This window comes from Phycodurus eques, chromosome 22, assembly GCF_024500275.1.
Source record: "Phycodurus eques isolate BA_2022a chromosome 22, UOR_Pequ_1.1, whole genome shotgun sequence".
NCBI classification, from domain to species: Eukaryota; Metazoa; Chordata; class Actinopteri; order Syngnathiformes; family Syngnathidae; genus Phycodurus; species Phycodurus eques.
The window spans coordinates 1415319-1553491 of record NC_084546.1 but is presented as its reverse complement, the minus strand read 5'-3'; the positions used below and the strand labels follow the sequence as shown (position 1 = coordinate 1553491).

At 46.0% G+C, this 138173-nt stretch overlaps 10 protein-coding genes and 3 long non-coding RNA genes across 34 annotated transcripts in view; 11 read left to right on the top strand and 2 right to left on the bottom strand.

Annotated features, from left to right (window-relative positions):
* Positions 1 to 4672, top strand: part of syt1a (synaptotagmin Ia) — a 75749-nt gene extending 71077 nt beyond the window's left edge. The window contains 5 exon segments of the mRNA XM_061667769.1: positions 885 to 1052; positions 1845 to 1916; positions 1918 to 1963; positions 3545 to 3678; positions 4382 to 4672. Of these exon segments, the coding sequence (XP_061523753.1) occupies positions 885 to 1052; positions 1845 to 1916; positions 1918 to 1963; positions 3545 to 3678; positions 4382 to 4588 (627 nt within the window). The 3' untranslated portion in view covers positions 4589 to 4672.
* A 4167-nt stretch (positions 4673 to 8839) lies between these two features.
* Positions 8840 to 11103, top strand: LOC133397167 (NADH-cytochrome b5 reductase 3-like). Its single transcript, XM_061667745.1, has 9 exons — positions 8840 to 8973; positions 9189 to 9314; positions 9430 to 9502; positions 9576 to 9682; positions 9754 to 9883; positions 9984 to 10067; positions 10159 to 10244; positions 10307 to 10406; positions 10567 to 11103. Exons 1-9 carry the CDS (start codon positions 8953 to 8955, stop codon positions 10737 to 10739), a joined length of 900 nt encoding a protein of 299 aa, XP_061523729.1. The 5' UTR covers positions 8840 to 8952; the 3' UTR covers positions 10740 to 11103.
* A 3333-nt stretch (positions 11104 to 14436) lies between these two features.
* Positions 14437 to 16847, top strand: LOC133397209 (uncharacterized). Of its 3 annotated transcripts, XR_009767573.1 has the most exons (10): positions 14440 to 14595; positions 14723 to 14851; positions 14979 to 15009; positions 15185 to 15336; positions 15447 to 15479; positions 15537 to 15580; positions 15658 to 15683; positions 15799 to 15935; positions 16005 to 16054; positions 16134 to 16847. It is a non-coding gene; the product is annotated as an uncharacterized LOC133397209 (long non-coding RNA). The 3 variants fall into 3 exon arrangements; XR_009767574.1 differs by having other exon boundaries at positions 14437 to 14595; positions 15283 to 15479; XR_009767572.1 differs by having other exon boundaries at positions 14441 to 14595; positions 15185 to 15479.
* Positions 16848 to 16869: 22 nt separating this feature from the next.
* LOC133397207 (uncharacterized) lies at positions 16870 to 29332 on the bottom strand. Of its 13 annotated transcripts, none has more exons than XR_009767565.1 (14): positions 29261 to 29332; positions 28398 to 28448; positions 26099 to 26176; positions 22311 to 23201; positions 22186 to 22236; positions 21694 to 22122; positions 21523 to 21604; positions 21218 to 21384; positions 21048 to 21131; positions 20794 to 20905; positions 20617 to 20679; positions 20449 to 20529; positions 20194 to 20311; positions 16870 to 20065 (listed from the first exon to the last, which is right to left on the bottom strand). It is a non-coding gene; the product is annotated as an uncharacterized LOC133397207 (long non-coding RNA). The 13 variants fall into 13 exon arrangements; XR_009767567.1 differs by having other exon boundaries at positions 21694 to 22236; positions 22311 to 22389; positions 23045 to 23201; XR_009767569.1 differs by having other exon boundaries at positions 21694 to 22236; positions 22311 to 22392; positions 23056 to 23201.
* Positions 18779 to 20980, top strand: LOC133397210 (uncharacterized). 2 transcript variants are annotated; one of them, XR_009767576.1, is made up of 3 exons: positions 18779 to 19219; positions 19575 to 19642; positions 19754 to 20980. It is a non-coding gene; the product is annotated as an uncharacterized LOC133397210 (long non-coding RNA). The 2 variants fall into 2 exon arrangements; XR_009767575.1 differs by having other exon boundaries at positions 19575 to 20401; positions 20479 to 20980.
* A 7105-nt stretch (positions 29333 to 36437) lies between the features above and the next one.
* On the top strand, positions 36438 to 46573 carry LOC133396933 (transmembrane and coiled-coil domain protein 3-like). Of its 3 annotated transcripts, XM_061667227.1 has the most exons (7): positions 37399 to 37526; positions 42227 to 42391; positions 43375 to 43464; positions 43558 to 44243; positions 44365 to 44500; positions 44645 to 44966; positions 45065 to 46573. In XM_061667227.1, exons 1-6 carry the CDS (start codon positions 37455 to 37457, stop codon positions 44948 to 44950), a joined length of 1455 nt encoding a protein of 484 aa, XP_061523211.1. In that variant the 5' UTR covers positions 37399 to 37454; the 3' UTR covers positions 44951 to 44966; positions 45065 to 46573. The 3 variants fall into 3 exon arrangements, with proteins under 3 accessions (XP_061523212.1, XP_061523211.1, XP_061523214.1); XM_061667228.1 differs by lacking the exon at positions 37399 to 37526 and adding an exon at positions 36438 to 36694 and having other exon boundaries at positions 44645 to 46573; XM_061667230.1 differs by lacking the exon at positions 37399 to 37526 and adding an exon at positions 38573 to 40720 and having other exon boundaries at positions 44645 to 46573.
* Positions 46574 to 47531: 958 nt separating this feature from the next.
* On the top strand, positions 47532 to 51616 carry eri1 (exoribonuclease 1). Its single transcript, XM_061667231.1, has 7 exons — positions 47532 to 48005; positions 48633 to 48805; positions 48871 to 49087; positions 49163 to 49246; positions 49808 to 49917; positions 50003 to 50117; positions 51154 to 51616. Exons 1-7 carry the CDS (start codon positions 47931 to 47933, stop codon positions 51394 to 51396), a joined length of 1017 nt encoding a protein of 338 aa, XP_061523215.1. The 5' UTR covers positions 47532 to 47930; the 3' UTR covers positions 51397 to 51616.
* A 25-nt stretch (positions 51617 to 51641) lies between these two features.
* LOC133396932 (laminin subunit beta-1-like) lies at positions 51642 to 65299 on the bottom strand. The gene is made up of 33 exons (XM_061667226.1): positions 65130 to 65299; positions 64680 to 64855; positions 63230 to 63365; positions 61739 to 61812; positions 61288 to 61476; positions 61144 to 61207; positions 60062 to 60264; positions 59875 to 59995; positions 59614 to 59802; positions 59362 to 59538; positions 58946 to 59058; positions 58792 to 58871; positions 58588 to 58723; positions 58356 to 58514; positions 58145 to 58278; positions 57958 to 58078; positions 57694 to 57880; positions 57396 to 57539; positions 57091 to 57322; positions 56856 to 57019; positions 56500 to 56724; positions 56169 to 56386; positions 55677 to 55773; positions 54514 to 54883; positions 54270 to 54454; positions 53951 to 54192; positions 53671 to 53877; positions 53452 to 53596; positions 53179 to 53386; positions 52948 to 53089; positions 52704 to 52880; positions 52479 to 52638; positions 51642 to 52416 (listed from the first exon to the last, which is right to left on the bottom strand). The coding sequence occupies exons 1-33, from the start codon at positions 65161 to 65163 to the stop codon at positions 52280 to 52282; spliced, it is 5346 nt and encodes a 1781-aa protein (XP_061523210.1). The 5' UTR covers positions 65164 to 65299; the 3' UTR covers positions 51642 to 52279.
* Positions 65300 to 65987: 688 nt separating this feature from the next.
* Positions 65988 to 68541, top strand: ssbp1 (single-stranded DNA binding protein 1). Its single transcript, XM_061667824.1, has 7 exons — positions 65988 to 66026; positions 66307 to 66367; positions 66663 to 66720; positions 66813 to 66953; positions 67571 to 67658; positions 67735 to 67823; positions 67894 to 68541. The coding sequence occupies exons 2-7, from the start codon at positions 66344 to 66346 to the stop codon at positions 67935 to 67937; spliced, it is 444 nt and encodes a 147-aa protein (XP_061523808.1). The 5' UTR covers positions 65988 to 66026; positions 66307 to 66343; the 3' UTR covers positions 67938 to 68541.
* A 288-nt stretch (positions 68542 to 68829) lies between these two features.
* On the top strand, positions 68830 to 81647 carry creb3l2 (cAMP responsive element binding protein 3-like 2). The gene is made up of 12 exons (XM_061668209.1): positions 68830 to 68942; positions 69169 to 69514; positions 77261 to 77528; positions 77652 to 77933; positions 78492 to 78709; positions 78792 to 78938; positions 79028 to 79086; positions 79239 to 79307; positions 79611 to 79710; positions 79853 to 79982; positions 80173 to 80410; positions 80554 to 81647. Exons 2-12 carry the CDS (start codon positions 69416 to 69418, stop codon positions 80612 to 80614), a joined length of 1671 nt encoding a protein of 556 aa, XP_061524193.1. The 5' UTR covers positions 68830 to 68942; positions 69169 to 69415; the 3' UTR covers positions 80615 to 81647.
* A 1273-nt stretch (positions 81648 to 82920) lies between these two features.
* On the top strand, positions 82921 to 114119 carry dgki (diacylglycerol kinase, iota). Of its 5 annotated transcripts, none has more exons than XM_061667625.1 (34): positions 82921 to 83336; positions 97018 to 97126; positions 99412 to 99507; positions 100025 to 100099; positions 100173 to 100229; positions 100297 to 100362; positions 100442 to 100510; positions 100768 to 100884; positions 100975 to 101049; positions 101135 to 101230; positions 101817 to 101899; positions 102039 to 102099; positions 102452 to 102565; positions 103282 to 103413; positions 103994 to 104072; positions 104243 to 104298; positions 104703 to 104765; positions 105462 to 105535; positions 105608 to 105719; positions 105929 to 106015; positions 106211 to 106323; positions 107118 to 107180; positions 108468 to 108568; positions 108637 to 108716; positions 108799 to 108843; positions 109165 to 109234; positions 109317 to 109357; positions 109481 to 109605; positions 109686 to 109711; positions 109923 to 109960; positions 110045 to 110165; positions 110747 to 110783; positions 110890 to 110989; positions 111123 to 114119. In XM_061667625.1, exons 1-34 carry the CDS (start codon positions 83122 to 83124, stop codon positions 111228 to 111230), a joined length of 2904 nt encoding a protein of 967 aa, XP_061523609.1. In that variant the 5' UTR covers positions 82921 to 83121; the 3' UTR covers positions 111231 to 114119. The 5 variants fall into 5 exon arrangements, with proteins under 5 accessions (XP_061523609.1, XP_061523608.1, XP_061523613.1 ...); XM_061667624.1 differs by having other exon boundaries at positions 100294 to 100362; XM_061667626.1 differs by lacking the exon at positions 82921 to 83336 and adding an exon at positions 94556 to 94768 and having other exon boundaries at positions 100294 to 100362; positions 111123 to 114118.
* Positions 114120 to 114339: 220 nt separating this feature from the next.
* Positions 114340 to 117517, top strand: LOC133397032 (apoptosis facilitator Bcl-2-like protein 14). Its single transcript, XM_061667436.1, has 7 exons — positions 114340 to 114624; positions 115232 to 115592; positions 115676 to 115795; positions 116396 to 116472; positions 116549 to 116710; positions 116825 to 116938; positions 117013 to 117517. The coding sequence occupies exons 2-7, from the start codon at positions 115241 to 115243 to the stop codon at positions 117055 to 117057; spliced, it is 870 nt and encodes a 289-aa protein (XP_061523420.1). The 5' UTR covers positions 114340 to 114624; positions 115232 to 115240; the 3' UTR covers positions 117058 to 117517.
* A 140-nt stretch (positions 117518 to 117657) lies between these two features.
* rassf3 (Ras association domain family member 3) lies at positions 117658 to 137902 on the top strand. Its single transcript, XM_061667435.1, is given in 8 exon segments — positions 117658 to 118404; positions 118406 to 118448; positions 122309 to 122445; positions 134466 to 134573; positions 135657 to 135824; positions 135922 to 136009; positions 136251 to 136366; positions 136750 to 137902. Coding segments are annotated over 8 exon segments (1260 nt in total). The 5' UTR covers positions 117658 to 117957; the 3' UTR covers positions 136903 to 137902.
* The last annotated feature ends 271 nt before the right edge of the window (positions 137903 to 138173 follow it).

Below are 138173 nucleotides of genomic sequence, written 5' to 3'. Positions count from 1 at the left end.
TTCCCGCAGATTCGCTCGTCACAAGTTCACCTATTTGCGTTTTTGTCCGCGGGACCCGTCCTGTTTCGCTAAAATAACCCTAAGATGCTGAGAGGTATTGCCAAAGCCGCGTCGTAAAAAAGAAGTTGGCGTCAAGAAAATCTGTGGAAGTGGCACATCTCCAAGGAGAGAGGAGCTTTGTAAGTGGGGGAGGAGCTAAGTTGAGCCCGAGTTGTTAGTGCAAAGTTGCACATTCCTACTTCAGGTGCATTCTTCCAAAATCAAATAATCAAAGTCTTTTTTTAAGGGTCTAAGATGAGTTTGAAATGATATGAACTTGTTTTGGGATCCTAGTTTGTGGAATATTTCCAGTTTATTCACACTAATAATACAGGCAATTTTGAGAAACTGTTAACGCAGGTGTCAATTACTCAGGGTTTTTCCGCGATTTGCAAAATTAGCTAGGTGCTACTGTACGTACAAAAAGGGAAGACGGCGCAGACCCCCTCCCCAAAAAGCCAGTATTTCGCCAGACATCCTGTTTTATCACGCTAACTACAGAGGCTTGAACCAGACCGCCATTAGCGTTAGCATACAGTCTTTAATTGTCAATTATTTTACGATGCCGCTGTTGCACGTTTGATGGCCCGCACCCCTGCGACGCAGTTTGCGACCGCCGGTGTCACTGTACTGCAGTCGCTACGAGGTGGCTAATTAAAAAGGAGATCGCCGTTCCACTTTTAATTGGGAGGAGAGTGGCCGCATCACACAAATTCCAGCCTCCGAGCCCGACTCCTCATCACTATTTTGGGATTTGTATAGAGCGATGCCGCCGTGTGCGGCCGCACACGGCGCACATGCCAGAAACCGTCGGCGCACACTTCCCATTGTGGTGTCGCGTTCAGGTTCCCTACGTGGAGCTGGGCGGGAAGACGCTGGTGATGACGGTGTACGACTTCGACCGCTTCTCCAAGCACGACGCCATCGGCGACATCAAGGTGCCCATGAACAAGGTGGACTTCAGCCACATCACGGAGGAGTGGCGAGACCTGCAGAGCGCCGAGAAGGAGGAGGTGAGCGCCAAACGCCGCTTAATCAGACGTCCACGCTCTTCCCCTTCAATTAATACCGGCCGTGACTTTGCCGGCAACAGTTCAGGGGATTCAATTTTCACGCTAAATGTCATGGCGCACCCTCGCGTGTTGCCACGGCAACCCGCTTAGCACCACCAGCCGCTGCATTTAAAGGTTAATTGCGGCAGCGCGCGGCGACCGGGTCACCGCATTTGAAGTTGAAAGCCGACGCCTCGCCCGGCGCCCGCGCAACCCCGCCTGGGGGCGGTTCCGCAAATTCCGCTTCCCCGACTTTCCGCCGTTGTCTGCGAATGATGCGTTACGGCAACACGGTTTCCTCTTGCGATGTTTAGTGACTGAATTAATTCATTTCAATTTGGATGTCGCTAATGATCGCATTTAATGGACCCGAGCTTTAGCTTGTTAGTCAGACTTGTTTATTTTATTTTTTTTTTACCCGGGAAATAAAATGTCAAACGAACGCCGCCTTTTTTTTTGTTTTTTGGGCTTCACTTTATCTCTAACCGGTTCTGCTGTGTGGCGCCGCTATTAGCTGCTAAACACCGATGCATTCTTGATTTATGATGTCAACGCTTTTATTACAAATGGCCAAAGTTGCCAGCTAGAGCTCATTAAAAGCCAAAAAACATCTTCAGACGCGCTTGACTGAATTCAGCATAATGACTCTTTAAAGCGGCGTTTCCCAACCTTTATTGAGTCGAGGCACAAACTGGAAACTCACGCCAAACAAAAATGTCACAAAAAAGTGGAATGGACTTTTTTCTGCCACAGCAAGAGAAGCTGGGCGACATCTGCTTCTCCCTGCGCTACGTGCCCACTGCCGGCAAGCTCACCGTGGTGGTCCTTGGAGGCCAAGAACCTGAAGAAGATGGACGTGGGCGGCCTGTCAGGTCAGTTGGCGCTGAGGATTTTTTACATAGTGGGCACAAAGAAAGGTCACTATATTTTCATCCCTGTACACAAAGTCTGACGAAAACCCAATCGTATGAAATCCAAAGCAATATGGCCCATAGGAAATATTATAAATCCAATTAATCTGTTACAGACACTCAGAAATAGGAACAAAAAATACATTTTAGAGAGAATAACTACGACTTTACGTACAAAAACAGTGTGACATGAATATAAATGACCGGCGACGTGGATAAATGAACATTTAACATCACTTTTACCTTTGTTGAAGACTCTTGACGGCATACGCAGCGAGAAGAGTTTTTTCTTGCGTTTTATAGTGTTTCTGTGTCAAAAGGGCTCAACAGACGGCAAGGCGCATTCCACAATGCAAGCTTAACAACTCGATGCAATAACGAGCCTCCCGGTCCGCTCGGCAACACTCGGACGGGTTGGCGCGAGATCGGCGTAACATCCTGTCAAAAGTCCGACCTGGAAGGGGAATGATGAATGATTCCGAATGCAGTCGCCGCGTTCGGAATCATTCATCGTTCCCGACTCCCTAATCGCTATTTTGGGATTTTGATGTCGTTCTAAAAAGTCCGGTGAAATTTGCAAAATCGTTGCTCACTACTTTTCAAAATGCACTGAACACAACACCAAATTGCATCCTTGACTTCGGTGGGAATAATGGGCGGGTGCGTAATCGCAATCATTAAGCCGGCACGGCGGCGGCGGAGTCGGACAAGTGGCGGATGGCGCGGCGGTCGCGTCTTCCATTGTTGTCCTGTTTAGCGCCCGTGATTAGGGCCCGCGCAAGGACACGTACGCATTAGCGTTTAACGCGCGTGTAATCACTAATCATTCTTTTTGGGGACACTTCCTCCCAAGTGCGACGCAAGCCTGCTCTCCTGTGGTTGTCTGCCGCAAATAAACGCCTCGCGCAAATTACGCGCACTGTAGAGCGCGGTGGGGGGGGAGTAAAGTACGAAAGTAAAAAAAGATGAGGGACTTCAAAGGGCCTTTGTAGGGCTTTTAAGCCACTTTCACACAGAGATGCTGCAAAATTGCCGCCTCAAAAGTGTCTATTTGGCCTACAAAGTTCACACGGAGAAGTGCAGCATGCGACTTTTTACTTCAGACATTTAAGACACACGACGTCCGTGTGTGTGTGGGGGGGGGTACAAGTCGCCCGCGGGCGCACCGCGACCGATCCAAAGTGACGTGAGGGCGGCAAAGATGACAGGCGTTCTATTTTTAACCTGCTTTGATGTTCATTGGGCAAAGCAACAAACTCCCAGCATGCAACACAGTCGGTCGCCACCTTCCTCCCGCTCTCCTCCTCCTCCCGTAATAATCCCGCGCTCGCCACCCGTGCGTAGAATGGCAGCGATAACGCGCGGCTGTAAAGCGGCGAGGAGGTGCGCTCCGTCGAGCTATGACGACGCTTTGCGGCGGCCGCACGGGACGTCTGCGCGACGGCGGCTTTCGTTTCCCGATTGGCGATGGCGCGGGGACGCGGGTGCCGTGTACGAAAGGCGCGCGGGACGTTGCCTAAAAGTGTCGCTGTCGCGCCGCAGATCCGTACGTGAAGATCCACCTGATGCAGAACGGCAAGCGTCTGAAGAAGAAGAAGACCACCATCAAGAAGAACACGCTCAACCCGTACTACAACGAGTCCTTCAGCTTCGAGGTCCCCTTCGAACAAATCCAGGTGCTCACTTGGGGTTTGCTTTTTTTCCTTCGGCCGAGCAGTTCGAGCCGCCATTGTTTCGCCGTCATCGGCTTCGAGGCTTTTTTTTCATCGTACGAAACACTGGCGCCATTTGTTGAAACACTGAGGAGCAACACGTACGTGGATAACGAAGAGGAAATGACGCAAAGTATCCCTTTTGTATTTCACGGAGACACGAAGCACCATGACAGCTAATGATACGTACGGTTCGTACCGATATCTACATGTCGATATTGTCAATTCAACACACCGAGACGATATAATAATGAAGCGATACTTGGTAATATCGATATTTTGGTGTATCAATAGTGTCCTCGATCGTGATGCGATTTCATGCCATTTTGTGATAGCGCATCAGTGATGCACCACGAGCGATCACAATGCAGAATTGTTGCGATATTCAGCCTGTACACGAAAGGTCAACAATGCATTACAGATCCAATCGATTGCCATACTGTACCTCAAGATGGAACGATACATGACGATTTGGATATTTGACAACGTCGCGTCAATACTGTACCGTGAGCAATACATTGCGATATCGTTATTTTGGGAGGCTGCGTCGACGCGGGATAATACGACGTATGGATATTTGACTCTTAAGCCTATCGATACCGTACCTCGAGCGATAACGATGTCAAACACGTCAGTATCGATATTGACTCTCGTCTTGTGTGCGCAGAAGGTGCAGGTGGTGATCACGGTGCTGGACTACGACAAGATCGGCAAGAACGACGCCATCGGCAAAGTGTTTGTGGGCCTGAACAGCTCGGGCACGGAGCTGCGCCATTGGTCCGACATGCTGGCCAATCCCAGGAGACCCGTCGCCCAGTGGCACGTGCTCAAGCCCGAGGAGGAGGTGGACGCGCAGCTCTCCACCAAGAAATAGGCAGGACCCCCCGGGACCCCCCGCCCGTCGCCGCCTCCGCGCGCCTGCCTTCTTGTATAGCCGGGGTGGGCAAAGTATGGCCTGGGGGCCACATAAGCATTAGCAAGGCTACTGGAATATTACGTTCCATTCCACTTTATTGTCATCACGTGAGAATTAAAAAGTATGTCAAGCATCGGCCTTTTTATACAGCAATTCTTTTTATATTCATTTAGCCACTTTTTTCCTAAAGTTGGTCAATTTAAATGTATTCATTTGTATTTTCATTTATCTCGTTGTTTTTAGTAGTCCAATAACAACAAAAGTACTCGTTTTTTTATTTGACATTTGAAAAATATATATTTGTATTCAATAATTTATCTTTATTGTTATTATTAGTCAAATTAAAGAAAATATGCAGATTTTTTTTTTATTAAATAAACGGATAATTGATTTGTTGTCAATGATACATTTGTCAAATAAACAATTTTACATCTTAAAATACTGAAATATATCAGTCAAATATATTTTACGTCTGCATTTTAAAAAATATTTATTTTCTCAATATTAAATAGCTTAATGAATTACAGGAATTAAATGAACTATAAAAGATTGATTTGAAATTTGAATGAATTACGATTTTATTCTTAAAATCAACCGACATCTTTTCCCTTTTTTCCATCTCGTCTACCCGAGCTGACTTCGAGTCGAGAGACACGGCGGCCTGGTTGCGTTTCGAGTTTGGAACGCAGAACCTCTCGGCTGCGAGGCAGCGATGTTTGCCACAAATCCAATTCGCTGCCTATTTTTCTTTTATTTATTTATTTTTTTATTTATTTTTTTTGCAAGATCCAAATGTGGCCCCTGGAGCGGCCAAGTTTGCCCGCCCCTCCTCCTTCTTCTATAGCCAGTCTGTGTAAATACCTCAGTGATCTCCTCGCTTTTCGCGCCGCGTCCCCGCCCCCGGCCTGGCCCCGCCCCTTCTTCTTTTAAGCAATATGATGTTTATAGACGACATAGCACATGACTGACACACTTGTACATATGTGACATCCACCCGTCCATACATACGATCATTGTACTGTGTACTATACGTTATGCGGGCCACGCATTTCTAGTTGACGTGCTTCTATGTTGTTCTATCTGGATGTTTTTAATAAGATGTTCGATTTTAAACGCGTGTACATAGCGCACATACAGTACGTGCGCGTGAGTGTAGCAGACGTATGCTAACAGACTAAAGTAGACGTTAGCAGACATATGCGAGCAGACGTCCGAAAAAGGCCATCGACCGCTTTGGTCATTTGAGAGGGGGGCGTCTACAAGCACATGATTTCTTACGACTTTTTTCTACTTATTTGTCAGTCCGAGGGTCCTCGCCTTTACTCAATCGAACGACGAATCTCGTATCTTTTCGCTCACGCCCCCGCTGAAGTCGAGCCGTCGTGATAAAAGCACCAAGCCGTTGCCGTCGTGTCCTTAAGCTCTTTATCCTCATTTTGTTTTGGGTCTCCGCCTTTTTTTTTTTTTTTTTGCTTTAATTGCAGGAGACAGAAACCGCCGTCGGGTGACGCCGGTTCATAAACACTGCCATGCGCCGGGAGGCTAAGCTAGCTAGCTGGCTAACTAGCTCGCTGTCTGACCTCTCGCGTTGCACACTGTTCGGGAACAAAACGAGTCTTGGCTTTCAGTTGCCTCGGCCCAGCGACGCCATTTTTTCACTGCCAATTGTTCCGCCCATTTGCACTCTTTTGCATTTTCCTGGTTTGCGAAAAGTCGTCCCGGCGTAAAATCTCGGCGACCAAAACGAGCTCGCGGCTAGCTTCTTTCCGCCATCCTCAGAAAGCAAAGTTAATGGACTCCCATCGCATTCTTTACGACAGTTTCCCAACCTTTATTGAGCCAAGGGACATTTTTCACTTTAGAAAAATCTCACGGCACACTACCAAACAAAACATAACAAAGAAAAGATATATATCACTAATCCAATATATACTATACTCTTAATTAGTGTGAAATGTGAGTCTGTTGAGTTGAACACAAAGTTATTATTTTGTTGTATGAATGGCAATAGGTTAATTGCACCTTATGCCATCTAGTGGAAGAGCATTGAATTATTCTGCCTGTCACTATACGTCGGCGGCATACATAGCGGGGGGGGGAAAAGCAATTATTTGTAGTAATTCAATCATATGTGAAATTGGATGATTGGAATGGTTGGGAATGAGCTCTACGACGTTTAAATCTGTGAAATCTCGCGTGCGTGTGGTCGGGGGGACTTTTTAAGCGTTTTTCGCCAAGTGTTCATGTGTATTTAGCGTAGCGCTATTGCGGAGAAGCTACCCATCGCCATCATTCCGCGGGCGTCGCCCGCTTTGTGTATCACTGTGATGCCGTGCGTGTAGACGTGTAGACTTAGCTCGAGTTTGTTCCGTAGTGATGTCGCCGATTCCCCGCCGAGAGAGTTTGTTGAGCACTGTGCAATCCTCCCGTGTGCGCGTGCGTGTGTTCATCACATCGTCGAAAAAAGCGACATTTTTTCCTCTGGTGCGCGCGTGTGTGTGTGTGTGCACAGTTCAGGGAGTTAAATACCAAACGAGCTCTCCAAATCTGTGTGTGTGTGTGTGTGTGTGTGTGTACATATTAACAAAAATGTATATCTATAAGAAATATGATAATCTAATCTTATTTTACGTGTCGCCATCCTTTTCTATTGGAGGTTACTTTGTTGAATGTACAGTACGGACCGTGTTGGTGTTGATTAGATGTATTTTGCACTTTTATTTTGTATAAAAAAAAAAACGACCTTTTGTCCCTGCCTTTTTGTGTCATTTTCAAGCCCCGCCCCCCTAATGAGAAGAGCAGCAAATTTGAAAAGAACTCATGTTGGGAAAAAGAAAAATGTGTGACGCAAAGTAGAAAAACGCGCAGGAATGCGGCGGTGCAGGAAAACACAAAACAAGCCGACAAAATAAAAGCCATTCAACTGCACCGCCGCCGCGCCAAGCTCCGCCTCTGATGATTCCCTGCACCAATCAGAGCAAAGCGCTGTAAAAAGTACGTGAAGATCCTCGTTGCCTTTGCTGTGTTTCAACAACTGTCTGCTTGACTATTTTGTGCGTTTTCTCCTCTATGATCTCGTAAAATTTTTAATTTTTTTTTTTAAATTGAATTTATTTTCAGTTTTTTTTCTCTGTGAGTGTGCGTGTGTGTGCGTGCGTCTGTTGTGATATACGCTGTGGAGTTTTCTGACTGTTGTTCTATAACTTCATAATACACACAAAGGATCAATCAATAAAAAATGTTTTATTTCCCTGTTGCTATACAGAAGCTCCACGTGTCCTCTTGTCGTAAATCCCCATCTGATGAAGTCACTGACATAAAGCAAACGCACCACTTCTATGATGTGATTTGCTGCCGTCTAGCGGTCAAACAGCATAAAATAAAAACTTGACAGTTCATGGAACACTACTGCCATCAGGTGGCCGTTAAGCACACCACCACGGATAAACATTCAGTAGATTATATACACCCGCGATAATAAACTGGATACCGAGTGATCATAAAAAAGTAACTCCTTTTAAAATACGTTTTCCATACTATGGCAGCACTGTTACGGGAGTGACGTTTTACAAAAGTAATTTGGTAGCACTCGTCCTACAACATAGGTCCGTTGTTACATGATTAAAAAAGGCATGTTTTTGTGTATTCGATATATTATGGCTGATAGTTGATGAAAACAATTTCCACGACGAAACCTGGGCTTTGACATACGGAAGTGACGTTTAACATAAGGAAGTGACGCAATTGCAGCCGCATTCTTAAATTTTCGATTTTTAAACTAATTTAAATTAGTATAATTAAATATGTTTAATGTGTGCGATATGCTGTAGCGGTGAATTTATGAAGTAATTGTGTGTCCAATCACGCAGAGAGCCAGTATTTTGGAAAATCCGCGCTCTGACAGACGGAAGTGATGTAACATAAGACGGAAGTGACGACATTATACGGAAGTGACCTGTAACATCATCAAGCTGATAGATTACAGCAGACAATACGGACATTGTTACTGAAAATGTTTTATAAAAACAACTATACTATACTATGAGAGCTTAATGTCTCATTATAATATGTACTATAATATACAGGTTAACACAAGTACTATTACTACTATCATAAGAGTGTGATGTGAGTTTTTCATTGACAATATAAGCGCTGTTTTTTTTAAGCTTTTATTTTGACAGACGGAGCGGATACGGGCTTTTAGCCCCGTGCTAACCTGACCTCCTCGCCTGTTGCAAGCTATTGACAGCAAACGCAACAGAACAGCAGCTGCTCAAGACGCTTTCATCAGTCGTTTGTTCCCTGCGACGACATAGAACAAGATGCTGTCCTACATCATTGGGGTGAGTAAACTTTGCGCACACACCAGCGACGTTGGCGCGTGTGGTGGCATTCGCTAACGTTCGAGCGTTGCAGGTGTACAAAGTGTTTGGGCAAGATGCCCGCCGGAGAGCGTGACTCACTTGTCCCGCTCGGCGAGCCCGTCTAAGCCGGGACAACGCCCCGCTGAGCTTCCATTCCCAGACGGTGGGCCAATGCTAACGCTAACTTGTGGCAGGTTATCCGGAGCGGCTTTGATGGGCTGCTCAAGCTCCTCTTCCGGCTCCTCTTCCCCCGGAGGAGGCCCGCCATCACCTTGGAGGACCCCAGCGTCAAGTATGCACTGCGGCTCATTGATAAGCAGGTGAGGCGTTCACGGACACACCCTCCTGTAAACCCGGTGCATTTTTGAGTTTATTTCATTTTTTATTTCCACACAATGCACGTCCTCCTGTTATCTTTGCATTTTTTTCTTCCAGATCGTGAGTCACGACACGCGGAAGTTCCGTTTCGCTCTGCCGTCCGCCGAACACGTGCTGGGTCTCCCCGTGGGTCAGTATGACGTCACCGCCTCCCTCATCACATCTTGAGTTAATCATCCCAAATGCGGCGATATCGTTTCCAGGACAGCACATTTATTTGTCGGCCAAAATCGACGGCGTGCTGGTGGTCCGCCCGTACACGCCCACGTCCAGCGATGACGACAAGGGCTACGTGGACCTGGTCATCAAGGTGACAACATGAATTCAGGTTGTTTTTTTTCTCGGTTATAATCGTTTGTTTCGTTGTCCGTCCGCACGTAGGTTTACTTCAAAAACGTCCATCCCAAATTCCCAGAAGGCGGCAAGATGAGTCAGTACCTGGAGAGTCTGCGCATCGACGACACCATCGACTTCAGGGGGCCCAGCGGGCTTCTCGTCTACCGGGGCAAAGGTGACACGACGACATCTTACCGCCAGCGCCACATGACACGAAGACATTTTTAATGACTATATGACGTGACGATGGCGATTGTGTACATGTTCCTGTGCAGGTGTTTTTGCCATTCAGGCTGACAAAAAGGCTCCAGCTGTGACCAAGATGGCCAAACACGTGGGCATGATCGCGGGCGGGACAGGCAAATGTCCAACTTTGATCACTTTTACAAGTTCAGCCTTAATTATCTTGCGTCTTATGGATTTAATTGTGTATTGTGGACATTACGTCAGGGATCACGCCCATGCTGCAGGTCGTCACGGCCATCATGAAGGACCCGCAGGACCGGACGGTGTGCCACCTGCTCTTTGCCAACCAGGTCAGTGGGAATGCCGATCCTCGTCGTCTCGGTCGCGGTGGTCACGCGTCGTGTCCCGCCAGACGGAGAAGGACATCCTGCTGAGGCCCGAGTTGGAGGAGATTCAAGTCAACGACCCCGAGCGCTTCAAGCTGTGGTTCACCGTGGACAGAGCGCCCGCCAGTACGTTCACACACACGTTAGGAAAAACATTTATTTCACATCTGAAAATGCCAAGTAAGAATTTTCCGTTACGCCACAATATACAGCGAGACAGGTTTCACTTTTCATGACATGTCGTCATAAAGTCGTTTTCAACGAAGTGTGTGCGTGTGTGTGTCAGACTGGGAGTACAGCGAGGGCTTCATCAGTGAGGCGATGGTGCGGGAGCATCTCCCGCCGCCGTCCGCCGACACCCTGCTGCTGATGTGCGGCCCGCCGCCCATGATCCAGTTCGCCTGCAACCCCAACCTGGACAAGGCGGGCCACGCCGCCGAGCGCAGGTTCGCCTTCTAGGGGCCGAGCCTTACGTACTACGCGTTGTACGTTCTATACGGTGTCACGCAGCTTGAGCGCTCGCAACAATTTTGGTGCCTTACTTTATTTTATTTTTTTTGCATTATGCAGACTGATGTGATGCGCTTATGCTCCTCGTGCGGATGCAATGTCATTTTCCCCTTTCTGGCACTTTTCCAGTTTCTATTCCCAATCAATTATTCAACCAACGTGTTGATTGTCATGCAGCACTTTTATGGAGGCTCCAGAAAGATATGATGAAACAAGTTTTGTCCACTTGTTTATTGCTAAACAAAGAGAGAAGCATTTTTGAATTGTATGCAGCACATGTTTGATATAATATAATATAATTCTCTCAAAGCAACTTTTGCCTCCAGTGTCTTCTTTCTTGTTCTAGCAAACACCCGAGCGGTCACACGAGCGACGTAGCCGTACGGGAATTTTGACACGTGTACTCGTCACCGTGACGACAAGGCAACTCGGCTGCGAGATTCGGGGGTTTAAAAATGCCTTTGCCAACAACCTTAAATTGCATTTAACACCTTTTACAAATGTCTTTAAAACACGTTTAAAGGGGAGCGAACACATTTTAAGCATCTTTAAAAAAAAACATCTGAAATTCTCACGTCAAATGTCTTCTAAAATACCTTTTTAAACTTTCGCACATCTTCAAAACATCAGAACACTTATATTGTCCTCAATTTAACGTAACAATGTCTCAAGAAATGCCTGTCAAAGATCATTGAAAAGACTTTATAATGTCTTTAGAAGCACATCTACAGTCGATTCAAGCAAATGGCTTTGAGATGTCTTTAACAATGCGAAATGTTTTGTCAAACATCTTGAAAACGCGTTGGCCTTGAAAACAAAATGTCCTGGATGGTTAAATATGACCTTCACGACCTCGCCAACGAACCACACAAGAGCTCGAGCTCGTCCCGGCGTTCGTCGCCGGGCGGGTCCTCGAAGGTCTCGCCGAGGCGGCCGCCGACAACCCGCTCGCCCTTCAGCCGGCGAGGTCGGAGCCAATGGTTGCCACTCGCAGACGGCGAGAAAAGTCATCTTTTGATGTACAATTATCTGTTGTATAAATAAATAAATCCATCTTCGGCTCCCACTTACATCAATGGGCCAAATTTGAACAATTTGACACGATGGACAATTGATTGAAAATAACGCTAATAATCATTGTTCCATGTGATGCCGTTCATGTCTCCTTCAGGTACTGAGAGCAAAGTGAGTACGACACACTGCAAACCCTCCATGAACATTTATTGATCCTCTTGAGTTCAGCCTCTGAGCGGACCACCTGAAGAACGGGGATGCGTTCAATACTTTCCCTGTGTCATTTCACATCATTACACACAACTTAATTTCTGAGCTGATTGCTTCTACTTTCTTTGTATGGATGGATGACTTGGGTTGCTCCCAACATTTCAACCTTTTGGAGGTACATGTACGTGTTCAATACTTATTTCAGCCGCAGTATCTTTTCATCAACTGCGGCACGTCGGTGAGCTCCCGCGTGACGCCCATCTTCAAACTGGGCCTCGCCGGAGGCCGACCAAACGATGGCTGGGGGGAATCAAATATCTTGTTTCCATCATTAAAGAACAAGCAACAACCTACACTGCCTCTTTCCTTCAATCACAAAGTGACTCAGAACAGCAAATCAAGTCATGATGAAATGTGCTTGAGTGATCAAAGTTGAGTGCTCAGCGCACGTTCAATGCAAAAACCGGAATGATGGCTATGGATCATCGTTGCTGACAACTGCTGCTCCCGTACTTGTAAGCGTTACCAATAAATCTATCGTTCATGTCGTGCGAACACAATTTCATAAGGAAGACCAAGACGGATGGGGCAAGGTAGGTTCCGTTTTCAGTCGGGCGGGTGCCCTGGGGTCTCCCGGATCGTCTCGGGTGCAGCGCTCGTGCGGTGCTGGGGGCTCTTGGGTGGGCAGGTCGGGGTCGGGGTCGTGGTTGAACACTTCACGAGGGACACCGACCACCTCCGGCAATGCTACAGTTGCGACTTCACGGGAGACAATCGAATAAATACGACAGAAAATTCTGCTTTTTGTCTTGATGTTGCAGTCGAACGTTCTAACGCTTTGCCAGCGACTCGGGTTCGATCCCCACTCCTTACTTTGCGTACATTGTGCCATTCGTCCGATAGACACAGCAATTAATTCCCACAAAACGCCAGACGAGATGCTCCAAAGGTCAAAAACTTTGCCTCCAGTTCAGGCGTCTTGGGTTCGATCCCCAGTCAGATGTCTTATTATTAACAAATATCGTGGAGCGATATACATTTTAGACAAAGGAAGGATCAAACATGATTGACCTCAACAGTAGTTAGTGACACGAACCATTGGACTGCTTCGTACTTGACAGGCTCTCGTGATTCGTACTTCGTACCATTCGTCCGATAGACACAGCAATTAATTCCGCGAAACATCCAGATGTGGTGGTCCAATGGTCTAAAACTTTGCCTCCGGTTCAGGCGTCTCGGGTTCGAGCCCCACTCTGAACTCCACTTATTAACAAATATTGTGGAGAGATATTAACGGTGAACAAAGGCAGGATCGAACACGAGTCACCAGTATTATAGTCAGTGACCCAAACCACTCGACTATGTTGCAGTTGTCAAACTCAGGTGGTTCGTACATATTAATGTCTGAGCAACAGCAACGGTGCTCAAAAGTCATAAATACGACCAAAAAATTCAAACATTTTCAGTCGAATTGGCCGAATGGTCTAAAACTTTACCTCCGGTTCGGGCATCCCGGGTTCGATCCCGATTCTGATCTCCACTTATTAACAAACATTGTGGAGAAATATAAATGTTGGACAAAGGAAGGATCGAACACGAGTCAGCAATATTATAGTCAGTGACCCAAACCGCTGGACTCTGTTGCAGTTGACAAGCTCAGGTGATTCGTACGTATTAATGTCTGAGCGGCGACATCAATGCTCAAAAGTCATAAATACAACCCAAAAATTCCAAAGTTTGCAGTCGAATTGGCCGAATGGTCTAAAACTTTACCTCCGCTTCGGGCGTCCCCGTGTTCGACCCCAACTCTGAAATCCACTTATTAACAAATATTGTTGAGAGATATAAACGGTGAACTAAGGAAGGATCGAACACTAGTCACCAGAATTAGTCAGTGACACAAACCATTGAGCTATTTTCCATCCGACAACCTTTGCCGATTCGTACGTATTTATATGTGAGCGACAACACCGGTGTTCAAACACCATAAATACAACCAAAAAATTATCTAAATTTTCAGCCGAATGGTCTAAAACTTTACCTCCGGTTTTGGTGACCAAGGTTCAATCCCCACCTTCCCCCTTACCCACCTTCTCCTCCACTTATACAGATATAAGATACATGGAGCAGAAAGGAGGCTCGAACCCACGTCTCCTGGGCAGCAGGTAAAGCATTAAACCTTTAGACCAGTTTTGATCAGCCGTTTGTGTGACGTTTGTTTGTATTCATCGATAAGTAAATCCGTGAACACGCTTCGTGCCAAAATATATGACTAATACCACTGCACATAGGAGACAGCGTCAGTCGGATCTAGTCCAGTGCGTTCCGACCAGAACTGCGAAGCAGGCGGTCCGGCTTCGAACCCTCCTGCTGCCAGTTAGCTGTGTTTAAGTCAATACATTTAACTGTTTGCTTTTTCAATGGAACACACATTTTCTATACTTTCCTGTGATAGTTTTTTTTTCCAATTATTGCGTCATCACCGTCAGCCTATTTAAGTCGGGCCAAACGAGACACTCGTTCTCTTTTGCCAGCGTCCCGTCACCGGCGTTTCCACAAGATCGTCCAAAACTTTGACAAGGTAACTAAGTGCTCACACTCTCTTCTTAAGCTTCGCAAAATTCGCTGCATTTTGCTCACTTTGAACATTTCGAAGTGACCAAAACATGTCAAAGCAAGTCAAATGAACACCAAGTCTCTCTTTTCAGGGTGCTAACATCTTGCTAGCATGCTAGCTAAAACCTTTGAGCGCTCGGAGGCATTTAACGTCTCCTGCGAGCTTAAACCACACCAAAACGCATTTATCTGGCGTATATGCTGATAAATGAATGCACAACGTAAGTAAACGAAGTAATAACGGGGAGTTTACAGGAGTTTAATTTATAATTTAGTACATACACTAATGACGTGCATGTGCTTTGAATTATTGGCACTTTTATAAAGTTTTGCCTCAACCTTTTCCAGCATTTGGACAAAAGATGCCGTTTTGCAGGAGGTAAGTACACAACTTGTACAGATTCACAATTCAACTGAATGAAGTGTAATTATCTTGGTGTTAATTTTTTATTTTTTTGTGCACATCTTGGAATTGAGTCTAAAATGTCTGCTTTTTTAATTGTTTATATTAAATGAAAGAGAATTATTCATCCGTTTCTCCTTTCTGTTCATAGGTTTGAATCTTCAACCGTATTCCTGTTTCTCTACACAGCATATCCTTTATTAAACAGAATAAATCAAGTAATTGTCTTTGGGTGAATTCTGATTACAGGTTCAAATCTTCAACAAAATGGCTGAATTTTGGGGCAGGCCTCTTGAGACTTTTGTGGGTCTACTGATAAACTCCTCGCTCAATTGTCACGTTGCGAAGTCAAACTGGCTCGTGGGGCTGAATTGGGAGACGTCGAACGCCAACAGTGTTGTCGTGTCTTTCAGGCCGTCGCTGACGAGGCGTCCGGCTGCGCCCTGGTGAGACAAACTTTCATACATGTAAAAAAACAAACAAAAGTGACTCATTTCTTTCAGCACGAGCTGACCAGGCAGCCTCCAGCGATGTCATCACCGTTCAGGTGGGAACACGCACTCGATGGCAACACCAAATGTTGGGGTTAACGTTTAATGTTGTGGTGCTTTTGTATCAACCCAGGATGAAGCGGATGAGACTGAAGGAGGGTAAGGACACCTGAGATGACTTTCCAGCAGTAACCTTTGGTTTTTGTTATACAAGATATTGGTATAAAAACAAACAAAATGGCTGACAGAAGTTTTTAAATTTGTTCCCCCAAAGTTGCACTCTGAGATGCGCTGGAGCCACAACCCTCAAGTTCTTTACCTTTTTGCTCCTGGACACAAGCATGTTCTTGCTGCTCACGTCCACCATGTGGCGCCCGAGCATTCCTGGAGAGCCTGGTCCTGGATCAACTGGTGAAGTAGATCTCCAAGCTCGGGCCAGTTGGAAAGACGCTTGAATGAATTTACCATTTGTTGTTCCAGGTGGTGGAAACATGGCGTCATGATCAACTTCCTGTCCAACATGTTGAGAGGTGACTTAATACAAAACAAGCTCAGCATATTTAAGTTTGAAGCACCCCTCACCTGCTTTTTCTTTGACTCCACATGCAGGTCAGCTTCCAGTCCAAGTGCTATCGGGGACTCGGCCAGCAAGATCCTGCACGTGCTGGGCAAAGAGATGAGTTCTACATAAATGTGCAGAAGATCCTCAATGCTGCCGCCTTGAATGTTGACACATGCTAATAAAATTACTAAATGGCAGCTTGACTGGTCCCTCACTCATCTTGTTTTCAGGTGTCCTGGAGAAGTCTGTCGCAGAAGGTTCCAGTCTGTTTACTTTAATTTATTTGTGCGTGTCTGGCTTCTCGGACAGCGGGGGAACAAGATGGTGGTATAAAAACAAAATGGCTGAAATGAGCAATTTAATGTCTGTCTCTTCTGCAGTTCCCCCAAAGTTGCATTCTGAGATGCGCTGCAGCCAGAAACCAAGGTCTTTATTCTCTCTCTCTCTCTCCCTCTCCTGGACAGTAGCATGGTCTTGCTGCTCACGGCCACCAGGTGGCAACGAAAAATTCCTGGAGAACCTGATCATGATCCACTGCTGTAGCTCTCAAAGCTTAGGACCTGTTGAAAAGACGTGTGTCAAGACCCTGTCTCTGTCAGACCAGGATTTTGACCAGCTGGAGAGACCCCACAACTCAAAGCATCTTGAAATACTGTTTGTCATTGTATGAATTTGATTGTTGCAGACAAGACACTTCTGATTTATTTTTGTTGTGACTTTGAAATTACTTTATTCATGATCAAAAATAAAGCAAAGTCGAACACGACACACTCACATGTTCATTCATAGTGATTTTGAAGCCGTGCTTGCTTGTGTGGGGGAGGTTGTCCATAAAGTTGAGGTTGGATGTTAAGGGATGCATCTTCTGTCACTTGGATGACAAACTATAAATACAACCCAAATTTCTGAAAGCTCTCCAACATGTCAAGGGTGGATGTTGACCTCTTCAAGAGTGAGGCCGAGCACCTCTGTCAGTTTCTTCCTGTAACTGCAGGCAAATAGCGGCTTGCCCTGCATGACCTGAGCCCATAGACAAACCTAAAAATCACAAAACTCTCCAGAGATATAGTCGAACGGTCTAAAACTTGGCCTCAGGTTCCGGTGAATCGGGTTTGAGTCCCCCTGTGCATCCCATTTATGAATCAAATTTATGAAGGGCCATAAATGAAGGACAAAGTGAGGGTCGAATTCGTGCCACCAGAATCAGAGTCGAGAACACAATCCACTGGACTAACTTTGTGAACATTTTGGGTATAAATTGAGATTACGAACCAATAAATAAAACACAAAATTCCAAAACCTGCCCGATAAAATGGTCGAGTGGTCTAAAACTTTATCTCCGGTTCGGGTGTCCAGGGTTCGAGTTCCACTCTGGACTCCACTTATTAACAAATATCGCGGAGAAATATAAGTGCTGGACAAAGGAAGGATCGAACCAGATTTATAGTCAGTGGCTATTTTCCATCTGACAGGCTTTGGTGATTCGTACGTGTTCATACAAAACCAACGGCGCTCCAACTTCATAAATAGAACCAATAAATTCCAAAATTTTCAGTCCAATTGGCCTTGATGCTGGCTTGTATATCACTAATCCTGTAAATATGACCTCCAACACGTTCGCCCTTCAGGCGAGCTGGTCTGGTGTTTAAAACAGTACCTCATCTTCTGACAATGCGGGTTCGATGCCCGCTTTATCCTCTTTATTTAAAACGTCCAAATATACAATATAAACTGAAGACCAGGCGAGGATCGAACCCGAGTCTCGCTAGCAGGAGTCAGCAACCCGTATCACTGGACTACTCTCCGGTGCAAATGTATTCTCTGTAAAAGGTATGTGTAACTTCATCTAATGGCGATGAATACGAAAATGCGAATATTTTTTACATCTCATTTTCATTGGAAATGAAAATCGGAATCGTCCGAGATAGTCCAGTGGTCTAAAACTTTACCCGCGGTTCCGGTGACACGGGTTCGATCCCCACCCTCGCTGTCACATTTATAATATATTCCACATACATAACCATAAATGGAGCAGAAGGCAGGATCGAACCCGAGCAGCCTGCGTCCTAGGTAGCATCGCTACGCACTATACCAACTCCAGCTTAACAATTCTTGGCATTGGAAACGTATTGATCCTCCTCCTCCACCCAAACACAATGATAAATGAGGACCAGAAGTCGAAGACTTCAAAAACTCGATAGTCGAGTGGTCTAATACACTGCGCCTACGCTTCTGGCATCTTCGGTTCGATCCCCACCGTTTCTGTTCCATTTATAATGTTTATCATATATATAAATGGAGCAGAAGGAAGGATCGAACCCGAGCCGCCAGCGGCGTTGGCAGTGTCTCTACACACTGGACTACTTCCATTCTGAAAATACAAATGATCTGGTACCTTTTGAACGTTATCGTCCGGTTCCGACCCGATAAATATGACCGAAAAAATCAAAAAATTTCCAAAAAAATAGGCTAATAATTTAAAACGCTGCCTCCGGATCCGGCGACCCGGGTTCGAGCCCCGCCTGAGCCCATCGATAATAAGTGAATTCTCATTCACGAGGGTCACTTGCTTGTCAGGACTTTGACTCGATCGCAACTGGACTGTTCTGTCGGACTTAGAAGTTTCTCGACATTTCTCCAAGTATGTTGAAACACACTCCGGCAGGTGGCGCCTCCATTGGTGAATATAAATGGAGCACCAGTGAGGATCGAACACGGCTCGCTTGGTCACAAGTCAACGTATGAAACCATTCGGCCATCTTTGCTCAACTATTTTCACGCCGTTTTACTTGTACTTATGGAGTCTTTTGCTCGTCTTTGTCAAAGGATTGACAAATACGGACACGCGCAGGCGAATCTCCCGTCTGATTTCTGGCTTAGTGAATTGCGTCGAGGACTCCGACTCAGGTGGCTGGGGTTCAAACCCCATTGGTGACAATATTTCAACTCGATTTGGCAATGGGTCGCCCCACTTTCTATGCTCTTGTTTACATTTTTTAAATGTATTTTTCCTTTTTTTATGTTATTACGTCATCACCCAACCCCTATTTAAGTGGGGACTTCGAAGGCGAACGTTCTTTGTGGCAGCATTCCGTCACCGTCGTTTCCACAAGATCGACAAAACTTTGACAGAGTAAGTGCTCACGCTCACTTCTTTAGCCTCGTTTAAGTCACTGTCTTTTGGGCACGTTGAAGTGACCGAAAAACATCAAAAGTAAGTTAAATTAACACTTTGTCGTGCTAACACCTTGCTAGCGTGCTAGCTAAACCGTTTGAGGCACCGTGGGCAATTAACGTCGCTTACGAGTTGAAATGAGACCAAAACACATTTATTTGGGGTATAGGAGGAGAACTGAATGCACGCTTTATCATTCAAGTATTGGCTCAAAGCTTTTTCGGGATCTGGACGAAACTTGTACATATTCACAATCCAACAGAATGAAAGACGTTCAAATGCTTGTGTTAATTGTCTCCTTTCTGTCCACAAGTTCAAATCTGCAACAGAATGGCCAACTTGACCTTAAAATGGCTGACCACCTGTGACGTTTGGGACAAGGTTTAAGACTTTTATTTGTTTTGTATTTTTTCAGTCTACTCCTGAAACGCACGTCAAGAAACTGTCACGTTGAATTGGGAGAACTCGACCGCTAATTTTGTTGTCTTTCAGGCCGTCACTGACGAGTTGTCCAGCTCTGCCCTGCTCTCACTGGTGGCAAAGTTTCATATGAGGGGAAAAAAACATTTGACTAATTTGCTTCAGCATGTGCAGACCAGTGACATCACGGTCTAGGTGGGAACACGCACTCGATGTCAGTGTTGACCTTTAATGTGCACCTCTTGTATCACCACAGGAAGAAAAAGCTGCAGATGAGACTGAAGGAGGGTAAGGACACCTGAGATGACTTTCCAGCAGTAAGCTTTCTTGTCTTTTTCTTTTGCCGTCTGCAGTCACGACAGCCTCTTGATGGACGTCAGAGAGCTGAGATGCACATTGGTGGTATAAAAAACAAAATGGCTGACAAGTGCAATTTAACATCTTTCTCTTCTGCAGTTCCTCCAAAGTTGCACTCTGAGATACACTGCAGCCAGAACCCTCAAGTTCTTTACCTTCTCGCTCCTGGACACTTGCATGTTCTTGCTGCTCACGTCCACCAGGTGGCGCGTAAGGATCCCAGGAGAACCTGGTCATGGATCAACTGGTGAAGTAGATCTCCAAGCTTGGCACCTGTTGGAAAGACGAGACCTCAATGAACTTACTGTTTGTTCTAAACAAAGAGTCATGCTAAACTTCCTGTCCAACATGCTGAGATGTAACGTAAGCTACAAACAAAAACTGCCAATTTTCCTTTGAAGAGCCCTCACCAGCTTTTTCTTTTTGACTCCACATGCAAGTCTGCTTCCAGTCAAAGTGCAATCAGAGACTCTGCCACCAAGATCCTGCACCTGCTGGGCAAGAGAAGTTCTTTATAAACCTGCAGAAGCTCTTCAATGTTGACACATGCTAATAAACTTATTAAAAAGCGACTCAACTGGTCCCTCGTTCGTTTTTCTTTTGTCCACAGTCACGACACCCTTGTTTGACATCATGGAGAACTGAGGAGCAAGATGGTGGTATTAAAAAACAAAATGGCTGACAAGAAATTTCTCTCTTCTGCAGTTCCTCCACTCTGAGATGCTCTGCAGCCAGAACCTTATAAAGTTCTTTACCTTCTCGGGCCAGGACACTTGCATGTTCTTGCTGCTCACGTCCACCAGGTGGTGCTGAAGGATCCCTAGAGATCATGGATCAAATGGTGAAGTAGATCTCGAAGCTTGGGACCTGTTGAAAAGACAAACTTAATGAATTGTTTGTTGTTCCAGCTGGTGGAAACATGGCTTCACGATCAACTTCCTGTCCAACATGTTGAGGTGACATTGCGCTACAAATAAATACAGCAAATGTAAGTATGACGTGCCCTCACCTGCTTTTTCTTTTTGACTCCACATGCAGGTCGGCTTCCAGTCCAAGTGCCATGGGGGACTCTGCCACCAAGATCCTGCACTTGCTGGGTAAAGAGAAGAGTTTCACATGAATGTGCAGGTCAAAAACGCTGCCTTAATCTTGAATGTTGACACATTCAAATAAACTTACTAAATAGGAGCTTGGCTGGTCCCTCGTTCATCTCTTGTTGTGTTCAGGTCTCCCGGAGAAGTCTCTGCGCCACCAGTCCACTGTGAAGGCTTCAGTTGTTCGATGCGGAGATGGTTCTTGTGCAGTTGTGTTCAAGCTGAAGGGGAAGTAGATCGCTAAGCTTGGACCTGTTGGAAAGACAGACTTAATGAATTGTGTTTGTTGTTCCAGGTGGTGGAAACATGGCATCATGATCAACTTCCTGCCCAACACGTTGAGGTGACTCCAAAACAAGCTCAACAAATTTAAGTTTGAAGCGCCCTCACCTGTTTTTTCTTTGACTCCACTTGCAGGTCAGCTTCCAGTCAAAGTGCCATTGGGGACTCTGCCACCAAGATCCTGGACCTGCTGGGAAAAGAGACTAGTTCTACATGAATGTGCAGAAGGTCAACAGTGCTGCCTTCAGCTTGACTGTTGACGCATGCAAATAAACTTACTAAATAGGAGCTTGGCTGGTCCCTCGTTCATCTCTTGTTGTGTTCAGGTCTCCCGGAGAAGTCTCTGCGCCACCAGTCCATTCTGAAGGCTTCAGTCATTTGATACAAAAACGGTTCTTGTCCCAGTACTTGTTCAAGCAGAAGGTTCCAGTCGACCTGAGATGATTTTGCAGCAGTGTCTGTTGTTGTCTTTTGTCTGCAGTTACAACAGCCTCTTGTTTGAAGTCATTGGGAGCTGAGGAACAAGATGGTGGGATTTAAAAAAAAAAAAAAAAAAAAAACACACACAGCTGACATGAGAAATTGAGCAGTTAAGTTTTTAACAACTCTCTTCTGCAGTTGCACTCTGAGATGTGCTGCAGCCAGGCAATGTTCTTCATGCGCACGTCCACCAGGTGGCGCTGAAGGATCCCTGGAGAACCTGATCTCCTGAAGTAAATTTCAATCAAGGTTGGAACCTTTTGCAAAGACAGACTTGATGAATCCAAATACTTGGTTTCTTGTTGTTGTAGGTGGTGGAAACATGGCGTCATGGTCAAATTTCTGTCCAACATGTTGAGAGGTGACGTAAGCTACAAAACAAGCTCAGCAAATTTAAGTTTGAAGCACCCCCTCACCTGCTTTTTCTTTGACTCCACATACAGGTCAGCTTCCAGTCCAAGTGCCATCGGGAACTCGGCCAGAAAGCTCCTCCACCTGCTGGGCAAAGAGAAAAGTTCTACATGAACGTGCAGAATGTCCTCACCTCTGTTAATCTTTGTTGATGCCTTGCTAATACATTTATTAAACAGCAGCTGTACTGGTTCCCCGTTAATCTCTTGTTGTGTTCAGGTCTCCTGGAGAAGTCTGTACCACCGTGGAGTCTTCAGAAGACGTTTGATACAAAGACGGTTCCTCGTCACGCTCAAACAGCTTCTGCCGAAGGTTGCGGTCGACACTTAACCACAAAAAAAATGCAAATGGAGTCTGTGTCCACTTCCATGTTCCTTGTCATTCTGGAGCCATCTTTCCTACAAAGTGAAATGCTGCATTCACTGTACGGAGCAGAGCTGCACACCAAAATGTTTTTCTTGTTGCTTTCTTTCATCCACAAGATGCTGAAGCCAAATTTTGGAACAGCGGGAGACCTTGACCCCTGGACGGTACGCGCTTTGAAATGTCTTCATTCCACAATTCTTCTTTGATCCAGTTTTTTATTTTTCACCTTCTTCCAGAGTTGCAGCGGAACACTGTCAGCTTCCCGGTCACGCAGCCGTGCGAGTGCGCTCAGGCCCAGAAAACAAGTCGCCTGTCTTCCTCGCTGGTAGGTTTCGTGTCAAAGATCATTTGCTGCACAACAGGTTGACTTAACTTTTAACTCACGGATGTCTTGTTGTCTTAGGTCCGCACACCGGTCCTCGCTCTCGTCACACTGGCCGACTACTTCACCAGGCAGCGATGAAACGATTGCTGATGTCATCAGACTTCGATTTGGTTTCCTTTGTGATTTCGTGTCTGTTGCTTAACATCTACTCTGCAAAAAAATAAAAGGTTATTACAACACTTAAACTCTTCTCATTCTTCAAACACACATCACAAAAAAAACTTAGTTTCTTTACTTAAAAAACCTAAAAATATTTTCAAAAAATTTTTTCACATTTTTTTGGGGTTTTTTTCAAATTTTTTGCGGATTTTTTTTTTTTTTTCAAATTTTTTTTCCTGGGATTTCCTCCCCAGGATTTCTTTTTTCAGGGAAAATGAGCAGGGCAAGGGCTGGAATAATGCTTTGTGATTGGCTGACGCAATGAGAATCCAAGACTGTGATTGGTCCAAAAGTGGGCGTGGCTACGCACATTTGAAGCATTCTGATTGGTCTAGATGCGAGAAAGGCGCAAAAGTGGGCGTGGCTATGCAAATGAGGTCGCTCTGATTGGCTGGCCTCGGCGCATTGAAGCGCTGTGATTGGTGGATTTGAAGACGCCTTTTCAAAAGCTGTTTTGGAGTCCTGAGGTCTAAGTTGCACATCAGTCACTACAGTGAACGCCAGTTTATTACAGTTGCCCTCTATCTCCACATGAGCAAAGCTACAAGACTTCTCAAAGTCCTGTCGTTTTGCGTCATGTGGAGACAGAGAGGAACAATGATACACTCGCGTTCACTGTAATGACTGCTGCGCAACTCTCACCTCAAGACTCAAAGCAGCTGTTGAAGAGCCGTCCATGCGGCGACCACGATGCACGAAAGGCTCCAAATGAGGTAAGGGCAGACTTGGCAAGAAAACACCATAACTCAAGTTGAACAATTTATTGGGCAGCAAAGCCGTGATGACATTTTAGCAATGAACGTTCGTGCGGGACGAATTCAAGTTGCACACGTTAACATTGACGACAGGCCGCGCACGGAAGCGGCCGAAGTGTCGAGCGCTCGCTGAGCTCGAGTGTGACGGCACCGAGGCGGATGTGAACGCACAAACCCGTCTGACATCTCTCTCTCTGACAAAAGTAAGTTCTTTTGACAAAACATTTTTTGGATCGCTTCGTGTACGGCAATGTCATTGGAAAAACAAGTCAAAAAATGTGACATACGTTTTGAAATGACATTGATGTGGACCAAGTAATTTCAGAAATCTATCAATCTAAATCTAAGTTATTTTCAAACTATTCAAATTTATGTTTTTTTTTTTTCTCATTCCACATCAGTGTCCTTTAAAAACACGCCCAGAAACCTGATACATGTTTTTAAACATTGATGTGAACCAAGTAATTAAAATTATTATTTTTTTTAAATATTCAATGTTCGATTTTTTTCTTTTTAAATAACTCTGTCCACATCAATGTCATTTAAAAACATGGCACAGTTCTGCACATGTGTTTTTGAATGACATTGATGTGGACCAAGTTATTTGAAAAATATTAAAACATTACTTTTTAAAAATAACTTGGTCCACAACCATGTCGTTTAAAAACACGTCAAGAAATGTGATAGGTGTTTTTAAACAACATTGATAGTGGACCAAGTAGTCATTTAAAAAATACAATTTTCCTATCATAAATTACTTTAAAAATAAAAGTTAGATTTTTTTTTTTTTTATTTTTTTATTTAAATAACTCGATCCACATCAATGTCATAAAAAAAAAAAAAAAACATGGCACAGTTCTGGCCATGTTTTTAAATGACACTGATGTCGACCAAGTTATTTAAAAATATATATATTTAACATAAATTCCTTTCAAAATATTAAAGTTATTTTAAAAAAAGCATAATGTTTCAATTTAGAGGCTGGCTACCACTTCAGGGTGTTCGCCGCCTCTCGCCCGAAGTCAGCTGGGACAGGCTCCAGCGCGCCCGTGACCCTAGTGAGGATAAGCGGGATGGAAAATGGATGGATGATAACTTCATACACATTGTCATTAAAAAAAAAAACGAGAAATGTGACGTTAGGTGTTAAGTGGTTTTTAAAAAAAAAAAGAAACCTTTTTTCAAATCAACTTTTAAATAATATATTTAAAATATTTTCTTTTTTTCCCTCCCAACTAACTTGCTCCACATCACTGTTATTTAAAAACATGTCCAGAAGTGTGTGATAATGTTCTTGCTGTCTGTGTGGTTTGGTTCAAGTTAAAGTCTCAGCGCCCTTTGCACAATGGTCATTGCACCGGACTATTGCAATATTAGTCATTCGAACTGCTCTCAGTGCTCGAGGACTCTGCATCTTTTTGCACAATTGTTTTTTGTCAATGTCTTTATGTCGCCAAAGTGTTCTGTAAATTGACTGTCTGTTGTACGAGAGCGGCTCCAACTACCGGAGACAAATTCCTTGTGTGTTTTGGACATACTTGGCAAATAAAGATGATTCTGATTCTGAAAGTTCAGAGAGAGAGATGGGTGGGCGCACTCACGCCCCCTTGTGGTGTCATGTGACATCACACATCGCCTCGACCACACGATGTATGGAAAGCCTCCTCAACTTTGAAACACTTATGACTATGTGGAATGAACATTGTAGATATCAACATCGTCCTTTGGACTAGTCACAAACGACAGAGAGAGATTTCTTTCATGCAGTTTTCCCTCGTCAAAACTGATTTCCAGATATCTGCAGCGTCATTTCGCCTCAGACAAATGACGTCACTTTTGCCATTGATGTGATTGGGTTCGTCATTTCAGATATTTATAATTCAGCAGCCAATATCCGCTCGTGAATTACAAATATCGGCAACGGAAGTGTATATATCTGTAATGACGGAACCCCATACGCACGAATGGCAAAAGTGACGTCATGTGTCCTCGGCGAAATGACGTCGCAGATATCTGGAATTCAGTTTTGATGAGGCAAAACTGAATGAGCGAGGTCTTCAACACATATCCAGTCCAGCTCTTCAATGTTAAGAAGGCTTGCCATAAGCACACAACATCGCGTACTCACACGTGTCCAAACGCAGGTCGGCGTCCCGTCCGCCTTTCCCAGATGTCTGTCGGCCGTCGGCCCGAAACCTGCCCGATCCTGTCGTGCGCACAAAAGCAAAAGTAGTGAGTAACATTCTTTTGCGCACACAAAAGTTGTACTTTTTTTTTTATCTTAAATATTAAAGTTGTAATATTGCATAAATAGAGTTGAAACATTTTTGTGATCAGTGGCAATATTACAAGAACAAATTGGTATATTTTCGCTTTCAAAAATATAAGATTTAATTTGAATATACATTTCTATTTAAAAAAATTTCAACTTTGACCAGAACTATTCGCTTTTTTTAATCCGCACAATTTACAATTTATCTTGAAAACATATGACTTTTTTTCTCCTAAAATAAGGACTTTAAATCTCGTCGTGCAATTTATTTCCCCTCTTCACTGTGGCTCTTTGCATGACAATGTGAATTTATTTAAGTGTAAAATATCGAATTAAATCCCCTTTAATTCATAAAATTACAGATTATACCACTCAATAATGTTGAATAATCATGTTTCAGGATCGATGCATGTATTTCATAACCTTAGTGAAACATGGTTTCAATTATTTTCATAATTTTTGTTTTGTATTTCTGAAATGGCCGATGTCTCCGCCACATCGGGCACGCGAATGTTTGGCCAAGTCAGGGGTCTGCAACCCGCGGCTCCAGAGCCACACGTGGCTCTTTCATCTTTCTGCTGTGGCTCTCTCTGACTTTTGAACTAAAATAATGAGTATTTCCTTTGTTTTTATTTTAGTTCGTTCCTTTTTCAAACGCCATTCTAAATTTGCAGATTATGGTGCTCTTAACATTAAAATATATATTCGACTCCCGGTAGGTAGTTTAGAATTATATTAAAAACAAACATCGCTCACATGGCCTCACAGATGAAAGCTTCAAAGCGCACGTGAAGATGAAGGTGACGTCCCCAGACCTGATGTTCCGATACCGTACGCCGAGGTTCAGGAGCCAAACTGGTCAGATTCATATTTTAATTGGCTCTTATTTTGCAGATATATATTTGACATTGCTTGGTGAAATAGTCCTTTTTAAATCAAGTTGACGGCTGACTGCGGGCTCGACGTGCACTAAAATGATGACGGAACACAGAAGCAGACGGCAACTTTTGGTTGCCTGAAGGTGGATCATTGAAGTTTGGCTTTAATTTCATGACGACTCAAATAGACATTGACTATTAATTTTTTTTACAGCTCAACATGTTCTCTGTAGCAGTTCATTGATTTCATAAATGCAACACATTATAGTTCTTTTATGTAGGTGTACCTCATGTTTTGGGCCACTCTCGTCACCAGAGGCCCATGCTACAAGTTGGGAAGAACGTCCCGAGGAATAGTTCATTTCCATTTTGGAGATAATGCCACAAGTGTGTTCGGCTGTTCTACCTGCCCAAAGGTTTTTGGGATACATTTTGGTTTGTAGATTGATTCCATGGTTTCTTTTGTAACGTCAATAGGTGATTTGTTCTGTCAGAGTAAAATGAGAAATAGAACTACGTACATTTCAATTTTTAAAAAAAAGATGGAAAAGTTGGGGTGTTCTAAAACATTTGACTGGTATGTATAGCAAATATTTTTTCAAAATAAAAAAAAGAAGAAAAACATCAATGTTATTGAAAAACACACCACAGTTTTGGGTGCATTTTTAAATTACATGATGTGGACTAAGTTGTTTCTTTTTAAATATCTAGATTTTGTACAAAAACAATTTTTTTTTCCAAAGCTAACATTTCTTAAACAATTTGAAATGATTTAAAATACTTTATTTTTTCAAACTAATGTGGTTCACATCAATGTCATTTAAAAACAGGCCACAATTTTGGACGTGTTTTTAAATGACATTGATGCGGACCAAGTTGTTTCCTTTATAAATATGCATATTTTTGTCCATGAAATATTTTATTTAAAAAAAATAATAAACAATTTTTAATAAGTTTAAATATTTTTTTTTTCAAATTAATGTGGTTCACATCAATGTCATTAAAAAAATAAAATAAAATCAACCCTAAACCTCATTTAAAACAAAACATGTCCCGAAGTGTTTGCAGTTCATTGCGCGAGATATATCAGATGTGCGAGAGATGTCAGATGTGCGTGTGCCCGCTGACGTCCACCGTGGCGACGTCACACATCAGCTCCGCAAGCTGCTTCTATCGATGTTTGTGTGAGAAACTTGAATTGGTCACACACAAACATTGATGACTAAAATGCTGTCAAATTCTAAGTCCACACGAGAACCTTAAAACTGCACTCACACCTGTCCAAACGTAGGCTGCCGTCATTGTAGGGCGCATGGATGGCCAAGAACCTGTCAGGAAAACAAAAAAACAAAAACAGTGACTTTTAAAGTCTTTAAAAAGTACTGACTTTTAAATTATTCCAGTAGGAGTGCTGGTTGTGATGAAATTAATTCATGTTTAGTTCCACTTTTTGAATTGAACTACCAGACTAAAACATTTTTTATGACATATTTGCATTAATTGCTATCAATGCATCTTTATATATTTAACAAGATCTTAGATTCATGACATTTTCTTTATTTAATTAAATTCTTATTTCTTTATTTAATTAATGGCATTTTGTATTTATTAAATGACCTTTTATTCATTAAATACTTCCAAGCAAAAAGCCTACATACGCAAGTATATTTTTCAAAATAATAAAATAAAATAAAATCAACACTATATGATTTGAGCACAGAAATATTTGTATTGTGAAGACATTGTTTCAAATAAGAGCTCGATTGCTAGCATGTCAACTGTGAAGTGAAACAACAACACGGGTTTGAATGGCGTGTGTGTTGTTGTTATTGTTCGTATTTCTCACACACACACACATAATACTACTACAACTACTACAACAACTACTACTACTACTACTACAACAACAACAACAACAACAACATGTCGAAATTGTGATTGCAATTTTTACACCGTCGCCATTCAAACCTGTTGTTGTTGTTTCACTTCCCAGCTGAGTTGATTGACGACACGGCCGCTCATCCAAACAATATGCCTCCCAGTGGCTTAGCTAAAAACAACAAACAAAACAAAATGTCACTCGGGTCTTCAGCATGCTTTAGCGTGTGTAATTTCAGTTTAAAACCTTTAAAATACTCACAAAATAACTCGAATATTCACTACAAGGGGTTCCATCTGTAATTCAACGTCCATAGTGATGCAGAGATGGGCGTAATATGATGTCGTACTCTTCTCTACTCTACATTTCGTCGAATTTTCGTACAGTTTTGCCCTTAAAAATCACAATGGCATCATTTTCATTCACTAAAATAGATAGATAGATAAAATAGATTTTATTCAGATTTTCTTTCTGTTCAACTATCCCCAATGCACATGCAATGTTGTCTTAGTTGAATTTACGATCTGCAATCGCAATGGCACACGAAGAAGAGGTTTTGAAAAATGTTTTACCGTCATCTAGAGGCTCCAGTCTGCAAATGAGTAAGCATATTAAATGTATGTGTTTTAAATTAATCAAAATATGCCTCAGGTTTATTTGTTTTGTTATTTTTGTTTTAACCGTTTAACGCACGATTAATTGTGGAGGCGTTCATTTTCCAGCACACAGGACACCGACAACGCCTCCAGCTGTTCGGAAGAGCGCACTGCGAGGTCAAGGGAGGCGAGGTCACGCAGACTCTGGAAACGTGTAATATACAATATATTGTGCATATCTTGTACAATATGTGTACCGTGTTTTGTTGATAGTCACGAGAGAGGTTTAGTTTCAATGTGTCACTTCTAGACACTTCTTGACACACAGCAAAGGAAAATCTTAGCTCTAAACAAATCCATAAATTGTTTTATACTTTTATTTAAATGTTGATATATAATAAATAACACATTTATTTTACATATTGCATTACATCTGCTATTTTGGTATATTTCTAATCTTATATATATACATTTTAGCACTGAACAAAAATTGGACTTTCAAATGTATTTTTGACATCATTTAATTAAATTTAACTGAGTGCAATTTAATTTAAATTAAATTAAACATCAACATGTTCATTAAACTCACTACAACTACTCATAAAAAGTAATAAAAATATATATATTTGAAATGTTAACATTGAACAATCAACATCATTTCATATAGTAAAAATATTAATACATATTTCAAACTCATTCATTCATAATGTTGCATTATTTTTCATCAACGTTATTATTGGATAACCCAGTTAATTTGATATCATAAAAATGCTAAAAAAAAAAAAAACGTTCACATGAATGCATATATTTAAGTAGACCTCATAGTAGTACTTGAAGCACACTACATCCCAAATTCAAGCATTTCAAGCACCCATAGGAGCCCTTAAGAATGCCAAACACGCACATTACAAGCGTAGTCTCCCCTCCTGGAGGCTGCTGGGAGATTCCCGCACTCACGCCACATGATGTGCTGCAGCCCAGTCTTCTCCATCCTTGGTCTGAGGCCACGGTCACCACGGTCGCCGTGGACCAAGGCCGTTCGAGGGTGTCCGATAGGGATCACAAAGATTCCGCTCGGGGGCCGCCTGGCGCCTTTTAAGGTCCGGCCGGCCGTTCCGCACGTCAGGGCGAAGTCGAGCCAGCGTGCGCGCTGGGGCCCCGGCAGGTGCTGACACAGGAAGCGGCAGATTTCACAATACGAGTGTCAGAAGAGCTCAGGGGGGAACTCGCGTGAAGCTGCTTGTCGTTGTGCACTTTGTCCCCATGAGAAAGAACCACAGCGCCTTGCCGCTCATCTACGTGACCGAGGTAGTGCTGTTTTGTTGACTCTTTAACGTGTCGTCACCGGAGTCTGTTTGGTAAAGAAAATGTCAGGATGGATGGATGCAAGTTGCGGGGTGCGTCGCGGCTCGTAGTTGCGTTCGACAAGTGACGCCACGTTTGGTGCATCGCTCGCAACCGCTGCTGACCTTTGGTTGCTTGTGTCGTGCTTCAAGAATGTGTAAGGAGCAAAAACAAGCAGCCAGGCAGACACACCTTTTCAATGACTGCTGGGTTTCAAAAAAACACAAAAGAAGTCACGCGTGTTGACATTGTGTGTTTTCTGTATGTTAAGAATTGTGTTTGTATGCATTGGGAACACATCAGACTCTTTTCCAAGTCATATTTAGTCATTTTAGCACTGTTTCTGCAAAGTGCTTCACTTTTTCTGTGATGTGCTTCATACCTAAGTTGCATGAAGGCACCTGGCATTCCAGCCCAGGACCACCAGACGACATTCCAAAAGTCCTCTGAATCGCTGAGCTGATATTTAGACATGTGAGCACTGTTTGTGACAAGTGCTTCACACCTGTGTTGCATGAAGGTACCTTCTTTTACGGCTCAGGACCCGTCGGACTATGAGTTGATATTTTGTCATTTTGGCTCTGTTTCTGACAAGTGCTTCAAATCTGTGTTGCATGGATTGGCCTTTAAGCTACGACACTAACCCCAGAACCATTGGACTTAAATTCCTGTGACCGCCGAACTGATATTTAGTCATGCGAGTACTGTTTGTGACGATTGCTTCGCACCTGTGTTGAATGGAGACTGCTTTGAACGACTATTTCCCAGGCCTATTGCACTACAGGCCACAATTCCTCCGAATAACTGAACTAATATTTAGTCATATTAGCACTGTTTCTGAGAAGTGCCTCACATCTGTGTTACATGAAAGAGCAGCAGCCAACTGTCCACCACTCGTATAGAAATAAAAGCGATTATAATTGATGTGGTCCCATGCAAGGAAACAGTGTAAAAAAATAAAATTGTTGTGTAAGTGCTCTGGTTTAATGGGACACTTCCTGTTTTCCTGCCTCGCCCGCCCCAACAAGGACACGCTCGACAAACGAAGACGACCTCAAATATTTTCTCCTCTTTGTGCTGCAGTGGCAATCATGCAGCAATGCTAACAATGTTACGAACCGCACTGATTAGACACGCCCACGCGTGTGTGATTAATGACCTGGATGATGATGATGATGATGATGATGATGATAAGGACCCCCCGCTGTTCATAAACTAAATGTGATTCTGTAGACCCCTCATCTTCATTACGCATGCCATACTCAATTAGTCACCGTGGAAACCAGACAGAAGCTCCCCCCCCTACACACACACACACACACACACACACTTCCTCATTAATGAGCGTTCGACACATACACACACACACACACACACTGATTCAAATTGTATGTAATTGTAAATAAGAATGAATGTATTTGCAATCTACGTCAATCAGAATAGCCAAACTGAACTCACATAAGATGCACAATAATTTGACTTGATGTAGTTTTGCATCAGTAATGCTCATGAATGAACACTTTTACCTGACTTAGACAAAGCTAACAGGCTAAAATCTGTATCAGAGCTTTACCTCATTAGCATATTTCCCAGACAACATTAATTGGCCCTAGAGTATCTTTTCTTTTTATGATATTTAATCCATTGTCGACCTTTTAGTGGCCGAGTGTGCCCACACGCCACCGTGGCGGCTTGTGAAAACTTCAAAACACTCATACCAACACAAAAGGCCCTAAAGGTCGCCAGCTTCATGGGCGTGTGTGTGTTTATGATGTGCGTGTGTGCGTGGGGCAAGGTCACACTTTAAAGATGCCCACGCATGCTCTTCAAACATGAACACACAACTGAATATGACGTTTCGTTGTTTTACACATGGCTCATTCCATGGAAATTCCACCCAAGAATCACCTCTTGGAGGTTCCTTCCTTCCTTCCTTCCTTCCTTCCTTCTCCTTCCTTCCTTCCTTCCTTCCTTCCTTCCTTTCTTTCTTATCCTTCAAATTTGGAGGCTCCTGTTACAATTTTTTCTTCAACGGGTAGACTAAGGAACATCAAACTACGCGGTGAAGGAAGGTTGGGGAAAAAGTAGCGCATGCAGTGACGGCCGGTCAATGGAGGCCGCGAGGGTGCAATGAAATGAAAATACCCTATGATCTGTTTTTAGATGAGCAAGATAAATAGTATATAGGTCACGATGAGTAAAGTCGTTTCATTCATCTCTGTTTTCGTGATGTGCATCCGTGCAAAAGTCTGGGCAGCACAAAGTACATTGAATTGAAGCAAAAACTTGAATTCTTTACATTCTATTTAAGTATGTCATTATATCTCAAGTACCGGTACGATAATGTAGAGTGTTTTTTTTTTTTTTTTTTTTTTACTCCAAAGGCATATGTAGGAAGTGGATGACTGGCCTTGGGAGAAGTAGTTGCATGCCATCCCGCAGGTGTTCACCACCACTGTGCTTGGTGGCTCCATCTGCTGCACATCTGCCACAGTTGAGTCCAAAAAGTGCTTCAATGGCAATATAAAAGCGCAAATTGTCAGCGTGTGATATGTGGTGACAGCGTCGCATCTGCTCGGCGTGCAGCGTCGCCTTAAATTTACCGCCAGACACACCGCGAGGCGTTCGGTGAGACCATTCAGGCCGCCTGCTGATTGAATTCCCCTGCCGGGAACGCACAAAAGAGGCGAACCTCCGTGAAGAGAAGCCATTATTGGGAAAACGGGGGAGGGGCGGGGGGACTCAAAGGCGGCGGGAGGGCCAGGGAGTTAGACCAGTTTTTCCCAACCTTTATTGAAACAAGCCACATTACATTCGAAAGCTGTCACTGCACACCACCGAACTAAAAGTATATTTCTTGAAGTATTATCGCGTCTCAGTGCGAAATGTGTGTCACAATAGCACGTTTGGCATCTATCGACCTGTATGGTGATCGTTTGGTGGTGCCACTCTTCCCGATGAGTCGCCAACCATTCCTGTTGTTCCAGCAGTTGTCCCCTCCTCTTCCTCCTCCTTTTTGCGCTGCGGCAGCATGTTTGCGTTTACGTGCACGTGAGCGTCGTCATTGGTCATCTGCTAGTGAGCCTAATGAGGCTGAGCAGCGTCAGCGGAACCACGAGACGGATGCAGGCGCCAGCCAGCCGAGCGACACGTAGCCACCTAGCTCGCGCACATTTGTGCAGGCGGAGGAGGCTTCGCCGAACAAAGCTCATGAATATATAACAGGAGTCATTTCTCTCCCTCAGGATCGAAGCGGAGTGTCACTGAGCAACATGAGCAATGGTTTTATGAAAAAAGTGGCAAAGGTTCATTTCCTCCTGAATGGGGATGTTGTGCGACTTCGCTCTCGGTTTCGCTTTCTCCGTCTGTCTCCTGTCCGTCACTTCCTCCGCTCGCGCGGCGGATGGCGAGTTATCTTGAAACTGGAATCGGCCTCCGCCCAAGGCAAGCAATTTGGAAAATCCACTTTGTAAACACAATCCTCCCTCTGCGTGGGAATTTAGTCATTGACGTTCATGGAGAAATGAAGGCCGCGTTTTGCCCTGCGTGCCCTCCACCTCCACACTAACTGGCCAACCCATTAACTAACTAACTAACTCACTAACTCACTAAGTGATTGACGAGCAGACTGGTCAACTAACCATGTGACTGAGTGACTACCGACTGACCACCCAATTCACCAACGAACCCACTAAACACCCGACTAACTGACTGACTAACCGAGCAACTGGCTAACAGACAGATCACCTGACTGACCAATTGACTAAACCACTGACCAGGGGTCTAACCAGAAAACCAACCAACATCCATGAACTGTAGTCCCCCCCATGTTGTCCCACTTGAACATTCCGGTTCCGCTGGGAACATTCTGAACCTCCTCCGAAACTTTCTAGGACGCTTCCAAAACGTCGCGTCCTCCCTCCGACATTCGACGGCAGAACGTCCCGCTTCTCGCCGAAACGTTTGAGCTCCTGGGCCCGGTACCAGCGCCAAAGCCTCTCTGCCCGGCGACGGGAAGTGAGGCAGGAAGTCCGCAAAGAACACAAACGGCAGCACTTGCGGAGGAGAACAATGGTGTCATGTGGGGATCTTACGTTTCTGCTCGCTCCTGACGCACATCATCATCATCGTCATCATCGTCTCTTCGGATAATTAGGTTCAGAAGGAATAACAATTAAACGTCCCTCTTGTCTCTGTTTTACACACGTGTATCGATTAGCGTGATCGATACAGGGCTGAAATGGACTGGAAGTGTGTGAGGTTATTAGTATTGATCACAGCTGGGGGACCATCAATCATCACACACACACGCACACGCACACACAGAGGAAACAACACGCTTTAATCAGCCTGACTTCAATAACAGCGCTCGAGGCCTCAGGCTAAGCCCCCTCGGGGGTCCGTGCTGTAAGCGCTCGCACTTGTCACGGTGATGAATGTCGCGCCCGCGGTGTCCTCGTAACTTGGACTCAGCGCGCTCAAAGTTTGTATGTGAGGACGACGAACTCTTCAGGTGACAAAATGGCCAGATGAGATGAATTATTGACAAAGAGGCGGGGCCCTATGAGATCACAATACACTAAGCACACTAATTACTTTCACTATTGTTGGGCTGTCCTGTATGAATGATTCACGACGTAATACCTACTGAAAGTAAACCATCCCTCCATTCTGGAGACAAAAAAAATTCAAGAAGGAAATGACACAATGATGGGTCAAGATCATTTTGTTCCCCCTTGTACCCAGGCGTGGGTAAACTTTTGTGATGACTTTCAAAATGGACAGATGGGCCAGGTCATTTGTAGATGAGGTTAAAAAAAAGTGTAAACAATGTAAACATGTTTATTTTAGTTTTAAAATGAATGTTTACTTAACTGTGTAACTCATGCAAGTATAATTAATTAAACGATTGTTTGATTAAAACATAAAAAATGTTAAATGTAATGTATATATATAGATATATCTATATATATACAGTATAAGTATTATTATTGTTTACCAGCCATTCCGTAGGCACAATTTTAAACAGAAAAGGACACTGTAATAAGTCAAAATGTTATTTTTGTGTTGTTGTTTTTTTATATACTTATACCAGTACTTATACCAGGGGTGTGCAAACTTCAACAAAAATTCCAAATTCAGAAAATAGTTAATCTCGAAAATATAAATGGTCGATGGGCCATAAATGCCCAGCACTGATTTATATTTGTATTTCAATGCTTTTATTGTGAAATTCGTGGCTCAGGAACAGTATGGAAGTTGTGTTTGACTGTTGGATGTGAGATTAATACATTTAAATCAGTCAGATTTAATAAAATTGTATTTATTACAAACTGTCCACCCTCACATTTCCTCTTGTGTTTGTAAAGAAACGTGTGTTTTTTTTGTGGTGGTTTTAAGGCAGATTATGATCATGTTATGTAGTGTGCATTTGATATGCTCAGCCACGCCTCGCCGCCTATGACGCGGCGGGCGGGGCTTGGTCCTCCGAGGCTTGAGGAGTTTGCGGCGGGCGGCTGCCGGCTGGCAACCTTTGAGCGGCACCGGGCTGGCGCGGTAAACGAATCGCAGCATCTCGGCTGGAGGAGCAGTTGTTGTGTCGTCCGATATCTCGGAACCAGCGGGGATGTATTCGTTGCGTAGCCGCTAACGGACCACCTTGAAGCCGAGACTATGTCCCGAGCCGGTGGAGCTGCTGCGGGGAAAAGTTTACCACAAGTCGGGCTGCGGTCACCCCATCGACGCTAATAATATGGTAAACGTGTTGCTGTTCTCCTCAAGTTGGCTTATAGCGACTTATATTCATTGCACATTCTAGCCAAAGGGAATATTTTGTTGAAGTCGCAATATGTTACATGTTCCTGATTTGTGCCACGTCGGTGAACACAAACCAGGTAACTCGTCACCTACTTGGCACCAAGAAGCGGCGATTGTGCTGTTCAATGTTGGCGTGTTGTCATAAAATAGAAACAAACGGTCCTGTACACAATTGCTCAGCGACACTTTTGTGCAAGCACACACATCTGTCACCGTCATTTGAATATGCCACCACTTGTTCTCAGTTCCTCAATGACAAAATGTTTTTTCTATCGAGGATAAATATTGCACGTCAGATGCACACGAGCCAGAATGGACATTTTGTCTTGGTGCACACCGCCGAAGTACTACACGGCAAGCTTTTTTCTTACGTGGTGTACATGTTGTTTTTCTTTGGGGGGGGGGGGCTTTGGTGACGATGATTTGCGTTCCAGCTTGCAAATGTTACCGTTTGAACTTGCAAGTGTTTGTGGCATGCAAGGCACAGCAGAACAGGTTGGGCCACTGTTTAGGCGATGACTCAAAAGGTTTGTTTTGTGTAAAGTGGGGCTGGATGTTGTTTTTCCTTCAGGTGGATGTTGTGCATTGTTGACACACACGGCGTCGCTCATGCTGACCTGTGGTATCAAGCTCGAGTGCTCCTCTATTTAAAGGTCACGACGACTCGATCGTCCCAAAAATGAGAGATCCCAGCAGCTATGGCGGTGTTTGGCGTGAATGGCTTTCAACTGCTGACACCTTCCTGGATTAGTTCCTCCGGGGGCGTTCAGGTGATACTTGGCTCCGTCGTGCTCGTACACGTTCACCCCAGGGCGCCCCCCCCCCACCCCCCCCATTGCAACGCTCCGTCGCACCCTGACCTCTTGATTACATTTCGGAGGCCAGAGGTTCCCTTTGACATTTGGACACAACGTCCAATTATGGAGGCTGTGTTGGGCACGATCCACTCATCCCCTCCTCCCTAATCACAATCACTATACAGTCGAAAACACTTCACTCGCTGATGTTTGCTATTCGTGTCAGGGGTCGCCCCGATGTCTGCAAATGTTGCCAACAAAATGGCAAACTCACGATATTGGGCACTGCATAGCGGATCGGGAGTGATCCCCAACTCAGCTGGAGACTTTTAGCGCGGTCGTCCGTGTCCCAGCACGCATAACTCACTGCGTGCGTACGTACGCGCGATACCGAGCTTCCCTTCGAGGAAACGGGTTCGCTCCAATCTGTATGTCTTGTTATCAGCACATCAATATGGTTGGCCTTTTAATGGCTGTTTGTGTGTTGACATAATAGTCACAATCACTGCGTTTGTGTAGTGAAAGTCTCAGGCTGCGTTTGTTCTTCGCGACTGATTTGCTTCCCGGCGCCGTGCTGCGAATTTCCATCACGTTTTCCTCACAAGCGTCCCATTGATTTGACCCGCGGAACATAACGCAGCGGCACTTTTTCTCAGGAAAAAAAAAAGGCACAAATTAATTTTAAATGGGAACATTGTGACGTCAAACCTCATTAGCTTGTTTCGTGCAGTCATTTTAAACCACCTGACTCTACTATGCTGCCCTCTACTGGTCTGGAGGAGGGATGCACACAAGTCAATCAATACTAATTCATTAATTAACTGTGTGTGTTGCAGTAGTTTGTTTCTTGTTGAAGCAATGTAAATTTGATCTAAGTAACTTTAAAATGTGTGCTCACATTAACAATACGGCCGTGCCAATGTGTTTAGCCAAGACTGTATATCCTATTTATCCTACTAATGGAAAAACAGATATGTATCTATTTCATTTTTTTTTTTTTAATCTTGTCAATATTTGACATAGAATCCATTTTTGTGTAGGAAGTCTGCTAACTGTGTGCAAGCTGGTGAACTACTGTAGATGGTCTTAAATGCAAGCGTGTGTGTGTGTGTGTGTGTGTGTGTGTGTGTGTGTCTGTCTCAGATGTGGGCTTCAAGCTACTTAAGAAGCGTGTAATGTTTTTGACTGACATCGCACTTTGGAGTTTTATCCATTAACAAAATGGGAGGAGAGAGATTGCGACTGAAGGCCTCACTGCTGGCTCTTTTCATTCATCTCTGTTGTCACGGCAACCGGCCCAATGTTTTCCAGCTTCGCAGCGGACGGCAGACACTCTCACTTCAGACGCGTCGGTTGTCGTGCGGTGACGTCGCAGGTGCGCGGGTTTGACACCGACAGATTAGCGAGCTAATGTGGGCTAATCCCGCCGACGATAGACACACGCACACACACACACACAGCCATGTCGAATGTGTGAGTAACACGTTGTGGATTAAACCAGGCGCAAATACTCTGCCCGTTAAAGTGAGACACGCAGACGCGCACATTAGTCATACACACGCAGCTGATCCAGTGCCCGTGTAAGAAGCACGTCTTTAGTTTGATCTCAAAATGGCCTCCGTGGGATGATGAAAAGGTCACAAATGGATCAGAGAGACGAATAATAAACGCCTCCCTCGGGATAAACTCCACCGTTTTTCCCGATCTGGAGAAAAAAAATTGTGTCATTATGTCGCTACATCAACGCACGTAAACCACTTCCTTTACATTGATATTCCTTTTACTTTCATTTTAAAGTCCGCTAGCTTGATGCTAACACATAATAGGAAATGCCTTAGACGGGCTAACCAACAGCATCCATGTGGCAATGCTTTAAGCAACGGATATTTGAACATGAATGATGTAGCAACACATCGACAATATAACAAAACAAACGGGTATATATTCTTTATCCTCTGCGAAAAATGTCTGATATCAGTGCCGCCTATTGAGTCACTCGCGGTAGTTGTGAAAGTCGTTTGTGACTGCTTGACTGTATTATGCACTTTGGCGTCATATTGTGGCATCCTGGAGCCAAGGAACTGAGTTGAAGTGAGTTGAAGAGCTTCAAAAGTAGTGCTTCGCTACCATCTTATGGCAGCTGTAGACAAATCTTTGACTGTTGGGTACACAAAATAATTGTGAGGCAATGTTCCTATGGTGGCGGGCGGTTAGAGCGTCTGCCTCACAGTTCTGAGGGCCGGGGTTCAAATCCCGTTTGGTGGGCTTGTTCTTCAACACCACACTCATCCGAGCGAGACTGCATAGCCTTGACTTTGTGCACCGGGAAGAGGAAAAGCGTGTCAAACTTCCTGCTTCCATTTTTTACGACATCTTGGTTTTCTTCCAAGAATCTTTGCATTCCTTTGAGGTGAGACGCGTTGTCCTTCATAAAACATCTCCAACGCTTTGATGTCAGTTGCCTTCTTTCCACGGTCAAAAGTCCTCGCCAACGCGGCGTTTTAGACCCCATTTTTCGAAAAAAGGAAGGGAGGGTTGCTGGGTAATCTTTTTGAGATTAAACTGTCGGGATTACAAGAGTAGAGAGGAGGATTACAACATTTTTTTTTAATTTTTTTGCATTATTTTGTTTTTAAATCCCGAGCTGCACGTCGGAGCGTGTCGAATGGGAACATAAAGTGAGGCGATTAAGCCGTTTGATTCTACGCATCTTGTACGTTGTCACTGTTGTTATATTTGCCGGCTGTGTGTTGCCAACATTTGAATGATTTTTAACTCGATAACCAGCCGCAATTGTTGCCGGATTCAAATGTATTGATTCTCCGCAGCAAAGCAGCACGACAGAACACGCGCACAGTACAAGCTGTTGTACTTCCTGTTTTGATTTCTTCTGCAGCCCTTTATAGGCAGCAAATAATTGAAATCTTAATTTTATATATATATATATATATATATATATGAATGCTTGACATGCATACTGGATTAACCTGATTGAATTTCACACTTTTGAATCTTGTTAATGATCCGAAAATTGACAAAACACACATATTTGACATGCCTGTTAAGGTTTGCAGGCCTGCCACTATTTGACCAAAGCGCGAGCTGCCCCTCGTATTTGGACCAAAACGTTTGGCCGACGCTTCTGAGAAGGTCTTCTTTAATTGGATGTGAGTACAAGGGGCCAGCGGCTGTGGACTTGGGCTCCCTTGGCTCAGGGCCATTGCGACGTACTTCAGGTTCCTGCACTAAATGTGATTTTGTGTGCGTGTGTGTGTGTTTGACCCACACCCCGCAGGATGTTCCCCTCTGAAGCTCCTGGGGCCTCCGACTCAGCATTTCACCTTAATCTGTCCTTTTCCTTTTCCCAAATGAACTTTACCAGTTTCCAACTTTGCGTGTGTGAGCGTGCTCCGAATTTCAATGTTGCCTTAATTTAGACGTCGACACTTTAATGTGCACACTCATTGAGCAAAACCGCTTCTTCAATCTGTCCCCTTCTTTTGGGCACAAGTGTCGATGTCTTCGGCCGCTTAATGAAGCGAGCCAGCTGCGTTGCTTATTCCGTCGCCGTGTTCGCAACTGAACTCGTTTGGGTAAAAGTGTCATGAGCGCCAGTGGAGGGACATCAACACTCGCACACATGCGCGTATTGGTTATGTACATGGCATTAAGTAGAGATTATGGGCAAATGAAGCTGTTGTAGCAGAGCGCTGGAGGTTATCTCTGTTTTTAGTCGCATAAGGGCACAGGTTTGTGTGCGTACGTGCATCACCAGCACTCACACAAATGCAGTCATTGGCAAAAAACGCGGTGTGATGGATTAAAGCCTGCAGAAGTCCCGTGTTAAAATGCCATATTTATCCCGAGAGCAGCGAGATAAGAGGGCGAAGAGGGGTCAACTGATGCAGTGAACTGACTGGTAAATGCACTTTTGCTGATTTGAAGTGTTTTACATTGTATTTAAAGCAGCACTTTGACATTGTGAGGGAGTCCGTAGTGCAATAAAGGTGTTACATTCTAGATCCATACACGATAGGTGAAAAGCCACGATAGAGGCCATGTCGGGGAAAAAAAAACAAAACAAAACAAAACAAAAAAAAATATATATATTATCCTTCCCACCTGATTTAAACTCATTAAAACACTCTCAAACTTATTAAAACACACTTTTTAAAGTATTCCTTATTCTCAGTCTCTCGTTTGACATCACTTTGAGGAAAGGAAAAGGAGATTCTCGCTTGCACCGTTTTCCAAATAAGAAGCAAAGCATGCTTGCTTCGAGCTGTTGATTTGTCACTCCCCGTTGAAGTTTACCGTAAAACTGACACAAAACAAGAGAATTAAACATTGGATGTTTGAACACCAAAGAGCTCAACCAAACCATATAATTTCATCTACCAAAAGTCTGCTCGTTTAATGCTCGCATATAACGCAAAACACCAAGGACAGGATAGCGGAGATTAGCACGGATGTTACGGAAATTTTAAAACTTCAAAATAGTGTTCGTAGTATTTCTAATAGATCTCTGAAGGCGTGCAACTCTAAATTCCGGCTTGCCTGTATAAAAGCCCCTAAAAAAAAATCTGCGCTACAGCGAGAGTGTGAACGACGAACCGCGATACAGCGGGCGAACACCGCAGCGCTTATATGTCCCCGCTGACGTCTCTGTCCAGGCGGAGCGTAGCGGCTGCGATGTCCTCAGCATTCCGGTGCCCATGCGGCGCGGCGGCTCCGAGTCCAACCTGGACGCGGTGGACGGCGTGGGACGCAACGGCGTGGGCCTGGACTTCCACAGGGGGGCGCTGGGCATCGACAGCCTGCAGCAGAAGATCCTCAAGGTCAGCGACCCAGCTGCATAACGCACATTGACAAGGATACGTGCATACGGTATTTCATCAGACACAAGGTGGACACAATAACAAAATAGGAGCTTGACTTACAGACATAAATCCTAGCACTTGCTAAGCTAATGTAGCACAGAAATTAGCATAACATGCTAACTTAGTGTGAAACAGGTAGGTACAGCACCGACTTAACAATTGTACACATGCAAAATTGCGGCGTAAACGTACTTCACGGACACACAAGATGAATTTCTTCGATGATACGCAAACGACTGCTAGCGCTTCTGGTATGTGCCATATGTGCAGCTGCACAAGGCGGCATTCCTGAAAAAAGCTTTGTGAAATAGTTTTCTCCTGGTGTCATAAGGGACAGTAAGTCATCAGCATTCGGACGGGGAATTTGCGCCCCCTACTGGAGTGGCCCTCTGGAGACGAGCTTAGCGGCGTTCGCGGGGAATGACGGGAAATGTAGTTATTTATCGTAAACGTGGAGAGGAAAAGGTCAAAGCCATCAGTCTGGTAACCTGGAAAGGAAATTCAAGCTAGGCCCACCACTGGCCTGAGCACAAAACAGAATATTCTGCAATTTTCTGGAAATAACCAAAGCTAGGTGACGCATACAATCTATGAATAGGGAATAGAAGTTGTGAATATGCGGGGGAACATTGTGTCTCACAGTATTTGTGATTGTTTCTTTTCTCTCTGTAGAGTATTTCTCAGTGTGCCTACAGTTACTACCGAAATGACCAGAAAACCTGCACAGGTTCAAATAAGAAATGATAACTTTCAAGCCCTCAAAAGGTAGACTGGCTAAATGACAAGCATCGAATAATAGTTGAAGCTTTGTTTGCAAAGGCATCTGGGTCCTGATTCCGCCTAACGAGGACCTCTGATATTGGGTATCGGGTTTCAGAACGTTGACAGACACATCTTGTTCCTCGGTCATGGTCGTCATGGAAACTGTCCTGCTGCTCTAGGTGACGGAGCAGATCAAGGTGGAGCAGACGGCGCGGGACCAGAATGTGGCGGAGTACCTGAAGCTGGTCAATAACGCCGACAAGCAGCAGGTGAACCAAAATTCTGGAAATCTTTGAAGTTTGCAATTTTGAATATCTTCCCTTGGAAGTGTACCGGAATGTTCCGCCCCTTTGTATCCGTAGGTGGTGCGCATCCGTCAGGTGTTTGAGAAGAAGAACCAGAAGTCGGCGCACTCCATCGCCAGGCTGCAGAGGAAGCTGGAGCAGTACCACCGGCGCGCCAGGGACAGCGAGGCCAACGGCAAGCACGGCCACAAGGACGGCGCCCGGGACTCGGGCGGCCACAGCAAGGAGGGCAACCTGCGCGACGTCAGCTCCTCGGGGCGGCACCCCGCGCTGGACAAAGTCAAGACCATCGGGCCGGGCGTGTCGCTCTCGCCTCCGTTCTTCTTCAACAAGTCGCGCGGCTTCGCCAATCTCATCCGCAACAAGTACGGCAGCGCCGACAACATCGCACACCTCAAGAGCATGGACGCTGGGTCGGGGCTCCACGCCGAGGGCGGCGGCCGGGGCCTGGGCGGCAGCGCCACCACCGTGGCCAAGGCCGGGAAGTACCACAGCGACGACGAGTGCTCCACCGGAACCTCGGCCTCCGTCGACTCCAACGGCAACCCGGCCGGGGGCTCGGCGGCCGGCTCGGGCGGCGGCGCCAGGTCCGACGGCACCGGGCGGCTGGCGGAGGTCCTGGACGTGGTCCGCGGCATCCGGGAGGCTCAGACCCAGCTGGGGGACGACATCGAGGCGCTCAACACGCAGTTTAAACGCGACTACGGATACTTCACGCAGGTGCTGCACGAGGAGCGGTACAGGTGAGTGGAACTTTGAACGGGGCTGTTTCGAGAGGGTTCAAAGTGTAATTCTCGATTCTTCACCTCTTTTAATTCGTAGGAAAATGTTCCAGTAAGCTGTTTCTGTGCGTTTTGATGTCAGGTACGAGCGCCTGGAGGACCAGCTGAACGACCTGACGGAGCTCCACCAGCACGAGACCAGCAACCTGAAGCAGGAGCTGGCCAGCATCGAGGAGAAGGTGGCCTACCAGGCCTACGAGAGGGCGCGGGACATCCAGGTAGCCGCAAAGCGCTTCATCGCTTCGGTTTCTGTTCGTTTCGAATGATCTGGATGCTTGCTGCGGTGTATTGAAATCTATACGACGCTTACCATGTTGAAATGTCGAATTAGAGCAGTCAAATTGGCGCGTTTGCGTGTTCAGGAGGTGCTGGAGTCGTGCCAGACGCGCGTGTCCAAGCTGGAGCTTCAGCAGCAGCAGCAGCAGCTGACGGTGCAGCTGGAGAACTCGGACGCCAAGGTGCTGCTGGGCAAGTGCATCAACATCATGCTGGCCTTCGCCACCGTCATCCTGGTGTGCGTGTCCACGGCGGCCAAGTTCGCCGCACCGCTCCTGCGCAGCCGCCTGCGCCTGGCGCTCACCTGCGTGGGCGTGGCCCTGCTGGCGGTGCTGTGGAAGAACTGGGAGCATTTGCAGCGCTCCGTGGAACGGCTGCTGCTGCCGCACTGAGACCTCGCGCCCGCCGGTGAAGATCCCAAACATTTTGCGAGTACTGCGGTGCATCTGCGTGTCGCCGTAGAGACACCAGACGACGAGGAGTTTACACATCGCCTTTTACACCAGCGAAACTCCACAAAAGCTGCTGACGGACGTCCGCAAAGAAGCCGAAGACGGAGCTGGTCACAACGCTGCCTGCAGGGTACGTGGGGAAAAGAGAAACTTCGCACACCACCTGCCATCTTTTCTTTGCGAGGAAATGGAAAGATGAATTTGTGCATCTCGGTCAGTGTTTCACAAACTCTATTGAGCCAAAGCACATATTTTGTTCTTTTTAGCATTAAGCTAATCAGACTTTAATAAGCTTTAACGCTATTTGGTTGTTGGAAATGCACAGTGTGTCGTTCTCTTCGTTTTATCTTTAGTTTGTACTCGTACCTCAATTTTCCGCGCGCAAGTCAAAGCAAACGATTGGCCGAACGACGCCTCATATCTTGAAAAACTCCTAAATCGGGTGACTCGTATCTCAGGGCACCGCTGTACCCGGAAATGACAACAAAGTCCCAATTTGGTCTCAATTTGAAGTTCATTATGCACCTTCTTCCATCAAGTGGAAGCGCATTGAATTGAGCTGCCTGTCATTGTACGTCGCTGGCATCGATAGATGAACACAAGCTCCAGAAAGGTTCACTAATTTCATCCGTTTATTGTATTTGTGTGTGCTTTTCTCGTCTGTTTTGTGTAGAATTACTGGGCTTTCTGTGTGTAGCATTATTTGCATGGCATCGGGCAACTGCTACGACATGATGCGATGCATTGACATGTTTTATAAACCTTGAAAATGATGGTGCAGCATCCATAATTCACAAGTCATCATTTTCTCATATGCTTGTATGCACAGGAACGGCATTTAATATTTCCCAAATGGTCAAACCGTTCCTTTACACTGTCAAGAATTTTATGAAATGTTTCATGTTTTTTGGTGATCAAACAAAACAAAAAACATGCCGGTGAACGGCCTTGAATGACATTTTGTGCTGCATTCAAGCGCAGCAGGAACAGCAGCGCCAACGGTTCAAAGCGTTCCCAACTGCCGCATATTTTTAAAAAGAATTGCTACCAGGTTGTTTTTTTGTGTCTTTTTTTGCACTCTTGACTTGAAGACCCTCCAATCCCTAAAGGAGAGGCCGAGAGGATGAGGTTTGTTGTAAAATGGTGACGCCTCACCGATCCCAAGTGGCCTTCACCACTTCAGATTTGAGTGCAAACGTCCTGTCGTGTTCCGCGTGACCCGAATGCAGCGTCGTGCGTGTGTATGGATGACGGATGGAGGCGGACTGTAGCGCTCGAACCAGATAGCACTGTGAAGATGATGGGGCTGTGACCCTTTGTTTTTGTCCCTTGTAAAGGCCAAATATGAACAAATATGTGGGATTGTAACAAGGCATTTATTACTTTAAGATTAGTTTTTTTTCTCCTAAATCTGTCTCTGTTGATATTCCACAGCATGTGTTTGTTTTTTAATGAGAAAAATGTGTTTCCAAAAATGTCCTTGATGTATTTTTGGTAAAGAGCACTACAAAGCATCATTAGGAAATAGAAATAAAATGACATCGCGCGCCCTGTAAACGCAAACATGGTCGTCTCAGACTGGTGACGAGAGCGAATACTTTTGGTGCGTCATCCATCATTGATGTGACTGGCCTCACATGCATTATTCACACCATGTTCTGCTTTTTTCTTTTCTCCCTTCTGACTGCTGCTTTTGTGCCATCTTTTCATCTTTACAAGCCCTCCACATGTGCACGACTGGCTCCTTGAGGACAGACGAAGAAACCCGCGAGTATTTAAATACGGTGTCGTCATGCACCTTAAATGAAGAATCCATGAAATAATATAATTCAGCTGAACATTTTATGAAACTGGAAGGACGAATGATACCCGAAAAATAAAAATAAACAGTAAAGTATCAACATTCAGTTGTGATCTTGACATCTCATAAATATAATAATAATTATAGTAGTTGAAAAAATATTTGCAACGGATGGGCAAGAGCACATTTGATTTTTAAATCAGACAGATACAATCCAGGTCATTCATAGATAAGGTAGAAAACAAGTTAAAATGTGTATGTAAAATTTGTAATAGTTTTTTGGAATATAAAAACTAATTTTTTAATTGTATGAGTCATAGTTCATATTATAATTGTTTAATAGATATATAAATAAATTCAGCTTTGTAAGAAATTAAGGGACAACAGCAAAAATATCAGTGTGTGTGATTTTGTTATTTATAGGTTTGGTATGTCTGTCTATGTTGCGCCAGTACTGACAGCATAATTCCCAAATTACAAATACATATATTGTCATTTAGAGCATTTATTTGCAGAAAATGAAAAATGAACAGAATTACCCAAAAAAGCTGTTTTTTTCAGAGCTGTACATAATATATAAAATGTTATTAACCCATTACTTAATAAACATAAATAGATTATAAAATAAAAAAATTACATATTACATTTTTCATTTTACTCCCATTTTATTCGATTGCTTGCATTAATATTTTTTTTAAATAATTAAATAAACGAATTTAAAAGATGACTAAATATTTTCAATATAAATTTTAGTGGAAAAAATAAATGCAACAAATATTACACTCATGTTAACGTAAATGAAGGTCAGTATGTCATCCAAACCACAGTGTGGCGCTGTTTGTTTTCTGTTGAAACAGCAAACCGGAAGCCGACCCAAATGAAAAAATTTGAAGGAAAATTTATTCCTGCGATGTAGCCTGCCAGCAGCTAGCCTCTCATCCAAACACGATCGATATATATTTACGTATTATTAATACTTTTAACATTATTTTAGTTACGACGAGGTCAAGTGACGAAAGTGCGTTTCCACTTCAGTTAGCTATGTTTTAAGCGGTCAATGTTAGCAAAGCGAGGCTAATTTCGCTAGTTTTTATAAATAATATTGTTGAATGAATTTAAATGGAAGAGCACAAGGAAAATATTCATGGAAAGGACGTCAACGTGAAGATGTCAAACGGAGACGAGGATGATAAGGTTTGTAATAACCGCTACTTTTGATATGTTTAGAGCAATGTTTACACAACGAAGTGTGTGCGAGTGTGTCAACGAATGTTCAAATGCAACTCAGAAGTTGCTTTTGAATATTCAAGTGACCATGTAAAAAGAATATGAAAATATGATATACAGCTCAGGAAAAACAGTAAGAGACCACTGTAAGATGAAACAATTAAACAAAATAAGGATTGACTTTGCAGAAACGGAATATTATTAAACAAGGGAAGGCTACAAAAGGAAGTTGAAGTCACAATAGCAGAAAAAAAGACATTATAACAATATATACATTTCGGACACACTTGTATGAAGTACAGTGAGCGATTAGGCAATATAAAGTGTACAATAGTGCAGTAATACTGCTCAACAACAGAATTGTTGCAACGAGGAATGCAGTAACAATGACACTACAGTGATGTTCAAAATAGCAAAGCAGGGGTTTTTCAGGCTCAAATGGAGGCGGAGGTGGTACCATTCTACGCCCTGTAAAATGTCATCATTGAATTCCAAGTCAAATGTTTAAGACTTTAATGAAAAAAATCAGAGCACTGACATCACCATGGTGGTATTTGTATTATCGCGGTACCTGGCATTATGATTCTTCTTCAGTTGAAGCCCGGCAGCACCATATGTGCCAAAGAAGTAGAAGATGCCCCTCAGGCATCCAACAGCAACTTCAGCCACCCCGTGTACAAGGAGATCGCCTTGGCCAACGGTCACATCAACCGCATGTCCAAGGAGGAGCTGCGCAACAAGTTGTCTCAGCTCAAGCTCGACACCAGGTAGGAGCGACTGACAACATGTCCACCGGAGAAGCGGGGCTCACGTCGGTGTTTTGTTGGCGCAGAGGTGTGAAGGACGTTATGAAGAAGCGACTAAAGAGCCACTACAAGAAGCAGAAGCTGACGCAGTCGGCGGCCAACGAGGGGCAGGGAGACGCTTACTACGACTACATCTGCGTGGTGGACTTTGAGGCCACGTGCGAGGAGGACAACCCTCCTGACTACCCGCACGAAATCATCGAGTTCCCCATGGTGCTCATCAACACGCACACCCTGGAGATTGTGAGAAGACTTTAGATGAAAAAAAAAAAAGTTCTCCATCACTCAGTTCCTAATTACGTATGTTTATCTCCTCAGGTGGGAACCTTTCAGGAATATGTCAAACCCGAGTTGTGCCCGACGCTGTCAGACTTCTGTGTGAAGCTCACGGGAATAACGCAGGTCTGTTTTTTTTCCTTTTGTGGTCACCTCACAGTGTCATCTGAAGTCTTAGATTGGATTTTCCCAAATGAATTATACCTAATTATTGCACATAAATCCTTAATCTGCTGTTCCAAGGTCCTAAAAATAGCCACATTGTCGTTCACTCGGGAAAAAAAAGCTAAATTCCATGTCAGTTTTTAATTCTCTGAATGCAGAAAAGGTAATTGTGATAGTTTGCATTTATAAAATCACATAAAATATTTCATACTTACCAGCCAATATTTTGTCACACCTAATGGACGCCTTTAGTAACACGGACGAAGTGGCCTTAAAAAGGCTTTTAAAAGTTTTGAATTTTTGACTTCCTTAAATCTGCAATAATAATACTGTCCGCAGAGTTCTTAAAAATTCTAAATACTGTGATATAATATTGAGTCTATATCTGCCACACATACTAAAGGTCTTAAATTGAATGGACGTAGCCTTAAGAAGTCTTTATTCTGATTTCGTTCCGTTCACTAATTCAGTTGATGTGTTTAAGCCTTAATCTGTGTATTTGATCGTGTTTTTGTGCACCAGGAAATGGTGGATGCAGCCAAGCCGTTCCCGGTGGTCCTGAAACGAGTGGTGAAGTGGCTTGAGGAGAGGGAGTTGGGCACCAAATACAAATACACGTTCCTCACTGATGGGTGAGTGTCGCGTTTTCGTTCTCGCTTCACTGAAGCTTGTTGAAATCTTCTCGTGTGATGTTTGGCTTTTTCCCGTCTCGTGCAGCGCGTGGGACATGAGCAAGTTCCTCAACATCCAATGCCGCGTCAGCCAGATCCGATACCCGCAGTTTGCCAGGAAGTGGATCAACATCCGCAAGTCCTACGGCAACTTCTACAAGGTTTGACTTTTGCATATACAGTAAGCCCAGACCTCCGTAAGGGCCAAACTGTTACCAATATCGTAAAAATGGGTTTATTTTTATTTTAGTCAGCTTTATCGAAATGTACAAACAAATAAAAACATGGTAAAAATGACATATAAATTACTATTTTAAAAAGTTATAAAATAATTTTTAAAATGAATATATACACATTCTTTAAAGTATATTGTATGTTTTTAAAATAAAAATTATTTTTATTGGAATCTTTTTCTGGAAGACAAAAAATATTTTTAATCGGGGCTCAATTAAGGTAAATCTGTTAATAAGTCATTGAAGTTATTGACGATGCTGTATATATCCACAACATACAGAACAATCCAAATCCCATTTATCTTTGTCTAATAAAGCTATATAAAAAATATATATAGATAAAGTAGAATAAAATTTGGAGAAAATAGCTGTGTATAAAGTGCATTAGTTCAGTATTGTACAACCTATTTAAATAAGTAATACACCTTCCAGGTTTTCACCTTTTTCTGACAATTGTAATAACAAGTTTATATAAATAAATATTTCAATATATAATGATAATCATAATACTACAATGATGTACAAAGAATTGCATGTTTGTTAGCAAACAGGGTACTTCCTGGTTCCTCACAGAGGAGTACCTAACGACGGTGCTATTTTGGTTTTTGGTTGGTACAGCAAAATAAAACAAAAAAAATAAATAATCTGCAACCGAAAATTGGTTTTGTAGTTTTTGTGTCATCCTGCTAGCATCCGAAAAATGGTTTTGTAGTTTATGTGTCATCCTGCTAATTAACAAACTAACCACGTAAAAACATTTGAAGTTTGTCTAACGGCCAGCAGAGGGAGACGTGCATGAGCAACCTCTTGCACTTGACTTGTGTCCTCAGACAACATTTTCCTAAGAGTAAATCAAAAAGCACTTTCCCCTCCTTCCCACTCTTACAATCTGGAAGCCATCGGCGTGGCTCCTCTGGGTGCTTTCGACAGGAAGCCAGTAACTTGCTGTGTCCCTCGCCAAAAGGTGCCGCGCACGCAGACCAAGCTGAGCACCATGCTGGACAAGCTGGGCCTGGAGTACGAGGGCCGCCCCCACTCAGGTCTGGACGACTCGCGTAACATCGCCCGCGTGGCGCTGCGCATGCTGCAGGACGGCTGCCAGCTGCGCGCAAACGAGCACATGCACGCCGGCCAGTTGCTCACCATCCCCAGCTCGGCGCCCCTGGAGGGATCCCCGGCACCTCGCTGGCCCGGCAACCGCAAGTAGGAGGACGCCGGGATGTCCGCGGTGCCGAGTTTTTTGACAATTCCTTCTCGACGCTTCCGGGGTCACAATTAGCCCCAACACCAGCACGGGAATGAAGAGTCGGCACCTGATGCTGCTACATGCTCATAAACTGCAGTTAATTTGTTCGGAATGTGAGCTGTAGACATGTTCTTTTTTTGTATGATCTTTTTTAACAGGAATAAACACTTGTCACAATGCACACTGCTGCTCATGTGTTTGTGGGTCAAACTTTATTCTTTTTTTTTTCTTCTTTTTTTTTAATGGACAAAAACATCCTAATCATTGATTGGAAAACTGGGACAACAAATGCTTCGCTAGATTTATTTGGGAATAGAAAATATATTTTATTTTAGTTGCATAGAAAATTAGTTTTTGGTTGTTTTTCCACAAACTCATTCTTAAAGACAAGGTACTTTATTCATATTTTGTCAGTAATATTCTTGTTAATGCTGCACCTCTTGGTCCATTCAGTCATATGAAACGTATGAATACACCAATCACAAAAAGTTAAGAATATCGGGCTTTTGGTTGAAATTTCAGGAATAATCTAAAATACACAAAAACCTCCCCTTCTTTACACCTTGAAATGCGTGTCCAACTGTTCACTGTTTCAGTCATTTTTGTTCTCAAACGAAACTGAACTGCAAAATTAACAATGAACTTGAAATTTCACCCGAAAGCCCTAACTTTTTGTGTTCAGGTGTAGACACTTTGGTTTTATGGCACAGAGGTCCGTTTGGTATGTAGTGGTTTCCTTCGTGACTTCCACGATTCACTGTGGAAGTGCCAAAATGGCGACTAAAGCTGCCTCACTGGTCAGGTCATATGTCTGCCTTCAAAGGAGCCCCCCCTCACCCTCCGCTCACAGGCAGGTGCTGTACAGCATCACCTTGTGGCTGATGTCGTCCAGGATGAGGCGGGCGGCCTCCTCCAGCTCAGCCAGCTCTGCAGCTTTAGCCTCAAGCGTTCTCTGGTTGTCCTCGTAGGAGCTCTCCAGCTCTGTGAGCACAAAATGGTCTTTTACCACTTTATAAACAAAGTAAGCGTGACAACAAACTTACCTTTTAGTCTCTGTAGCTTGACGCTACTCTGAGCCAGCAGCTCCTTGGCCTCCTGCTGCAGCTCGTCGGCTCGTCTCCTCGCCTGCAGCACCGACTCCCCCTTGTCTTCTACTAGGTCCTCCACCTCTTCCAGTTTGTCCTTCACCTCCGTGTCAAACTCCTTCACAGGCACAGAATAAGCATCACAGAAACCGATTCATGTTAAGCGGTGTGCTCGTTGGCCACCTGCTGAGCCTCGTTGGCATCCTTCTTTGCCCGTTCGCTGATCCCGTCGGCCGTCTCCGCCAGGCTGTTGATCACCAGCTCGTTCTGCCGTATTAGGCCCACCTCGCGCTCCAGCAGCAGCAACCGGCCCGTGGTGTTGCCAAGACGCTGCTCCGATGCCGCTGTCTCCGAGTCCACCTGAAATACACACGTGTATGTCACACAAACGCATGTGACCGCCGCACACAGCAGAGATCATACTCACAGAACGAAGCAGGTCCAGAGTTCCCTTTGTGTTGTTCTGGGAGAGTCGGATGGCGTCAATGGCGAGGCTCTGAGCACGCTCAGTCTCGTCCAGAGCCGTCTTCACCAAATGTGACCTCTCCATCATGTCTGACGCCTCTTTACTGGGGGACAGACAAGAGCAATTCATGCTTCATATCGGACTCAGACAACCCAGGACCTGACTCCCGTTCCTGGTTGCTGTTCTTCTTACTTGGCGGCCTCGGCCTGCCTCAACAGCTCCTCCGCAGCTTTCATTTCATCGGCGCTCTGGCTGAGGATGCTCTCCACGTTGGTCAGAGCGCTGACCTTCTCCTTGATTTCCCGGGTCAGCTCCTGCAGCTTCTCAGTCGATGTGGGCATCTCCAGGGCTAAGACCTCATTGGCCACCGCCTCGATGACGGAGGCGTTGGCCTTGTCGTCTGCCCAGTCGACGACAGACGTTAGATGTTTTGCTTTGGTTGATGTTTGAAGCAGTGTTACTCACTTGTGAGCAGGTCTCTTATATCCTTGATGAGGCTACGCAGTTGGTCGTTGCTCTGCTCCACTCGCTCCTTGCTCTGGTTGGATTTGATCAGCACCTGCTGAGCGTTTACTTTGGCCTCCCTTGCTCGATTGCTGGCCTCCCACACCTGAAACCAAACACTTTATCTTTCCTGAATTGTTCTCAACAAAAATGCTAAGGACTGCCGACATGTCTGCTCACCATCCTGGAGAGCTTGTCCACCTCCTGTATGGCTGCCAGGATTTCCTCGTCCAGCTCCTTGGCTGACTTAAGAGAAGTTTGGGAGGTAACAACGAGGCCTTTGCATCCTTCGCCGCCACACCGGGGGGCGCCGTCCTCGTCCACACAGCCCAACCCGCCGCAAGGAGAGCCGAGGCACTCGTCAGCTTCAGCCGCACCGCCACACATCTACAGAAGATGATTGAATGACTCGTCTCTGAGAATTTGTCTACAAAAATTTCCCGTCGTGAGTTCTTATCACCTTCTCACTGAGAGGGGACAGATCCAGTTTTTCCAGTTCATTCTTGAGCTTGTCCATCTTCTGTGTGTTCCGCTGGTGCCTGCGATCAAACTCCTTCTGGCTGACACTCAGCTTCTCCTTGGTTACCTTGCGAAGCGCCGCTGACTGCTCCACGGTGTTCCCAGGATCACTGCTGGAGGCATGGACTCGGATTTCTGCAATCATCGACTCTTCGTTTGCTTCTATGATGGTGTCCGTGGCACCTAAGAAAAATATCAGAGGAACACATCAAGGTGTTGCGATGACAATGTTCTAGTGTTCAATGAAATTGAATGGTCACCCTGGAAGTTGGCATTCTTGGTGTCATACACCTCCTGCCTGAGCTCCTGAACACGGCGCTCCCACTGGTTTGCCTGGTCCGTCAGCTCGTCTAAGTTCGCGTCGGTAGCGTTGACGTCACTCTGGAGTACGTTCAAGGTCTCCCCTGTTGTGTTAACCTTCCCGTCCAGGTAGGACATGACGCCACTGAGGAGGAGACTCCAATGAAAGGAGTTTGTGGATAGGATGTGTGTTTGTGGACGTACGTGATTTGGTGCATCAGGTCCTGGATCTCCTCCAGCTTGACCGCTGCAGGGTTCTTCTCCACGATCTCCTTGACCGCCTTCACGTTGATCTCCAGGCTAGTCACTAAGTCTTTGTACGGTGCTGTCACACCGCTGGTCTGCAGCTCTGTCACCTTCGCCTCCAGCCGACGCGTTTGATTGGTTAGTTCCTCAACCACCCCATCCCACGTAGTGAAGCACTGGTGGCAAGGCTGGCAGTCTGGAAACTCCCCCTGGTAGCCCCTGGCGCATTTGTCACAACGGGGGCCGGAAACGCTCTCCACGCAGGTGCAGTGTCCGGTCGCCCGATCACACTGCTCGCTGGAAATCCCGCGAGGGTCGCAGTCACAGGCTGCAAGAAAGGAGGATACACGAATAAAGAGCACAGTCACGTAGACGTCTCCTTAGGGAAGAGCATCGACTTCCAGCTTCTCCTGTAAATAAATGACCTCATCCTGACCTTGGGGGTCAAGCCGATCCCCCCATAGCTACTCCGCACGCCTGCAAAAGAAGTCCGAGTGAAGCAATGCGGGCTCCTTTTGTGCTTATTTGCCCAATGTAAGGCACTTTAAGGTGAAATAGGTTTGGAACGTGCACAGGGCCAAGGGCTCCTCATAAATCACAACGTACAGACTGTTAGACTTTCAAACTGGCTGTTAGCAGCACCTCTCAGCTGTGGAAGCTTCAACTGTCTCTCACACATAAGTGCTGACTTCTCCCAGTCAACAATCTGGATGCTCAGTACCAGCCAGTGGTCCCGCCTCAGAGTTTTAACAGCTTTGACGAGCCTTTTAGTGGGAATCGTTGAGGATTCCTGAGTCATGTGGGTGTTGCTGGGATGACGAAGAAAAAAACCTGAGATGCCTGGGAGTTCTTGAGAACATCTGGTTCTCATGAGCAGAGAAAACAAGGTCATTCGGAGCCAGCAGCCAATTGGGCCTCTGTTGTTTCACGATACCACTTTCCTCCTCAAGGGGCAATAGTGAAACTTTGCAAGACTTCAAACTCCGTGTTGAAAATACGCAGAATGGATCACATAAGCTTTAAGAACACCACAAGGGGACGCAAAAGTTGGAAAATTAACTAACCAATTTGGACATGAAATGATATGAAAGCACTGGCCTTGAAGGTTATATTTACCATACCATAACACTTGACTTCTGGATCCCCCCAGAAGAGCTCCCTGCATTCCCGACATGTCCTGCCACCAAATCCTGGTTTACACGAGCACCATCCCGTCACCTAGAGGCCAAGGAACACTTTTACAATGTAGAACAAAAGTGTTGTGTGTTTTTGCGCCAACATGCAGACCACAATGGACCTTTGTACTGTTATTGTGTGTCCAGTGATTCTGCTGTGTATTCGCTGGACTTCCTTCCTCTGATGGCGTGAGGCCATTACAAAGAAAGATACTTGATGTCTGTTTCTGCTTGCTTGTGTTTCCATGTGGTGTGTGTTTGAGCAAAACATCAGAGTGCAAAGCAGGAGCAGCAATTCCCAACGAGCTGGACTCCGAACATGAGGACATTTCACAAGCACACGCCCCCTAGTTCTGAGTACACGGCTCACCATGCTGCTCCAGTATACTTACTGTCAGTGAGAATTCTCAGGACACTTGTGATTTTCACACGACTGACCTCATCACAGGAGGAGCCAAAGGAGTGGACCGGGTCGCAGTCGCAGTGTTGGCAGCCTGTCCCGCTCGCCATGTTCCATGTGTCCTCTGCGCAGCGCTCGCAGTTCTGGCCTACCACGTTGGGCAGGCAGGGGCATTGGCCACTGTGCTGGTCGCACTGGCACTCATCTGGTGATGAACACGCATGTGGTGCCGTGCCCGCAGGCTGGCACATGCACTCTGCAAGACAACCGGTTGAGCTAAACGATGACTTGAGGGCTGGCTCCTCCACCGTCCATCAACAATCACCAGATGCTTAACATTTTGTAGTAAACATACACGACTCCACTCACTTCTGCAGCTTTGAGTGGCAGCGTTGCCATAGTAACCAGTTTTGCACTGCTGGCAGGCATAGCCGTCCGTGTGGTACAGGCACCTGAGACACGAGCCTGTACGAGCATCACAGGACCCGGGGTCTTGCATGTCAATGTTCCCGTTGCACTGGCACACCAAGCAGCGCCCACCAGGCACCAGCGGGTTGCCGAAGTGACCTGGGCCGCACTCGTCACACCTGGCACCTGAAAGAGGGGGTGGGTGGGGGGGTATGGGGTAGGTGGAAAAGCTTTCAGGCAGAAGGTTAATTGCAGAGGAGCTTGCATGTTTACACAAAAACAAATGTAATTGCCATGACATAATGTGTATGTTGTACCTTTGTAGCCAGGACTGCACACACACACCAGCTGGTTTGTCTTGTCCTCCATGTAGCAGCTGTCAGCAAACTGACGTGCACTGCGCGGGCCGTCAGGGCACAAACAGGGTCGACAGTGGCTGCCGGACCCTAACTCTGGGTCACCATGGTAACCATTCAGACATCTGTAAGGTTAAAGTCACAATAACGTTAGATTTGCTTGAAGGAATACGCAGCGTTTCATCTCTTCTCGTACCTCTCACAGTAGTGTCCGGTGGTTAGGTCTCGGCAACGTTGACACTCTCCCGTCTCGGGGTGGCAGACTTCACTGTGGCCGTTACATTGGCATGGTTGGCAGTGAGGGAACCCCCAAAATCCTGGCAGACAGTGGGCACACTGGCGCCCCGTGGCCCCGGGGACACATGCACACTGTCCCGTCGATTCATGACAAAGTGCGCCAATTGATCCTCGAGGGTCGCAGTCGCAGACTGGGGCAAGAAATTGTTCCGAACTGTTACCAAACAAGCATGAGAATCTCGCATACTTATGCCGAACACTTACGTATGCATCCCGCGGGGCTGAAGAGAAACGTGGCGGGGGCGCAGTGGTCACAGTTCCTGCCCACCACTTTGGGTCGACAGTGACACTGGCCTCCGTTGGGCTCGCACACGGCACTGACTGAACCCTGTGGGTCACACTGGCATGCTGGGAAGCAAATCAGACATGTTTGTGTCAGTGGAAAAATTCCAGAATGAAGATGATCCTTTTGTTCCAGATGACAGGGTTCACTATTTTATTTTATTTTTTTATTTTTTTTAAAAAAAAATTTTTTAAGGATTATATTGGGGGCTAAACGTACGCATGGCTCCTTGGTGCAGCAGTGCAGAGACGCTGAAGATGTAGTCATTGCAGATGTCTGTCATCGGACTCTTGACCACGCTCTGGCTGCTCTCCAGGCAGCGGTAGCGCTGGAACGTATCCCAGGCTGCTTCGCCCTCTGTGCCGTGGAACATTTCCAGCTCCCGGATCCGGGGAATCAACACCAGCTATAAAGGAGAGGAAGAACCGGAGGCATCCTAAACCTGTCTCAAGGCTGAATGGCTGATGTTTTAGCGAAACTTACAGAGTCAATGAGCGTGTACGGGCTCTGTATGTCACTGTAGGACGAGTAGAGCGGCAGCCCGAGGCGGACTGTGTAGTTCTGTCCCTTCTCAAAACATACGGGTCTGGGCAGCAACATGTGTCTGCAGGAAGTGTGTGGTGAGGTGGAGGGTCAAATATGGAAATTTGAGATGGACAACTTTTGTTACCTTGATCCGGGTGGCAGAGAGACATTCTGCTCGTCTCCATCACCAAAGGAACCTCCGCAGTGGGCGGAGTAGTTGGGAGGGTTGAAGACGGGACGCTGGACTTTGACGTTGACCTGCTCCCACTGCTCCGGAAGCTACCATCAAGCAGCAGTTCTTGGTTACTCTCAAAGCTTAAAAGCACACGCATCAGTCAAACCAAAGTGAAGCTAACCTGCGGCTCATAGCGGATGAGAACATCATAGTCCATCGAATCTGGGATGTTGTCTATGTTGAACTCTAAATAGGCTCCCTCTGGTACATTAACAAAACCCATCCCAGTCCACGTGGGGCTGCGATCCAGAGGGTAGGGTCTGTGGACCACCGACACGCCCTGACAGACAGGCACTCTTTTTTAACATTAACATCTTTAGAAGGGGAAGACGGTGAAGTGTTTGTGTGCCTACAGGTCCGTGGTCAGCATCCTCAGCCTCATAGGTGTAGTGGTCAAGAGCGATGAAGTAGAAGCCGGACTCGAGTTGGTCACAGCGCCGGCCAAACATATGCTCCCTGCACTCGCACTGCCCAGACACGGGATCGCAGCTGTGGAACGTCACATTTAGGGAGTCTTGATTTTATTTAAGACTGTAATTTTGAGTTAGCGGACATACTTATTGTTGATGGCCCCTCCTTGGTCACAGTCACAAGGTCTACATCCGTCCATGTCATTGGAGAGACCCCAGTGTTGCGGCTATGGTTGAATGCTTGTTAGTTAGGAAACCACAGAGTGACAGACATGCGCACACCGAGGCTGAGGCTGCCTACCAGACACTGGTCGCAGTCATGTCCGCTGACCAACCGCTTGCAGAAGCACCTTCCTGACTCGGAGTCGCACGAATTGCCTCCTGGCAGTGTTCCCAGTGGGCTGCAGGCACAAGCTGCCAAAGCAAACAACACAAAGTCAGCAAGTGTGTCACATTTTGTCGTGGTGTTGTGTAAACGTGTGATTATCACATCGGAATGGGAAAATAATGTTCAAACTTTGTCATGGAAAGTATACTCTATGGACTGGGACACACCTCTTCTTCAGTTGTCTTTATCGAAGCAAGACATTTTGGACAATTGTATGCATCCAATTTTGTGTTTGGCCCTTTTTCTACATCCTATCTCTTCACTTATCACTTCCTGTTTGGCCAGGAAGTTCCAATACCTTTGCACATACAGTGATTTGGTGTTCCTACCCAGGCATCCGTGCGGACCCTGACCCAATCCATAGTGTCCGCGTCTGCAGTGATCGCAGCGGACCCCCTCCACGTGGGCTTTGCAGCGACACTGGCCCGAGATGAGTCCGGCGCCCACGTCGGTCCTGGCATCACACAGCCCCCCCTGCAGGGAGCCGACCGGGTCACAGTTACAAGCTGTGGAGAAAGTTTTGATTAGAGATGAGGTCAAGAAGCAAATGACAAGGTTACATGTGGGGCATCTCAACGTACGCTCGCAGACATTGGGGTCCCGCAGATCTCGGTTGGGATTCTGATAGAAGAAGGGTGCGCACTGCTCGCACTGGCGGCCCACCGTGTTGTGACGACAGTCGTCGCACACGCCGCCGCTGAGGTTACCTGTGGTCATGTAGACGGCCATGTCGAAGTGGCATGAACCCGAGTGCTGGTTACACTCGCACCCTGGAGAGGAGAAAGAGGGTGCGTCCAGATTAGGTACGTACAAAAGTTGTTCGAGGTCGTTCAAAGTCTTACTCTTGCAAGCATTAGTGTTGCGGCCCTCGGCTGGCCTCCAGGGGTGGTCATGATGGAAGTCCTTGCATCGCTCGCAGTTCAGGCCCTCAGTATTGTGGTTGCACACACAGCGCCCGTGGACCTACACAACAAACTTAATAGAACACATTCTTGTTGATGACACTGGGTGAGCGCGTGTGCCACCCACCATTCCCTCAGCCCCTGTCGGCGCTCCATCGATGGGGGCGCATTCGGAGGCGTGGCCATAGCAGAAGCAGTTGCCACGAACAACCATGTCGTAGAGGGCGTAGTAGTACTTCTCTGTCACCTCCTTGCGCAAGTCCAGCAAGTTGTCGCCCAGCGTGTGCAGCTTCAGGAAGTTGACGCGCAGGTTGGTGATCTTCAGCATGTCTGCAGACCGAATGACACACTGGTTGGACGCCATCTTGTTCCCACTGAGCTGCTTTACTTCCAAATAGCTGGCAGAAATGTGTTGTGTCTTCATTCTTGGTATACTATGGCTTTTTGGAGGGGGAGGACATGGCAAGAGTGGTGAGGATCGCTGCCTGCCACCCTGGGGATCCGAGATCAAGTTATCAGAAAAATGTGGGTAACGTCAACTTTGTCATTGCTGGAGAAGATGTAGCAACGGACCATCCACCCCAAACATCCCCCTCAGGCCTACGGCTTTGATGTCCTTGAACCAGGCACCATACCCTTGTGTGCGAAGTTGCCCTCTGGTCCAGTGTGTGCCACTAACAGTGTAACGCTTCATTCGTCTGACTTCCGTGCAGGCGGCGTGGATTCAATTCTCGCTCATTGGCGGTGTGAAAGGTTTGCTGTCTCTAGATGTGCCCTCTGATTGACTCGCGACCGGTCCAGGGTGTAGTGTGCCTTTCGACCAAAGTCAGCTTGGATCGACTCCAGTTTCCCGCAACCCTGAAAAGCATAATCGCTATAGAAAATGGATGGATGGGCTTTCATCAGGCTTTTGATTGACTCAAATTTAGTTCTGATTAGGAGCTACGTGTTTTCAAGTGGACAGAGATTTTTTTTAAACACCATTGGTGAAGACAAATGTTGTTTTGAGTGGGGGGAAAAGTCTTGTGTACTTGGACATATCCGCCTCCACGTGAGAAATTCCTTGCGAGCATTTTCTTCCCGTCTGACCTCATTTCCCAGAATGCATTTGCTGGAATTTTCCTATCCTGGAGGGGTTGAGAGGAAGTGCCCCGCTCTTCAGTGGGGTCAGCGAGCAAGCGAGATAAAAGAATCTCAAAAACATCTTACTCTGGATCCTCAAGCTGTACGGGTCCTTGATCTCAAAGGCAGGGTCCAGCACCCGGAATATCACCTGGGAAGGTGAGGAAATGTCTCTTTGATTCCTTCGCATGACATTTACGTGTTGATTTTCTTTTCTTTTATTGAACAGACCTCTCCCTCGGTGGAGGGTTCGATGTCAGAGTAGTGCGAGTCGCAGATGATGTCGTCCACCTTGACCATGGGCCCCGGGGACACGCTGGGAAATGCCGCCCGGCAATCGTAGGCAAAGTAGCGGTACACCTCCCAAGTCTTGCCGAAGTCCATCGAACGCTCGATCACCATGGCGGCCGGACGGAACGTCTGCAGGTATACGACAAAAACGCAACGGTTCGAGCGCGTAAACGTCAAATAGGAATTTCGGGTGATGTCACACAAGGCTGCACAATTCCAGCGGGCCGCCATCACCCTGACGGAATGATACGGTTTTACTACTTCCTCTCTTCCCACCGCTCGTCCACATTCCTTCGCCACAGCTGGCCCTCGCCGCCTGTATCTCAAGGGACCCTTTCCAGCATTGACTTATGCATGTCTGAAGTGTCTTAACGTGTGTGAGAAGAGGCACCTTGAAGGTCATGATGAGGTGTGTGAAGTGGAACTCGGCCTCCAGGTCCAGCTCGATGGTCACATTCTCCACACCTGCACACGGGAAATGAACAATGACACTTCTTGTGTTGAGCGTCGACACACAGCTGGCGCACTTCCTCGCACACGCATTAACATGTTTGAAATATTTAGAACACATCTGTGCGTTCAGATCTAAACAAATGAGAGTGATTAATTACCTCCGCCAAGGGGGCTATATGATGATGTCATTGCCATTTCTTCTCCAGGGGTTTTATGACAACGCAGCTATTCATTTTGATGTGATTTTTTTTAAAAACATTGCAACTGTATCAATTTTCATAATTACAAGAACATAATGAAATATTCTGAGAAATGTATTCAAATTAGTGTGATTTTAAAAAAGATACATTTTCAGATGCCTATTGTAAATATCATAAATAAAATAGCTATATATTTTAATTCATATTATATATAATTTATATTCATAAATGAATAATATAGCTAATATTTTGTTATTTATGTTACTGTTATTAATAAAATAATAATTACGGGAAAATAATCAATATTAAAAGAAATGTATTACAATTATTTTAATTAAGTTATTATAGTATTTTCATGTGTAATATGAAAATAACACCCCAAAAAGTTGTACTCTTGTGCAGAAAAAGTTCCATTTTTATGTGGATCAAATTTTGAAAACAAGAAAATAATGTCATACTTACATGAGAAACAGTGCTGTTGTTACCAGAATAATGTGAAAAAAAGTCACAACATTCCGGGAATACATTTGTCCAGAAAAAGAAAAAAACATAATAGTGATAACTTTGTTGTGGTTTTCGAGGGACTCAAAACATATAATCATACAATCTAATGAAAAATATATTAACACATTATTAATGGACTAGAATAAAAAAATATTAGGAAGACAAATGCAAAAAGAAGGTTGTGCGCTACAGTAGACACACACACACACTGCAGGAGTGCGAGTAATCTTGGACAGGTTTCTGCGAGGGAATTAGGAAATCCCAAACTCGACTGCGATGCATCTGCGGCTTCCCAAACATCTGCTGCGCTGGCTGCCGATCTTGCCTTAGACTCATTCCCACTACCCCCCCCCCCCCCCCCGCCCCCACCCAACCCTAAAAAAAGCTGATGTTTTCAACACACTTAAACATGCAGTAGTCATCCTGCATCTGTTCCCATACTTTAGCAGACCATTAATATGCCCATTCATGCAGGGACATGGTGAATAAACGAAAAGATTATATAGATTTATCAGCCGTCTGGTTTCCACACCATTCAGTGTGATTGCTGCTGCACTAGCTGATGGAAATCTTCCATATTGTCGTGTCTCATTACCACAACTCCTGATGTGCACTTTGAAGGACACACACCTGTTTCTCGCCTGTGCGCCCCACCCTGAAGTCATCACCCTCGTCTTCTCATTAGCCAGGTTCTCACGGGAACTTGGTGCCCGCCTCCGACTCACCGTTTTCTGACTGCCACCACGTCTTGAGGCGGTTGGGGGCGAAGGTGGTCACCACGTTTTCGATGGTGTGGCTAAGCGGGTTGACGTCCTCGTCGTACGGGTCCCTGGAGTCGCACAGGAAGCAGTTGCTCTCTTCCTGATGGTGAAGAAAATTCAGTTAGGAAACATTTCTTGTAAAAACAAACGTGCTAGATGGCGCTATGCGGTGTTTTCTGACCTTTATTAGGGCAACATAACATAGTTTATCCTAGAAAGATTTCAATGTGCACTGCCAGACAAAAATGCACTGCCAGACAAAAATAGTGAAAATTCGTGACTAATTAACACCTCGCGAAATTGCATTTGGATGGTGACAAAGCACTACCTTTGCCTGAATGACACTCCTCAATTCACTTGAACATACTGCAGTTCATTGGCACCGGGATGCTACAAGATAGCGCCGAAGCAGTGCTTTTCTTGCTTTGGCTTCAGCACCAAAACATTGACGAGATAATAACAAAAGATAGGTTCTAAAAAGAATCCACTTTACTTTGCATCGAAACAAAGATACATTGTTTGTAGTGAATGAATAATTAAGTGACATTGGACTCTTGTCAGGGTACCCTAATGTCGTGTCTGGGGGAAACTAGACGATCACGGCCCGTGTGGCGGCCATATTGGGGAGGACCAAGTGTCTGACACCACGTCTGCATCTGGTACGTGTTCTAGAATGATTTCCAAACACAGCCGTAACATATCGCGGACACTGAACATAAACCGAGTAAACTAGCGATGTTTACTCCATCCCGTCAGTCTGTTCTGTGTCGGTGCTCGAATATCTACGCATGAAGCCTCACCTATGTGTTTAGAGTTGTGTTGAAAAGTGAGACGAGTTACAGAATAACCCCTTCTTCCTCTCATGTGTTACACATACTCGAAGACTGTGCTCATCCCGGTGCACAAAGTGTGTGTCTGTGTGTGAGACTCAATAAGGACGCCATTCTCTCCACGCAAAAAGCCGCCACGGGGCACTTTGACGCACACAGGCCGGCGTTTGTAGCCCCGCACAGGACTTTTTATTGTAGAGAGGGGAATGTCTGCGCTCCCACTCGTCGTGTCAGCCAGCAGACACCGAGCGTGTGCACCCACGCAGGCATTGTGCGCCATCCCAAACCTACTCATAAACATCATGAATTGTCCTAACAGGGATAGAGAACGTAGAAGACATGAATTGACCACGATGATCATGAGCTAAAAAGGCCTGAATGATGAATACAATGGTTTTAAATATTGACCCCAAACATTGCAACATATCACCGCAGCATCTCCAGGAAGTGTTAAAAAGATCAATCAAACTCCTCCAAGAATTCTCTTCATAGTTTCATGCGGCTGCAATGTCCTGACACAGTAACAAACAGTCAAGATGATGCATTTCGGGAGCGTATCTCCATTTACGTCCTTGTGTGCTCACCTCCAGGTGTCCCACGATGCAGAAGGTGTCGCTTCCGCGCAGGCCGCAGGTGGACGAGGCGTTCAGCTTGTGGGCGCGTCCGATCAGCAGGTCGCCCGTGGCCGGGTAGCAGCTGCCCTCCGTGCAAACGTCCGCCAGCTCGGGCGCATGCGTCCAGCCGGCATGCCAGAGCACCGCTAAGAGCAGGAAGAAGGACCACATCATCATCATCCCTCTACCGTGAAGGTTCTGTCCAAAAAGTCGCTGTAAGGGTGCGTTTACAGCTCACTAAGAATTAAACTTAAACTGCCCAACATCCCGGCTACTGTCAAGATGAGAACAGTGAGTAATTGCTCCCATCTGGCTTCCATTAAGAGCCATGTTGTTGTTTCCTTTTTTGGCAGCGATGAACAAAACATGACATTCCCCTCACAGAGCTGACACTACTCGGGTTTTCCCCATAAAACTCACCAAAAGTCGTCCAAATGTGGATGAGGAGCGGCATGTCGGAGCTCTGACAACCTGTTCACAGTGTTGATGCCTCTGTGTGTGTTTTTCTCTCCGGTAGTTTGTGTGTGTATGTGTGTGAAGAAAGTCTGAGGCGTGGGAGTTTTTCTTGGAGGAGTCCGCATCCCACCATCGACAGCTCCTCCCAGCTGTCAGTGGCGCGCCCCCTGCTGGTCAAAATGTACTGATATTGAAAAAAACACTAGTATTGCTCAATTGCAACAAACTTTTACATGGACAGTGAAAAACAACGTACAAATTCAGTTCAGAATATTTTAATTCATAGTAGAAGAGAATGGGTAGCTTGATGTCCCATAGTTTGTCTATATAAGTGCCCACAATTGGCTGGCAACCAGTATGTGCCCAGCCTCGCCAAAATTAAATTCCGTTACAGCCACGACCCAACAAGGACAAGCGCTGTAAAAGAGTATGCATGTTTTATTTTAATTCATAAATTATCTATTTTAAAAAAATATATATTCCCTCGCTGTTGCTACAAGCATTGTTTGGAAGCATATATCTGCAATTTAATTTTTTTTTTCCATTTTGTTATTTTTTTCCTTTCGTTTCATTTAGAATAATACATAATACATATTAAAATACCTTGATTAACATTGTATTACGTATTATGTTTTTCGCAAGCATCTTTTGTGTGTATAAATAACGAATACAAACATTTTCTTTGTTTTTAACATAAATCTACCATTAACTATAAGCGCTAAATACATTTTTAAATAATATTTTTTAATTATTATTACGTTGTTGACTTAATTTGCCAAAGCGGAACATTCGTTCAAGGTTTCCAGCCCAGGGGGACTTTTATCGCCGACGGACCCGGAAGAGTCGTGAGGTTACCGCTCGGTAAGTTTAGAACTTGCATTCCTCTGTTTTTACCCAACTTTGTATCCGATAGAGAGAAATCATCTGCTTTTCTGTTAAAATTGAACGACGCGGTCAAAAACTTACATTTGTGTCTGGTATTTATCAGTTTATTCAATGGCGCGAGACTTCGGGTTTTACTTACAGTTGTCCATGTGATGGGACTGAAAGCCCAATGGGTAATGCATCACCTAAATGTGACCCTTTTTGTTGAAGAAAAAAAAAAAACCTCCAAAGCCATGTTCCACATTTTTCTTTGCAGAGTGACACCGTATACGTTAAAAAAGTGAAACATCGACATGTTGAGAAGAGCTTCAGCACAGGTGGGATAGCACTCTGAAGATGTAGCCAAAATATTCATTTGACGTGTGCAATATGAAGAATTGCACTGTATAGCAATGAACATGGCCATACTTTGGATATACAGTGTCCATATTGTATTTATATTGTAAGTAATTACAAAAGCAAATTAATCGACACATCTGTGGAAGTTATTACAAAATTAGGAGTACATATATATAAATCTGTTCAACAAATTTCATCAAGTGCGTTTGTAATGCAAGTTACAAATTGAAAAGACAATTGTATTGATGGACTGAATCTCCTGTACTCTTGCAGGTGTTCCGGCAGCTGGTTAGAAACAGCACCACCGACTCCAGCCTCATCCTAGAGAGATGTAAGTGGACGTTAGCCATTCATTTCTTTCTTTGGACATTCAATCCACACTACCAGATAAGCCGATGCCGCAGTTTCTTGTCTCACTTGCAGCAATTAACCGCGTCCAGCTTCTGGGCCGAGTGGGCCAGGAGCCCGTGATGAGACAAGTGGAGGGCCGCAACCCCGTCACCATCTTCTCCTTGGCCACCAACGAAATGTGGAGGTCCGGGGAGGGCGAGGCGAGCCCGTCGGGTAACCAGTGCCAACGGCAGGAAAATACTAAATAATCACAAATCTGTATAATTGTAATATGTCCTCCAAGCTGTGCCCTGTGCTTGCTGCGAGTCGAATTTCTTACCTCTAGAGGGCGCCGTTACTCAAATTGTACTTTTCGCAGGACTTGACTGCAGAAAAACATAGTAAAGCAACTTCTGTAGTCAAACATCCTGACTTGGCTCCTTGTGTTTAATATTTACATGACATGTAAGACGTATTGCATTCAAGAATGTATGCCTTCATTCTCCTTAAAATTACACTAAATAGTTAAGTGTTTTGAGTTTAAAATGGCAAATATATTTTCAGGCTATAAATGTGTGTGTGTGTGTTAGTTTTAACTAATATTGACTGCTACACTCAAGCTACACACCCTATAAAAATGTTCCCTACTGAGATGCCGCATGAAAAATAGGATGTCAAAAAGTTAGCAAATATTGTGAGTATGTTATGTACACGAAGGGAGGTGGCTTTAAAAAAAAAATAGTTAAATGTAGATCTCCTGGTAGAGTAAGCCTATATTATTCAAATCTGGATTATTTACTGTAAAATATGAATTATTTATGTTTTCATACTGTTTTCCTTTGGCGCTCCAGGTGACATCAGCCAAAAGACAACATGGCACCGCGTGTCCGTCTTCAAACCCGGTTTGAGGGACGTAGCCTACCAGTATATCAAGAAAGGGTATGAACTATTGGTTGCTAGAGACAACCAAGCAAACGTTCCTCCATTCTATTTACCCCCAAGTTGCATCTCACAGGGCTCGGATTCTTGTTGAGGGCAAACTGGATTACGGCGAATATGTGGACAAGAACCAAGTGAGACGCCAGGCCACGACCATCATCGCAGGTTTGGAAAACAACAGAAGCCAAACACTTTTCCACACACTTAGCTAAAAAGTTGCCCTCTGTTTTCTCAGACAACATCATCTTCCTGAGCGACAATGTTCGTGACAGAACCTGAAGGCCTGGCCTTTCAACACACTTTTTCCTTTTTCTACTTTCTTGAGTTTATACCGAAAAGGATGCGGACGCCACGGTGACAGACTGTTTTCATGTGACATAATATGAAGCCACGCAAAAGGCTTGTTGGACTATGGCGCATCATACTGGTGAGGAAGGTCATCTCGTCAGTTCTCCAAGAGACTCATACAGCTCTCGTATTGGTTTTGGAGTGTAGTTTTGTGCAAAACATCACAAGGATGCCCCCCGCCAAGTTAATGGTTAATCGTGAGAAATCGTTTCCTCGTTAAATGCAATGTAAAACAACAATTAATCCATCCTGCTTTGTTAAAAGTGGTGTGCTTTAGGCTTAAAGCTAAGCCTCAGTGACGCATTTGAAGCACACATTTGCATTGTTTCATCTCTTAGTCATTTCCAAGTTTTCACTCTCTGGTGTGCAGTTGTTGTGTGCTTTGCTTTTCCTGTCTGCTGGTTTCACTGTTTGCTATGAAAGACATTTGGACAAAGTCAACATCATTTGAGTTTGCCTTTCTCCCACAGTGTCTCCCATATTCACTACCACAGAACTAAAGTAGACAAGTGTAAAAAAAAGAATTAAAACGTGAATCCACTACTTGTTTCGTTTTTGAGTGCTTTACATTAAAAATCGTCAATTTCAAAGATTGTTTTGAAACTTTGGCTAGCAGAGGCGGGCTGCCGTGTCTGGGCTTCTTGGCCTAAAGTGATTGGCTGCGGAGGAAGTCGCTTCTCATTGGCTAGTGATGTTTTACAGGTTGAACGAACGGTGACCCGATTGGACGACAGCTGCGCATGCGGAGTGTGAGCATCGCTAACGGAAATCTGCAAAGTTAAACGCCAAGGTTTAACTTTATCAAATCGTTACGGGTTATTTTTTTGTTGTTGTTGGTAGTATTTAATTTTAATCCAGGTTTAGTTTTATCGTAAAGCACCGCGTTCAACCGACCGCGAATGATTCGTGGTTCTGAACTCGAGAGCACGACGAAAAGTGAGCACTTTACTTTGAAATTGGCCACCGGGAATGCCTCAATATTCGGCCTTGACGACTGCTGGAACTCACGAAACACCGTTAAACTGTGATTTTCATCCAAACGTTGTTTGAATTCGGTGCAGTGATGTTGAAAGCGTAAAATTCACCCCAAATGCGTAGTTTGCCCGCTGTACACTCGATATGGTTCTACTTTGTGGTGTGTGACTCCACCCCCGCATTCCAGGTCGTCTGGTCGGTGAGGAAGAGGAGGAGAGAGTAGAGCGAAGGAAGGAAGACGAAGGAAAAGCAGCTGTGGATGTGAAGGTGAAGAGGAGATGATAAACAAACACTTGGACGTTCTTGCTTGATTAAGTCACAGACACAGTGCTGCACGTCGCGTCGACTTGCTTCCAAACAACAACAACAACAACAACACAAGTTGCTGCGAACTTTGAGAAGTGTTCAGCGGAGGAGGCCACCGGGACGCCGTCATGGAGATCCTGGACTCGAGTGAAGGCTTCCTGCACTGGGACCGCAACCTCAGCGAGCTGTCCGATGCCGGAGACATGGACTGCGCCCTCTACACCAACGTGAGTTCAACGCCACTTCTGCCATTGTTGTTGCAAGAAAGTTGTCAATGTGTGTGCCCTGCTCTCCCTTCACAAGTTGAGCCTTGAGGTCCAGGATGCACCCCCACCCCGCCTCCCTTTGAGGAAAATGTTTAAACATATCAAGAAGAAGCCCAAACATCATTTTAAATATGTTATCGATAGAAGATCCACTGATGCGCTGCATTAGGTGGGTAATACAAAGGAATGTTCCTTTGCGGTGATAATATTGCTCAGTTTGAGTGGCATTCATTAACAATGTTTTATGCATCGTACTGACAACTGTTTCAAATATTTTTGATAACTTACAGTGCATACTACAACAATAAATGTTAAAAGATGACCGCTACAATTGAGCATACTTACATTGTGAAAACAGAAATGAGAATTGACATTGTGGATTGGATGTCTTTCTAACTAAAATGCTTTTAAAATATAGACGCTTTCAGCATAGTGGTGATTAAAAGTAGGTATAAAGTGGCATACGTCTGAATTTCCATTAAAGGCGGAGTGTCGTGCATGTGCAAAAAGTATCTTGAGGATTTTCCAAAATGGCCTTTTGCCTTTCTGCTATTACGTAACTCCGAGGAGACATTTTGGATCGTCTGCGGCAAAGACGAGAATGCAGCCTGCAGAACCCACATACGCGCAACACTCTTCACTTGGGGCACTTTGACAGGTCCTGACTCGTGCGGTAAAGTATAACTGGAGGTCCTTTTAAAGCGATCCCCAGGCTACGGGGCTGCAAACCCCGGTTCCAGCTCAACTTTCCTTCGACAAATTAGACATTTCTACTGAATACGTGTAGACACATTGGTGGCTTTGTGTACATTTTGGGGTGCCTTTTTTTCTTACCGGGCACATTTAAATTCATGTATGGAGGGCCCATACACTGGAATTGATGGAGAGAGAAAAAATAACACAACCATCCACAAGCCACAGGTTGAGCACCCGTGCAGGACAACATAGCTTGTGTGTGTGAATGTAAAATAGACTGTACTGTTCAGAAACAGACTGGCTCGCTTGTTCCCCTCGGCTGACCTCCGACACCTCCTCCGCCTCTCTCAAGCAATATAGCCCCCGCCTTCCTGTTCATCTCTGTCGCTCTCTCGGCATGCCTTTGTGTGTGTTGACACCCGATTCCCCGCAAAACAATGCGGAGCCGGTGGCGTGTGCGTCATCCATCTGACGTCTGACAGTGACACCCGTCATAATTCTCAATCGGGTTCCTCTGGTTGTTAGTAATGACCAGTAACTACTTGGCCCTCGTCGTTAACCTGCGGTGTCCTCTCGCCGCAAATAGAATGTCACAATGGAGCCTGAAGCAAAAACTAGCATGGAAAATATTCACAATGGATTTACAGGGTTGGCCAAAAGTAGGTGTGTACTTATTAAATTCATATTTTTTTAGAAGGAACATGAATCATGGAAAATAATTTGGGATAAGGAAGGTATAGTCTCAAGCAGAATTGGTGCTGAATTAAGGCAGAAAAGTGGTTTTGAGCAAAAAAAAGGAAGAAATAATCCCTGGATAAAAGAGAGTCTGAGGAAGGAGTCGGAAAGAGGCCGAAAAGGAAGGCAGAGATGTCGTTTTCTGCAAAGATATAGGATTCAAGAATAAAAAGAAATTAAAAGGAAAAGCTGCCAGCAAAGAAAACTGCTAATGGAATCGAAGGAATTGAGTCTACGCCCACTTTCGTCCCTTCCTGTAGTGTCACTTTGTGAACACATTACAACCACTTGTTGACTTTCCAAAATATGCAGTTTTCCCCATCGTTGGACTTAATTTTCACGTAGTTAACGTTTTTGTAAGAGCGTAGCGCAGGTGACGAGACCAGGCTTAGCTTAGCTGCCCTATCTATGTTTTGCACTCATGATGTTTCTTTTGCGGGTGGAGGAACTGCACCGGCAGCATACACAAATATTCCAAACGCACTCCATCAAAACAGAGCATTGTCATCATTTTCTGACCTTTAATGGGGGTCAGTGCTAAGCTAAGATGCTAATTCCTGCATGTACAGTATGTAGTAATGTGCACTCCGTGCACTACAAGACCGAGGATGAGGAAGGCTTGCCGTGCACATGCTGCGGGCCTTTCCAAGAATGTGTCCTCTTGCGTAACCTTCGGCCTACCTCAGATGGACTGCAATGCATTGCTCTGCTTTTAGCAATACTAGCACACACGCGGGCACGCAGCGCTACTGGCGTGCGTGTGTGAGCAAACACGGAGTGGCAGAGTAAGCAAATGTTGGAGTGAGGTGCCTGTTCTCCGGCAGGGCAGGGCATCCTGCTCGCCTTTGGCCTCCAGCCCTCAGGCGAGCAATGCAAGTCAAGTGGTGACCGGTCAGTACAAACACACATCATCATCAAGAAATAATGCAAACAAGCGCTCCGTTTCATGTGAAACAATGACTCCACAAAGAAGCCATTCAGCAAGTAAGCAGTAATATTAGTCATTCTTTGCAGAGGTAAAGAATATATGTCCGTGTTATATTCAGTCTTGGGGAGTAACAAATGAGATTACGTAATTGCTAAATGTATGTAATTGAATCCATTACATTACTGGGAGAAAATGCGGAATTAAATGCGTCGCTTTCGGAAACGTCCACATTTATAATTTTAGTTCGATTTGAAAAATAGCTGCAAAGGCTCCGATTTTTTTATTTATTTGTATTTTCCTGGGGCACATCGCTTCCTCCTAAATCTGACGCTTCGATTGGGTCTCTCTGGTCATGTGCCATTCTGCCGTAGTCTCAAGTGTGACAAATTTTTCCAAGTATGACCTCGAAGTGCCACTTTGTGCCACTGTTGTGTTGCAACAAAGATTTGGTTAATTCCCCAAAAAATTATCTATTGTTTTAATCCACTCTTTTAGATGAGACATCCAAGGCTCAAAATGTAACCAAATATAATTTGTTATATTTCTCCAAGAAAGTAATTAAAACCCTTGTAAGCAGCTACATTTGCAAAGTCATCTTCCCAACGGGTTATATTAAACGTCTGCACGTGTTACACTACTGTTTGTGTTCAAATATGTGTTGCTTTATAACTGCTGCCGGTTGCCAATTGAGTCGAGTTGAGTTCACTGACGACAGACAAAAAAAAATCGTCCGAGCAGCTGCTCAAGCCGCCGTGAAACTTTATGGAAATTTTGGGGTTGTCTACTTGTGCCGTTTTGGTACCCTCACACTGTGGTTGCTACCCCCAAAAGTGGTCCAGATTTGGTTTTTCGAGCAGAACTTTTGCGCCGGATGGAAACGGGCCCCGAGCCACTTGGCCGCTCGGCCTCCATATGGCGTCCATGTGGAAGTTTGCTGGATTCTCAGTCTGATGCAACCGCCTCCTCCATCCCCCCCTCGCTCTCCCGACTGTGACAGTGGACGGTGGCTTTCAGCGAGGGGAACACCAAGGTGGTAATCATCCCGTTTTTAGGGCATTATTACGGGTGCGGGATGTCCGCAGGAACCTTGGTTCTTCTGAGTGAACGCTAAATTTAAATGTGGGTTTTGGTTTTGTGGTTACACCCCCCCCCAAAAAAAAAAAAAAAGAGTTTGCACAAAATTTAAAGCAACAGACTGCAATTGAACCCCTTCGTGTTATGGTTGGGGGCTAGGGCCTTTAAATACAATCTCGAAAATCAGATTTCTGCGTTGATTGATGGAGTTGTTGTGTAATCCTGTGGCATCAAGTTGCATTATTACGAGTGTCATTCCGCATTTAGCTGAGACTTCAAAACCTGCTCATTAAAATCCCCCAGGTGCCCACATGGTGCCCACATGGTGGTCGTGTCCTTTTATAGGCGTCACGCCCCCCGCTTCCGGTTTGCGTGTATGTACCCTTAAGGCTAGTTGGACCCCCACTTTTGCTTTTAGGGTGCCCCCACCATCAGGGTCCAACGCAGCAGGGAACGCCAGTAAACCAAACGTCTTGTGCTGCGTTAGCGTCTTTTTAGTCCGTCCTCCGTTTGCTAGGCAGACTTGGCCGCCGAGGATTAAGATCGGCGACGAGTCCGGACGAGTTTGCCGATGTTTCGTCTTCGACGCAGGTGTTGGCTGACCAACATTTTACCCAGCATGCCACACGAGGTGATGAGGTTAAAGACAAGTGGAAAGCATTTGAAGTAACCCGATTTAAAAAAAAAAAAAAAAAAAAAAACAGTAGTGGCAAACATGAAAAAGGTATACAACGTAAATAAAATGTTATAAAACCTGAACATCAAATACCTACACTTGTGAAATGAAGAAAAATGTCTTTCAAAAAACTGCGTTTATCCCGAACTGCACCCCAAAAAATACTTTCTCAAAGGTGAGACGTGTGTGTGTGTGTGTGTGTGTGTGATCCCCACTGCTAACACACACACACAGGTGACTCACTGAGTGGAAGAAGTATGTCATGACTGACGGGTTGCCGTGACAATGCCAAAAAAAGATGTGTGTGTTCTGCTTGACCCACTAACACACACACGTTAGCTCAACCTCATCATCCGTTTTCTATTCCACTTATCCTATTCATTCGGAGTCGCAAGCACAACAAATACCAACATTATTTAATCAACAACAATAATGACAATCACTTATCATGATTAAGTGTCCCCACTATAGTTGTATTTTTTTTAATACTTAGCATGCCAATTCTGAAGGTTTTTTTCCTCTGTGATGAAGTCATCCACTAACGTCTGGAGGTTGTTAGGATGTGAGTGGGGGGTTGCCTTCACCAGTGTGTGTGTGTGTGTGTGTGTGTGTGTGTGTGTAAGAGACAGAGCGAGGCCTCGGGATGAAGAGGATGGTTGGAAGATTTAAAAATCCAGACGTATTTTCCATTTGTCATCTGCTGCATTCCGACCTTTTTTCCTCTCCGTGTGAGACCTTACCCCATCTCAGACAGACGCACACAAGCCTCTATTCACGCTGGGAGATGTGACAGTGGCCCAGATAAGGAGTGATTCACACTTGTGACCTCGCGAACGCGTCCAGTGATGCCACAGCGGGCTCTGAGGTGCGGATGGGCGAATACGTTCATTAGTGAACGGACAGGAAGACGAGTCAGCTATAAGTGGACACGCACGTCCTCCCTCGCGTCAAGATTATATTTCGTGAGCTTCCTGGCTGTATTATCACCACGCTAACCATGACGCTATCTTTAGCAGTGTGACTTTATCAAGTTTAGTTATGACTGAGTGATGATTATCACCACCTTCTCTCACACAAGCACGTGCGAGTAAAAGCAGCAAAAAGTAGTCAAAAGTGTGCTAGCAGGTGACCGAGCAAGCTAATAATAATTCTGGGTTGTCATCTACAGTTTCTTTCTAGGTAGCCATCTTGATGTAACTATTCAATGAGCTAATAATGACAGTATATGTTTTGCTGCCTAACTTGATTGAGCTGATGATAATGCTAGGTAGCTGTTTTTATTTCCAAGTAGCCCTCTTGATTGCTAACTATCTCACAAACTCATCATTTTGCTTGGTCATTATCTTTTTTTCCCAAATAGTCATCTTGCTGGTATCTAAATAGTATTAATCTCATGTTGCGATTTATCTTCTTTAAGTAGTAATTTTGCAGGTTAACTATGTAAATGTCTGCTATTAATGCTAGGCAGCCATCTACCTTTGGTACTAACTACCAAGCACCCTAATAATAATGCCAATTAGCGCTATATTTTTCAAAGTAGCTGTATTGATGTTCAAATATGTAAATGGATAATAATGCTAGCCAGTGCTCAATGTTTGCAGGAAGCTATCTCGCTCTCGAACTTAAGCAAGCCAATAAAAATTAAAACTAGTTAGCGAATCTATAGTTCTCAGTAACTGTATTGCTGGCTAACTGTCAAGCTAGTGAAAAATATTGCTCGGTCGCTGTCGTTCTTTCGAGGTGGCCATCTTGGTGGCTAGGAAGCTATACTGCTGACTCGTGACTTGAATGAGCTAGTAGTAATAAGAGCAATCTAACCAGAGTTTCTACTAGTTAGCTTTCTTGTTAGCAAGCCACGGTGTGTTTTGCTGGTGTTTGCCGTTAGCTAACGGAATCCATCCACATGTGTTCAAACAAGCAAACATCTGTTTAAACAGCTTGTACGCCGTGTTACCAGGCGCTTTAGCTAATGCTCACGATGCTAACACCTGTGTGGAAAGCCGACAGCTGTCAAATAAAGGAGTAGTGAGATAGTGAAACCACAAACAAACACGCTGACTCCGGGGGTTTTATCTTGACATAAACTCGTGTGGCGTGTTTGTCCTGTGTGCATGTCATGACGGATAGGTCACAGTCCTCGGGGTAAAGTGCACACTTGCGGTCATACGAAGAACTTCTTTTGATCGTTGGAATTCTTGATTGAAATGAGCAATTTACTACATGCATTAAGACAAAATGATATAACATCTCTTGAGAGCAGTAACAGAGAAGAATAAAAGCATAGGATATACATTGATAAATACAAATTAATTTGCGATATCTTGAAAGAATGATGATTTCTTATGAAATACATTTAATGTACCGGTATACATAAGGACTGAATAATAAATCAAATGTTTGCGGGGAACACCCAGTCCTTTGCAAAATTACATGTAAATGTCAAAGTCTTTCTATTGATTTGGAGGGCTTTTTTTTTGTATTTTTTAATTTTTATTTTGCAGGCCTGCTTCACATGTTGCATCACCAAACTGTTCTGCTTTTTCCACCCTCCCCGGCCTCCAAAGTGGCGTCTGGACATTGAAACGTTTACACACACACTCAACCATAAACGCACACGCGAGTTTGCGGAGGACTTGATTGAAGACTTGAGGGCAGCATTCCTTCCCAGCCTTACCCCGAGGACCCTCAATTATCTCTGCATGCATGGACCCTCACAGCTGGTGGGGGCTTTTATTGCCTTATTATACAGCTAACTCTCCTTTCCGGTAGCTGTATTGCTTCCTAACTAACGAGCGAGCTCATAATAATCCAAGATAACTTCATTTTCTTCCACTTGAGCCTGAGGTGTGTTTGACTTTTGTTTAGTTTCAGCAAAGCATGTCATATTGCTTTAGTGTCATCTCAGGTTGAATAGTTTCTTGTGGAAATGAAAAAGCTCCTTTGTTGGCACGCCTTTGGAATATACTTGATAGATTCCTTCCTTCAACCGAGGGGAGGGGGTCGGTAGGGGGGTGTCGGGTTCCAGTCGACCCTAAACGCCACGCCTGTGTCAGTCGCCAGAACAAAGGGGGTCCTGTTTGTGTGCGTGTGGTGGGCCACGGCCCGCTCCGCTGCCCTACATTGCGCACACATGCAGGAAAATGACAGGGAGTGTGCGTGTGTAGTTTGTGGTTCTGTTTTTAAGCTTTCTAATTGTGGGACCGCTCCCATTTCCCGTTCTTAGTCAAAGACATTATTTTTACCTTCTTAAAACCACAAAGTTGCACACCATTCACTTCTCTTGCAGAGCTAAATGTCTAAAGGCTGACGACGATTAAGGCTGAGGATGTAGGTTGCCATGGCGACACGAGTTACTGCTCGATAGAGAGGGGCCAGCAAAAGTGATGTAAATGTTTGTTTCTTGCTCTCTCACACTCACTGTGGGTGAGTGTGTAAACATTTGTTTCCCACTTTAAATAAGCCAGTGGGCCATATATGGCAGCACACTAAGAACAACACACACACGTGCACAAAAGAATATTGATCACAGCGCACCCCCTAGTGGCCATGTTAGTTTAATCCATTTTAGTAAATGCTAATATTTTCATTTGCTGTGCAGCACTTTTCGGAGTTCCTGGACGACCTCTCGCACGACCTTTCGCACGACGCTCTGCTGGGCCAGCTACTGAGCGACCCCTTCCTGTCGGGGGTTCGAGGCGGCGCCGGACGGCTGGGTGGCGACGACGAGGAAGGGGAAGAGGGCGGCGACCTGTGCATGTCGTCGCCGCCGCCGCACATCGCCGCCGAGCACAGCTACTCGCTGTGCGGAGACAGCAGGCCGCAGTCGCCGCTTTCGCACCTGACCGGGGAGCGCGGCAGCGACGCAGGTGAGTAAACTCATTGTGGGGATGTCCACAAAAGTCGAATTCACTTCTGAATAATTGATTGGTTTAGGGAAGTGTCCCAATACTTTTGCGTGTACAATACACACATCATGTCATCTCCTGCAGAATCCGAAGGAGACTCGTCCGAGTGGCCCATGGAGCAGGACGAGCCCATGGAGGGTCTCCTGTGCGACGCCCCGTCCCTCTTGCCCGCCCTCGCCCTCGCCCCGGGGTCCGCCTCGGGGCCCCAAGCCCCCGAGGACCCCGTCGTCGCCGCCGGCCCGGCTCAGACCCCCGTCGGCGGCCGCAACCAAGACAAAAGCATCAAGGTCAAGGAGGAGAAGGTCTTCCCGCAGATTAAACTGGAGCCTCATGAAGTGGATCAGTTTCTCAATCTGTCCCCCAAAGGTTAGAACTTAGATCCGACACACTGCAGGGGTACCTTGAGATTCGAGTGCAGTTCGTTCCGTGACCACATTTGTCACTTCAAACATTCATATCTCAAGTCACTTTTCCACTTTGAAATGAATAAAAATGCCATTAATGAATTCCGCCCCTCCAAAAGAAACAACAATAATGTTTGTAATGGGTTTTACAATAAGAAAGATAACATATTGTACCTTCTTAAAAACATACAGATAGGACATAATTCAATAGAATATAAAGAATTAGTTTTTGCTTCTATTCGGTGGACATTGTGCTTCACAGAGGCTAAATAACGTCTCTGGTTATTGTTACATTATCTGTCTATATGTGGTACGTGTTGCTCCGCCATTTGTGTTCATATATCCGTCGCTTAAAGCGTTATAACACCACAACGCCAAGGCTGTCCGTTAGCCCGTCAGTTGCATTTTGCATTGTTTGTTAGCATCAAGCTAAATGGGCTTCTGGCACCGCCGGTCCTTCCTCCCATCAGGGCTTTATTCGAAAGGTCTCCGCCTCAAACTGCTTTTCCTGCGTCGTCAGGTCTGGAGGCTCTGCAGATGCCCCCCACGCCGCCCAGCTCGCACGGCAGCGATTCGGAGGGCAGCCAGAGTCCCGTGCGCGCCGCTCTGGGCCTGTCCCGCCCCACCTCCCCCTCCAGCCCTGCTCCGGCCCAGCCTGGTCTGAAGGCGTCCACCCGCGGGAGCTCGACCTCCTCCTCCTCCTCGCTGTCCAACTCGCCTCTGCTCACCGCCCCCCACGTGAGGAACAGACAGCGGAGCGAGTGTACCTCATAAAGTGATTGGTAATCATTTGGCGGCGCGTGTGTCTGTTTGTGTTTAGAAACTTCAGGGCTCGGGACCACTGATGCTGACGGAGGAAGAGCGCCGCACGCTGGTGGCTGAAGGGTACCCGGTTCCCACCAAGCTGCCGCTCACCAAGGCCGAGGAGAAGGCGCTCAAGAAGATCCGCAGGAAGATCAAAAATAAGGTGCGGCACATGGAAACGTATGGTTTTCATATCACGTGAAGTTAAGTGCCTTTCAAGTGAAAATATGATTATTATTTGTCCCCGGTCAGATTTCTGCTCAGGAGAGTCGCAGGAAAAAGAAAGAGTACATGGACACGTTGGAGAAGAAGTGAGTAAAACATCCACAATTTGCTGCAGTGCTTAGGTAACCGTAGGTAAATAAATTAACAAATCAAACAAAATAAAATGTCTTACATATAGTTCGCACCTTAAAAAAATGTTTTTCAAATGACTGACCTGCACTACTACCCCTTTCCACAGAGTGGAGACATGCTCCAACGAAAACAACGACCTCCGCAGGAAAGTGGACACACTGGAGTGCGCCAACAAGTAAGAGCACGCTGCACACATGCAGAATAAAGTATTTATTCTGTTTATACATTATCCATAAATAAATAAAAAAACATTACGGAATGTTTTGCTGGATAGAACCCCTCTAGATGGCGCTGCCTTCCAGGGCCATCAAACTCGTTACGATTCAAAACAGCACAAAAAAGTGTTTCATATCACATTATGTCCGCTTTTAAAAAAAAAATTGTTTTATTAGATTTGAATGCAGAAGAGATAAATATTGGAATATTGGTTTGAGGCGTGTTTCTAATCCAATCATTTTCAATCAACCGAAATGTTCAGGTCCCTGCTACAGCAGCTGCAGGCGCTGCAGGCCTTGCTGTCCGGCAAAGTGTCCAAGTCTTGCCGGGTGGCGGGTACGCAGACGTCATCCTGCCTAATGGTACGAGCGAGCGAGCGCGCGCGCGTGCGTGCGTGTCATTGTATTGATCCGTTATTGACTCGCTAACCTCGGGCTGTTAAGCGGCTCAGCGCTCATCGGTGCGTGTGCGCCTCTTCCTCTTCTCCGTTCGTCTTCCTCTCAGGTGCTGGTGTTGTGTTTCGCTCTCTTTTTGGGAAGTTTCTACCCCGCCGGCCTCACCTCCGGCTCCGGCGTGGCCGACGGCGGCCTGGCGTCCAAGCAGCCGCCGGTCAAAGAGTCGTACGCCGCCACAGGTATTGAACCCGCGTTGCCATGGTTACGCTTTGTACAGTGTTACGCCTCTCGTTTGTGCCCTGGTATTTTTTAAGCGACTATTTTTCCAGTACTCGGTGGTTACTAGTGCCCCAACTTAAGAGTTTGGAGGACTGCCGCAGTAATTTCTCGACATTTTATAGTATTTATATTTTGTGTGCGTTCAAATAGTCAAGTCCAGAAGTCTGTTGTCCACCTTCGAGGACGAGCCGCCGCACCCGCGGGGCCTGGGTGGCGAGTACCCCGACCAATGGGAGGACGCGGCTTCCGCCGTCGTCATGGCGGCGTGGCGGCGTTCGGGCGAGCAGCAGAAAACATCGGCGGGGGCGGACGAGACCGGCCGCGCGGAGACGCGTCCGCCGTTCAGGAATAGAAGCAACAAAACCAGCACGTCAGACAACATGCGCAGGTAAAACACGACCTCCGCCAAGGCCAAGCTGCTAGCAAAAGCATCTGAAACTTTTGCATGAGCGCCTCCAAAACATGTTTGTGTAAATGCCACAGCAGCAAAAAGCCAAATCAATCAAACTGCCGTCGCAAATGTGTGTGCAGGCCTCTGGAGCAGAGGGCGAAAAGCATCGCGTTGGAGCGGAGCGTCAACGAGACCTCCTGAGGTTCCCCTGCCCACACACCCCGAAAACTTCCCGGCTTCAGTGTTCCCACTGCTGAGTTGGCTCTTTTCAGAAAGCTCATGTTAGAAGTAAATCTGCACTGAACAGTTGTGTGAGAGTTGTTTTGGTTCATCAGCAGCATCATCATCTTCCTGCAAATTCCCTCTAATGGTGAGTAATGTAGCATCTGTGGACAAAAAGAGAAGAGGACATCAGCTATAATATATTTATAGATTTTCTTTTGTTTCCCTCCAAAGGTTATTGCTCTTTTTTTAATGTTTGATGTTTTTATTCCATTCCAGTTTTGTACATGTACATACTTTTTGATACATGTCTCTTTTTTTTTTTTTTTTTTTTTTTTTTCTCTCCATTATTTGTTACTCTTTTATATATTGTTTCCTAATGTGCCTTATAGCATTTCCTGCACTGATTTGACAGAGAATATTTGTAAATGTTGACAAAGTACATCAAACCCAGAAAAGGGATGCAAGCTGTCTATAGTAAGCATTTGTCAGTTTAGCAAGATTAGGACAGGTTTATTACCCGTAAAAGAATTTGGTACCTTGTTGCCTCCTCGTGCTACGTTAAGTTATGGTGACGACATGGCGGTTGGGTGTATCTTCTTCCTCAAACCGAGACAAGAAAGCTCGAGAGAAACGTTAGTGGCGTCCATTGAAAACTCAATTTCATTGATGCCTGTTTTTCTTCTTTTGGCTTTGCACACTTTCACACAATCTTTCAGCATTTGCCAAACCAAAAAAAATAACTTTTAATATCTATTTTTGCAAATAAGACTTGTTAATAAGTGACAAATGCCTCATCCTCGCCGTTTGGTCTTGGCAAACCACCGGTTAACCGGTTTTACGAACGTATTACAACCTAAAAGATGTCAAATATTGATGTCGAGACAGAGAGATTGACAGGAAAACAAACTTGTCGTGACTGAAACGAGCAGCCAGTGGAGAGTGGTCTCCCTCATGTTGATTTACTTTTTTTGCTTGCATAATAAAGTATTTTCCTGAGTAAAAGCATCAACCTGTGTCTTGTGATGCCTATTTTTGTCTACAGTGACAGTATGAAATGTTTCCACACAAAATATTTCACACTGTCAATTATGTCCTGTTTTTGAATAAAGGGATGAAAAATTTCAAACTTTGCAAATCTGATTCATTGAAGAAGACGACAGATTAATTGAGTGTTAAAATAATGTTTAGTTGCAGGCCGCCCGAGTCCAAACATTTCTGTCCATGAAAACCAAAGAAGCGCCTCATAATGCCGAGCGTGAATCCCAAAAGTCCCGGATTTCTACATCACTGACGCGCTGGAGTCCTTGAACGCACCATACGTGTGCTCATTTCGAGTGTGTGTGTGTGTGTGTGTGTGTGTGTGTGTGTGTGTGTGTCACCCCCCTGCCCTACTTTCTGAATGTTGATGCTGCAGAAAGGAGGAGAGGGAATATCCCACAATGCCACGCAACTTGTGCCCTGCGTGGATGCATGGATGGATGCGGAGGTTTGTGCAGTTGTGTTCTCCTTTCTGCAACTCGTGTTGAAGCAATTTTAAAAGCGCTCACAATTCCAACAGCGTGAACCGATACACTTCCTGTAAGTCCCCTTTCGGAGTAAAGCCTATGTAATCCCCCCCCCCACCCTCATTTGCAGATCAGTTGTGTCCAGACTTTTACTTCCAAGTGCTACATACTGAAGAATTCAAGGGCTATTTTATTCTTCACCTTTACTTTGTGGCGAAATATGTGATATGCAAGGAACTACAGTATGTTGAAGTGAATTGAGGAATTCCATTGAGACAAAAGTAGCTTTTTGCCCTCATGGCATCTGGGTACTCAGGAACTATGTTGAAGTGAGTTGAGGAGCCGTATTTAGACTAAAAGTATTGCTTTACTGCCGTATTGTGGCATCTTGTTGCCTAGGAACTATGTTGAAGTGAGTTGAAGGATTTTATTTAGACAATAGTAGTTGTTTGCCATGATCTGGTGGCCTGTTGGTGGCAGGAAACAATGTTTCATTTGGACAGAAATGGTGTTTTCCGAAACCTTTTAAGAGAGTGTGCTAGTCTGCTTCTCTCCCAGGCACCATTGGAAGAATGAAAATAGCTTGCTGGATTTGTATTGGATTTAAAGAAATAAAAGATGATACAAACATGTAAAAACAACAACCAAACAATCTGTAATTAGTTGGGTTAAAAAGCGCGTTTAATCAATGAAAGCGTTCCCAGCGAGTACGTCATCGTATTTTGAAGGAGGGCACAGTCTGTTTCCGGTAGAGTGACGTCACGCGACAGGCTCTCGGCACCGGAGAGCAGCTCGCCAGCGGCAGCCAGGCAGCTCGGGCTCCAGGAGAGGAGCGTCGCCGAGCGGCCACACGCTGGACCACATCCCCGCGGAGCCTCCGCCTTTTCCTCCCGGAAGCCTCGTCCGCAGTCCGCCGGCGTCCACGGGTGAGCCCTGGCGGCGGCGGCGGCGGGGGGTCCGGCGCGAGGACCGCCCGGCATGGACCCCCGAGCGACGGAGGCTCCGGCGGCCAGCCCGAGCGGGCGGCTCGCCTCGCTCGGAGCCGACGGCGGCGAGTCGGAATCCGGCGCCGGCTCGGAGGAGACCTCGCCGGGATGCCTGAGCGACGCGTTCAGCAGCCTGCCCGACATCGAGCAGGAGAGCCTGGAGGACAAGCTGAGGGGGCTCGCGTTCCGGAAGCAGACGTCCTATCGGTCAGTGGACGGGCCGGGGCATATTTCGCAATAGTTCGCAGTCATGTCCCCCGAACGCGACCATACCGAGATCACGCTAACGTGAGATGTTTGTGGCGGCAGTGGGAGAGCGTGTCATCGTTGTGCCCGTTGCTGGCACTTCCTTTATATATCGCCTTTAAAAAGTGGCTTTGACACACCACAAAAACAAAACACCGATCATTCTTTATTGTTCCGTCCACATATTTTACATTAGATTGTGCTCACGCAAAACCATAGTGTGCTGGCACTGTTCAATTGTCCCGCCTGTCACTCTACGTCGTCGGCATAGATAGACGAACAACGGAACATTGTTGATAGCGTTGGGTCGAAATGTCGATTCATTGATGACTTGCAAGATTGTCATCCCCAATTCGATATCGATTCGGCACACGCAGTTCTGTCGTCATTCATAAAACAGCTGAATTTTGTGTGCGTGTGCGTTTAATCACACAAGAAGCATTGCAAGCGTTGACAGGGACGATGCATTGTGCGCACGGACACACACACACACACACACACACACACACACACACACACGCACGCTATTGTGTGTGAGAACGCCAGCCGCAGCCTGACACCCTGGTGTGACTGGCAGCTGCTGTTGATAGTGAAAAGCGCACACACGCACTCATCAGTCGGTGTTGTCAGGAATGTGTGGAAGGTCTCAATCGATCACGTCCAATCAATCATTTTGCACCCAATCGTGTCACAAAAGTCGCTTTATTCCGTCAGCCCGCTCCGTCGATGATGTCATAAATGAGAAATGGTCATCATTTTACGCGAAGCTCAATTACAGAGAGCGCAATGGATAAAACATACGGTGGCGTTCCATGTTGTTCGTGTGTAAAATTGCATAAAAGTCCATCGGAAGGCCATTTGTGTTCATGGTGTTCCGTCACGACATCTCATTCATTTTGTCTCCCTTCTCTTGCAAACGCCGTTCGTAAGGACGGTGGGGTGGGAAAAATAATCTTCAAGACGCGTTTGTCTCTGAAGGCCCACTCGAAATGGGCAAATTGACTGCAAAATGGCCGCTTCAAACCAAAATGGCGGCGTCTTTTCACGCACGGTTTTTGGACGCTCGTTTGTGGGTCTACCGAATTTCAAGCCGCTTAGAGGAACAGGCTCGAGGGGCGGACTTTTCAAACGCAGTTCCATCTCTGGAAATGAGCCTGAAACGGCTGCTTCGAAGCAGACTCGCTGTCTTTTCAAGCGTGGCTCCTTGAGACTTTTTTTGTGGGTCTACTCGTGATAGACGTGTTTCCCAAAATTCATGCTGCTCAATGAAAGCGGCTGCGGGGGCTGAATTTTCAACCAATTCCGGGGTGTACGAAGGAAGCAATTCATCGTAAAAGTAAGATGCGCTCCGCTCGTTTCCGCGCAGAAAGTGCCGAGATTTCCTCGGGCGCGAACGACGGGGGCCTTCTGCGGCCGCGCAGATTTCCCGGCAAGCTTTTCTGTGTGTTTTGCTCGCCGCCGAGGCGGCCACGCGTAGGGGATGGCGTTAGCTGATCATCGGCGGGTCGTTTGGAGCGTACCGCTGCTGCCAATGACCAAATGTGGACATGCCAAGGAGGCTGAGAAAGGATGCAGCGTGTGGAAGGACAGCCTTTCTTGTGCCAATGTGTGTTTGTGGCGGCGCGTGTTGCGTATCTGCCAGACATTCGTCACGCTCGTGTGTGCTTCCGGAATATTGTCCCTTCTTTCATCTATTCCTGGACATGACGGCCCACCCCGGCCTCCACAAAGATGAGATCTTTCTTTCTGTGTGTGTGTGTGTGTGTGCGTGAGATAGCAAATTAGTCAGCAAGACTCTCGGTGTGTAAGACATTCGTCCAATTAGCTGCTCAGTCAGCAAGTGCGCCTCCTGTCTCCGTTACGGGCAGTTCGATGCACGGCGGCATCGTAAACGGCCTCGGGAGGAGCGTATGTCTGCGTGCCGTTCTGAAGAAATGGCATCTTCGTGTCAGGCTGCTTTTCATTTGGACCTCCAGAAGCGAGTCGTTCCGTTCCGTCGCCGCCTTTTCGCGGCGCACGAGCACGCAGCCGCGGGACGGGATGCGGTAAAATTAGCACGAACGACACGCGCGTGTCAAAACGCTCGCTCGCCTCTTATTCCTTGACTGACCGTTAACGCGTGAAGATGGCGACCGCAGAAAAGGGCTGCCGACCTTTAACACTAAAATGTGTACATTTTCAATCAATACATTGATACTAAATGGCTGAACGTATTGTTAAAGGAGCCTTTATCTTCAAGCCAAATCTCCTTTGTCATCGAGCATGCACGCTTGATCACAGTCGTCGTGACAACCAGCTGGGGTCGAAGCGGCGGGGGGATGGGGATGGGGATGGCACAGCGGCCTCGAGGGAAGATTTCCCGACAGCTCGGTGACGTCACGCGGCCAACGCCGTCACGTATCACCGCGCGGCGCGACAACCCCTGGGAAACGACACTGGAACAGTTTATTTGATTTTTGAGCAGTTTTTCATGTTTATGTGTAGTTCAAATCTTTTACCAAAGTATGTTTTTTTTATTGTATTTGTATTTCATTTGACTGTTTGTTGTTTTATATTATTAGAATTTGTTTGTACATTTTGAAGCAGCTTTGTCGTCGTCACGCGACGGCACGTCAATTGTGTCTAAAGTGTAAGATGGCGGCGACGCGTCATCGTCCCTTCGCGGTTTGAAGTGACTCTCGCAAATGAGATCAATAACGAGCGAGCTCTCTGAAATCTCCCTTAATGTCCCACGCGGGCCGCCGCTCGGTTCGGAAGTGCGCTTAAATTCAGTTTAACGAAGACACTTGGGATTTTTCTGTATATATATATATATATATATTTTTTTTTTTATAACTAAGCGTCGTTATGTTGGTAGTCGTTTGAATATATGTGAGACACAGGAGAAGAAGTCGGCAGCGTTTGGTAGAGCGAGCGTGTGCGTGTGTCCATGTTGTGGCTTATTTTGCCCATAATTCACTGAGCTGGCGTGAAGGGAGATTGGCTGATGGCTGGGTGGGGGGGATGTGCGCTTTATTAGTCGTCTGGCCGTAAGAGGCTTTTCCCACTTTGGAAAGGAAGCTAAAAAAAGAAAGAGAGGAAAAAAGAGGACAGAACAAAAAACTAGAAGTTCCTGCGGTGCCGTCGTTGGTCAATTATTTCTCCATCTTGTGTCACATCCACGGGAAATCCCGCAACACCTGAACGCATCGCAACTGGCCTTGCGCTGTAGAAATAAACACCATCGCAATAGTGAGAGTGACCTTTCTCTGTCCACCAATCGGCACACTGCAGGGAGTCTAGCACCGCTCCCTGAGGTACACCCTACCACCTGGGTTCCCTCGCGTCCTTCCAAGCAAGCCCATCTGTCTGCTCCTCACCCATAATGAACCTGCTGAGGTGACGCCAACTCTATCACGAGGCGCCTTCTCACTTTGTCTCGCTGGAAAATGGCTTCTTACGCTTGCGGAGGAAGGTTGGAAATTCTTCTTTTTATTCCGCCTGAGCGTTGAAAGCTGCCGATGATTGCTTATGTCACCGCTACGCCACCCGTAGACATTCCAATGACTACTTTCCTATTTGCCATTTTATTTCAGCTTCGACTCAGCGATACATAGACACATTTTTTTCCCTCTTTGTCTTTACTGTACTGTTCATAAGGAACAATGTGAAATTCCACCACTGCCAATTGAGATCCAGACCTTTCCCTGCATCCTGCTCTCTCGGCCGTCGACCTCACAAGGAGCCTCGCCTGCTTGTCAGGACGAGAGGTTGAACCGATTCGCCGACGTGTCGACGGCTTTACTACCACGCGTCGGTTTATTACTTGAGCGCCTTTGTGCGCATCGGCGGTTGTCCGGCGCAGTTATGACGTGCAGTGAGCTAGCTCGCTACGCCTACACCCCAAAAATACATCTTACCTTCGGATAATCTGCCGGCGTGGCCGCTTTAGAGCGCCTCGTTCTTGGCCACGAGTGCACGCGCCACACGGAGAGAACGGCAGAAGAGCGAGGAAAGGGGGAGAAAAGCCCGACGTGACAGCCGGCGAGTGGACCGGGGCTTCGCGGTGGTGCGGCGGCATTAGAGCGCCTCGTTGTCGCAACGACCCGGAGGCTTTAAACTGATATATTTTCGTCACTCAAACATGTCGTCGTGTGGAGGCATAAGAAAGATGCTTGACCAAGTAGCATCCATTTTTCCTGGTTGTTGCATTGGTATTTGATTGACAGGCGATAGGTGGGCGGGGCCTCAGCGCATTGAGCGGAGAGAACGGCAACATCCTCCTCTTCAATGCGTTCAATTCACAAGACATTCATTTTCACGTTGCGGGGACTTGACCTTTCCGATGGCGGAAGAGTAAAAAATGTCAGCGTGTGCGCGCGTTCGCGCAGGTAGGATTACGGACAACCGATCATATCTCAGCACTCCCAAAGATGAATCTCACACATACACGCACACAAATATATTACAAACGTTAAAACGCACACACACGTTGAGAGTACACTGACATTCTGCTGTTATTGTGCTTGTAGTTTTATCTGCGTTTCATTTGAGCTCATACACACACGTGCGCACACGAGGAGGCCGACCACGACGGCGTGCGCACAACCTGGCGGCGTTCAGCTGCAGGGAAACGCTAATAATTAGTGAGACAGCATCTTTATCCCAGTGCGCGTGCGCGCGTGGCAGGCATTAGCAAATGATGCATTTTATTAGGCAGATGCGACTCGAGGTTAAAGAGGCAACACGCCTGCCGAGCTCCAGTTGTCGTGCGTCCACTTCTGACTATTATGATGATGATGATGATGATGATGATGATGATCAGGATGCTTTTGTTTGCAGGTTTTGCGTGCGTTTATCTAAATATGTCACGTGATTCTGGTTGCGAGCTGCGTCTATTCTCAGCGGGCGAGGTCAGAGATGCGCACGCGGCGTGCCAGCGCGATGCCTCCCACGCGCACGCACCCGCGTTTAGAAAGGGAGGCCGAAGGACCATCACCGATTTTCTGGGTTCGTCTCATGACTCGCGCGGATTAGGTCTCCCCTTTGTTGATATGTAAATTCAAAGGCGTTGCAACTTTACGATGTTTATTAAAATAAAAAAACCTAACATTGTGACTTTCAAAAGTGCTTTTAAAACAAACAAAAAAGAGAGAAAAAAAGAGAAGTCGCAAGCCATCCTGTGCTTCACAGCGGCATCGCTGAGTGGGAGTTTTTGAGAAAGAGAAAAAAAAAATTCATCTTGCGTCGTCATATCTAATATGAATTTGACCCTCACTTGAGTCACTGTGTGTAATGGAGAGAGAGAGAGAGAGAGAGAGAGAGAAAAGGCATAGTGGGAGGATGGAGGGATGAGAGGACAGCGAGAGAGTTGGAGGATGAACCAGGAAGAGGAGGAACAGGAGGCGGATGATGAAAAGGATGAGTAGGAAGAAGAAGAGGATGAGGACCAGCAGGAGGATAAGAAGTGGAGGAGTGAGGAGGATAAAGGGAAGAAGAGAAAGAGGAGGGAGGAGAAGGGGGGAGAAGTGGAGGAATGAAAGGAAGAGGAGGAGGAGAGGAAGTAGGACGAGGAGAAGTAAGGGAAGGAGGAGGAGGAGTAGAAGAGGAAGAGGAGGATGAAGAGTGGTGGTGATGTCAAGGTCTTTGGCGTCTCCTCAATGCTTCTCTTCCTCTCGATTGACATCTTCCCTCCTTTTTTTCCCCTCACTCCTTCCTCCTTTTTCGCTTCCCCTCCTCCTTCCATCCACTCATCCTTGCCTTGTTCCCCCCGTCCGATGTTCAACGACAATAATGTGAAGAATAATTGTCATAATAATCATCGTCCTAATTTTACCCAATGGCGTTTGTGTGGCGCGGTGGCAATCCTCTCGCGAGCGAAGGACGCGACGTGAGCGGCGTGTCGACGTCGCTCCGCGTGCGACGCCCTCATTAGGAATTCTCTGGCTGTCTGATGATGTCATGTCTCGGTGAGCACTGATTGGCTGCGTGCAAAAGCAGAGAGACCGGATACAATGGAAACTTTTGATAATAGCGGCTTTCCTTTTTTTCCTTTTTTTTTTTTTTTTTTTAACAACCCCAAATGCGCAGGTGCACAAATTGCACATAAATCACAACACAACGCGTCGACATGCAAGTCAACAATAATGCATAAATAATACAAAATTAATCAGCACTAGATTTGATTTAAATGTAATGGCGCATATTTAAAATGATATCCACCCTACAGACATGGAGACGGTCACAGCTCCTCAGTAAGCTGCAGTAATATTATTATACTAATTATAGTGTGTATTTATATTTTTCGCAAAGGATAAAGACACTATATGCCTGTGAGTCTTGTTATATTGCCTGTCTAAGTGGGTTCATCCACACTTTGTGTTCAAATATTTGTTGATTAAAGGGTTAAAACGCTGCAATACCAATGCTAGTTTTGTTAGCCCCTCAATGGTGTTTTACATTGTTGGTTAGCATTAAGCTAAGTCTATACACGCCCACTGTAAAATATATATTTCATGTTCTCCACGCCGGGCGTCTACACAGCAGGCACATTTTCAGATATCCAAAAGGTGTCCGGAATGTTGTTGTTTTTTTCTACGTCTGAATTGTGTCACTTGAAGTGTCAACGCAAAGAGTCGGAGAGAGTTGAAATTGCAGAGCGTGGCAGCGCCAGAGCAAAACTTATAAATAGAGGGAGCGGAAGGTTCGAAAGGAAAGAGTCGGACTTCCTGCACGCAACCTCGCGACGGGATGCGCCACGGCGACGCGAAATAAAACACAACGAGCCGCAAAAAGAAGGAAGTTCCGCTGTTTCCACTTTCAGGGTTGCCGTGGTATCACACTACTAGTTTCTTCTATTTTCAGCTCTTTATTTATTCTGCATTATTTCTTTTTATTCAAGCTGCAAGTGTTCACACTCAAAGTATCCAACAACTATTGAATCTCCTTTGTGTGTGTGTGTGTGTTCATGTGTAGACTCAGTGATTTAATCAGATGCGAACTTCTGTTAGCATTACGCTCGTGGACTTCTGTTAAATCTGTGTTATCTGTTTGGTACAACATTTGCATTCACGTCGAAATGAAAACCCTCACCTCACTTCAACATGGTTCTGACACCAACATTCCAAAAGATGGCAGCAAAGCACTACTTTTGCCTCGATGAAGCTCCTCAATTCACTTCCACTTTATATTTTCTTGGCACCAAGATGCCACAGATGTACTTTCATTGCTTTTATTTCTTACTTTCATTGCTTTTATTTTGAAATTACCGTCACATCTATGCTAACTTCTGTTAGCCTGCCCATGGCATTTTGAATCATTTGTTAGCATGAAGCTTCAATATTAAATTGTTTGGTTGAATAGCTAAATATTTAAATATACATTTGATTCTCTTTTGTGCTATGTGTCAATTTTACAGTAAACTTCAACTTGGAGTGACAAACTGCTTGAAGCAAGCACGCTAAAACTCTTTTCTGGAGAATTGTGTGAGCGAGTCTTCATTTCCTTAAAGTGTTATACAACAGTCTCCCGCTTCTTGACAGCGAGAGAGTTTGATCCGTCTCTAAGGAATACTTTAAAAAGTGTCTTTTGATCAGTTGAAGTGTGTTTTGATAGGCTAACATGCGTTTCAAACGTCTGGGAACACTTTGAAGCATTTAGAGGTGCTTTGTGTGGGATTTAGCCCGCCGTTCAAAGGTGTACCGTGAACTCCGTACCAATAGGAGGCAGTGCGCTCACTACTAGACAACTGTGTGAAGTGACCACACGCGACTCGAAAACTAATGCTGATGTGAAATCATCGTCAATGCTGCGCAGGGAACCCGTTGGCAAGCCCTGACTGGCTCTTGACGGTGCTGCTGTTTTGTTTAGCAACTGAGTTCAAATTAGGTTGGCACGCATGCATGGGCGCGCACACACACACACACACACAGTGTGAGAAGCAAGGAATGTCGCGTCCGGGGAGGAAGTCCTGAGTCGGGGTTACTGTGACACACTGCACACGTCTACACACAATACACAAACAAATGCACAACATGATGTGCAATTCCCTTGTGTAGTCGTAGTTGTGTATTATTGTGTTTTGTTACTGCCCAAAAAATGTTGATCACCACAGTGTCTGTGTTGTGTGTGTGTGTGTGTGTGTTGATGTCTTCCTGCTATTGTGGTTTGTTAAATGTGCGTTCCTGTGTGTGTGTGTTGCAGAGTAATGTAAAGATTGCAGTAGTTTCCTGTTTGTCGCCTCATGTGTCCCGTTACTTGTTAATGTGTGTTATTTCCACTCAAGCGAAACTAGAACAATAATGTAGCTATATATATGATATAAATATATAAATACACAATATATCCCGGGGCTGGCTAGCTTAATATTGTTTCTTACAAAATGGATTGACTCGTCGAGCGCGCCGTTTAATTATTAAAAGTTGGATCAGTTCGAATAGGCCAATGTATTACACGCACGCACGCACACACGTGGTCTGTGGTCCACAATATGGCCGAATCTTGTGAAATCTGTTGCATTCATTTTTCAATTTGCATGCAGACTCCACACAGGCGGGGGCGGGATTTCAACCCGGGTCCTCAGAACTGTGAGGCAGATGTGCTAACCAGTCGGCACCTTTTTACATATTTTATTTTACAACTAGATTTGTACTTTTTTTCCCTTCATCTCCGAATGGCCCGGCCCACACGGGTGCCTTTGAAAATTCAAACGTTTGCGCAGCCTGCGGCATTTTCTTCACGTGCTGCCGCTGAAGGTTTCCCTCGCGAGCGCATCTCGGGTGTCGCACGCGTCGCCCGTCGGGCAGCGCTCGGCTCGGATGTCCGCCGGCTCTCCGGTGTCCGAGCGCCGGGCGACAGATGCGTCCGGCGGGTAAACCCCAGAGCGCGATGCTAAATGTCGGCGGGGCGCCGCGTCGGAGGAGAGCGAGGGTGAACGCGGCCTTTCGACGGCTGCCGTCTTAACTCTTACGCATCCTTTGAACATATTATGCACCGGTTCCGGTTTTGACGACGGAGAGGAGCAACTATGATTGCTTGGTTTTTACTTTGATGACAAGCTGACCAACCATCAAGCGCTCAGGTTCACTTCAAGGTTAGGAATCGGCGGCGGCGGCGGACTTTGCGTTTTCACTGCAGCTGTCCCTCCGCTCAACCGACGGGCTTCAGTTAATTTGCAGATTGGGATCATCAGGCACCGCCAAAACTCGCACTTCGGACGAAAGAACACAATATCAGTTCAAAGGTCAAGGTGAAAAACTACACCTTTCTCTCACTAACATTCAAAGAGTGAAACGCGAATGACGAAACAATGAACACAAATACAATTACTTAAGTGAAAGTGAGAAATGGTGACCTTTGACCTTTCATCCATCCATCCATCCATCCATCCGTTTTCAACACCGCTTATCCTGGTTAGGGTCGCGGGACGCTGGAGCCTATCCCGGCTGACTTCGGGCGAAAGGCGGACTACACCCTGAACTGGTCGCCAGTCAGTCGCAGGGCACATATAGACACGGACGACCATTCGCACTCACATTCACAACGTCACTGAGTGGGAACTGAACCCACGCTGCCTGCACCAAAGTCAGACGAGTGTACCACGACACCATCAGTGACTACCTTTCATACATTAGAACCTTTTATGTGTGACATCATCAGAAATAAGCTTGCGAGTGTGTGGTTTTTGCTGATGCGTTGTTTTTGTGGTTATTTTCTTTCCAAAATCAAAACCGCCCGTGGGCCATTTCTAACCATTTTTGAGGGGGTGTCAGTTACTTGCGTTTTTCCGGGCGCAAAATATCAAATCTCCTGTTCTCTGAATCCTCGTGTGGCTTTTCTGCGGGTTGTCAGCGGTTTGCTTAACAAGAGCGCGGTGCCTGCTGGAAATGGCGTCACAGTCAAGTCTGTCGAAAATGGATTTGGCTGCGCTGCGCTGGTGGTGCTGAGCCCACGCTCCTCCTCCTCCTCCTCCTCCTCCTCCTCCTCCACCTCATCCTCACCCTCACCCTCACCCTCACCCTCACCCTCATCCTCATCCTCCTCGTCCTGCGTATTCACCTCCGGCGTTCAGTCGGGCTCCTCCCACTGGCGGCCGCTTTGTCATCTTTCACGGAAGCGCCGCTGAAAAAGTTCAAATCGAGCAAGCGAGCCGTGTTTTCGTTCAAGCGGACTCGCTTGAACAAAAGTGAAACACTTCACTCAGTTGAGCATCTCTTCCGCAGCCTACTAGTGCGCTCAATTGTCCACGAACTAGCACGTTCTTTGTCCTCACTATTTAGACCGTTCAACATTTATTTCCACTACTGCCTTCCACTCCTGTATGACATTCCTGCACACCAGTAGAACAACCACATATTACTCGAGAGGCAAAACTGTGCACTACTTAACATCTGTGGGCTACTAGTACTACTAATACTAGAATTTTTATTATCATTAGTGTTACTGGTGGTACACAGTTGTCGTCGAGTTTAGTTTTTGTGCTTCACTAGTAATATTAGTGGTCTTGTCCTACTAGTGAGGCAAAGTGCATACTAATACTGGTGCTACTAGTGCACCTAGTGGCATTATGTAATTCTACTAGCTAACCAGTTTATGTAGTACTCATAGCACACAGTTCTCAACAAGTGCACAGTTTTGCCTCACTAGTAACATGATGTGATTCTACTAGTGCGCTGCAATTGTTCTACTAGCATGCCCCAATTGCTCCATTAGTGCAGCCTCGTTTTTCATGTAGTGTGCCCTAATTGTTCTACTAGTGCACAAAAATGTCATACAGTAGTGGAAAAAAACATCACAAGTAAGAGTCACTTTACTAGTGTGTCCTAGTTTTTCTACTAGTGCACACCTTGGTTCTACTAGTGTGCTTTAGTTGTTCTATGACAAATATACAGTAGTCGTGGAAGGAATTAGTGGACTAAAAGGTCAATAGTAAGACATTCATCTGCTCAATTGTCTTGCTCGTGAGGACAAGGAGTGTTCTCGTACATGGACATTTCAGCGCACTAGTAGCATATGAAATCGATGCTGAAAGGCTTTTTCCGTACATTAGCGATGCAAACTTTTGCGGCGGCTGTTTCCAGAGCGGATCCTCGGCCGTCGTCTGCATAATTACTGGACGAGCACGCGAGCGTCCCGCTGCGCGGTCGCCACGGCAACGCGGACAGCCCGCCTCTGCAGGAAGGAGGATGACGAGGAGGGGGAGGATGAGGATGAGGAAGAGCGCAGCGTACAGGCGAAGGAATGACTTCTGCTCATGTCTCCGTTTTCCCATACGGTCGACTCTCGCTGCACGGTGAAAATCGCAATCAATTCAACGTCGTACCCCGGCACCAAGATGGCAGCAAAGCGCTACGGTTATGTAAAGGAAGCTCCCAAATTCACTTCAGCATAGTTCCTTGGCACGAAGCTGTGCCAAAGTAAGAAGTATTGCTTTTATTCCATGTGTGTCAAACTAGCAGTTGTTGGAAGGGTTATAATAACCGTAACAAATATGCTAACTTTTGTTAGCCTGTCTGTGGCGTTTGACATTATATGTTAGCACTAACCCGATGTTACATCACATGGTTTGGTTGAACATTTTGGTGGTCAAATATACAATGTTTAGTTCTGCGGTGTTTTGTGTGTCAGTTTTCAACCGAGAAGCATGCAAGTCTTCCTTTCATCTTCTCAAGTGATCTTATATGATTGCCTCCCATTTTTTTGGGAGAGTGAAAAAAGGTGCAGAGAAATGCTTTCAAAGTTGCTTTTCATAGGTTTAGATGTGTTTAAACTAAAAAAAATAATAATAATGTGTTGTGTGTGTGTGTGTGTGTGTGTTAGCACCAAGCGTCAGACTTATTTTAATTTTTTTACATGACCACTTTTAGGAGCCGGACTTAATGCCCGACATGTCGTCTGCTTTTAGTAGATTAGGACTCACTCAGAGTTGATGGTGCCCTGCCACTCTGTGTTTTTTTTTTTTTTTTTTTTGCACACGCGCGTGCGTCGAGCAGGTGAAGCGCCGCCATTTCTAGGTCACGTCACTTCGAGGCCGGACCGACTTTCACTCTCCCCTACCGGCCGTGGCGTCGTCGACCCGCTCGCAAAAGCGCCGAGTCAGCCAATAGGTCACGTTGTTGACAGAGCTCGTTACTTGCCTCGCATAATAAATACATCTCGAGATATCTGTGTGTGTGTGTGTGTGTGTTTCGGGGGGTTCCTCTGTCCGGCGTGGTTTACGTCCAGTCAGCACACGTCGTCGCATTTCTGCCGTTGTCGCCCACGCGATCCTATTTTTATCCCAGGCGTCTTGTGTGTGTGTGTGTGTGTGTCATCGGGTTGCAGGTTGTGTAAACAGACTCCTCTTTGTCCGCCGGCTCGGCCGCTCCAGACGGACGCTGAAACTTGCAAGCTGGGTGGCACGTGAATCTCTGGATCATTTTACATCCAATCGAAAATCAAAACATGGAAAAAGGGACTGATTGTTATTCTCTTATGTTTTTTTTTTTTTTTTTTTTTCCCACTTTGACACAACAAGGAAAAACATTGATTGTTTTTAATAATGTCATTTTTGGTTCAAAGATATGAAATTGAAAAATGGGGCTACAGGACTGAGTTGGATTTTAATATTCATTTGGTCGGGTTTGCCTGATCTGCATTTTAGCGACGATTATTATTAAAGGTACGTTAGCTTGTTTGGACTACCATCTAGCAGCCATAAATGATAACGCGGGCAATTAGGTTCTTTCCTAAATCACTTCAACACCGCTGTTATTTTTATTCTCCCTTGAAGCATTTTGCAAAGATAGTCGAGGAAGCGCGTTTGCTTTGGGGAATGTGGCGGCTAACGAGTTAGTGCAGCTTTACCGATTCTCTCAACCAAACGGACGGTTCATGTAAACACAACCAATTCATTGTAAAAACCAAACTCAGCTTTGCGGCAAAATTGCATTTTGAAAAAACGGATCAATATGGAGTCCTGCGCTTTCTCCTGACTTCAAATGCAAACTGGAAGACCTTAATTGCCCTCTGTTCGAAAGTTGGACTTCGATTGGCAGAAATGAATTAGCAAAGAGGAGCTAAAGAGTTCGAGTGCCGACTGCTGAGTCATCGCGGCCCGTGACGGAGCGTCCGAACGTCTCCGAGTGCCGCCGGGCCGGCGGCGTCCGCCGCGCAAGCTGAACAGCTTGCGTGGCGTGAAGAATTAATTCCGCAAAGGTGTTCTCGCTGTGATTTCGACGTGTTGGAGAGCGTGCGGATGACCGTTGCTTTTTTTGCATCCCAATCAGCCGGCGGCTGGCCATGCGTTTGGTTTCTGGCGGGCCGTCAGTCGGCGGGACCGACCACGCAACCGCCACCGTCGCGTCCGAGCTCTACAAAATATCATATAACAGCACGTGCTTACAAGTTTTAGCGTGAATGCTAGTTGTCGTTTTTTTGATTCCTGATGGTTTTCGTAATTGTGAAGGCTGCGGGCAGAGTACGTTTACATGGCAACACATAGAGGTTGGGACTCTGATTGGACTAAAAAAATCTTACATCCACGTCCCGGAAGCAGTGCAGCCCAGAGAAACAAATACGACTAAACGAAGAGAATAAATGAAACACAGTTGCGATTCAATGATTGAGTTATTATTTCCTGCAACAAGTATTCGAATTTGGGTTCATCTGTGTGTCCTCCCCCCAGGAAAGCCATCTCTCGCTCGGGCCTCCAGCACCTGGGCCCGCCGCAGCCCGCCCTGCCCCCCGCCTCCAACGGGCCCAGCAAGGAGCCTCGCACCTGCACGGACTGGACGGTCAGTCAAAGAAAAAAAATCACTCTGTTGTATGAAAACGGCATCAAAGAAATGAACGACGTCACGTGGGAAAGGAGAGCCACGGTCGTCGATGCGCTTTTAAGCCGTTCGTTGAACACAACAATGAGCATACAAACACAGGCAGGAGCTGCTGTCAGCCGCAGCTCACACCCAGACTCTTACTCAGCCCCAATGGGCTGCACGTCATCTGTTATTGTTACACATTATGAACCGATTTAAAGTGTTGAAAATAGCTTGAAACAAATCTGAGAAGTGTCGTAAAACACCACGGGTGCCGTGTGGCATTATGTCCCCTGGAGATTCAAAGTTTGGAGGTTTTTTTGGGGACGAAAACGAGTAAAAAAGTCAGGTTAGATACAGTTGAGAAAGCCTGTTTTGGTGAAGCAGGAAGTGGTCAGCCACGAAGGTAAGTGCACGGATATTCATTTGCGCCGACCCTCAAGGCTCTTGGACCTTCGAGGCTGACTTTGGGAAGGCGATGTGACCGCAATCGTTTGCTTTGGGCGACAGATTTGCGAGCAAACTACTTTCAGTCGCCATCCAAACGCTTCTGCTGAAATGTCCGTTTTCTTTTGTTGCGGGCGGCGTGGAGATGTTTTTTTTTTTTTTTTTAATAATTTTTTCATTCCTGACTCATCTCCCCTTAAAGCGAAACGGATGTTTTAAAGCCCTCCGCTGCCTGGTGGTCCATTATTAACAGCACTTGAGCCACAAATCACCCCTCAACGGTGCTGAAGCACTCTGATGTTCCTTTTTCTCTTCCATTTGTAAGAGGTGTTATTCAAGGAGAATATCGTGCGGCTGCATCACAATCTTTTCAAAGGGGCCGTTCTATTTTTTCTGTGTTTGTAAAAATCAGCTGAAGTGACAGCGGCGGCGACGGCTAAACTGCTGCCGACTTCTTCGCAGCGGCTTCGCCGTCAGAAAGGCGCACGCGCGGCTATTTTTAGTCGACTGCGGCATACAGTCGGAGCGCAAATGGCTCTTCAAAGGAGGAAGAAAAAAAGCGAACAAAGACTCCAGAAGGAACTTTTTCCACCAACCGCGATACTATTTTGGTTTCCATTGTTATTTTTGAACGGATTTCAACCGCGTTTTGCAACCACAGAATACCTTATCTTAAAAATAAAAGGGTTACACCACCATGACACAGGTGCTATTTGTTAGCCCGTCTATGGCGTTTTGCGTTGTTTATGGAAGCATTAAGATAAACAAACCTGTAAAAAGCTTAGTTTTCATGTTTAATTTGCCAGTAAACTGCAACTGGGAGTGGCAATAAACAGCTTGAAGCCTCATTATTGCAAGGATTGTTCAGTGTGCCGAACTGCCGCTTGCTGTGAAGTCATTCGTCACACATCGAGTCCCTCGCGCTGCGTGATTGATTCATTGGCAGGTGCAAATCGACACTCATCCGACACTCTCCTGTGGCTCTGACCGCAGAGATGTTTCCTTCCGCCACCGCCGGCCTTTAGCGCCCTGCACGACGCGCACACACACACACGCACGCACGCACACACACACACGGTGGGGTGCAATCAATGTTCTCAATAATCGCTCATGAACAAAACATCAGGGCTTGATTTTAGTGGGTCGCGCGCATGCACGCAACATGTCGCGTATGTCCAAACAAGTGGCGTCCCACTCGGCAGCAGCAATTATGTGCTCGACACGCTCGTGGAGTGCTCACGCGGTCAACGCTTGCAGTTTAAGTGAGGTACGATATCATCTAGCGCAGAGCTGGGCGAACGTTTGAGCTCAAGGTCTTCATTTTGAGTTTTCAAACGGACAGATGGGACAGGCCATTTGAAGATGTGATGAAAAGAAAGGCTAAATGCGTACGCAGTATGCAAACGTGCTTATTACCAATATCTGGTGTCGGCGCTACAGAGCACTGTTCGTGTTACGCGGTCTCACAACTTCCGTAACGGAGCTGTTCCTCAGCCTGGTGGTCCTGCATCGGATGCTCCGTAGCCTCCTGCCCGAGGGGAGCGAGTATAATTGTCATGATTACTGTGAAGGAATGACATCATTGAATGGTTATAGTTTTTATAGGTTTTTAAACTTGGAGTTTAACCCGCAATGTAACGGGAGGGTTAATCAATCAGCTAATTGCAGGAATTAAACAGCTAAAAGAAGGCAACAAACGTGAATATCATAACCAGATTTTGAGTATTGTAAATTCACTCTGGGCCGTAGTCAAGAAGGACACAGGCCGTATTTACCTTTTCCACTCGCTGATCTATCCTCCTGACCTCGCCCGGCAGGAGAGCGCGGTCAACGGGGACCACCTGTGGATGGAGACCAGCTGCTCGGGCGAGCTGTGCTACCTGGGAGAGGACGCCTGCCTCGTCAAGGCCGCGGTGAGCGACTTGAGTTCCCCGTTTGGCGTTTTAGGCGCTGGAGGAAGAACTGAGAAGAGGAGTTAGCACTGAAACCACGCGCACACGCACACACGCACGCACGTGCTCTCTCCCTCAGAATGGAGAGCGCATAAAAAGAAGTGCGGCAAAAGAGAACTCGCCGTGCTTATCCCTCAATGAGATGAATGTTCCATCAGCGCTTTTTCGAGCCCCGGAAAAGGGCGCAGCGACCTGGAATTGTTTTTCAAAAAGCCAGCATGACTTAGCAGCGCTAAATTTAGTAGACATGTCTCCCATAAGTAGACCCACAAAAAAGCCATGTGGGAAAACCCACAGGAAATCTGCCACGCTGCTTTGAAGCGCTCATTTGGGCCATTTCCAGGAATCCTGCAAAGATGAACTCATCCTCGAGATTTGAATTGCGCGAGGTCCATTTAGAAAAGGCTCCCTCAGGAAGTTCTTTAGCCAATAAGGCTCCATTTACACACTGGGTTTGCGTGTGTGTTTATCCTTGAAGAGGTCTGCGCCCAGGAGGAAGTGCGCCGCCTGCAAGATCGTGGTTCACGCGAGCTGCATGGAGCAGCTAGAAAAGGTAACACATACACGCGGGATGTCAAAAGTCAGAACGTGACACGTTCGCCGTCTGTTTGATGTGTCGCGTTTAGATCAACTTCAGGTGCAAGCCGACCTTCAGAGAAGGAGGCTCGCGGTGCCTCCGAGATGTAAGTCACTGGGTTCTTGCACATCACCGGACGTGCGTAACGCGCGGCGTCTTCTCTCCGGCAGCAGACCGCGCTGAGGCATCACTGGGTGCACCGGCGGAGGCAGGAGGGGAAGTGCAAACAGTGCGGAAAGGTCGGCGCCGAAACGTGAACGCGGTCGAGTCCGAACGTGTTCTCGCCATCTAGTTCTGTCTGTGTTTTTTCCCCCGCAGAGCTTTCAGCAGAAGCTTTTCCACAGTAAAGAAATCGTCGCCATCAGCTGTTCGTGGTGTAAACAGGCCGTAAGTGTTTATGACATTTGTGGACGAGAAACCATCTCGGCTAAATTCATTTTGTGCACGAAATCAAATAACGTACAAGCGTTCGACTTTAGCATTAGACTTGAAAAAACACGACATAAGAAGAGTTTCATTTTCGAAAAGGATGTTCTGCCGCACTCCCAAACAACGCGGCGCTTAGCAAGGCTTCTTGAAAGGAGCTCATCGGCGAGCGGTTGTTGGAGCTAACGAGCGGGCTGGCGTGTGTGTTGCGGCGGCAGTTCCACAACAAGGTGACGTGCTTCATGCTGCACCAGATCGAGGAGCCGTGCTCCCTCGGGGCTCACGCCGGCGTCATCGTGCCCCCGTCCTGGATCATCAAAGTCAGGAAACCGCAGGCACGCACGCGCATCACATGGCTCCGCCGCGCCCTCGCACGTGCTTGAATCGGCGCTGACCTAACCGCCGGACTCCTCATCCGTGTGTAGAACTCGCTCAAGAACTCGGCCAGGAGGAAAAAGCGGACGTCTTTCAAGCGCAGGACGAGCAAAAAGGGGCCGGACGTAAGTGAGGAATGCACTCGAATACCGCTACGCTAACTGAAATCGAAGGCCGCTCCGGTGATCCGGTGATCCGGCGTCTCCTCAGGAGTCCAAATGGCGGCCGTTCGTGCTGAAGCCCCTCCCCTCGCCGCTCATGAAGCCCATCCTGGTCTTCGTCAACCCGAAGAGCGGCGGCAACCAGGTCGGTTTCGTTTTACGCTCATCTTTCATGCGACGCCTCACCAACTGCAGCGGACCCCCGCATACTCGCATTCCGGCGCTCGCGGATTCAACCATTTGCGGAATTGTTCCCAATTGTTCATTGATTTGTTTTCCTTTCATTTTTTCTTTGCGCATGCGGCAGCAATTGTGAAAACACTTATTGGCGATTTATCCCCGCTTATTTCAAGATTCTTTGTTTTTTTTTCTTTCAATGCATTAATAATGGGCGTCAAGGAGCGGGAAATGGTCGCCGTTCGCGGGCCGCCCCCGTCCCGATCCCTCGCGAGAAGCGGGGCTCCGCTGTAATTCTTTACAAAAACAAAATCTCCGATGAGAAACGCACATTTTCGAGAGTGCGCGTTTCGAATGACCCCCATGTCATCCAAGTTGTTGAAGGGTCGCCTCGGGAAGCTTTTTACATTTGCGTGAACACATCTGAAATGGTTCCGAGAAGAAGAAGAAAAAAAATAAAATAAAACAAGCGAGGCGGACACATGGCCAGCGCAGAGGCCGCGGGGTCAGAGTTCATGCCTCGCCAGCCGAGCCCATCTGCTTCCTGTCCGCAGGGCGCCAAGCTGCTCCAGATGTTCATGTGGATCCTGAACCCGCGGCAAGTCTTTGACCTGTCGCAAGGCGGCCTTCGGGAGGCGTAAGTGTCTCTTCGCCGCGTCCCGCTCGGGCGGACGTGTCGCGCTCGCAAACGTGTCGCTCCTCGTCCGACGAGCGACGACGGCCGCTCGACGCTGCCGCTTTTGCTCCTCTGCTTTTTCCACCTTTCCCACTCTCAGGTTGGATTTGTATCGGAAAGTGCCGAACTTGAGGATCCTGGCCTGCGGTGGAGACGGGACGGTAAAGTTTGAGTTACTTCCTTTTTTGGAACGCCAAGTCATATATGGCGGTTCATCGTTGCATCGCTTTTGACAGAGCCGCGATTGCACATTCACTTTTCCGCCGTTTATCGAACAACGGGAATACAATAAAACATAAATGCGATAAGCTCACTCACGCAGGAGCCGCCGTCAGCCGCAGCTCACGGCCAGACGCTCACACGCAAACTGATGACTGATGGCACGTGCCGCCCCGTCAGGCTCCGCCTCTTAAAGGCACAGACACCACAATATCTGCAGTATTTCCAGCTCTTATGCTTGCAATTCACTGCGTATTCTTCTTTAATACCTAATACGTTTGCGTGTGCGTGTAGGTGGGATGGATCCTGTCCACGCTGGACGAGCTGCAGATGAACCCCCAGCCACCGGTGGCCGTCCTTCCTCTGGGAACGGGAAATGACCTCGCCAGGACGCTCAACTGGGGCGGGGTGAGTTCCTAACCTTGAGTGACTTGACAAAAACGGAAATTTGGGTGGTGTGCTTTTTCGCACAACCCACCAGCTCATTTTCATTTTTCTTCTCTTGGAATCATGCTTGTTTGTGTCATCACTTTCATTTTCGAAATGAACTGGGAAACACACCAAAAGTAGCATCTGGAGTTGAGTTTCTCCGATGAAGGAACAATTAGCGTGCCAAGCTTAAAACGCCGTCGATTCCAAATATACGAGTTGCAAAAATTCTTGACTTTTGGGTTCGTGGAGGTGTCCCAATATTTTTGTCCATGCAATAATGCCTCAGCCGCATTCCAGGAAGTTGATGAGAGCCTTGTTCCTGTGCTACGCGCTTGACCTTCGGGTCATACGGACAATTCTCTTCTCTCTCCGCGTGTTGTCAATCCCCTTGTCCCGCCCTCTGGCAAGCTACTAGTTGTGATGTCCTACTAGTGTGCTCAATTGAAACAATTCAGCACGCTAGTAGGTAGTACACTAGTAGTAGTGTGCTGAATTGAAACAATTCAGCACACTAGAACAAATAGGGTACATTAGTAGAAAAACTACACGTTACTGGTAAGGCAAAACTGCACACTGCATGCTACGAGTACTGCTCTTGTAGCGCTAGATGTTAACCCGTAGAATGCTTCCGTGACGCTTCCGCCGACGGAAAGCGAGAGTGCCGCGCATTCACTTGCCCGCGTCCGCCGCAGGGCTACACGGACGAACCCGTGTCCAAGGTCCTGGGTCACGTGGAGGACGGCTCGGTGGTGCAGCTGGACCGGTGGAACCTGCAGGTGGAGAAGAGCGGCGCCGAGCGGCAGCCGGAGGACGGCACGCAGAAGGTTGGAGTGAAGGAGACGGAACGGCAATCGGTAGAAAAAAAAAGAATGAAAGAGAAAAAAAAAAAAAAAAGTCCGAAGTGCAGAATGCAATTTGTTTCGGGATTGCGTGGGAGCGCTGAAGACTTGACGCTGAACTGCAATGCTGTCACATGAATTGAATTGTAGAATGTGGGACGATGTGGCAGAAGGAGGTAAAGAAGGACAACGTCTGTTAATTGAGGAGTTTTAGTGTGGAAGTGCGGGATTTGGGGGAATGCGACAAATAGTTCCCAAAATGAGTTGAAGGTTTTGAAGTCGGACCGGTCAGGCAGTGAGAAAGACATACTGTGAATATGTCGAATGCCTCGTGGTGCAGGAATTTTACTGTGAAATTTGGGGGAATGCGATAAATAGTTCCCAAAATCTGCGAAATGAGCTGAACATTTTGAAGTCGGTCATGTGCATGAGGAGGAGAACGGCAAAAATCGGTGGCCTAATCCCCCCAATAAAGCTTTTGGTGCGGAACAACGAGTACGTCGTGTACCTAATGAACTGGCCGGTGGTCTGCGTGTGTGCGTGACACCTGTTGTGGCGTCCTCAGCTGCCTCTTGACGTGTTCAACAACTACTTCAGCCTGGGCTTCGACGCTCACGTCACCCTGGAGTTCCACGAGTCTCGAGGTGAGCGGAAGCCGTTTTCTCTTTTGTCCGCATCCCACGTGCTTCTCTTCATCCGCCTCCTCCTCTTCCTCCTCCTCGTTCTATTTCCGACCTTCTCTCCGTCTTTTTCTCTCCCGCTGTCTTCATCTCACGTACGCTCTTTTTTTGTTTCGTGTCGTTTTCTGTTCCAGAGGCCAACCCCGAAAAGTTCAACAGTCGCTTCCGCAACAAGATGTTCTATGCAGGCGTGAGTCTGGCTTTTTGACGCACACTCCGTTGAAGCATGTATTCAATTGTCCGTGTTCTCCCCGTTACTAGTGAGGCAAAAGTGTGCGCTATTTGACAACTGCGTGCGACAAGTACGACGAGTGACAGTTGTGAAATTCGACGAGTTGACATCGATTGCTTCGCCCGTAGTACGAGGACTGTGTGAATTTCAACCAGTGCACAGTTTTGCTGTTATGTTACGAGAATAAAGTGGTAATTGCGGCGATGTGATGATGGAAATGTAACAAACTCCTTTCCGTCTTCAATGTGTGTGTGTGTGTGTGTGTGTGTGTGTATTATGCTTGTCCTCGCGCGCGTGTGTGTGTGTGTGTGCGCGTGCGTGCGTGTTTGTGTGTGCGTGTGCGTGTGTGTGTGTGGCTGCAGGCCGCCTTCTCGGATTTCCTCCAGAGAAGCTCGCGGGACTTGTCCAAGCACGTCCGAGTGGTGGTGAGTGCGAACAACTCTCGCCGGATGGCGTTGTCGTTGGCCTTGCGTGCCATGACAATGAGAGCGTCTGCCTCACAGTTCTGAGGACCCGGGATTCAGTCCCCGGGCTCGCCTGTGTGGAGTTTGCACGTTCTCCCCTAAGGTGTGAACGGTTGTTTGTTTCTATGTGCCCTGCGATTGGCTGGCGACCAGTTCAGGGTGTGCCCCGCCTCCTGCCCGAAGATAGCTGGGATAGGCTCCAGCACGCCCGCCACCCTTGTGGGGAGAAGTGGCTCAGAGAATGGATGGATGGATGGGTGGTTGTTCCTAATCATCTGTAGGTCAACATAATGCTAAACAGTTCAACATATTCCCAAAATGAAATCTTGTTTATCAGCGCAATTGCCTATCGATGCCACGAGATGAAAGCAAAGCACTAGTTTTTATGTTTCATGAGGACATGAAGCTCACCAACTCACTTATACAAAGTTCTTTGGCACCATATAGGAAATGTGCGGGCATCACTCATGTAACACATGAATACTAAAATAAAAAGACAAGCAGAAAATTGCAGTAGCTTTCTGGGACTGGAACGGATTCATGGCATTTCAATTCATTTCAAGGGGGAAATCTGATTTGACGCACGACTAAATGAATTTTCGCACTCTCGTAAGTCCAGGTAGCACAGCCCACGTTCGGTCTCTGTGTGCGTTCCAGTGCGACGGCACCGACCTGACTCCGAAGATCCAGGATCTGAAATTCCAGTGCATTGTGTTTCTCAACATTCCCAGGTGGGCGTCGCGTCCGGATCGAGACGACGCGACACTCGCGCTAACGGCGCTCTCGCTGTGGTTACGATGCAGGTACTGCGCGGGCACCGTGCCCTGGGGCAACACCGGCGACCACCGCGACTTTGAGCCGCAGCGCCACGACGACGGCTGCATCGAGGTCATCGGCTTCACCGTGGCCTCGCTGGTAATTTTACGACCCGCTGGACTAAAACGTACGAAAGCCTCGACCTGACTTTGACTTGCTTAAGCCAATTCATGACTTGATTTGACTTGCTTGAAATTTAGCGGTGGACTTGACCGGACTTGATTTTTTTTTTTTGCCAAAGTAACTCGGGACCCGAAGATTACGACTTGAGACTTAGTGCCCGTGTGTTCCCCCTTTGTGTCCTCCAGGCGGCGCTACAGGTGGGCGGTCACGGCGAGAGGCTGCACCAGTGCAGAGAGGTGGTCCTCACCACGTTCAAGACCGTGCCTGTTCAGGTTCGTCCGGTTTGAATTTGCTGTACGTTGGAGGGTTACGTCTCGCGGTGAGCCATCGGCCTCACAGTTCTGACGTTCGCCGTTTGAATCCTATCTCGACATTGCATGCTCTCCCTGTGCTTGCGTGGAAGTTACCAAAGTGGGCCACTTTGGGTATCAAGTGCTTGACGGTTGTGCCTCCGCTCGCTCCTGCAGGTGGACGGCGAGCCGTGCCGGTTGGCTCCGTCCACACTGCGCATCTCGCTGCGCAACCAGGCCAACATGGTCCAGAAGAGCAAGAGACGCACCTCGGTGCCGCTACTCAACGAGTGAGTCACATGCGCGCACGCACGCGCACACGCACGCACACACGCACACACACACACACACGCACGCACACACACGCACACACACACACACACTGTGTCAGTGGCGTCCACGCCTGTCTATAACGTGTGTGTGGCGACTAACACGCCTCCAACCCTGCGCTGCACTAATCTTTTTCATGTCTAACGCTACGTACGTGTTTTTTGTGCGTTGCGCACTGCAAAAACCCGAGACGAAATATCTGACAGCAACTGTAATGACGAAGAGACGCCAGTTGATGGCGCCACCGCATCGCTTTGGATTTGCGATCAGCACAGCTTTTGAGTAGAAGACAAAGATCAATGTTAGCACGCTGGAAGTTGGATGAATGTCGGCACCTGAGACCGGGCTCGAGCACGAACGGCGTTTGTGTCGTGTTCGCTAGTTTGAACGAGTTAGAAGTTTGAGGTGTTGAGGTGCGCTAACTTCCTTTTTCATGACTTGTTTTCTCTTTTTTGAATCCCAGTTTTTGCAGCGCGCGAGCGTGAGTGTTTGTAGCAAGCAAACGCCGCCGTGACGAACCGCGCCAACTCCGTCAAACTCTGCCGCAGTAACTTTTGTCCGCGTGATGCCGCTTACTGCCTGAATTTACCTCTTTTCTCCACCTCTCCGTCCTCTTCTCTCTCTCTCGCTGTTCTCTCCCTCCATCTTCCCGCCTCCGCAACACGTCTCATCATTTCAACCCTCCTTTCCCTCTCCTCCCTCGCCGCGCCTCCCCCGTTCTCTCTCTCTTTTGTGTGTGTGTGCGTGGCGCTAGTATTCAGAAGGTGTGTGCAGCTGATCTGCGCCGCCTCTCTGCTCCCCCCGACTCCTTCTCTGTGTAAGTACCTCACCCGCTGTCAACGTACTGTCGCTGCGGATGTGCGTGTCTAACTGTACGTGTGCACTAAGACGGATCAATAGGCGTTCTTTTCGTCATTGCTTTATCCGCATTTGACGATGCGTCCGCGTGCCACGTCGCGGTACCGCCATCGAGCGGTAAAAGCCGGGCATTGACATCATCAAGAGTCATGGCGTGTTCGTTGCCATCATTGAGCTGTTAATTCAAATGTAGCTGTTCATTTGGTATTCATTTCTCTTATGATAGTTTGTCATGATAGAAAATAAGTAAAATAATGTTATGTATATTTAACCTTTTTATCTTATCTTAACGCGGCACGGTGGCCGACTGGTTAGACCGTCAGCCTCACAGTTCTGCGGTGCGGGGTTCAATCCCTGGTCCCGCCTGTGTGGAGTTTGCATGTTCTCCCCGTGCCTGCGTGGGTTTTCTCCGGGCACTCCGGTTTCCTCCCACATCCCAAAAACATGCATTCATTGGAGACTCTAAATTGCCCGTAGGTGTGCATGTGAGTGCGAATGGTTGTTTGTTTGTATGTGCCCTGCGATTGGCTGGCAGCCAGTTCAGGGTGTACCCCGCCTCCTGCCCGATGACAGCTGGGATAGGCTCCGGCACGCCCGCGACCCGCGTGAGGAGAAGCGGCCCAGAAAATGGATGGATGGATGGAGCTTATCTTAAATAGCTTTTATCTCTTTGATTAAATAATTGGTTAGTTATTTATAATGAAGTTAAAAAATAACATTATTTTATTAAATAATTAAAAATAATAAAATAAATATTTTGAATTAATTTCACACACACACACACACACACATATATATATATATATCACTATTGGTTACCGTAATTTTTTACAAACAAGTTAATGAACATAATTACAAAATAGAATGCATTATTTTCTAATGCTTGTTTTGCTTATATCTATAAAATATAGGGTTAGGCATTGTGTTATTGACACAACATCGAAATATGTGTTTATAAAGCCGAGCGAGCGGCGTGCTGTCGTCTTGCCTTTCTTGTTCCGCGTGCTTCTGCTGCTTTTTTTTGTTTTGTTTTTTGCCTTAATCTCCGTCACTGCCATTGACGGCTGTTGAATTCAAATATCCATGTTATCCACATTTGAGGACTGGCAGTGAATGAGTCTTAACACCAACTTACTCCAACCTGCCATGCGCAAAAACATTGAATAACAGGAAGCACTTGTGCTGCGACCTTTTTGTGGTGTTTTCTTCACATACTTTCGTTCACACGCGTGTGCTTTTGCGGCAGCCCCCACGCCGTCCCCGAGCGTCTGCGGCTGCGAGTCAACCGCGTGGGCCTTCGCGAGTACGACCGGCTGCAGTACGACAAAGAGCGGCTACGGGACATCGGTACGTGCGCGAGTGTGTCTGTGTCAAATATTTGTTTTCATGAATGCATTTGTTTGTTTGTTTGGCAGGCGTCCCGGTGGGGATTGTGGTGGTGAGGGGCGACTGCGACCTGGAGACGTGCCGACTCTTCATTGACAGACTGCAAGAGGCGAGACCTTCTTTGTTTTCCTGGCTCTTTTTATTGTTGGCCTTGCTTGTCAACCTTCACGCTTTTCCTCTGTGCTCAGCAGGACTTGCACCAGGCGCCCTCTCTTGGCCACAGAGTGCACTACCAGGTAGCCTTAACTGCATATTTGTCACTCGTTCGTTTATTAGTTTTGAACAGAGGTGGCGAAAGTACTCACAATGTGTACTAGAAAGTAGCCAACACACACATCTGTTTTCAAATGTACGGGGTAAAAGTAATGTCATCAGGAAAATAACGACTTAAGTGCAGATACCTGGGAAATATATTTAAGCACGGTTACAAAGTATTTGGCCTTGCACTTCCCGGCACTGGTTATTAAGGAGTGTTTTGTACCTGAAACAAGTTCAGTCACAAAGTATTTGTCACCAATAAGGGTTTTTCTTTTGTTTTTGTTTTTTTGTGTGTCCAGGATGAAAGCCGGGGAATGCCCAGGACCACCTCAGCCGGCCGACTCTCTGCCAGCTGGAGCTTTTTGGATTGTGAGTTCCAAGTATCATTTTTACACTCTTTGACATCCATGACATTCATTTTCAATTTTTGTTTCTTCTCAATGGTCCACAGCCACTTCAGCTGACCGCTTCTATCGCATCGACAAGGCACAGGTACAAACATAAATCAGTAATTGATGATGCCAAAGTCATTCTTCTATGGGTTCATTGTACTATTAAATTAAACAAGCATGTTTAATAAGAATTTTTTTTTTTTTTTTTTTTTTACCTCTGTAGGAGCACCTGCACTTTGTCACGGAAATTTGCCAGGACGAGGTGTTCATCCTGGACCACGAGGGCCCCGCGGGGGGCCAGGCGTCGTCGGCCGGCATGCCCGATCTGGTGGTGGAGCCCAACGCTGGGTGCGAATTTTCTTGCTGTTCCACTGCTCGAATCATTCATTTATAAGATCATTAATCCAAAATGTAATGTATGTTTCTAGTGCGCCTTTGACTCCTGAAGAACAAGGTATAGACAAACAAACTTGCGCCGTGCATTTATCTGATACTTGCGTGACTGTTGTGGAGCGTCCGCATTCGTCCACTGATTCAAACCATTCCACATCAACATTTCAACTATTCAGTCGCTTCCACCGCATTTCATCTCAACACTTCAGCATTCACGCGCAGCTTCGACACAAATTTCACTTTGTAATTTAGGTTTATTTGTTTGATTACAGCACTGTTGATGGCCGCCAGCTCGGGGGATCTCTCCATGGTACCAAAGCAACACAAAAGTGTCTCTTCTGCTCTTGCCGTGTTTGTCCAATACAAAGTTGTCGCTTGTGTTGTCTGCGTGCAGCTGTCGGAGTGCGTACGTCACGGCGTCAGCCTGCTGGTGCGAGACGCTGCGGGTTGCTCGGCCTTGCATAAAGCTTGTCAGAAAGGACACGCCGAGCTGGTCGTCTTCATCCTGCAGCAAGGTAGAGGAAAGCCTTCTCGTTGAGAGCCAGAGAAAAAATTCAGTGGCCTCAAAAGCATTTTGATTCCCCTTTGTCTCCATTCTCCGCTGTTGTTATCGTGTCTTCTCCGACAATAACCTTTTTCAGGCTCCTGATTGAGCTGGTGAACTTTTGTCCAAAACGTGGATGGAAACATTTTGAAGAGTGCAATATTTAAACAGTAATAATATTTCAAAAGCTGTATTGCAGTATTATGAATTTAACTATCGTGAATTAAAAACATCAAATTCAATTTAAAAAACTCAATATACGCTGTTACATTGCTCATTTTTTGATTATTTTGTATTTTATTTAAAATAAATCAACTCACCGTTTTTAATAAATTGAGATAAATTGGTTTTTTTTTAATTAAGTGACCAATTTAGAAGAAAAACAATTTAACTAATGCAACCAATATTCCAGGACTAATGACAATCCGTGATTAAATAATTGACACCCCCCTGATGTAGTGCTTACAGCGCCCCCTGCTGCTATTTTATGCTATGTGTCATGCTTGTGTAGTATACTTCAAATGTTTTTTTTTTTTTTTTTTCCTCCTCAAGGATCCAAAGTGCTCCTCGACTTGCCGGACGGAGAAAAGTATGTCGAGTTGCAACATTTGCGTCACCACTTGACACTATTTGAATGAACAGTTTGACCTGATTGATCGATATGTGTGTGTGTGCGTGCGCGTGCGCGTGTGTAGAGGGGACACTGCCTTGCATAAAGCCGCCTTGGAGAAGCAGCACGCCGTGTGTCGGCTGCTGGTGGAGGCGGGCGCGTCACTTCAGAAAACTAACTTTCAGGTACGCACGCACACACACAAATTTCATTCAAATTTAACGGGGTTGTTCACAACTTTCTTCTCTTCAAGTTTACGAGCCATCTTTATTTTGCACTTGGCAGGGATTTTCACGCCCTTGTGTGTGTTGTTCACAGGGGAAGACGCCCGTGGAGCAGGCGGAGGGCGACTCGGAGCTGACCTCCTACCTGAGCAGCCAAAAAACACCTTCTGCCCCCCATGAGGACTTGGAGACGGCAGTCTGACACACGCACACACACACACACACACACACACACACACACACACACGCGCGAGCGGCACTGATGAAGAGGTGCGTCCAAACGTCAATTGAGGCGGCTCAGCAGTGGACGTTGGTTTAAGGCCTGGCTATTTATTTTGTATTTATTTATTCATATTTCTATTTATTCTGGCCGTTTGTGGCGGACTCGGCGGCGGATTGTAGGATGCGAGTGAAGTGCACTTTGGAGCAGCCGCCACGTTGGTCACGATTTTTTTGCGTTTTACCGAGCTGAGTTGAGTGTTAAAAATAACGGTGTTGGAAAAAAAAAAAAAAAAAAAAAACGCCAAAAAACAAACAAAGCGAAGAAAAGTCAGCGTGTTGAGGTGTTTCCGCCCATCGAAGCCGTCGTGCCAAAGACATTATACACACGTCAAAACTCTGTCACGGGTAACAATCCTGCATTGAAGTCATATTCAGTCAGTATTCTTTCACCAGTTCAAAAGCTACGACAAACAGAAATGAGTGCAAGCTGAAATGGGAAATGAAAAGAGAGAGAGGCTCACAAAAGCCTTTCGCTGAGGATCGGAAACACGAGCTGAAGTCATTTGGGAGAAACTAGAAATCGACCAACACAGAAAATCTTTCGTTGCGACTGCTGGGCTCTGTCCCGTTATTTTTGACAAATGCTAGTTTATTTGCATATTTGATCAGGTAATTGATGGATAAACGTGAATACAGTGCTGCCTCGAGATCCAGATGACCCGATTTCAAATTGTTTATTGTCATTCCCTACTAAAGTCAAACTAAACATACAAGCTTTGTATTTAAAAAAAAAAAAAAGCCCCAAAAAAACACATAACATTGCCTTAAAGTCTGCTAGCTTAATGTTAACACATTAAACGCCATAGACGGGCTAACGAACAGCGTCCCTTGAAGCAATGGATATTTGAACATAAACGGTGGAGCAACACAGGTAGACCAATAATATGACAATACGGGAATGTATTCGTTGTCCTCTGCGGAAAACGACTAATGTTACTGCAGCTGACTGAGGAGCTGTGACCGTCTCCATGTAAATCTGTATACGAAAGCATGCACTCAAGGAGCAGCACAATGTCCATTGAATTGAAGGAAAAAAGGTGGCAAAAACTGGGTCATTCTTTATGTTTTCTTTATCATTATGTTTCTATAAAGTATATTGTAAAGGTGCTGATTTTAAAACACAATTTGTGTTTAAAACTTGTATCTGAAGGCACCACTGTATTATCATATTGGTTTTGAACATTTCAGTACTGTATTCTATTTCTACTTTCAGGATATTGATTTAAAAAAACATTGCGTTCAGCAGATGAACAAATCGTTCGCAAATTGTCTCTAAATTGAGTTTTTCAAAATTTGGAGTCAAAACGTTGCATCCACAAGTCATAAAAATGACATTTCATGTCAATCCATCATATCAGAAATGAGAGAACTTTTCAGCGTCCATCCAACACTTATTGTATGCGTGCGTGTGCGTGTGCGTGACTCTTGAGCCATATTCAATGCAATATGAACAGTTGGCGTCTTATTGCATTTCTCTGCCAATCGTTTACATTACATTAATGTTTTTAATGTCGTACTGAGGGCGGTACAGTACTGCACGTACAGTAAGTGCCGTTTGGTTTTCGAGATTGTCGTCTTCTACTTTTTGCTTTGTCCCATCCTGTTTAGTGACACATTTTGATCAACTCCATAAATATATCAGAGAGCAACGTTGCCATCATTGAGGTTCGGTTTGAGCAATTAATTGCATGCAACATCTCCACTTTTGCAACTTTTCGACTCCATTTTTCAGGCGAGCCCAAAATAGCTATTTGCAAAGTTGCGTTAAAATGGCGTACGTTTTGAACAACAAAAGCCTATAAAGTGCCACATCGCCTAAACTTAATGTGGGAGTGTATCTGGGATTTGAAAGCAAAATATTGGGACATAAAGTAGGAATTGATGAGTTGTTTTGATCAGGATTTGAATAGAGTGACAGTGAAAATGTATTTGATTGTGTGAAGTGAATGAAGAAGTTGTACAGTTTGCTGTTTAAATTCTGCATTGTATAGTTTTGCTCTGAATATCTCAGAGACATTTGATTTTCTTTCTTCTAATGATATGCACATTTCCGCGCGATGGCTGCTTGTGGGCGGGGCCTGTTTTAATCGACTCACTTCTCGATTTATTTGTAACTTTTTATTCCATTTATTCTCTGCAGCGTTGGTTCTGCATGGAATTTTCTGACGACCTCGGCATTGATGACTTTACAGTATTGGCAAACACATGCATTATTATTATTATGATTATGCTTATTATTTTTGGTTCCACTATTAAATTATTGTTTGGAATGTTTTATGCCTGCTTTTCCTCCGGCGTTATTTTTGTATCGCTGCTGAAGATGAAGTGTTTTTGTTTTGGTTTTATTTGTAAGAAGAAGCTTTCTCTGTGTTCTTCTTCTTCTCTGTTGGAATGCATGTTTCCTCTTTTTCCACGGTCACGTTCATCCACACCTACTTCTGCTTCCTTGTCCGGGGAATCAAACCTTTTCACAGACTATGAACACTTTTCATTTAAATAAAAGATGCACTGATCTTTGCTCTGGTTCTTCTTCTTCTTCTTCTTCTTCTTCTTCTTCTTCTTCGAGCTGCATCTTCAGTCAATCGCCCACGATCACGCCGTGTGGCCCAACATGGTATTACAAGGCGGAAATGTTGCTAGCTTTTTAGCATGTTAGCTAAATGTTAAAGTGTAAAACAAAAACAAACATTTTTAGTTTCAGTTGATCAAGTGTTTGCATGTATGAGCCTTTGAACCTTCAATGTTAAAGTCCTCATTCAGGAAGTGAAAGAAAGTACGACTTTGACTACTTTTGACACACCCATATGAATCACGATAGGGAATTTCCACTAAACTGTTTACTTGAAGACAAAGGTTTTTAATAAATTCAAGGTTACTTTTTTTTTTGACATGTGAAATCAAATTGTGTGACATACTCTAAATTGCCCGTAGGCATGACTGTGAGTGCGAATGGTTGTTTGTTTCTATGTGCCCTGCGATTGGCTGGCAACCAGTTCAGGGTGTACCCCGCCTCCTGCCCGATGACAGCTGGGATAGGCTCCAGCACGCCCGCGACCCGCGTGAGGAGAAGCAGCTCAGAAAATGGATGGATGGATGGATGGATGGATGTCTTTTTCTATTAGAATTTTATAGTTACGTTTCAAGTTGAGCGAGTCACTATTGGGTAGCTATGGGCTTACGTCATGACGTTATAATGACGTACCACGCACAACCTTACGGTATGAGGTACGACTGAAAGCGGAAGTGACACCGACAGCGGGACAAGCGAGTGGAAGTTGGACTTGTTTGCCGGTTTAAAACGTCTTCGCTCTTCTGTAAGTAATTCGTTTCTGTTTTACCTTTTACTTAATGACGTTTACGTTTAAATGACTTGTCGTCAAGTCGTTTTTGTCAACTTGTGAAGATTTTCGAACTCGTTTCCATTTGAATGAATGTATTCTTAAAATCAGAGTCATCTTTCTTTTGCCAAGTATGTTGCTTATCTACTTTTAAAACCTCGTTTCGCCCCCCAATTCGCCGTCTCGACGATGTAAATAATTGAAATGGTCACCAAAAAAAGTTGCCACATTCCAATTTAGTGGCTCTCCTGTTAGCTTTAATCATTTAAATACATTCTTAGTTATTTTACTGACTGTTATTTCTTCTCTTATACTCATAAAACCAAGTTGGTTTTGTTTCCTTGTATTATCGGTTGTTTGGTGACGTAGGTGTTATTTGTTGTTTGTTGGTTTCGGTGAAGTCACAAGACGCAGTTATGACTTCATGCGTGCTCAACTCCATTTAGCGCCACAAGGGGGAGACAAAACTAATAATAAGCTCAAGGTGGTCATGGATGCTAGATAGTTATTCACTGATTAAACTACATTCGTCATTTCTTAACTTTATTTTTATTGTAAAAGCAATTTGTGTGTTCCTTTGTAGCAAAGCAACATGGCGAACGGACGCGTCGAAATCTACGACCCCTTCGCTAACCACAATGACCTCAGCGGGGTGACCGCAGAAGCAGACAACCTCCAACACATGCTGGAGTTCCGCCTCCTGATGGCGTACACCAAGAGGAGACGGCGGCGGGAGAAGAAGAGCCAGTTGCCCGTCGAGGAGGGCGGAACGGGCTCGGCGCAGATCGTACTGGCCGAGAGCCACAAAGAAAAAACCAAGAAGAAGAAAAAGTGGAAACGTCTACCGAGCATTTTCAGATGCATCAAACCCGAGATGGACAATAGTCACAAAGCGCGCGAGGGACAAAATGATGTCGTCAACCCCTCGGGAGATTTTGGAAGCGGTAAGAAACCGACAATCCGGACTGAGAAATCAAACCGTATTTGACTTTTTAAAAATAATTTTGATTGAATTGTATGTAAAAAGTTTCTCCAGTGGACCTGAACGAGTCGCAGGAGATGGACGAGTTGGCGAGCAGGCTGACCGAGCTCGCCGACGACATCCCCTTCGCGCTGCCGGAGGTGGAGGCCGATTCTCCCGACGATGGTGAGTCGGCGAGGGCTGGAAAAATTTTCCGTCAATTTCCATTGGAAATATTCCGCATTGGCTCTTCATATTCAACTGTACTGTTTTTTGGGGTTTTTTTTTTTTGCTAAAATATTTCAGTCGTTTTCAAAGCAGAGTTCCACACATCGCTGGCCGTTTAAGAGCATTTGGACTCCTCTTTCAAGACCCACGCAATATTGTGTTCTGTGGAAAGATAAACGGCAAACCTACCAAAGGAAACGCTCTTCTTTCAACAGAAAAAAAGCGTTTCTCGATTCTCCGTTCTTTAGTAATCAGGAGAACATCGGTTGGCTTGACCAAAAACATCGCTCTCTGACCCAAAAGTGGAAAAAACTAACTTTTTGAGACAAAACAAACGTGTCAAGCAGAACAGTGACTTTGATGCTAATATTTGGTATAAAACATCAAAAACGAGACTGAGAAAGGGCTTTTCTACTGGCCTTTGTTCATCACTTTAGTTACGTCAAAGCTTGAATTTCATTGGCGATGGAAAGTGGAATGTTTACAATCCCAATCGGCACAAGTTCAAGTTCATCGTTATTGCTGATTTGTTGACGACAATGCGCGTTTTGTCTCCAGTGGACGCCAACGTGGAGAAACTGATTGGTCTGCTGCTGAGGGAGTGCGGAGACCGTTTTGATGAGGAGGTGACAAAAGTGAGTCTCTGCCCGGCGTCTTATGAAGACCTGCGTTACGGTCTATTGTGTTTTCATCAGCTTTCACGTCTCGCAGGACTTGAAGGAAGGCTTACGGTCCACGCAGGTTATCTGGAACTTCGGCTTCTTCGAGAGGTTGATGCAGACGCTGCTGATGAGGATGGGTCTCTTCAACGCCGACCCCGACGCGCCGGTCCCGCAAACGTCGCCCAAGACTCAAATCGCCGTGGCCTGCGAGGTAAAACCGACACTTTGGCCTTTTTACAACTACAATGCTCTCAACCGGGTTCGGAATGCATCGCCCGCGATAAACGTGTTCGCCGCATGCAAACGTTTTTGTCGGGGGCCGCAGGTGACGAGCCGCCTGTCCACCGCCGACACGCTGCTCGCGAACCGCCTGCTGGGCTACGGTGCCACCTACCTGCAGAATCACTTCTCCTCCTGGGCCAAGCAGCAGGGCGGTTACGTAAGTCGCACTTGGCCGTTGAAGTGCTTTTAATCAGCCTTTTAAAAGCGATTAAATGCGGCCTTCCGTTGCAGGAGGCGGCGTTTAATGACGACGACGACGACGACGACGTTCAGTGATGGCTGAAATTTTGCCCTCAGAAGCTTCCTGATTTGGCGCAGTTAGCGCGTCACCGTTTTGCTCGAACTCGATGTCGAGTACAGTGTTAACTTGGATACTTTTCAGCGATTCTTGTCGTTTGAATGGGAACTTTGCACTGCTTAAAGTTGCATCTAACATCCACAGCTCAGAAAAAGTTGAGGGTTGCTTTTGGGTGAAATATCTGTGAACCCAAAATATCCCTAACTTTTTGTGAGTCGGGTATGTTTTTGGGCACACCGGTGATAGAATGAGAAAATATAATTTATTTGTCAGCATGGTGACTTTTTCTTCAATGATTGTATTTTCAGAGGAGAGTGTGTCAGGTATGCAATATTGGTTTGCTGTTAGCTTGTCATAATACATAATAAATGTACAGGGAGTAATGAAAAAATAAAAATTCACGAATTGAACATGTTTTCACATGTGAAGCTGTCCTGACTGATTTGTTTGTACTTTGATGTGACTGGTTGCTTTTATGTTTTCTATTTCAGAAGGAAGGCTGCACGTTAATTGGTTTGGAGACTTGTAAAACAGCACCCTCATGTGGTCGCCTTGAGAATTACAACTGTCGCAACAGGCAACTTGAACTTGAACTTTTAGTGAAACTGTTGACGTGTAAGGTTTATATGATGGATGCCGAAGTGTCAAATCGAGTTCCGCGAATCGACGTATTTATTGATGAGATTGCCATAAGTCATCTTGTGCGTGATATTGAGACTCTTTTCTTGAACTGAGCATTTTTCCAAGCGAGTCTAGTTCGTCCGCCCGCTCCGCTGCGGCCGCTTGCAGTGAAATGAAGAAATGAGATCCAACCCGTTCTGAGCCGCGCCGACTGCCTCAACCTGCTCGGCGACCAGGAAGCCCGGACGCCCGCGACGATGAAGGTGATTCAGCACGGGGCTCGCAAGCCCGTCGCCGCGGCTGACCTCCTTCCGCTGCCCGGGCTCCACGCCGGCGCAGCCCCGCTGTCACCGAACGACTCTCCCGAGGAAACGTCGCCGCCGCCGGGCGCCAGGCTGCGGTTCCCCAAGGGCAACAAGGGGGCGATGGTGAAGCTGGTCCGGCGTCACCCGTCCCCTCAGCCGCCCAGTCTGGAGAGCCTGGAGGCGGCGTGGCGCGGCAGAGCCCCGCCGAGCCCGGAGCGGAGGAGCGCCGGGGACCCGGAGGAAGGTCGCGCCGGGGGGCCTCCTCGCAGCCGGAAGAAGGCCTTCAAACCCCCCGACGTCAGGACCATCTTCAGCCCCGGGGAGAAGGACCCCAGGGTGAAGGAGGAGTGCGGGGAGGGCCACAGCTTCGGAGCCGGCGGAGACGGCACCTGGTGTGACTGTGTGCTGCAAGTACATCTTCCGCAGGGGGCTCGCCTGTGCAGGTCAGTCGGCAAAGTTGAGATACGTCTATTTGCATCAAATTGTACCTTTTGCCTCTGAAACCCATCAAAACTACATTTTTTCAATTCCTTCTTGCTGTCTGGAGTGATGTTGACACTCAAGGGCAATTATATATTTTTTTAAAAAAGGCTATTAAATCGAGTGCATTAAGTCATTATAAAACTAGGCAGTTTGCCACAGGTTAGAAATCATTTAAAAGATTAATTTGTTTGCATAGAGTGGCTAAAAGGCGGAAGAGATGAGTTTTATTCCTCTCTCTGCTCCTCTTCATTCAAAATTTGTCTTTGCGAGTCATGACCATGTCTGCCTTTTTCTTTGATGTCAAGAAATACATTCAACAAAATGTGAATAAAACCCTACAATTTGGGTCAAATGGGTTTCATTCGAGACTCAGCCCTTCAAAATTTGACCATTTTTAGATTTTCGGGGGGACGAGGAAGCAATTTTCTTCCAAATATTGCGATTTTTCCAAAGAGGCACAACAGAGCAAATGACTGCTGCAATTTTTATTTTAAGAAGGGGAAAGAGACTACTTTTAGCAATATATAAAAATTTCAATTTCGAAATTGTTTTCAAACCCATGCGTTGTGCAAACTGGAATTGAAACCGTTAAAAATAAATTACAAATCTTATGAATGTGTTGTACTAATTACAAATGCGACTTAAAAAGCTGATGTATTGAAAAACTTTATGCCAAGAAAGAAGCAAAATCTTTCAAATTTAAACTTGTTTGTGGCCAAAAATGATCACGAACACGCTGTGAAAAAAGAAAGGCCTCAAGGGTTCAATCGAAAGCATTTTTTTGTTTTGTTTTTGCCAAACTGAAGCACGTAACGTCAACAGGAAGAAGTTTTTCTTTCCAGTCTTCCATCACCGACTTGAAAACAAATTTCGCTAATGATTGTGCGTGAGGGCGACGGTGCCGTCTGGAATGTTGTCGGCATGCGGGCCGACCGGCTCCGGTCTGGCGGGAAAGCCAGCCGGGCTAAAAATTCCGAGAAGTGGACTAAACTTTGTTTACATGCCGCTACCGTCACTTGGACTTTGCCTGAAAGCGTGTCGATTGGTTCCATACGAGAGCATCAACGTCGCCGGACTTGTTCACTCATGAACACATTTTCACACAATCAAATTATTGATTGTGTGAAATTAAATAAAAACAATTAAAAAAAGATTTGTCCTTATTTTTGTGACGAGCATCTTAAGGATCATTTTGTGGCATCTTGGTGTCGAGGAACTATCTAGAAGTGCATTGAGGATCTTCATTGAGACAAAAGTAGTGCTTTGCTGCCATCTTGTGGCATCTTGGTGTCAAGGAACTATGTTGAAGTGAGTTGAGAAGCTTAATTTAGACAAAAATAGTGGTTTACTGCGCCTTGTGGCATCTTGGTGCCAAAAAAACGATGTTGAAGTGAGTACAGGAGATTCATTTAGACAAAAGTAGTACTTTGCTGCCATCTTGTGGCATTTATAGGCAGTTATAAACGTTAATTATTGCCCTTTTTTTTGGTTTGCTTTTTGCAGCAGGGCTCATTGTCGAATAGCTTAAAGTTACAGCTACCTTTATTTCAGTTATGCTCGATATGTTCAGAGGCCACCTCAAAAGTTCCTGGACCTTCTTATGTTCCCCATAATTCAGACAATAATTCCCGCGGTCCAAGCACAACGGTCCTCCCAAAGGTCGTAGTTCTCGGCTGAAGTACCCTGCAGTCCACTAATACGTACATTTCTGAGTGTGTGTGAGAAATTGTGATTGTCGCAGAATGTGCGTGTGTGTGTTTTGTGGAGCCCAAGTGTCACAATGGCTGAACAAACAAGGAGAGGCAGCTGACCCTCACAAACGGGGGTCGGCATGTGTGTTGGGTGGGAGGCACCGCTGTCGACTGACACGCGCACCCACGAGTGGCGGCATCATGGATGCTCCCAAGTTTATGCGGCATAGTGGAGGTACCTCCATCAAGGCGGCGTGATGGGCGTCGTCAAGAACTTTGGCAGAACTTTCCGGAGAATATCTGGCTTTTTCTACCGTTTTCCCACTGCCGTGCGGCGCTCGGGACGTCTGGAGGTCAGCTCGCTGTGGAAGAACTCTGGTGAGTTTCCGACTGATTGGAGTCATTCGACCGACATAGTAGACTTCCTGTGTGTTTTTGAAGACCGCTTCTTGAGTGTTTTTTGCGGGTCTACTTGCGATAGTCGTGCCAACCGAATTTCATGTTGCTAAGTGGAATTGCCTTTCGGGACTGAATTTGCGAACACTATTCCAGTGGCCAAGGGATCCTTGGAAAGTACCCCAAAAATGGCTGCTTCAAAGAGGAATGGCCGACATCTTGTTGGTTTTCAGGTTAGGGTTCTTGAGTTTTTTGTGGGTCGACTTATTGTAGACATGCCTCCCTAATTTCATGTTGCTGAGTGAAACTTGTTTAGGGGGCAGAATTAAAAAAAACAAAAAGGACTTCTGGAAAGGACACAAAAATGGCAACATGGTCGACTTTCTGCGTCTTGTTGGTCATGGCTTGTTGAGATTTTTTGGGTGGGTCTGCTGGTGATAGACATTTGTACCAAATTTTACGTTGCAAAGTGTAACTGCCTTTCAGGGGCTGAATTTTCAAAAGCTCAGCTTTGGCCAGAAGTCACCAGACTTGCCATTTCTTGAATTCTGCTGCTTTTGGTCGGTCGCCGTGGCGACGACCGTACAGAAACCCCTCGCGTGGTTACGACGGGACCGTTTCACGAGACGCTGCCGCTCGCAATTAACCTCCGCCGAGGTTCCCTCTCGTCGCCCGTCCGCAAACTCAAACCCGATTAGCGCCCCGGCGCTCAATGTATGACCTTTGAACTCTCTGCCGCCGACTTCAGCGGCTTTCGAAATGACGGCCGGCGGGAGGGCCGCCGCTTCCTGTCGTGATCGAGACTCGTCGGAAATCCGACAGACGGCCGGCAGTCATAACAGGAGAAGTCAGCCGGCCGGGCCAGAAAGCATGACTCGGCGCTCCCCACGCAAACTGCCCACTCGGCAAAACTGGACAGCGGCGGCGCGTGCGCGTGCGTGTGTGTGTGTGTGTGTTGACACTAGTGGATGGCAGACGCATTACGCAGATAGACGGCTGGAAGCGAGCGACCTCGAGGATGTGATTGATTGGCCGAGGTGGGGAAATGGGCGGAGCCTTGTGCAGTCTGACGGATGGACGACAGGTGCAAAAAGCAGGTAGGGGTGCGGTTACCCAATACGCACACGCGACCTCATCTGTCCAAGAGCCGTCGTGTGTGTGCCGCCGCCATCTTGTAAACATATTTACCCTAGTGGTAACAGAAGGTCGTGCGTTTTTTGTATCCAAATTGTCACAGTTCGGTCAAGTGTTGTTGCCGTAGATGTACATTTATTTTGGGTAGCCGCAAGGACAACAGGGAAATCCGCCTATCAGAATCAGGATCATTTTTATTTAAAAAAAACTATTTGTGGTTTGCTGGTCACAAATTTTGCAATTTGTGTTTTGTTTTTTTTCCCTGCGGTAATCCGCTGTGATGCAAATTAAGAATTTTATACTGTGGAAGTTTTAGTCAAGCGTGTAGTCCACAACACACACACACTCGTGCACCCAACATACACACAAACACACTCACTCACATGCACACAACACACACACATCCACCCCCCCCCCCCCCACACACACACACACACACAAAACCACACACTCAGTATAGGGATTATTTTTTTATCTTAGTGAATGATTCTGAGCACAGCCTTCGCACTTCTTCTCGCTGTGTGTGTGTGTGTGTGTGTGTGTGTGTGTGTGTGTGTGTGTGTGTGTCTGTCAAGCTGACGTTGCTTGTTTGTTTGCAGGCTGCAAGTACGCGTGTCACGCCGCCTGTCGAAGCCGCGTGACCCTCGACTGCCACCCTGCCGCGCCGGCACCGGTGGCGTCACCCGCCACTCAGGACCAGCTCAACAACAATGGCAACCACATGCTGCCAACACATGTGAGTGGACACACACGTGTGTGTGTGTGTTATAACTCTGAATTGATGCTAGGCCAAGGATCACTTCAGGTTCAAAGTTCTTTTTTTTTTTTTTTTTTTTTTTTTGTAAACTAACAATTCTAAAAAAAAGATTGCCCAATGTCACTGTGAAATATTCAGATAAACAGGATCAATTTAGACAAACTGTGCTTTACTATACTTTTTGGCCTTTATTATTGTAGTACCGTATATTGCCACACGAGGGCGGTCCATTCAGTTACAGTTCATTGACTTCTGTGCTTTATATTTAGACAAAAAACTAATACAATTTAAATATTTCAAATAGGAAAATATTTTAAAAAATAATACTTTCAACATCGATTTTTTAAAAGGGTATACTTTAAAATTGTTTATTTTAAAACTTTAAATGGCATATGTTTTAATGAAAATATTTTTTAAAAAATGTCAAACTTTTTTGATGGCAAAAATTGATGCTGAATTTATTAAACTATTATTCAATTAAATTATTAATTTGTTTCCTAAAGTAGAATAGAATATTGGGATGTGTGTGCGAATGCGTACTCTGTGTGTAAAATGTTGGACCCCCAAGATGTGCTCTCGAATGCCACTTCATGCGTCACTCTTCAAGAATGACGTGTGTGTGTGTGTGTGTGTGCGTGTGCGTGTGTGTGTGCGTGTGCGTGTGTGTGTGCGTGTGCGTGTGTGTGTGCGTGTGTGTGTGTGTGTGTGTGCGTGCGCGCGTGCGTGCGTGCAAGTCCTGGAAAGTGTCAGGGTGTGTGTGTGAGTGTGCGCTTCTGGTTTGTGTTACTGTCTTTCAAGCATTGCACAACACGTGAGTTCATTTTCTGACGAATACACGCTCACATTTGTCACATAGCTCTCGCGAAAAGTCCTCCGGGTCGATGTCGAAACGTGTTCTTACGACCTCTGCGCTGCTTTGGCAATTGATTACCTGATTGACATGTTGGAGAGGTCAAAGGTGATTGAGGTGTCTGACGCGCAGCGCATCGGGAATTCTGGGAGAGTCCGTTTGAAGTCGTGCTGCTTACGCTTAACTTTTTGTAATGAGACAAAACGATGACGAGAGGGCGGGTGTTTTGTATGCCAAAGGTCAAAGGTCACCTTCTCTATACGGTCACATTGCAACGTTGACAAGGGGTGAGGGTGGAGGTCCTGATGATGATGATGATGATTTTGGAAAGTACCGGAGAGCAATTTCAATTCAAAGTGAACCCCGCAACTTTGCCGTTCTGCGATGAAAGCTCTTCTACGTTTGCGGGCTTTATTTTCCACTTGTAAGTCAACAGAAAGCGAGTTGGCCTTTCATGACTTGAACTCTCCTGAAAAGCCTGCTTGGGACTTTTCGTTGAAGACTTTCAAAAAGGAATGAATAGCCTGTGAATAAACATCTTGTTTATGTTTCTATTCTCTATTTAATCAGGCCCCTTTTGTGCTTGGAGTGCAGCAATTCATAAACAGAAATGACGGTAAACTGAGTGCAACCTGCAAGAACATGTCCTCGAAACAACAAATATGTCCACAATCTAACTTGCCTGCCTGGGTGCTTGCATTGTTGTGTGTGTGTGTGTGTGTGTGTGTGTGTGTGTGTGTCAGACATGAATTATGGCAGACGCTGAGGAATAATCTTTGCGGATTACGCGGGTCGAGTGCGGGTCAGGACGCACGAAGCTTCCCTTGGTGCTTTTTGGCAGCCGACGTATCCCCTTTATCTGCTTTTTGACCAGTGGCAGTTCTAGACCATTTTTTTCTTATAATATTAGGATTTTTATTTTATAAAATCAGGGCTTTATTTCTTAAGAAAAGCATTTTTTTTCTTGTACAATTATGATTTATTTTTCTTGTAGTATTCTGACTTTTTCTTGTAAATTGAGATTATTTTTGGTACAAATTTGACATTTTTCTGGTACAATTCAGATTTATTATTATTTTTTGTTCTTGTAAAATTAGGACTTTTTTGTCTTCAAATATAACATGAAATATTTTTTTTCTTGTCAACTTCAAATTTTCTTGTAGAGTTGTATTTTTTCTTCTTGTTCGATTAAGACCCTGTAAAATTTTGACTTTTTCCAGTAAAATTCCAATTTCCCCCCCCTATGAACTGCAACTTCTTTCAGGGTTGACAATGTCATCATATTGTCACTGGTCTGTTCACGACTAGCTGTGTTGTCATTGGGGGGGTGCCCGGCGGTCTCGCGGCCGAGGACCCCACCCGGCTGCCGGTTTATCCGACAATCTGTAATCTCCTGGCAAATGACGCGGAGGCCCGCGCCAGCTGGCTCGCGGCTCGCTCAGACACGTGGGTCATTGCGCTCGGCCTCCGTGCCAGGATCCGGTCCTCGGATCGCCGCTTTACCCGCTGACCTGCTTCTCAGGCCGCGGTCACGGCGTCCGTGTTGCCGCGAGGCCTCGTTTGGTGCTACAGCAAAGACGAAACCGCTTGTGTGTTGGACCCGCAGTGACATTTTCCTGCTCAATTTGGAGGAAGTTGAAAGAGAAACTCTGATTTCTATCAGGGTGGGACCCAAGACTCACTGTGTGTGTGTGAGTGTGTGTGTGTGTGTGTGTGTGTGTGTGTGTGTGTGTGCGCGCGCCTGCACATTTGCTATTATTCTCAAGCCTCAGTTAGCCATTTGCTGCAAATGATAACAAGATTTCAAATGCAACAAATTCGATTAGGTTAGCTCAAATTTATTAGTCCCATGATGGGGAAGTTTGCAAGGGGATAAATCAAGGATAATTCAGTTTGAAAGTGCCTCCATTACAAATAAAACATGTAAGGGACCAAAAAAAAAAAAAAAGGGGGGGGGGGGGTCCATTCAAAACAAACAAAAAAACTATTTAAAACAAAAAAACAAGGCAGAAATTAGTTAGGGACCCAAATTATTATTATTATTATTTTTTTTTAATTGAAACACAAAAGAAAGCAAGTGAAGGTTACATCAGGAGGACAAATGGCAAAATGTACAGGACATGCCTTGAGATACAAGTTGAATTGGTTCCCTGACTGCAGTTGTAGCTCGGAACACTCTTATCTCAGGTCATCTTCCCCCATTGAAAATGAATGAACATGCCACTAAGCGGCTCCAACCTCCCCAAATAAACCCAATAAAAAAAATATTTAATAAGTAAGATGGCACTCTATAATGTTGTACTTTATAAAAACATATTCTAATAAGACATAAATAGAATGTAACGATTTAATCAGTTTGTGCATCATGATTAATTGATTGCGGCTCCTTCTGGTGTGTGAAATTTGGCCACCGGGGGCAGAATGATAAAGACAAACAGATATACAATACATGGGGAATAAAGAATATATGCCTGAGTATTTGATATATTGTTTGTCTACATGTTTTGCTGCACCGTTTTAGTTCAAATACCTATTTCTTCAAGCGTTATGACACCGCCCAAGCAAAAAAAAATAAACTTCTCATCATTTTCATCTAAAGTTGATCTTTCTCACAAAGTTAATCATCTCGCTTTGAATTGCCGTTTTCAACATGCGTGTGCGTTGACGTTCCCGGCGGTCGTCCCAACCTCCGCACGACATTCTCATGCGCTTTGATCGCGACGCGCCACACATTTTGTCTGTCAGGATGAAATATGGAACTCAAGTGAACAACACGCACACTTTGAAGATGGGGTTCCCAACTCCTGAGGCCGTTTGGATCAAGATCTTGTCAGCGCTCGGCCGCCTGGCAGCGCACACACCTCCTGAAAGCGTAATGGCGGAGGGCTTTTATTTAGGTTAAAGTGAAGAAAAGGAAGGGGGGGGGGAATCAAGGGCGAGAAGGAAAATCCCGAAATAAAATATAAACACACATTAAATGAAACTGACTTTTGAACCATTTTTAGGCTTATACATACACGTTCTATAAAAAAAAAGACTTGTTTTTCATTCATAAGTATGTCCATGTCACAATTGTCACAACCATTTTTATTTATTTATTTTTGCCAATGTTGGAAAATTATAACTATTTTGTTATACAATTCAGATGTTTGTTTTTTAATTGTTCAAATCTGAGTTTTTTTTCCCCTCGTGATTTTATGATTTTTTTTCTTGTAAAATTCAGAGGTTTTTTTTTTTTTCCTCCTTGGGAGTATTTTTCTTGTGAAATTCTGAAAATGCCTTTCCCGCAGTTTGAATCTTGCTGTTGGGTTGTGAAACACACCCACTGTTGGTTCTCAGCATTTAAAGCGGCAATAAAACACGCGCACGCACGCACGCACGCACGCACACACCCAGCCTTCTACTCTGCTTTTAAATTCCACCCATGCACACCTGTTCGACGCATGTACACACTCCCTGTAGACAGACACCTTGCACATATGTAAAGAGCGAAACGAATCCCCGGTATTGTTCCTCCCTCTGCCGTGTACTCTTTATTGTGGTGTGAAGCTAAAGGCCAAAAGCGAGGCCTGGTTATCTGAAGTGTGTGCGTGTCTATGCGAGCTTGTTTTGGACGATGGATGGCGGCCTGGCTGCCCCTTTTGTGTCACGGTTATTTTGGGCGCTTTTAAATGAGAGCTTGTCTGTCTAAACATCTCGGGTGGCGGCGGTGTGTTCAGCATGATTTAGCGCAAACGTAGATTTTGCTATGCAGCTGAACTTGCTAAACCTGTGTTTTTGTGGCTTTTAAAAAAAAATGTTTGCACCTGTGTGGGCTCTTCTCGTGTTTAAATAAATGCCTCAATTCTGCCCAGTAAGAATGACGTCTCATAAGTCCAACTCTCTCATTTTGACATCATTAGAGGTCCGCAGACTGCTGTGAAATGTCCTTATGAGTAAGGAAACTTTGTTGTGTTTATGTGCAGCAGTAGCCTCCACAGCTGTGGCAAACTGTTGCTGACCTTTTATTTTAGGAATGTGGGTAACCGTATTCCTCTCTGTGGTGTGCGAGTCTTTTATAAAGACCTCGCTGTGAATATGCAGCGTGACACTGAGCTCGCCGCACGGATCGGTTTCCGAGAAGACTTTGTATCGCCTCTGGCCTTTCTGCTCATGGTTCATTTTCGTGGTTTCAGATCGCTTTTCATGTTTTTTTTCAATTAAGAACTCATTTGTTTGCTCAGAGATGTCATCCTAAAGACTTTATGTGTGTATATACTGTGTGGTACAGAGCATTTCTACTCTCTAGTTTGTTTTCTGTACATGGGCCCTGACAAAGAAAAAAATAAAACATTTTGGAGGGAGTTAGGAAAAATGTATTCCACAAAATATTTCAATAGCATATGACTGAAGAGTTTTTTTTCTTCTTTGTTTTAAATACAAATATGTTAATCAATTAGACAGAAGATGTATATAAATTGAATAGAAATTGCGTTTACTTCCTTATTAGTGACGCAACCACCCGCTATCCGAGCGCTGATTGGTTGGTCGCCGTGTGCCAGGCGGGACATCAAGTGCTTGTTGCCCATTGGCTATTTTACAAAGCGCTGTCGTAGTGGGCGTGTTCTCACTGTATCTTTTCGACTGTAGCTTTCAGTTACTAACAGTCGCCGTCAACTCTCCGAGTGCTCCTCGCGTAACTAAAACGCCAACTTTCTCACGGTATGTCGACTTTCTAGTCTACAAAATGAAGCTCGGGTAAATATACGTGGGTGTAATAACGAGCAGGGGCACTTTTCTTTCAAAGATGGGAACGTTTAAATGAGTCGCGACTGCGGGGAGGAAGGCGGAAATGATTCCTGAGCAAGCAAACGTCGACCCGAGCGACTTTTTGGAAGTGAATGGCCGCTTCTCTTTTAAAAACGGTAATTAGTTTGACGCGGCCGAGTTGGAGACGAGAAGTTTGCCCCCGCCAATGACGTGGACGAGCACCATGAGCAGTGGCTACAGCAGCTTGGAGGACGACTCCGAGGAATACTTTTTCACGGCCAGGACTTCTTTCTTCAAGAAACCTTTGGGCAAAGTCACAGAGAGCAAGGTACAGATTCAAGTGCGCCTCGTGTTCCGTGTCGTCTTCAAGCTGCCACTTTCAATGGACTTTGCGCCACCTGTCGTTTCTCTTCTCCTTCTTCCAAGTCAAGTATTGGAAGAAATACCGCGATGAACGTGTCGATTTCAATGACGAATGCACGAGATGACCCTCAACTTTACAAACAAGGTGTAGTTTAATGGCAACGTACTTGCAAACTATGACTAGGTCAGTCCATCTTGAATGGACGGAATATGCAATGCGGTTCGGAATGCATTTGCTGAGCCAGCAGTTTTGAGGCCTCACTGCCCCCATGAGTGTTGGACTTGAAGGTCTAGCGGCCACAAGTGTCATGTTGTTGCTATGACTTTGCACAGACTTCACCCTAATAAGTCACATGAAGCAATGATAGAATCCCACTCCACACAAAAGCGTGTCGTATTCCACCATCCATCGAGCTGGCTTTGGATCTTTTTGGTTGTTAAATCCACGAAAGGCAGGCAGCCTCCAGGTCGTGGGCTGTCATTCCCAGAATGCACTGTGTTGATTTGTTACACACTTTTTGGATGTCAGTGCTGTGACAGAAACGGACCCGTGTCTCTGTGTGTGAAATGTACAACCCCTGGAACACGCGGCGGCCCTCAGAATTCTCCCGGAGAGGTCACGGCCGGCCGCCCCCGAAAGATGTGGCCTCGCGTTCGGCGGTTCCCCCCGCGTGCCGGAGCTAATTACAGCCTCTGAGGAGGTGGGCCCCCTGGAGAACGTGTGTGAAATGACCGCTCGTGCCCTCTTGTGTTGTTTGTCAAGTTAAAGGGCATCGGCTGCTCCTACGTTGAGTTTATTGCGGGGAAAACCTTCCAGAATCCCCCCGCGACTTCAGAGACTCGCGAACTAGGATGAGTTCGTTTATAGTTTTTCAGCTCCCATATGCTTTAAACACATTTTAACTTATTAAAACACACTTATTTTAAAAGTATTCCTTAGTGCCTGGCGGGTCTTTCTTACACAACAAAAATGAGCATAACTGCTACTTTATACACACAGAGCATCAACGCATACAAACACAGCATTCGACAATACTCACAAGCGTAGATTCTTATTTACATTTTAGAACCGTGGTCCTGTACTACACTAAATTGGGACTTGCGGTGACGCATTCACGTTTGTGTTTGTTGAAGTCTTCCCGTGTGAACTTGTCCTTCCGCAGGTTTGAATGCGAGCGTCTCCCGGGTGCAGGCAGAAGTTCGTGTGACGTTTCATCAAGCGCACCGACAATTTCATCTTTCAAATGAAGATCTCTCTCACAAATTTCATTTTAAGGAAGACAAAGTAAACTAAATAAAGAAGTCGTAAGACACAAAATGGACAAAATCTTACAAACAACACACACATTGTCAGCACCGTGTATAAAGGCGCCTCTGTGCGGAAATGTCACGCTGGCTGACGCCAGATGATCCTCTTGCGTTGCGCGTCGTTTGTGGGTTTTCTGATAGTAGTGATTCGTGTCGCTATGTTTTGGCCCATCTCACCCGCTTGTTTGTGCCTTTTAAAGTGCTTGACGCGGATTCTGCGCGCGTGTGCGGCTGTCCTCGGATCGCCCGTTAGTTCCTCACAAACCAAAGTCAGATGACATTTAAAGGGGAAGAAAAACAAAACCACCTTCCCAGGGAGACCTGCAGCCGCTCCTTTTTCCAAACATTTCCAAGCGAGAGGAAAGGGGAAGTGAGCACAGAACGTACCCGTCAAAGTTGGCACAACTAAAGCAGCGACGTTCATGGATGAGTTGGAATGTTAATCATTGACATCGTCGTCGAGGAAATGGACTTTCGCATCAGCTGCTCGGCCTGCAACTAACTCCGTGAACTCCTCGTGTTTTTTTTTTGTTGTTGTTGTTGTTGTTGTTGTCGCTGGGATTCCTCGGAATGCGGCGCATGAAAGCGAGCCGGGTCGTCTGAGATCATTTCTTATCGGCGCATCTCCTCTGCGGGCAAAGCGCTCCACGAGTTTCATCTCCAAGGGCAACGGCGGCCAGACAGCACGTCTGCGTGCCCGCGCTACCGACACATCTCAGCATCTTTTTGTTTCGTATCCCCCCACCCCACCCCCTCCTCAAATGACCTCCGATCATTGCTGCCCGAGAAACCCCCCCGACATCGCAGATTTTTTGATGTGGAACATATCGACTTGCGAAAATCTACAGTTCATAGCGCTCGTTTTCATGCGGTTCTGCAGTATAGTTAGTTACTGTAATGCCCTCGCATGCGGGAAAGGCGAGCCACCGTCACCAATGCGCGAAAGTTGGACTTTTAAAGCCATACACCCTCAAAGTCGCAGATGCTGACCGTAGAACGTAAGGATGGCAACCCCAAGTGGACAAAAATAGTACGGACATCTCACATGCACGCAAACGCGATTGCACGCTCACACAGGAGCTGCTTTCGACCACAGCTCAAGCCCAGACGCTCGCACGTAGACTCACCGACGTCACACGTCGGCTCACCGGGCCCCGCCTCTTAAAGGCACACATTTAACACACTGACACGACAATAACTACAGTATTTTATGTACGTTTTATGTTTGCAATTTTGGGTGTTTTATAATACATTTACAATGCATTTAATAAGTGTGTTTGCATAAGTTTAAATGTTTCAAGCGTGTGGGAGGAGTAAAACGATTTCCCCCCCAAATGTTTTATTTGTTTTGTTGCAGATTTGAACGTATCCCTGGAAGAGGGGCTCAGTGTACATCCGGAAATAAGGGCATTATGCATGAACACGTGACACAAATCCTGCTGTGTTTGTAGTCGACATCCCGTGAGATCATCCTGAATGACGTCCAAGCCCCGTCCCTCCCAGAACATTCTCCCACTCTAGATTTCCTTCCTCCATCTTTCGATTGTATTCGTCACTTCCTGTTGCTCGCATTCGTACGCTTTTGCTTTTGTGAGCACACACCCGCCAATGATTTCCTTTTTCTTCTTTTTTTTGACAGCAGGTTATGTAAACTTTTTACAAGATTCCTAGCTGCAGGTCTCCAAATGGAGTCGTTCCCTGTGCAAGATTGCAGCGCTGGTGTAGTAGTAGTAGTAGAAGAAGAAGAAGATAAGCGTGCGTACGAAAGCTAAAGAGAACGGCTTTGGGATTGAAAGCAAGTCCATCAGAATCATCGTTATTTGACAAGTATATCCAAAAGAAACCATTTCATAGATTTCATTGTAGTAACTAAATGAAGTGAGTTTGGAAACCTTTCCCCGCGGCTCACCTGTAGGCACCCGACACCGAAAAATACGCATCGGCCTCTTGTTTCTTGGGCGGCAAACGGAAGCCCGTCCCTGAAGCGACGGTTAAACATCACAATGCCGTTTTGTCGGCAGAGGCCGACCTGCCTGACAAATTACCCAGCATGCCATGCGTCGTCAGCCATCTAAGTGTGGTGGTTTTGCAGCGTCAATGATCATCATTCAGCTTGCGTTTCGGTGGACTTGCGTGTGTGCGCGCGACGTTAAAGGGGTTTTCCTTACCGCCGGATGACTGACATTAGCGCCGTCGTCATTCCCAACAATCACAGGGCAGACGTTTTAATGGGGAACAACCTCTTTGTGATTTGACACAATGAGAAGATCAGGATGTCTGCTTGTCCGCCGTTTTCCACAACAGACGCACAAACAGCTGCCATGTTGCGACGTGAGCGGCTGATTGTGCAAAACAAGTTGCTTCATCGTCGCGTGTCGTCGATGTTGTGATTGATGGCGCGCCCGCGTCACCTGACTCACTGTCCTACCGTCGTCTTCGGGCAGCGTTTCGCAACCTTTACTGAGCCAAGGCAATTTTTTTTACATTAGAAAATTCTAATGTCGCACCACCAAACAAAAATATCCTCCACAAAGTCACTACACGGGTTGATTGTGCATCTTCTGCCATCGAGTGGAAGAGCATTTAATCGTTCCGCCTGTCACTATACAGCGCTGGTGTAGATGGATGAAGATGCATTATTTGTAATGAGCCAACGCTGCACTCTCATTTGCTGGTGCCCGCGTCACGCCCCAGGCCAGGCCCCGCCTTTTAAAGCCGTACACACTCAGAGTCACGGATACTACAGTAGAACATGAAGACCTAAAGGATACCTGCCCGTGATTGTGTTTCATGCAAAATCAATTCTTATCCAGCTTCTCGACGAGATAATCGGTCGAATAGTCAATTTGAAAAATCACATTGGTGTCTTAAAGTGACCATCTTTCTCCTTGTGGTCTTGATGTTTAGCGTTTTTGCCCACCCGTGTCGCCTTCCTGCTTCAGCTTTGGCACGTTCTCAGTTTTCACCCCCCTCCAAAGCTCGTTTTTCCGGGTGGTCCTGAAGCCTGCGGCGATTGTGTGTCAGTACGGTCGACCACGGCGCTTGTTTTTTCTTCGTGGTCGGCAGATTTCACTTCTCCTTTCAGGCTTTTTTTTTTTTGGTCTTGCGTCCTTTTTGCATACAGTCGCTCAGATGGAAACATGGAAGCGACTGTGTGTGTTCACCTAATAATGGAGGAATGTGGAAAGGTGTGGTCCATCTTGACTTCCCCCTGCGGACGCAACAGGAAGTAACATAACCAGGAGGAGGACGGACATTTTTACACCAAAGTAAATAAATAACATGAAGTCAGGAGCGCGTCTTTTTTTTGTCTGCCCGCCGCAGCGTTGCCTAGCGTAGCTTAGCAAGCGGTGACGTCGTCTGTTTACACGCGGACGGGCAGATAAAGGCCGGAATGCTGCAGGTGCGGCGTGAGCGCAGAGATAAGCGGACGTGCGGCCTTCAGACTGAATTCAGCCATCAAGGTTAGCATTTAGGAGAAGATTCAAACGTGGCCACGAGGTTACATGACACTTTTTTTTTTTTAATATAATAGTTGTATCCTCCCGCATGCTTTAAAACAGGACATTTTTTGTGATTAAACGCCGTCGTGTTTGTTTGGGTTGTCTCACTTCCTTTTAACCCTCGCTAATCTCCTTACCTGCCACTTCCTGCCCCAAAGCCGAGCCGGTTTTAAAGGCGTCTTTACGACTTCGTGCACGTGTTGTTGGAGACGAATGATCCATCCAAAGTCGTTGGCAAATTGTAAAAAGTTTAAATGTGGTGACGTGTGTCAATAATTAAAATACATCGCTTTGGTGTGTGCGCTCCTCCAGCTGCGTCTTTGCCATATAAGGATCCCCTTCCCAGAACACTCCTGCTGTGTGTGTGTGTGTTTTATTAGAGCAGAGCAGCATGATGCCCTTGTAAGCGCAGACAACACACACACAGCAGAAATAATGATGCAAGAAAGTCGCATTTAGCTAGTGTGTAGCGAGTGTATGTGTGTTGCAACACACAACAACGGGACACGTGACGATCACGACTGGCGCTGCGGTGCCCCCGAGGTCTGGCGCTATATGTTAGCCAGAAGCTGATGTAGCTCTGGCGACACGTTTACTTGACACAAACACATGAAATCAAATGCATCGCACCAATAATAATAACTTTGATTTAGGGTTGTAGCTATTGAAGGTTTTTAGAATCGATTTTTCTACCGATTATTCTGTCGATGAAGCGGTGGTGTGCGAGTCTGTAGCGACGTTAGTCCCTGCGGCAAATTGATCGCTTGGAGGCAGAGGTTTTGCCTCAACTTTATTGTAATCGAGTCATTCGATGACTCGTTTCAGCTCTTTATTTTTTTACAGCAGCTTTCAAGACACGAGACTTAACAATGAACAGATTGTGTTTGGAGGGTTTTGTGTGTGTGTGTGTGTGTGTGTGTGTGTGTGTGTGTGTCTCTGTCTCTGATGAGCCGATTCAACATCCAGATGACAAAAAACAGCTATAATAATAACAAACAGTAAGCCTGCTAAACGGGTCTTAAACAAAAGCAACGTTTCAACTCCGGCGATCGTCTGCGACTGTCGGGACACTGAAACGCAAGCCGACTCTGAACAAAAGTATTCGGACAGCGCCCAAATCTTTCACCCCGTCCTGCTGAGGGTCATCCGAGCTTTGCTGTTCTAAGCTATCGAGCGCTCGCGTTTGTGCTGACTCATCACGATGTTCGGCTTCTGGTTCCGCTCAGGATGTGGACCAGGAGAGCAAGCTCCGCACCGAGTTCAGCTGCGAGGAAATCAGGCAGAAGATCGAGCGGTACAACACGCTGACCCGAGACCACCTCAAAATGACCCTGGTGAGCGCACACGCGTATGAATAGTGAATGACTTTTTGTGTTTGCATGAAGTCATTTGTTTTGTAAATGCATCTGCTCGACATGCAAGTATCTTTGTCTTCATCTTGATCTCGACCCGTTTCACGTTCCTCCCCGCGATGTGCTGTCGCTCGCTCGCTCGCTGCGCAAGGAAGGAAGGCGTCAATCTGCCGTTGCAACGTTACAACACATTTAGCTTTGTGCCGACATCACATTTCCAAAAGAACGGTGCCGCTTTTTGGGGCACCGAGCCGGGTGGCGGCGTCCCGCAGAGTGTCGCGCAGAGACCCTGCAAAGTTGACATTTATCCACCTTTGCTTTTCACGCAGATCCCAGCAAAGCCCATCTGCAATATACATAGACCCTATAAAAAACTCAAAAGTTTCATTCTTTTAACTCATACATGAACCATAAGAGAATCAAACAAAATAGCACTTTATAATGTTGTATGTTAGAAAAACATACAATAATAATAATGACAACTGTTTTTTGCCAAAGTTATTTGCTTCAATTCAATGCGCACCTTGGCCACCTGGGGGCAGCACACAATCGAATATATTGCACATGGAGGCCACGGTTACATTACTCGTCGTCCGTGACACTGATGCTGTTCGTTTGCCGTCTATGGCGTTTTGCGTCGTTCGCTAGCATGAAGCTAAACAGAGTTCTAATGTGTAATTCTCTTTGTTGAATGTTTAGTAAGGCAGGTCGCTCGTATCTCAAGGCACCGCTGTATCGGCGGAACCTGTACTCGCCACACATTCGAACAGCACTACAAAATGGCCGACTCGCCGGCCGGCGAACGGGGTGCGATTGTTCACGTCGTGTCTCGTCACGTCTTCGTCTTTCTATCGTTTCATCTTGCCGCGCTATCTCTGCTTCTTCCTTCCCATCTGACATCCTGTTGATCTTGTTGTGCGCGCGCCGGCGCACACGCCCCCAGCCGGGCCTCTAACGGAGTAATGCGATTAAAAGGACGCCGCCGCGGGGCCCTCTGAGGCCATCTGTCCTTGACGCGCGCACGCAAAAGTCAGCCGGATCCTCTCCTGTTTGTGTCGGGCTCAGGGTTCCAGCTACGTGTACACGGGCTTCATCAAGGTCCAGATGGACCTGAGGAGGCCGGTGACGGTGCGCGGCGGCCCGAGGGCCTCGGCGGCGGCGGGCGAGGCCTTCTACCTGCCGCGGGGAATCAGCAACACGCTGCACGTCAGCTCGCAAAACACCGTCAGACAGGTGCACAAACACCACACGCGTGCGTAGATTTGGAAGCATTGGTCAAAAGTGTATAGCGTCTTGGAAAAAGTGTAAGTTGTTGTTTTGATGTGTTCAGGTGATTGTGGCCCTGCTGAATAAATTCACCGTAGCTGACAACCCGGCAAAGTACGCCCTGTACAAACGATTCCACCGCGAGGAGCAGGGTAAGACAGGCGGGTATTTGCGGCATGGCGTCGATGCCGGCTGCGGGTTCTCGCCAGCAACACGCACACGACCTCGTGCTGGCATGGCTGACGCGTCACTAAGATCTTCAGATTTATTTCAGTTGAAAAACTAAATTCAAGTTGGTGCTTTTCGTGGCTCGTAGCGTGTTGTCTCGACTGCTTCAGAAACGCGCCATTCTTAAAACAGCTGACAAATACTTGTGTTTGTGTGTGATTTTAGTGTACGTGTGCAAACTGTCGGACGGCGAGCAGCCGCTGTTTCTCCGTCTGGTGGCGGGACCCGACGACGGCGCGCTCGGCTTCGTCCTGCGGGAGCAGCAGACCGGCGAAGTCTTGGTAATGTTCTCGCTTTCCCATCTTGACTCGCCGGTGCCCAAGCGGATGTTTCTGCTTAGCGTCGCGAAAAAATGTTGTTACAAGCTTTCGCTCGGTGAAGTGAAAAAATACTGGCACAATTCAGGTGCTCTAATGCCCTGCGGGGGTAGGAAAGGAGAGCCACAAATATCGCTTTGACATCTTTGAGCCAAGGAAAAATGTTGAAGTGAGGGGAGGGAGGAGCTTCATTGAGTAGAAAAAAAAAAAGTGCTTTGTTGCCATCTAGTGGCAATTAATTCGTAGTTGATCACGTAACAAAGGTTGTAAGTCAAGGTAGCGCTCACTGCTCGGCATCCTAACGTCTGTGGCCCCCGTTCCTAATATTTTGACGGTTGCGTCCGCAGTGGGACGCCTTCTCTGTCCCGGAGCTGCGCAACTTCCTGCGCATCCTGGACAAGGAGGAGGATGAGCAGAAGGAGGCGCTGCTGCGCCGCTACGACCTCTACCGCCACAGACTGAAGGAGGCGCTGCGGGAGGTCCGAGGAGGAGCCCCTTGAGACTTGAACGGCGCCCCCCGGAGGGCTGGAGGGGGTGTTTTTTTTTTGTTTGAATTATTTGCTCATATAACGCATGGCAATGAAGACGAGGCAAAAAGAAACGTATGGACTTTTTGGACTGCTCTGCCATGAACTCTCATACGACTTATTTAATTCCCTCACTACAGTCTGCGCAGATTTTTAATCTTTTAATTTATACGGGTGGCGCTTTTTATTTTTAGTTCAGCAGAGGCGGCGAAACAATCACAATGCAGAGAAGAGGAGTAAAAGAAATGCAAACATGAAGAAGTTGAGCTGGGAAGATGAAGAAGTTGGACTTGAAGGACCGCTCGGGGACGTGGAGGGACCTCGGGACCACTGCGCTTTGTTTTAGTGGATTCGGGAAGTAGACTACGTGGAACAGAGGAAGTAGAATGATGCAATAGAAGAAGAATGGAGAGCGGCTGAGGTGGGCTGATAGCATTGATTGGAAGCGGCCACGTGCGCCGCTGCGCACCTCTTCTTGGGCGGGATGGCGGGGAGTCGTGGTGAACGGGGAAGAGAAATTGCGCACAAATATTGGAGCTTTGGGGATTTTGAGTGAAATTTCAGTTTGAGCCCAAAATGCACTTGAACCTTTACAGGTGAATTTGCATGTTACGTTTCATCGTGGAATTTGGCAAACCTATTGTGAGTAGTATGGAAGCATGCGGGAAGGAAAGGCTCGTTATGACCTAAACAATAGATGTTGCTGGATTTCGAAGAGTACACAAAGATGTTTCTAGTCAAACAGCACCTTCTAGTGGACCAACGTCGCAACTACTCCAATTTGTGTCGATTTTTGTCGTCTTTCTTTTTCTCGCTCGACATATAACCAAAGATTATTTTGTGGTGTTGCCAGAGGCAAAAAAAAAAAAAAAAAAAAAAAATTAGACGCAGACTATATCGAGTAGATGTTTATTTAAATGAGTTCTATGTCTATTAAACACTGGCTTTACGTGGAAGCGTAGAACGGACGGAAACAGTACTAAAGAGGGCATTACGGTCATTTAAAATATTTACAAAGTTGATATAGACCAAGCAAAGGAAAAAATAGGGCATTTTGGCATTTGTTTTAAAAAGAGAGCTGGAATTTAATTTGGATCGTTTTGGCCTTTCTGTGATTCCGTACTGAATTCCAAGCGTCTCCATGGAAACACTTATCACATGAACTTGACATCAGTTGTATGAACTTGACATCAGTTGTATCAACTTAAGACTCGTATTTAATTTTCGGGGGCACTTTAAATGAC

What these genes read in the sequence shown, in the direction of transcription:
- ssbp1 (XM_061667824.1), top strand. Translation starts at nt 66,344, where the DNA reads ATGTTGAGAAGAGCTTCAGCACAG. An exon ending in CAGCCTCATCCTAGAGAGAT is followed by an intron (nt 66,721 to 66,812) that starts GTAAGTGGACGT and finishes TCTCACTTGCAG; the next exon opens with CAATTAACCGCGTCCAGCTT. An exon ending in GGGCGAGGCGAGCCCGTCGG is followed by an intron (nt 66,954 to 67,570) that starts GTAACCAGTGCC and finishes TTGGCGCTCCAG; the next exon opens with GTGACATCAGCCAAAAGACA.
- creb3l2 (XM_061668209.1), top strand. Translation starts at nt 69,416, where the DNA reads ATGGAGATCCTGGACTCGAGTGAAGGCTTCCTGCACTGGGACCGCAAC. An exon ending in GGAGCGCGGCAGCGACGCAG is followed by an intron (nt 77,529 to 77,651) that starts GTGAGTAAACTC and finishes CATCTCCTGCAG; the next exon opens with AATCCGAAGGAGACTCGTCC. An exon ending in AGACGTCATCCTGCCTAATG is followed by an intron (nt 79,711 to 79,852) that starts GTACGAGCGAGC and finishes TCTTCCTCTCAG; the next exon opens with GTGCTGGTGTTGTGTTTCGC.
- eri1 (XM_061667231.1), top strand. Translation starts at nt 47,931, where the DNA reads ATGGAAGAGCACAAGGAAAATATTCATGGAAAGGACGTCAACGTGAAG. An exon ending in CAGCTCAAGCTCGACACCAG is followed by an intron (nt 48,806 to 48,870) that starts GTAGGAGCGACT and finishes TTGTTGGCGCAG; the next exon opens with AGGTGTGAAGGACGTTATGA. An exon ending in AGCTCACGGGAATAACGCAG is followed by an intron (nt 49,247 to 49,807) that starts GTCTGTTTTTTT and finishes TTTGTGCACCAG; the next exon opens with GAAATGGTGGATGCAGCCAA.
- LOC133397167 (XM_061667745.1), top strand. Translation starts at nt 8,953, where the DNA reads ATGCTGTCCTACATCATTGGG. An exon ending in CGTGCTGGGTCTCCCCGTGG is followed by an intron (nt 9,503 to 9,575) that starts GTCAGTATGACG and finishes TATCGTTTCCAG; the next exon opens with GACAGCACATTTATTTGTCG. An exon ending in CGTGGACAGAGCGCCCGCCA is followed by an intron (nt 10,407 to 10,566) that starts GTACGTTCACAC and finishes TGTGTGTGTCAG; the next exon opens with ACTGGGAGTACAGCGAGGGC.
- LOC133397032 (XM_061667436.1), top strand. Translation starts at nt 115,241, where the DNA reads ATGGCGAACGGACGCGTCGAAATCTACGACCCCTTCGCTAACCACAAT. An exon ending in TTGATGAGGAGGTGACAAAA is followed by an intron (nt 116,473 to 116,548) that starts GTGAGTCTCTGC and finishes CACGTCTCGCAG; the next exon opens with GACTTGAAGGAAGGCTTACG. An exon ending in AAATCGCCGTGGCCTGCGAG is followed by an intron (nt 116,711 to 116,824) that starts GTAAAACCGACA and finishes CGGGGGCCGCAG; the next exon opens with GTGACGAGCCGCCTGTCCAC.
- dgki (XM_061667624.1), top strand. Translation starts at nt 83,122, where the DNA reads ATGGACCCCCGAGCGACGGAGGCTCCGGCGGCCAGCCCGAGCGGGCGG. An exon ending in CCTGCGGTGGAGACGGGACG is followed by an intron (nt 102,100 to 102,451) that starts GTAAAGTTTGAG and finishes GTGTGCGTGTAG; the next exon opens with GTGGGATGGATCCTGTCCAC. An exon ending in CCCCCCGACTCCTTCTCTGT is followed by an intron (nt 107,181 to 108,467) that starts GTAAGTACCTCA and finishes CTTTTGCGGCAG; the next exon opens with CCCCCACGCCGTCCCCGAGC.
- LOC133396933 (XM_061667227.1), top strand. Translation starts at nt 37,455, where the DNA reads ATGGCGGTGTTTGGCGTGAATGGCTTTCAACTGCTGACACCTTCCTGG. An exon ending in ATAACGCCGACAAGCAGCAG is followed by an intron (nt 43,465 to 43,557) that starts GTGAACCAAAAT and finishes TTGTATCCGTAG; the next exon opens with GTGGTGCGCATCCGTCAGGT. An exon ending in AGAGGGCGCGGGACATCCAG is followed by an intron (nt 44,501 to 44,644) that starts GTAGCCGCAAAG and finishes TTGCGTGTTCAG; the next exon opens with GAGGTGCTGGAGTCGTGCCA.
- LOC133396932 (XM_061667226.1), bottom strand. Translation starts at nt 65,163, where the DNA reads ATGCCGCTCCTCATCCACATTTGGACGACTTTTG. An exon ending in CCACATTTGGACGACTTTTG is followed by an intron (nt 64,856 to 65,129) that starts GTGAGTTTTATG and finishes TCCTGCTCTTAG; the next exon opens with CGGTGCTCTGGCATGCCGGC. An exon ending in CAACACTAATGCTTGCAAGA is followed by an intron (nt 59,803 to 59,874) that starts GTAAGACTTTGA and finishes TCTCCTCTCCAG; the next exon opens with GGTGCGAGTGTAACCAGCAC.